The sequence below is a fragment of the Cetorhinus maximus genome, chromosome 28, assembly GCF_964194155.1.
Source record: "Cetorhinus maximus chromosome 28, sCetMax3.hap1.1, whole genome shotgun sequence".
In the NCBI taxonomy this organism is placed as follows: Eukaryota; Metazoa; Chordata; class Chondrichthyes; order Lamniformes; family Cetorhinidae; genus Cetorhinus; species Cetorhinus maximus.
In genome coordinates, this window is record NC_135906.1 from 13358695 (window position 1) to 13502873 (window position 144179).

Consider the following 144179-nt stretch of genomic DNA (forward strand, 5'->3'; position numbering starts at 1 on the left):
TAAACAGTGCAGTAGTGGTAATATCACCAGACTAGTAATCCAGGAGCCACAAGTTCAATTCCCACCACAGCAGATGTTGGAATTGAAAATCAGTTAAAAAAATCTGAAATTAAAAGCATGCCTTGGTAATAGTGACAATTGGCTGGGCCTCCATGAGGTGCTGTGGACCACAACTAGCAGCAGAATTGCATTCAACCACAATCGGTCACCTCATGGCCCAGCATATCCTTCATTACCACCAAGCCAGGGCGTTTACCCTGGTTCAATGAAGAGTGCAGGAGGGCACCAGGCATATCTAAAAATGAGGTGTGAGGCTACACAGGGTGGCTTGCGTGCCAAGCGGTGAAGGCGGCATGTGCTGGATAGAACTGAGCAATTCCACAACCAATGGATCAGATCTAAGTTCTGCCACATCCAGTCATGAATGGTGGTGGGCAATTAAACAAATAACTTGAGGAAGAGGCTCCACAAATATCCCCATCCTCAATGATGGGGGTGCCCAGCACATCAGTGCAAAAACAACAATCTTCAGCTGGAAGTGCCGAATGGATGATCCTACCTCAGCCTCCTCCTCCGGAGGCCCCTAGCATCCCAGATATCAGCCATCAGCCAATTCGATTCACTCCATATCATGAAACAGCTGAAGGCACTGGATATTGCAAAGGCTATGGACCCTGTCAACATTCCGGCAATAGTAATGAAGACCTGTGGTCCAGAACTTGCTGCACCCTTAGCCAAGCTGTCGAATACCCGGCAGTGTGGACTGTCCAGGTGTGTCCTGTCCGCAAAAAACAGGACAAATCCAACCTGCCAATTACCACCCCATCAGTCAACTCTCGACCATCAGCAAAGAGATCGAAGAGGTTGTCAACAGTGCTATCAAGTGACACTTACTCAGCAAACTCCTGCTCACTGACACTCAGTTTGGGTTCCACCGGGCTCACTCAGCTCCTAACCTCAACACAGGCTTGGTTCAAACATGGACAAAAGAGCTGAACTCAAGAGGTGAGGTGAGAGTGACTGTCCTTGACATCAAGGCAGCATTTAACCGAGTGTGACATCAGGGAGCCCTGTCAAAACTGGAGTCAATGGGAATCAGGGGAAAACTCGCCGCTATTTGGAGTCATACCTAGCACAAAGGAAGATAGTTGTGGTTGTTGGAGGTCAATCATCTCAGTCCCAGGATATTCCCGCAGGAGTTCCTCAGGGTAGTGTCCTCACCCCAACCATCTTCAGTTGCTTCATCAATGACCTTCCTTCCAATATTAGGAAATAGGGATAGTTTAAGTATGCTATTTTGGTATTTGTGGCTGTTATGAATGAGTTTTAGCTTTAGTGTTTAAGTTTGATTTGTATTTCTATATCTGTAGTTAATAAAGGTCAAACCGAGTTTTAGTTTCACTTTAAAATGTGCCTGCATTTCTAATGAGAGGTTTACGGCTGTTGCAGCTAACTTAAACAAAAAGAGTAGAAAAACTGGGCTGTTGCCTAGCAACAGGGGTCCAGAGATGCAGATACCTCCCACAGAAACACAGAAAAACTAAAGAAACAATAGTTTTGAGTTCAGTTTGAAGGCAGCTGCCCAACAGAAGCCACCTAAAAAGGACAAATAGCCAGTCCCAAGCTAAAATTGGTTGAAAGTAGCTGCCAGAGAGAGACTGGAGCAAAAGGGACAGATAGCAAGTCCCAAGCTAAAGAAAAGACCCCAAAATCCAGGGGATTGGAACAGGAGGATGTCCCAAGCAGACCTTCGATCCAAAGGAAGGACAGGAACCTGGAAAAGGTACTGTTAATGAAGTTAAGAGTGAGGGGTAGAGAGTAAGGCTCCAAGCCTCAGATTTAAAGGGACAAAAGCTGCAGAAAGCAGATTTAAAGTGAGAATAGTTTGCGAGAACAGAGGCAAGAAGGTCCAAAAAGATGGCTGAAGGTGTGTAACTCTTCGCTATGGGCATGTGAAGCAGTGGCGTACTGTTGATGGCTGAGTCAGAGAGAGAGAGTGCATGGAAGAAAGCTTGAATTCATTTGGTGACCCAGAGGAGAGGAACATCGGAAGGAGAGTTTGAAACCCTGGAGATGAACCCTTGCGGAAGGTGTCTGAGAGAAAGCGTCAGTTTGGGAGAAGGTTTCAAGATGAGGTCTTGGAGATTGGAGATTGGAAACCCTCATGTGAAAGACGGAGTTCGTGAGGCTGGTTTGTTTATGGTGTAACAAGCGACTGGGGGAAGTTGAAGAGAGATCCATAGCGTCTGCCTGGGGTGGCATCTGTCACTTGATTTCAGAGTGTGGTCTGTCTAACCACAGGTCGCCAACTGGTTTACATGGACTGTGAACATTAAAGTATAAGATAGCTTTTGTAACTTGTGTTATCCTTACAAATCTGTGTATATCTGTGAAGGTATAGTTGTGGGTGAAGGAATGTTGTAATATCGTTAATCTTTTCTTGTTTAATAAATGTTTTATTCTTGTGTTAGAAGTTCATTAGCTGACTCCTGTGACTCTGTTCAGTAGCTACTCTCCACATAACTAAACAGATCTATCAGCTGAGTTCTACACTGGGATCAGGCTTGTCCAGGGGAAACCTCAGCTAGGGGTCATAATAACAGCATAAGGTCAGAAGTGAGAATGTTTGCTGATGATTGCACGATGTTCAGTACCATTCAAGAGTCTTCAGATACTCAGAGGTCCATATGCAGCACGATCCGGAAAACATTCAAGCTTGGGCTGATAAGCGGCAATTACATTCGCACCACACAAGTGCCAAACAATCTCCAACAAGAGAGAATCCAACCATATCCTGTTGACATTCAATGGCATTACCATCGCTGAATCCCCCGTGATTAACAGCCTGGGGGGTAACCATTGATCAGAAGCTGAACTGGACCAGCCATATAAATACTGTGGCTCTAAGAACAGGCAAGATGCTGGGAATTCTGTGGAGAGGAACTCATTCCTTGACTCCCCAAAGCCTGTCCACCACCTACAAGACACAAGTCAAGAGTGTGATGGAATACTCTCCACTTGCCTGGATGAGTGCAGCTCCCACAACACTCAAGAAGCTCAACACCATCTAGGACAAAGCAGCCCACTTGATTGGCACCCTATCCACAAACATTCACTCCCTCCACCACCGACGCACAGTAGCAGCAGTGTGTACCATCTACAAGATGCACTGCAGGAATTTACCAAGGCTCCTTAGACAGCATTTTCCAAACCCACGACCACTACCATCTAGAAGGACAAGGGCACCAGACACATCGGAACACCACCACCTGAAAGATCCCCTCCAAGCCACTCCCTACCCTGACTTGGAAATATATCGCCGTTCCTTCACTGTCACTGGGTCAAAATCCTGGAACTCCCTCCCTAACAGCACTGTGGGTGTACCTACACCACATGGACTGCAGTGGTTCAAGAAGGCAGCTCACCACCACCTTCTCAAGGGCAATTAGGGATGGGCAATAAATGCTGGCACAGCCAGCGAAGCCCACATCCCATGAAAAAAAAAACCTGTGCTCACTAATCCACATTGTAAGCAACACCTGAATGTCAAAAGTCACAGCCTTGTTTTTAATTCCCTTCAGAGCCTCACCCCCACCCCTCCCTACCTCTGTAACCTCCTCCAATCCACAAGCTCTGAGACCTTAGTGTCCCTCCAATTTTAATCCCTCCACCATTGGTGGCCATGCCTTCAGCTGCCTAGGCCTGAACCTCTGGAATTCCTAATCTATAACTCTCCGCCTCTCCAATTCTCTCTTCTCATCTAAGATGCTCCTTAAAACCTACCTCTCATCAGCTTTGACCTGTTCTAAACTCTCCTCCTGTGACCCCGTGATAGACTGCCTGCTTCCTCTCCTGTGAAGTGCCTTGGGACATGTTACTATATTAGGTGCTGGCATAGTGATATTGTCACTGGACTAGAATTCCAGAGACCCAGGGTAATGCTCTGGGGACCTAGGTTCAAATCCCAGATGGTGGAATTTGAATTCAATTAATGTCTGGAATTAAAAGTCTGATGATAACCATTGTTAAAAACCCACCTGGTAATGCCCTTTAGGGAAGGAAATCTGCCATCCTTACCTGGTCTAGCAAGCCACCCAGTTGTACCAAACCGCTAGAAAGTCAATAAGGAATGAAACAAGGCAGACCGTCCAGCATCAACCTAGGCACCGAAAACGACAACGGCAAAGTCAATCCTGCAAAGCCCTCCTGACTAACATCTGGGGGCTTGTGCCAAAATTGGGAGAGCTGTCTCACAGACTAGTCAAGCAACAACCTGACATAGTCACCCTCACAAAACTATACCTTACAGATAATGTCCCAGACACCACCATCACCATCCCTGGATACGTCCTGTCCCACCGGCAGAGGTGGCAGCACAGGGGTATACAATCGGGAGGGAGTTGCTCTGGGAGTCCCCAACATCGACTCTGGATCCCATGAAGTTTCATGGCATCAGTTCAAACATGGGCAAGGAAACCTCCTGCTGACAACCATGTACCTTCAGGTGGTGAGGGAACCAACAAGAGGGAAAAATATACTTGACCTCATCCTTACCAACCTGCATTCCACAGATGCATCTACCCATGACCACCGCACAGTTCTTATAGAGACAAGCCCTAGCTTCACATTGAGGATACCCTCCATCGTGTTGTGTGGCACTACCATCGTGCTAAATGGGATAGATTTCGAACAGATCCAGCAACTCAAGACTGGGCATCCATATGGGCCATCAGCAGCAGCAGAATTGTACTCGAACACAATCAGTAACTTCATGGCCCGGCATATCCCCCACTCTACCATTACCATCAAGCCAGGGGATCGACCCTAGTTCCATGAAGATTGCAGGAGGGCATGCCAGGAGCAGCACCAGGCATACCTAAAAATGTGGTGTCAATCTGGTGAAGCTATAACACAGGGTAGCTTGTGTATCAAACAGCATAAGCAGCAAGTGATAGACAGGGCTAAGCGATTCCACAGTTCGGATCCAAGCTCTGCAGTCCTGCCACATCCAGTCATGAATGGTAGTGGACAATAAACAGCTCCATAAATAACCCCATCATCAATGAGGGGTGAGCCAACACATCAGTGCAAAAGATAAGGCTGAAGCATTTGAAGTGCTGAGTGGATGGTCCATCTTGGCCTTCTCCAGAGGTCCCCAGCATCACAGAGGCCAGTCTTCAGCCAATTTGATTCACTCCACATGATATGAAGGCACTGGATACTGCAAAGGCTATGGGCCCTGACAATATTCCGGTAATAGTACTGAAGACTTGTGCTCCAGAACTTAGCACGCGCCCCTAGCCAAGCTGTTCCAGTACAGCTACAACACTGGCATCTACCTGGCTATGTGGAAAATTGCCCAGGTATGTCCTGTACACAAAAAGCAGGACAAATCCAACCCGGCCAATTACCTCCCCATCAGTCTACTCTCCATCATCAGTAAAGTAATGGAAGGGGTCATCAACAGTGCTATCAAGCGGCACTTGCTTAGCAATAACCTGCTCATTGACACTTAGTTTGGGCTCTGCCAGGGCCACTTGGCTTCTGACCTCATTACAGCCTTGGTTCAAACATGGACAAAAGAGATGAACTCCAGAGATGAGGTGAGACCGAGTGCCCTTGACATCAAGGCAACATTTGACCAAGTGTGGTGTCAAGGAGCCCTCGCAAAACTGGAGTCAATGGGAATCAGGGGAAACTCTCCGTTGGTTGGAGTCATACTGTAAGATGCTTGTGATTGTTGGAGGTCAGTCATCTCAGTTCCAGGACATCACTACAGCTCCTCAGGGTAGTGCCCTAGGCCCAACCGTCTTCAGCTGCTTCATCAATGACCTTCCTTCCATCATAAGGTCAGAAGAGGGGATGTTCGCTGATGATTGCACAATGTTCAGCACCATTCGTGGCTCCTTGGATACTGAAGCAGTCCATGTCCAAATGCAGCAAGACCTGGACAATATCCAGGCTTGGGCTGACAAGTGGCAAGTAACATTTGCACCACACAAGTGCCAGGCAATGACCATCTCCAACAAAAGAGAATCCAACCATCGCCCCTTGACATCTGATGGCATTACCATCGCTGAATCCCCCACTATCAACATTCTGGGGGTTACCATTGACCAGAAATGGAACTGGACTAGCCATATAAATACTGTGGTTACAAGAGCAGGTCAGAAGCTAAGAATCCTGTGGCGAGTAACTCACCTTCTGACTCCCCAAAGCCCGTCCACCATCTATAATGCACAAGTCTGGAGCATGATGGAATACTCTCCACTTGCCTGGATGAGTGCAGCTCCAACAATACTTCAAGAAGCTCGACACCATCCAGGGCAAAGCAGCCCCGCTTGATTGGCACCACATCCACAAACATTCACTCCCTCCACCACAATGCACAGTGGAAGCAGTGTGTACCATCCACACAATACAGGAACTCACCTTGGGTCCTTTGACAGCACCATCCAAACCCACGACCACTACCATCTAGGAGGACAAGGACAGCAGATAGGTGGGAACATGACCGCCTGGAAGTTCCTCTCCAAACCTCTCACCATCCTGACTTGGAAATATATCACCGTTCCTTCACTGTCGCTGGGTCAAAATCCTGGAACTCCCTCCCTAGCAGCACTGTGGGTGTACCTACACCACATGGACTGCAGCGGTTCAAGAAGGCAGCTCAACACCATTTTCTCAAGGGCAGTTAGGGATGGGCAATAAATGCGAAGCCCAGAGCCCATGAATGAATGAAAAACAAATTCAAGGTGCTATAAAAATGCAAAATTTTCAGCTTCAGGGGTTGGATATTTGATGCTCAGAAGCTCAGGTTTGATTGGCCGGCTCCTTTAAGGACTTCCTGTTGAATTGGTAGTTTAGGGGTTAAACTGGGAATTGGTAGTTTAGGGGTTAAACTGGACTCTGTTTTGCATCAACTGGGGAATTGACAGACGGCTCAGCCCATGGACCACAGCGATCCTAATCAGCCTGTCTCTCAGAATGAAGAGCAGGCTTTAAGTGCTGTTTGAATACATTAAGTTTAATTGAAGCCCTAAGCCAAGGACAACATAACCTAAGAAGAGCTGAACTCCCTCTTCTTCTGAACGCTGTATCACATTTCATAGTGGATCAAAGAACATTAAAACAAAGCCAACAACTGTTCGTGTTAAAACACTCAGCTCAAGGGACAGCAACATCCTGCATTTGTATAGCACCTTTCACATTGTCAAACACCGTCATCAGTCAAAATTTCATACCGACTCACATAATGTGGTAATAGGACAAGTGACCAAAATCTTGGTCAAAGTGCAAGATTTGAAGGAGTGTCCTAAAGGAGAAGTGACAACAATTGAGACTGTACAATCATATATGGGAATTCAAGAGTGTTTTGATTAACTGGGCCCCAAGAAACCTGTCCCATTTTCTCTTAAAGTGAACTCATTTCCTCCATCTTATATCCCGCAATGTCTCTTCTGAGTTTAACTGAGATTAATTAAATATAAATGCACAGATGATTCCATGACTCAATGGGCGAAATCTTGTACATGCCCTCCGTGGTGGATTTGGTGGAGGAGGTCCTCAGCCCAACCATCTTCAGCTGCTTCATCAATGACCTTCCTTCCATCATAAGGTCAGAAGTAGGGATGTTCTCTGATGATTGCACAATGTTCAACACCATTCGCAACTCCTCAGATACTGAATCAGTCCAGGCTTGGGCTGACAAGTGGAGAGTAACGTTCATGCCACACAAGTGCCAGGCAATGATCATCTCCAACAAGAGAGAATCTAACCATCGCCCCTTGACATTCAATAGCATTACCATCACTGAATCCCCACCATCAACATCCTGGGGGTTACCATTGACCAGAAACTGAACTGGACTAGCCATATAAATACTGTGGCTACAAGAGCAGGTCAGAGGCTAGGAATCCTGCAGCGAGTAACTCACCTCCTGACTCCCAAAGCCTGTCCACCATCTACAGGACACAACTCAGGAGTGTGATACTCCCCATTTGCCTGGTTGAGTGCAGCTCCAACACTGAAGAAGCTCGACACCATCCAGGACAAAACAGCCCATTTGATTGGCACCACATCCACTACCCTAAACATTCAATCCCTCCACCACAGCACACAGTGGCAGCAGTGTGTACAATCCACATGCTGCATTACAGGAACTCACCAAGTCTCCTTAAACAGCACCTTCCAAACCCATGACCATTCCCACCTAGAAGGACAAGGGCAGCAGATAGATGGGAACACCACCACCTGCAAGTTCCCCTCCAAGCCACTCAGCATCCTAAATGTTAGGCTGTGCCTTCGCTGTCACTGCGTCAAAATCCTGGAACCCTAACAGCACTGTGGGTGTACCTACACCACATGGACTGCAGCGGCGCAAGAAGGCAGCTCACCACCACCTTCTCAAGGGGCAATTAGGGATGGGCAATAAACGTTGGACTAGCTAGTGACGCCCACATCCCACGAACAAATTTTTTTTAAAATCAAGCGGGTTTGGTGGCAGGTGGGGTGCCAACCACTTCCCTGCCTCCACCCCAACGAAAACTATATTGGAAAGGCCCCTAGACGACCTCACAACCCTACCGCTTGTTGAGGCCCTTAAGGGAGCACTTAATGCCTGCTTAAGGGCCCCATCCTACTGCCGATGTTATTAACCCAGTGGCGGGCAAGGGGGTGCCCTCCATACAGGGACCATGACAGGCAACTAGCTCTCAGGTGGGGTGCCTCATGGAAAGGCGCTCAGTGCCTGATCGAGAGGCCCGGCGTTGGATAGGTTCGTCCGCTGACCAACCACCGCTCCACTCCTCTGCCCCGCAGCCTCCACATCGTGATCCCCTTCCGTCATCACTCACCTGTGCCTGGGACCCTCCTGGACCTGAAGCCTCGGGTGGGTGCATTACCGACAGCAGCCACTGCCTCCCTGGTGGCGTTGCTGAACACAGGGAGCTGCAAGCCTCTGATTGGCTTGCAGATCTCAGCAGGCGGGACATCCATTTCCCCCCCTCTCAGCCCCAACCCCCACTCACCCACCCACCACCAGGGTCCTCAATCTGAGGGAAGGCCCACCATTCCAAGGTCCTGTCCGACTTCTCAGGCGGGCATAAAGGATCCCTTAGCACTCTTTTGAAAGATCAAGACGCTTTGGCCAAAGTCCACCAAATCTCACTAAAATAGATTATGTGGTCATCATCACTTTCTTCCTGTGTGTAAATTGTCTGCTGGGGTTTTTTTAAGATTACAACAGCGACCACTTGTACAAGTACTTGGTTATGTCGACCTCAGGATGTCTCAAAGTGCTCCACAGCGAATGAAGTCCATTTGAAATGCAAATGCCGTTGCATTGTGGGAAAGCAGCAGCCAATTAGCGCACAGCAAGCTCCCACGATTTTCCTTGGATGGCAATCACCGTGGGATTACCATTCCTCTCCTTCCCACTTGCCTTGGACTGGAGATGCGCATTTCTCAGCCAGACCTCCGACTCGGGCCTGGTGAGGAATGTGCAGCGTAGATGCTCCAAGCGGTGCAGTACAGGAGTGTCGGAGGAAGTGAAACCTCTAAATGGCTCTAGCTACCGTAGACGAGTAAGTTTAAAGCTCCCTTTGACAGGAGAGAAGGTAAGTGTGTAAGGTGAGTAGGTTGGGGCGGGAGGTGTGGGAGTTGGGTTGGTTGGCGAGGGGTCAGGTGGTTGTGATGGGTGAGGGGGCGGGCAACCAGGGGTTGTGGGACTGGGAGGGGTAGTCAGGGTGTAGGGTGGCAGTCGGGGTGTAGGGGACTTGGGTGCTCAGGGGGTGGGGAGTGGTCGGGGTGGGGGGGTGTGGGGAGTCAGGGGGTCAGGGATAGTCAGGGGCTGGGGAATTAGTTGGGGTGTGGGAGGACTCAGGTGATCAGGAGAGGGGCGGGTGGGGTAGTCGGGGGTTGGGGGTGAGGGTAGTCAGGGGATGGGGGAAATTCAGGTGGTCAGGGTTAAGGTGGGAGGTGGTTGAGGGGGGTGGTGAGAGTCTGGTCAGTGGGGCTGGTCGGTGATTTGGCTAAAGTTATCGGTGTATAAAGGTCTGGCATATATAGGGTTAAAGCGGAAGTGAGTACAGTTCCACCCACACAGTGATGCAAGAAGGCACATGACCCAGACCCAGGGGTCAGCTGAACAGAGATGAGTAAAGACCTAGACATGGAGACAGCTACTAGTTTGTACCCTTTACTGTACATGTGCAAATAGTAGTTAATAAAGACTTACAGTTAACCTACAGAAGACTGTGAAGACTTATTTAAGCTATACCATTCTGTAATCAACCCCCTCCCAACAATCGGGGATGGTGGGGGTGTGGGGGTGGGGGTTAGCCCGGGGTTTCAGTGAGGGTGGCGGAGGGGGGCTGCTGGTTAAGAGGGTGGTCACTACCACAGTTACCCGGGAGTTAGAACTCAGTAACTATTCTACTCAGACAGTCGGCACCATCTGAGCTCCTCAAACTTCAGATCAGAGTTTCAGAGGGTTCCAGTCACAGGGGAACTGCCAACGGAAGTTTGAAACTTTCCAGGCAATTCCCATGCAGTCCAGCGCATCTTTGGGGGTACCTCCGGGATAGGACCCTCCGGGGAAGGGAAGATCTGGGCCAGTGAATGGAAAGTCTGCTTCATGCTGTAGCCTGAAACTTAGCTAAAAGTACTCGTGGATTGCCTCTCCGATAACTATAACTTGTTCTCTCTCACTATAAGCGTCAAGAAAGCTCTGGTCATGAGAGAGAGGGTGACACACCTTGGCCCTCGATCACATATAGTGACGCTCCGCTGGAAATGGTGAGCACCATGAGTGCTACCTTGGGTCCACAGTGACAGACAATTTGACTCCTGATGCAGAACGCAACTTGCACATGGGGAAAGCAGCTACCACCTTTGATGACTTACGAAACGTGCATATAAAAACAACAAGTTGACCCTTAGAACCAAGATGTTGGTTTCTGTGCTCTGTGCTCTCAGCACTTGGTTGCGTGACTTTGAAACATGAATGACTTATAGTTACCAAGAAAGGAAGCTCGGCAGTGTGTGTACCATCTACAAGATGCACTGCAGCAACTCACCAAGGCCCCTTAGGCAGCACCTTCCAAACCCACGACTGCTACCATCTAGAAGGACAAGGACAGCAGATAGATGGGAACACCACCACCTGGAAGTTCCCCTCCAAGTCACACACCATCCTGACTTGAAAATATATCATCGTTCCTTCACTGTCGCTGGGTCAAAATCCTGGAACTCCCTCCCTAACAGCGCTGTGGGTGTACCTACACCACATGGGCTGCAGCGGTTCAAGAAGGCAGCTCACCCACCACCTTCTCAAGGGCAACTAGAGATGGGCAATAAATACTGGCCTAGCCAGTGACGCCCACATCCTATGAATGAATAATTTTTAAAAAGTAATTTTCAACTTCAATATCTAGGTGCACTTGCGGCATCTCACGGAAGGACAAATTCCCAAATGAGACAGTCCTCTCAAAGGCAAATCTCCCAATGAGAAGGCAGACGCATTCCCAAGGATGTCCTGTATGGGAGGTTAGCTGGATCCAAAAGGCCAATAGAGCTCTCAAATCTCCCTTTCTAGGATGCTTGCGTGCTTGACATGAAGGCCCCAAATTTTGATTTTCATACATGGGAGATACTGGCCAACGAGAGAGAAATCGTGACATTGCCCGTGGGCCAGAGTGTGCCACTATAACAATCAATGGCCACAGCAGCTTGCAAATAAGCGTCAATGCCAAAACAGCACTCCACAATGGTACCTGATAACCACTCCATAGGCAGTACTTGTAGCAGAACTGGCCTCTCAAATTGGTCCCCTCAGCTCAACCATTTGAAGGTATCCCCATGGATCTACTGCATGGCCGCCGTCTCGCGTCGATGGAAGGGTGAGCCGATGGCGAGGCTGTCGCCTGAGGGGTAAATGTTGGCCATTGGCATCAGGGCAAACCTCTTTTCCGAGAGGTTGGTTAGAATGTGGAACCTGTTACCACAAGGAGTGGGTTGAGGTCACTTGCATTTAAGGGGAAGTCAGGTGAGCACATGAGGGAGAAAGGAGGAGAAGGATATATTGAGGAGAAGAGGTGAAGAGGGATTGGAGGAGACGCATGTGGAGCGAAAACAGCAGCTGAACCTCATTGGCTAAATGGCCTCATCTGTGCTGTGAGTAGCCCCATGGGATCGCGTTCCACCTCATCTGAAAGACAGCACCTCCGACAGTGCAGCACTCCCTCAGAACTCCATTGACCTTAAAGTCTAGTTTGTGGAGCTGAAACGTTGGGAGGCAATTTGAACAGACAACCATTCTATGCAGAGGCATGAGTATTAGCAGTTGAGCCAAATAACCCAGGATACACTTTATTCCTGCTCTACGCCGTAAGTTAACATCACATCAGGGGCTTCTCTCTCTTTTACGTTCACCATATTTATAAGAATGGAACTTCACATGTGTCCCGCTGATCGGGGCTGGTGCAGAGAGGGTGACTCTCCCTTCCACAGTGACTGGAGTTCGCAAGATGATTCGAACTGATCTGCTGAAGAGGTGGGGAGAGATCTTCACACTGCCTTGTTTTTCTGCCAGAGATGGGATTGAGAAGGTATTATGTGGGGCTCAGGAGATCCACCATCTGGAGAGCAATTCCAAGGCATTGGATAATGGCCTCTGGGGTTTACACAGAGTTTCGTTATGAACTCGATATCGCCACTTGTAACTAACCCTTGGTAAATAAAAACACCGGTCTCACACATGTTTCGCTGCATACGAAGTTGCTGTGGTTTTTACAACACACTTGGGATGAAATTATGAGTGAGATTACAACTGAAACAATGAACAACTGCAAACCATCTGCACTGGTGAACTGGCGAATTACTGGGCAGCGCTCACTTACTTTTAGGATTTAGTAGACATCAAAGATTGTATATCTGCCTCCACTTCCTGTTTATTTTTATTACCCTTAATGCAGTTAATTCTCACTCTTTATCATGGGAACGACATGTAAACATTGGCCGAATGTAATGACACCCTCCCTCCACTGGAGGTGTATGCAAACGGTTCAGAATCAGTCAGGGTTCACTGCTCCTGATAATTCGCCACCTATGCCCCCTGGAAGGGGAAGAGTGGAAGTTGGGCAAGGGCAGTGTTAAGCTCCAGACTTACTCCCTGCCAACCCTCGTTCATCTATGGAAGAAAGGGGAAAAGACGGGAAGAAATGAAGAAAAAACTTGCATTTATCTGATTTTTCAATGCCAATTTGCACACAGGAAGATCCCACAAACACCAGTGTGACAGTGGACCAGGTTATCTGTTTTAGTGATGTTGGTTGAAGGATAAATATTGGTCAGGAAACTGGGGCGAACGCCCTCCCCTGCTCCCCTTTGAACTGGGGCCATGCAATCTTTCACGTCCACCCTGGCAGGGCAGGTGGGGCCTCGGTTTGACGCCTGAAGCGAAAGACAGCTCCTCCGACACTGCAGCACCGCCTCAGTGCTGCACTGGGAGTGTCAGCCGGACTTTGCACCGGGCGCAACATCAATCGGAAGTGGGTCAACCTGCCAGTTCAAGTATTTAAGCGTCAAAACGAGGGCGCGCTTTTCCAGTCCTGCCCACCGGCAGGACCTTACAGTCCCGCTGAGGTGAATGGACTTTTGGCTGTCTCGCTGCATCTGCCCGGCGGGGGCGGGGGGAGGGGTGCGAGGGGTAGTCTGCAGCAGCAGGTCAGGAAAACCCCCATCCTTAATGTCGAAAGGAAATGCAACATCTTATGGCATGGCATTAGGAGGAATATCAGTTTTACACTGGCTTCTGTTGAAGAGTAAAATCGGAGGTGTATAAACCCAACAGCGCGCCCAGTCCTGACAGTCGGAATTACCCCACATTGTGTGCGGGCATGTTCTCACGCAACGGGCTAATGCAGCATCTCAGCCCTCCAAATAGAAACTCTGTAAATTAGCGGTGGAACACAAAGATGTTTAGAAATGCAGCAAACCCCTACTGTCGCGTCCCTCGAGAACATAAACACAGTTACACATTGGAAGGTCAACAGTTACTTCCTTCAAACAATCTGGCTAATGTTTCGGTCCGCATGTTTATCAGACCCAATATATTTACGGGGCAAACGTGAAGGAGTTTTGCATCCAATCCGACAGGCTGATTGCTCCCGCGCAGAGATTGGCTGCCGCTTCTTTCCATTAATTATTCATGATTCGACCACAACCCAATTGAAAAAAAAATATACTTCAATCTCCAACTTTGTCATCAAGCGGCTTCCTGGCTTTGACGTGGTTACAATCAGAGGATGTGGGCTTTCAAGCATTCTCACTCAGCACAGCTACAGAGCATTGCACATGAATTCAGTCTGGACAATGAGCAAGATGGCACTCCCGAGGTACTTACTGGGTAAGTCCGCTGTGGTAACATTCATTTCACTGACAATAACATTTACTGTAAATCAGTGCCTCAGATGAGTACCATATCTGAGTTATACAATTTTCTGCCGAATATCTTTGAGTCCCATTTCTAACATGCTGTTATTTAGTTAAATCTTTCCTCTCTCGTATCTGTTGCTTTTTTTCCCCCCCCCCTCTCGGTGTTACATGCCAACTGTAACATCTGCAGCCTGTTTCTCATTCAGGCTAGTGGTACTCATGTTCAAAATTATGACAGGGTTTCGATAGATAAGGAGAAACAGACAGGAGGGGGGTCGGTGAACTGGGGACACACAATTGAACGTAATGGATAAAACGCCAGGTGAAGATGAGGAGACTGTTTTCAAGCAGTTGGTATGATTTGGAGAACACTCCCTGGTATGATGATGGAAGGAGATTTAACAATAACCATAACAGGTTTTAAAGGGGAATTTGATTTAACGAAAAATTCGCAGAGCTCTGTTGAAGATTAGGGGAGTGAGTCTAACTATCCAGTTCTTTCAGAGAGGCAGCATTGACCACAATGGTTAGAAAGGACTCCTTTTACACTGTAAACATCTAGGACAGGAGATTCTGCATAGCTTTCTTGTGCTCAATGTCTGAATATGTCCATCTACAGGTTGAGTGTGAGCAATGGACTGTGTTGTAATTGTGTCCAACATGGGATTTTTACTGTTAGATCAAACTAGATTTTTCTAAGTGTTCACACAATCTCCCGATGATTCAGTCATTTTTGTCACGCCTTTCAAAATGAATTAACCAAGAATTTGATTTGGGAAATGTAATTGGTCAGTGACTATTTCAGGCTTTTGACAGAATTATCAAAATAATTTGAATTAAGCAACTTTATACTAAGGGGAGCCGACTGCATACACTCTGTTCTGAGTCATGAGGATGATGAGGTGCTGATGTGATTGAGTAATCATGCTGGTGAGATTTACTCCGGGTTGTAAGTGGCTTTCTCACAGCCGTTTATTGGAATACACCTGAGGTGTTTAGCGAGGATTGGCCACTGTGGTTCTGAGGCACAAAACAAACAGGAAGACCCTGGTTTGATGCCCTAGTTGCTTGCTGAGGTTTGTGGGCACACGTGAAAGTCTCTCAGCTACATTGGCATGCGAGCGGAACTGGGTGGTTGATGTTGGCTCCATCTTGACTTGAACTAGGTAATCTGATTGGCAGCTAGGCAGTTACATTAGTACTTTATGGGGACGATGTTGTTAATAAAATGATGCAAGGGAGTTCCTAAATGAGGCAAGATAGTTCCCAAATGCACACATCAGTTGCTTTGCTAAAATACCTCAGTGTCCCTTGGTGTAAATAAAGATAACCGCTCTTAATACTTTAAGAAAGTTAGGAGCTGTAATGTAGCTATCGTGCAAATACTCTGCTGAAGTGGGACTAAACTGCTTAAAAATTCCCAAATTTAACCCCCAAACCTGTTCAGGATGAGCTGATCTCGAATGGAGTAGCAGTTATGGAAAGTTTACTGGACAGGAACTGATCCATTTGCCCTTGGTAGGGTTAATGCTCCACACAGGTTATCTTCCATCCACTTTTGTTTAGCTCTATCAACACATCCTTTTGTTACTTTCTCCCTTGTGAGGTTATCCAACTTCCCCTTGAACGCAGCTATACAATTTGCCTCAACAACTCTGCTCATATTCTTACCGTCAAGAACGGCTGAACAGGTTAGGCCTTTATTAGCGTTTAGAAGAATGAGGGGTGATCTTATTGAAAGGTACAAGATTCTGAGGGGGGCTTGACAGGGTAGATGTTGAGAAGATGTTTCCACTGGTGGGGGAATCTCAAACTAGGGGACGTAGTTACAGAATAAGGGGGCACTCATTTAAAACTGAGATGTGAAGGAATTCCTTCTCTCAGGAGGTAATGAATGTTTGGAATTCTCAACCCCAGAGTGTTGGGGAGGCTAGATCACTGAAAGTATTTAAAGAGGAGGTAGATAGATTTTTGAAATATCGGGGGAGTTGAGGGCAATGAGGAGCTGGCACGAAAGAGGAGTTGAGGCCTGGGGCAGATCAGCCATGATCTTATTGAATGGCGGGGCAGGCTTGAGGGGCCGAATGGCCTACTCCTGCTCCTATTTCTTATGTTCTTATGTTCTCACTCGCTGAACAAAGTCATTTTTCCTGAATTCCTCATTAATCCATTAATGACTATCTTATATTATCATTGCAGTTGGTGTTAGACTCCACACCAACAGCCACAACTGCCCCCCCCAACCCCACCCTGGGCTAGGAATCAGATGGAATTTCTGTTCGTTGTCCATGAATGATACAGAAAGTGGGAACCTCGTGAGGTCACATGAGGCACAACTCCATTGCCCTCCTTGTTTTTATTGATTGATGTTGTCCAGGTTTCAATTTAGGGAGGTCTTGTGGCACAGTGGGTAGTGTTGCTGCCTCCAAGCCAGAAGCTCTGGGTTCGAGCCCCACCCTTGGTACTTGATGGCCTTGGAAGGTGTGTTCATAACACGTCCAAATCGATTGATTGCCAACCTTCCAACACACACCAGTGACAGGCGGTAAGAGTGGGAGAGATTCCTGGTCGGCCCATGTGATGGAAAGAGTGTTGGAGTCTCGACCATCACTATCCATAGCTTCAGACGACAACATACATGTGGGGGAAAAAGTGCATGTTGCCACAGCGACTTGGACTCCCTGAGAGAATTGTAATGCAGGCTTCAGTTTAGCAAAGGAAGTGTCACCATAACATGAAGCAGCTGCTTTGGGAGGGGATGGGAGAGGAAAAAGAATTGTTTGAATAATTACGATCAGACAGATGGGCTGTGCTTTACCATCTCGCTTTGACGTCTACCCGTTGGTTTATGAAGACTATGCTTGACTGCGCTGCCACACATTGGCCTCAAGAGTAGGTGACAACCTCGAGATCGATGGCTTTGGTTAAACAGGGCCCAGGAATGATGTTTCACAAAATAAGGGCCTGCATTTTTAGGTTGGCGGGGGTTCAGCCCCCACCATTAAAAGAGTCATCTGTTAAATTCCGAAATCACTGGGAATGTGCTTGCTAAGTCGGAGACACCTGTTGCTAAGCAACTTGAAGAAGAATTAGGGGACTTGAGGAGTGGGCCGAGGGAGTGACAATATTAGCCAAGGTGCAAAGAATGAGCTAGAGGGAGAGGGATTGGAGGAGTGAGCTGTGGGATTGGGGGGGTTGAGCTGTGGGATTGGGGGAGTGAGCTGTGGGATTGGGGGAGTGGGATTGGGGGATTGGGGGAGTGAGCTGTGGGATTGGGGGAGTGAGCTGTGGGATTGGGGGTTGAGCTGTGGGATTGGGGGAGTGAGCTGTGGGATTGGGGGAGTGAGCTGTGGGATTGGGGGAGTGAGCTGTGGGATTAGGGGGGTGAGCTGTGGGATTGGAGGGGTGAGCTGTGGGATTGGGGGAGTGAGCTGTGGGATTGGGGGAGTGAGTTGTGGGATTGGAGGGGTGAGCTGTGAGATTGGGGGGGTGAGCTGTGGGATTAGGGGGGTGAGCTGTGGGATTGGGGGAGTGAGCTGTGGGATTGAAGGAGTGAGCTGTGGGATTGGGGGCGTGAGCTGTGGGATTGGGGGAGTGAGCTGTGGGATTGGAGGAGTGAGCTGTGGGATTGGGAGTGAGCTGTGGGATTGGGGGAGTGAGCTGTGGGATTGGGAGTGAGCTGTGGGATTTGGGGGGTGAGCTGTGGGATTGGGGGGGTGAGCTGTGGGATTGGGGGAGTGAGCTGTGGGATTGGGGGAGTGAGCTGTGGGATTGGGAGTGAGCTGTGGGATTGGGGGGGTGAGCTGTGGGATTGGGGGAGTGAGCTGTGGGATTGGGAGTGAGCTGTGGGATTGGGGGGGTGAGCTGTGGGATTGGGGGGGTGAGCTGTGGGATTGGGGGAGTGAGCTGTGGGATTGGGAGTGAGCTGTGGGATTGGGGGAGTGAGCTGTGGGATTGGGAGTGAGCTGTGGGATTGGGGGGGTGAGCTGTGGGATTGGGGGGGTGAGCTGTGGGATTGGGGGAGTGAGCTGTGGGATTGGGGGGGGGTGAGCTGTGGGATTGGGGGGGTGAGCTGTGGGATAGGGGGGGTGAGATGTGCATTAGGGATAAGTTGGATGTGGGGAATGAGCTGATAGGAGACCAGAGCAATAAGATGGTTGCAGAAATGAAGCACAGAGGGGCAAAGTGCCAGGGACAGACTTGGACAGGAAGTGCAGAGATAAAAGCCGAGTGGTTCCGAGAAAACATATTTTATATACAAGGTTGCAGGGTGGTCATATCTGTCATATAGATATATTGGCATGGTCACTATCAGACAGTGAGAGTTGGAATGGTCACTATCAGGCTGCGCAAGTGTTGAAGTGGTCACTGTCAGACTGTGTAGGTGTCAGAGTGGTCACTGTCAGACTGTGTGGGTGTCGGAGTGGTCACTGTCAGACTGTGTAGGTGTCGGAGTGGTCACTCAGACTGTGTGGGTGTCGGAGTGGTCACTGTCAGACTGTGTGGGTGTCGGAGTGGTCACTATCAGACTGTGTGTGTGTCGGAGTGGTCACTCAGACTGTGTGGGTGTCGGAGTGGTCACTGTCAGACTGTGTGGGTGTCGGAGTGGTCACTGTCAGACTGTGTGGGTGTCGGAGTGGTCACTATCAGACTGTGTGTGTGTCGGAGTGGTCACTGTCAGACTGTGTGTGTGTCGGAGTGGTCACTATCAGACTGTGAGTGTCGGAGTGGTCATTATCAGACTGTGTGTGTGTCGGAGTGGTCTCTGTCAGACTGTGTGGGTGTTGGTGTGGTCACTGTCAGACTGTGTGTGTGTCAGAGTGGTCACTATCAGACTGTGTGGGTGTCAGGGTGGTCACTATCAGACTGTGTGGGTGTCGGACTGGTCACTGTCAGACTGTGTGGGTGTCAGAGTGGTCACTATCAGACTGTGTGGGTGTTGGACTGGTCACTGTCAGACTGTGTGGGTGTCGGAGTGGTCACTGTCAGACTGTGTGGGTGTCGGAGTGGTCACTGTCAGACTGTGTGTGTGTCGGAGTGTCACTGTCAGACTGTGTGTGTGTCGGAGTGTCACTGTCAGACTGTGTGGGTGTCGGAGTGGTCACTGTCAGACTGTGTGTGTGTCGGAGTGTCACTGTCAGACTGTGTGTGTGTCGGAGTGTCACTGTCAGACTGTGTGTGTGTCGGAGTGTCACTGTCAGACTGTGTGTGTGTCGGAGTGTCACTGTCAGACTGTGTGGGTGTCGGAGTGGTCACTGTCAGACTGTGTGTGTGTCGGAGTGTCACTGTCAGCCTGTAACCCCAATTAGTTTAAGCTGAATCACATACTGTCTGCCGATGGTTTTCGAAGTGTAATACACTTTTGGATGTTTTGTGGATACATTACACTGACCAGCCATGTTGCTGCTTCCAGTAAAATTGTCTCCTCACTCTTCCCACCCATCCTGAACGATGAATAATCACCACTTAACAAAAGAGGTTTTGGGAGAGATTCTGAAGTAATGCTCCCTCGAGAGACAGAAATAATCGGCTCCATTTCGCAGCCTGAGTGTCTGGTCACTGTTCTCCCCACTGGCCACTCTTCCCTATTACTTGATGCTCCATGTGGCTGGTGTTTCTATACATCATGACTCTGTTTACAGGACTGGTATTCAGCATGTAATGTGCTCCCAAGGCTTGACGTTTTGTTTAGTCTGAGGACCTTGTTTGGAGTAAAATGTTTATTTTCTCACGCAGTCAATGAAAATTTTACCCTTCTCCTTTTAACTCCACCTCGTTACAATCATACAAAATGGCCTACATAACTGCAGTCACTGTGCGCTGTTATCTGTGACATTCCCCTCTCAGCTGCGTGAAAATTATAAAAGAACTCATTCACCATTGCTGATGGCATATCACCTGGAAGAAATTTGCTTCCCTTATGAACTTCTTGGAATGATTTTAGTGTTGCACGATGAATGTTTGCTGGAGAGTTGTGATCAGAACATAGTGAAGGATATGCTTGGATCTATTCAGACTGTCACCCTATCTATGGCAAGCCATCTCCCAGTTGTATTGAGCCTTGGTCAGGCCACATCTATGGTATGAGTGTGAAGTACTTAGGATAGAAACAGTTATCTATTCAGCCAGAGACGTATAGAATTACAAGTGCACAAGCTATTAAACATGATCTTCTCCGAGCAGACTCCCTCTGCTGGCACATGTTTGCATGGTAGCCTCAAGTGGACAAAATGCACAATGCAATTTTCACGACACTAGAGAGAGAGGGGTGCAGTGAAGATTCACCAGAATGATACCAACGTTTGGAACATGCCGACTGTATAAACTTGGTTAATATTCCCTTGAGGGTAGAAGAGTGAGGGATGATCTGGTAGTGGTGTTTAAAATGAAACTATTTCCTCTGGTGGGGAAATCAGGAATGGGGGGGGGATGTTATCTTCAAACTGGAGTTGGGCCGTTTAGGAGGCAAATCGGGAAGCACCTTTTTTCCCCCCAGAGAGGGAAGGGGATATTTGAAACTCTTACCCACAGGAAGCTGTGGATGCTGGGGTTCAGTTGGAGCTTTCAAGATGGAGATTGATAGATTTTTATTGGATAAGGGCATGTGGAGGTCTTGTGGTGCAGTGGTAGTGTCCCTGCCTCTAGGCCAAATGCTCGGGGTTCAAGTCCTGCTTCAGGGCATGATGGCCATGGAAGGTGTGTTCATAATGTGGCCAAATAGTTTGATTATCAGCCTGTAAATCCTTCCAATATCCCTGCAGGCAGTAAGAGTGAGAGAATTTCCTGGTCAGCCATACTACAGAAAGCCACTGCTGTGCTTTGCCAAGCATGATTGTGGATCAATCCAATAGGAGTACATGGTTGCCAATGCCCTCTTAGGGTGTGGTACCTGAAGAAGGAAGGGAATCAAGAGATATGGAGCAAAGCCAATTAAGTAAAGTTGAGGTGCCAATCAGCCATGGTCTAATTGAATGGTGGAGCAGGATGGAGGGATTGAATAGCCTCAACCAGATCCTCATCTTATGTCTTAAAGTTCACTTATATGTCGCTGCTAATTTCACAGAACTTCTCCTCTTTGTGAAATGAATTATTAATGTGAAAGGTTAAGAAAGCACTTGACCCTTCTCCAAAGTGAATGTAATATATCCTTTGCAATAAAACACAAGTGAAAATTAGTCTACACACACACACACGCTATTGTTATAAACACCGTAGCATTAAGAAACAGATGGTTCATTTTAATTGGAGGGAGCAATGAGCCCACACAAAATATGCCCTTTGTCAACCGTGATTCAATAGTGCTCTTGTCTCTGAGTTAGAAACTTGTGGATTCAAGGCCAACTCCAGAGACTTGACCACAGAGTGTTGGCTGACTCTCCTGGGGAAGTGCTTTACTTGCAGCATGTTCAATTCTTTGATTGAGCAGTTATGTCAAGGCCCAGCTGCCCTTTCAGGCGGATGCACAAAGAGTTTGCATTACATTTTTAAAAATTCTTACTTTGTTTTTCTTTTTGGAAGAATAGTTGAGTTTCTCTCCTGTGTCCCGGTAGATTGTGGGTGTACCTACACCACATGGACTGCAACAGTTCAAGAAGGCAGCTCATACGACCACGGCCATTCGGCCCCTCGAGCCTGCTCTGCCATTTAATAAGATCATGGCTGATCTGATAGTCACCCGAAATCTGCATCTCACCTACCCCTGATAACCTATCTCCCCCTTGCTTACCAAGAATCTATCCACCTATGCCTTAAAAATATTCAAAGACTCTGCTTCCACCACCTTTTCAGGAAGAGAGTTCCAAAGACTCATGACCCTCTGAGTGAAAAAAATTTCACCTCATCTCCTTTTTAAATGGGTGACCCCTTATTTTTAAACAGTGGCCCCTAGTGCTAGATTCTCCCACAATGGGAAACATCCTCTCCACATCCACCCTGTCAAGACCCCTCAGGATCTTATATGTTTCAATCAAATTACGTCTTACTCTTCTAAACTCCAGTAGATACTAGCCTAGCCTGTCCAAACTTTCCTCATAAGACAACCCACCCATTTCAGGTATTAGTCTGGTAAACCTTCTCTGAACTGCTTCCAATGCATTTACATCCTTCCTTAAATAAGGTGACCAATACTGTGCACAGTACTCCAGATGTAGTCTCACTAGTGCTCTGTATCACTGAAGAATAATGTCCCTGCTTTTGTATTCAACCCCCTCGCAATAAACAATAACATTCTATTAGCTTTCTTAATTACTCACTGTACCTACATATTAGCTTTTTGCGATTCATGCACTAAGACATCTAGATCCCTCTGTATCGCAGAGCTCTGCGATCTCTCACTGTTTAGTTAACATGCTCCTCTTTTATTCTTCCTGCCAATTTCATATTTTCCCACATTAAATTCCATTTGCCAGATCTTTTCCCACTCAGTTATCCTATCTACAACTGTTTGTAGCTGCTTATGTCCTCTACACAGCTTACTTTCCTACCTATCTTTGTGTCATCAGCAAATTAGGCAACCACCCCATCCATCGCTTCACCCAAGTCATTTCTATAAACTGTAAAAAATTGCGATCCCAGCACTGATCCCTGTGGCACACCACTCGTTACATCTTGCCAACCTGAAAATGACCCATTTATGCCCACTCTCTGCTTCCTGTTGGCCAGCCAATCTTCTATCCATGCCAATACATTACCCCCTATACAGTGAGCTTTTATTTTCCGTAATAACCTTTGATGTGGCACTTTATCAAATGCCTTCTGGAAATCTAAGTATAGTACATCCACCAGTTCCCTTTTATCCACAGCACGTTACTTCCTCAAAGAACTCCAATAAGTTGGTTAAACATGATTTCCCTTTCACAAAACCATTTTGATTCTGCCCGATTACCTTGAATTTATCCAAGTTATAACTTCTTTAATAATCGCTTCTAACATTTTCCCCATGTCATGACAGATGTTGAGCTAACTGGCCTGTAGTTTCCTGCTTTCTGTCTCCTTCTTTTTTTGAATAATGGAGTTACATTTGCTATCTTCAAATCTAATGGGACCTTCCCCGGATCTAGGGAGTTCCGGAAAATTAAAACCAATGCATCAACTATCTCAGTAGCCACTGCTTTTAAGATCCTAGGATGAAGTCCATCAGGATCCGGGCTCACAGCTCCAACAATTTACTCAGTGCTACTTCTCTGGGGATTGTAATTTTCCTGAGTTCCTCCCCACCTTCCATTTCCTGATTTACAGCTGCTTCTGGGATGTTACTTGTATCCTCTATAGTGAAGACCAATGCAAAATACCTGTTCAATTCATCTGCCATTCCCTTGTTTTCCATTATCAATTCTCCAGACTCACTTTCTATAGGACCAACGCTCACTTTGTTAACTCATTTCTTTGTTAAATATTTACAGACACTCTTATATCTGTTTTTACATTTCTGGCTAGCTTTCTCTTGTACTCTAATTTTTCCCTCATTAATCTTTTAGTCATCCTTTGCTGTTCCTTATATTCTGTCCAATCTGTCCAACCTATCTTTCACCACCTTCTCAAGGGTAATTAGGGATGGCAATAAAAATCAATGGCACCCACATCCCATGAATGGATACGTTTTTAAAAAAGACATTTTTATACCTCAACCAATATTGCAAACAAAGGTTACCAGGTCATGATAATGATCATGTGTGGGATCTTGCTATGCTTCAATTGTTAACTACATTACAACAGTTTTCAAAAATATTTCATTAGTTGTAAAGTGCTTTAGGGTGTCTTGAAGCTTTGAAAGGCTTTTTCTTTTATTCTCTGCTGGCAATGGGCACCGTATTGTTGGCCTTTCCACTTGCTCTTCTCACTTGTCTCTCTAGTACCCACTTCCTCTCGTGCCAGTGTTGACTAAGGCTAAGACACAGCTCCAATATGCCAAATGGGAACTCTAGATTGGGGAACAATGGCAGCTCAGATTGGGCTCCTCCCTACATATTGTCCACACACAAGTATACTTCCCAACCTGGGATAATGGATCAGGATCAAGCCAGGGATTTTATGGCCAACTTCGGATGCCAGTCTGAACATCAAATAAGAGTTGCTACTCAGGCAGGGATTTAGTCTGGGGCCTTCTGAGCTGGATGGCTCAGAACCAACTTAATGTTTTAACCATTGAGTAACCATAGAAACGTGCTGTATCCTCGCAACAATTGTTAGCACTGAATATAACGATTGTTGGCATCAAATGGACCTGCTCAAGAAAGAACTTGCATTTCTGTAGCGCCTTTCATGACCTCAGGCCATCCCAAAGAGCTTCACTGGCAATCACGTACTGTTATCTTGAAATACAATCACGAAAATGGTATTGAAATGGAAGATCAGCCATGGCCTTGTTGAATGGTGGAGCGGGCCCGAGGGGCAGAATGGCCTACTCCTGCTCTGATTTCTTATGTTATTACGTTCAATGAAATGTTCTGAAAGGTGGCTGCATCCTAATGTCCTGTCCAGACAAGCAGGCCAGCCTTGTGTAGTTCCACGTATATTGGCAGGCAAGAAGAGGCCACCTGACCTCTCAACTCCATTTTGTTTCAGAGCAGATCGCCCGTCCATTTTACTTCAAAAGTTAGGTGGCTGTGAATATACCTGTGTGGGTGTGATATAGGTCTTTTTTAGGATGTTGATTGAGGGATAAATATTGGCCAGGGCACCAGGGAGAACTCCCCTGCTCTTCTTCAAAATAATGACATGGGATGTTGTACGCCCACCTAAGTTCAACGTCTCATCTGAGTGATGGTGCCTCTGACAGTTCTGCACTCCCTCAGTACTGCACTGGAGTGTCAGCCTCGATTACGTACTGAAGTATTTAAAGTGAAGACAGAACCCAAATCCTTCAGCCTTAGAAGGGATATATTACCCATCGAGCCACAGTTGGCACCTAAAACTCTCAGCTAAACCTTAAAGGGGATGTCAGGCAAAATCTTATAACGACTGTACATACCGAAACTATTCGACCTCCTATTGCTTACACTGGGCTGACTCATGACGGTTACTAATCAATGTTTTCCTACCTGACACACTTACATTCTTTCATAATCCCTGCCTTTTGAGAATTTTCTTGCCACTCATGAATCGCTCCAGATCTACAGCCAATGACGCAAGGATTAAAATTCTTTAAAATTCAAACACAAAATAAAAGCAGAAAATGCTTGAAATGAGCTGTGTTAAGAGGGCAAGGCAGCCCCGAATTATACAACAGGAATGGATAAAGGTAACCATAAGGTTCCCAAGTAAACGGACCCGGGATACAGTGTACAGACTGTTCAGCAAACACACAGCCCCACTAAACCCCAACTCGTGACCATTTGTAAGGAACAGAGACTTCAGTCTGAACATTTCTAGCTTCTGAAGGGAAAACCTATATTGTAATAGCACCTCATCGCATCTTTACATAGCTCTAAGTGCTTCAGCCGTCAGTGAATTACATTTGTGGTGCAGTTACTGTTGTTATGGAGGTAAACAGTGATACCGAGTTTGCACACAGCAAGATCCCTCAAACATCAAGGCGGTGACTGACCAGCTAATCTATTTTATTGTTGATGATGGCTGAGGGATGAACGTTGGCCAGGACACCAGGAGAACACCGCTTCCGCAACCCCCACCCCTCCAATTCTTCTGCCAATAGAGCAAAGGGAATTATATGGCCAACCTGCAACAATGGGAGCCAGGGAGGGACATGAGCCATTCTCGGTTCCCCGGGAAACTTTGGAGAGTATGAGGAGGAAATGCAGAGCCAAGTCAAGTATATTCAGGTGAAGGAAGTCACTGAATAATGACCCGAGGAGGGAGCTCCCTTTGATAACTTTCCTAAGCCAGGGACTGAGAAAAACAGTAGGCCCCAAGCATCACACTGGCTGAGACTGGCGTCGCTGGCTAGACCAGCATTTATTGCCCATCCCTAATTTCCCTTCTTCAGAGGGCATTTAAGAGTCAACCAGTGGGTCTGGAGTCACAGAGAGACCACACCAGGTAAGCACAGCAGATTTCCTTCCCTAAAAGGGAATTGGATTTTCATAACAATCAGAAATGGCTTCACTTTCATCATCAGCCTTTGAACTCTTATTAAATTCAAATTTCACCATTTCCCATGGTGGGATTTGAACCTGGGATCTACAGAGGATTACTCTGGGTCTACTGGTCTAGTGACAGTACCACTACGCCACCTGCCTCCAGCTCAGCAAAGACTGAGGCATCAAGCCTGGAAACGTCTGATCTGGATGGATTAATGCATGTGAGATGTTGAAGGTAAGATGGCTGTACAAACTGCCTGAAACTCAGTAAGTGGGTAACCTTGAGTGATTATGTGGACCTGGTGATTTCAATGGGACCATATTTTGGGGTAAGAACTCCAGTGGGTCATTCTCCACCCTGTACCTTGACAATACATTTGTACACCATCATGCCAATAGGGTATATGATGGTCAACAGCTTTAACTATCCACATTTGTCTCTTTTTTTAAGACATCCATGTCTACAAGGTCTCATTGTTGCAGACTCTAAATTTACTCAGGCCTGCTCAACAGTTAGGAGTAAAAAGATGTAGTTTTTTAATTGTTATTCATTCTTGTATTGCGGGCATCTCTGGCTAGGCCAGCAGTTATTGCTCATCCCTAATTGCCCTTGAGAAGGTGGTGGTGAGCTGCCTTATTACTGCAGGGCCTGTAGTGTAGATATACCAAGGGTATACACTCTGTAGTGGTTTAATACAACTCCCATTTAAGATGAATTTGAGGATAACTTTTTTTTCTCTCAGAGAGTCGTTAATCTCGGGAATTCTCCACCCCAGAGAGCAGTGGAGGCTGACTCTTTGAAAGCCTTCAAGGCTGAGTAAAGGCAGATTGTTAATCTACAAGCAAGTCAAGGGTCATGGGGGGGCAGGCAGGAAAGTGGAGTTGAGGCCACAATCAGATCAGCCATGGCCTTACCGAATGGCAGAGCAGGCTCGAGGGGCTGAATGGCCTACACCTGCTCCTATTCCTTATGTTCTATAACTCAGTGGCCGGCTCCACCATTTCAGAGAGGGCAGTTAAGAGTCAACCACATTGCTGTGGGTCTGGAGTCATGTGTAGGCCAGACCTGGTAAGGACGACAGATTTCCTTCCCTAAAGGACATTAGTGAACCAAATGGTTTTTTACAACAATTTCGTGGTTTCATGGTCATTATTAATGAGCCCAGCACTTTACTCCAAATTTATTAATTAATGGAAATTAAATTTCCCACCTGGAATCGAACTCATGTGTGGAATTTAATGTCCTCCTGTGACAGGTTTGGTGAGGGGGGGGGTGGCATTTAATCAGGCAGAAGGGTGCTGGGTGGGGAGCCTGTCACCTTTCTGCCCCCACCCTGATTAAGTCCATGGTGGGAAGGCCAGTGGGTGGCCTTCCCCACCCCATTATCAACTGAGGCCCTTAAGGGGGCAATTAATGCCTGCTTAAGGACCTCCTTCTGCCACTCCTGGTATTAACCCAGCGGATATGGGGTTCACCATGTGGGGAGCAGGACAAGCAAACCCACGAGGGTCCCTTCATTCAAAGGCACTCAGCGCCTAGTCAAGGGAGCCGGCATCGGGAAGGGGAGGCCCGCTGGGAGTCACGTCACCCACCCACCCACCCTTGCTGCCAACCCACCCCTGGCCTTTCTCCCCTCCACCCTGCCCTGGGATCCAGCCACATTCCTAGGCCTCAGGTGGGGTGTCATACTGGCAGCAGCCACTGCCCCCCCGGCGGCGCTGCCGTTCAATCAGTCTGCTGGCCTCTGATTGGCCGGCAGCTCTCGGTGGGCAGGACTTCCACCCCAGGGGCCTGCGGAAAGCCCATCGCTGTCCAGTTAAGTGCCTGATGGGCACTGAATGTGACGGGCCCTCCCGATAAGGGGTGTTCCGGGGCTCTTGCTAGCTGGCAGGTAAGACGCCCGTCACCTCCATTAAATCCCGCCCCTTGTCTCCAGACCATTGGTCCCGGTCTTGGGATTACCAGTCTAGTAGAAATCCAGAGGCCCAGAGTAATGCTCTGGGGACCCGGGTTTGAATCCCACCACGGCAGATGGTAGAATTTGAGTTCAATAAAAATCTGGAATTAAGAGCCTAATGGTCACCATTGTCGACAGTTGTAAAAACCCACCTGGTTCACTAATGTCCCTTTAGGGAAGGAAATCTGCCGTCCTTTCCTGGTCTGGCCTACATGTGACTCCAGACCCACAGCAATGTGGTTGACTCTTAAATGCCCTCTGAAATGGCCTCGCAAGCCACTCAGTTCAAGGGCAGTTCGGGATGGGCAATAAATGCTGGCCTAGCCAGCGACGCCCACATCCTGTAAGCAGATTTTTAAAAGTAACAGTACCACTACTGCCCCAACCGCCTCTTATTATCATATTAAGTGTCACTTGGCTAAGTTTTTCCTTGTGTGTCAGAAGATTGTGGGTTCGAGCAGTACTCCCAGACTTGAGCACATATGAAGCTGATTTACTATGAAGGACTGTAGCCTTAGCGTAGCCTTTCCCATGTTAAACATTCTCTAATGAGGAGCCAGGGTTTGCTTTTGATCTTGTGAAATATACAAACATCACTGTTGGCCTGAGTCAGTGCGGGTTTTGGAAGTTATAGGTCCAGGCATTAGAATTCGCTCTGCAATGGTCTAAACATCTTGGTTAAGGAGAAGCTGAGTCAGAAATGCCCAAATGGGTGAGCGCACACTTTCACTGACATTTGTTTGTGGGGCTTTTTTTAAACATTTCCAGCAATTATGTAAACCTTCGGTCACCCTGTGATTTTTTTTCACCAAAATTCCAGGAAAGCTACTTAGAATTACATAGCGTTTACAGAACAGAAACAGGCCATTCAGTCCAGCTGGTGTTTATGCTCCACACAAGCCTCCTCCAACCCTACTTCATCTCACCCGAACAACATACCCTTCTACTCCTTCTTCCACCACTGGTAAATGAGTCTCGCAACTTAACCATTCTCTGGGTAAAGGAGTTTCTCGTGAATTCGTTACTGGGTTTACTATTGACTATTTTATATTTACAGCAGTAGCTTTGGTTTGCACCTCAAGTGGAAACATCCTCTCTACCCTTAACCCTCTGACAAACCAGACCAGCCTTTCACTCTGGCCTAGGCTGCAGCCCACTCACGCCCAGTGACTCATCCACGTGCTGATCCCAACTCCGCGCTAGCCTCCGGGGAGTGTACAGGACCGTTGGCTGAGCTGGTGGCTGTGGGTGTCAGACCCAGTGACAAGGCCTCTCCATCAGCGTTATGTTCTTGCTCATTCTCTTCCTCCTCTGGCTGGTGTAGCTGGGCATTTCCAGAGTGTTTTAAACCAGGAACTCAGAGGGGCAATTCAGCATGAGCGATGCGTGGGAAGTGAAAGGTTCAGGGCCGCATGATCTGCAACTTGCAGATAGCAGGGTGAGGGTGAGCTGGGAATTGAGAAGGGGCATTTGGCTGGAAAATAGTGGCCCAAGCTCGCCAGCGCCGGACTTGAGGGGTTACCCAAATGTGCGCTGCGGAATCCCTCTGGGAGGTTCCCAGGTAGGGGCTTGCGCTGCAATTGCCAGGAAGTCCACCCGTCCTCTGGACAGTCCTAGTTTCTATGTTTCCATGTTTAACAATGGTCTGTGGGCTCATGATGGAGGGTGTCGGAGGTTGGGAGGGTCGGGTGGTGGGGGGGGTGGTGGGGGGGTCCAAGGTCCTGTGGGGTTGCTGGAGGGGGTCCAATGTCGGAGGTGGAGGTCGGTCGGAGGTCTGGAGGGGGTGGGGGTCGAGGTTGGGGGTGGACGTCTGAGGTCCGGGGCAGCCATGGGGGGGCGTTGTGCTGGGAACCATCAGATAATAGGGTTTCAATCACAAACTCCAGATCGTTCCGCTGGGATTACACCAATAGTTACTCAGGAAAAGTTAGAAGCATTAAAACCTCTTTTGATTTCTCAGTAACTATTGTAAAGACCCAGGCTGACCCCATAGCCCATGGGACTCCCCAACCACACCACCCCACCCTCCCGACACCCCCCCTCCCCAACACCACAGGACTCTCCCTACATTCCCCCTGACCCCCATCCCCTCGCACTCCGACACCCCTGGACCTCCAACTCCCCACCCACCTCCTCTGGACCTTGGACTCTCCCACGGCTGCCCTGGACATTGGATGTCCACCCCCAACCCACCCCCACAGACCTCCAACCGATCTCCACCTCCAACATTGGAACCCCCCCCACCAACACCACAGGACCTTGGACCTCCCAACCTCCAACGCCCTCCATCATGAGCCCACAGACCATTGTTAAACATAGAAACATAGAAACTAGGAGCAGGAGTAGGCCATTCAGCCCTTCGAGCCTGCTCCGCTATTCATTATGATCATGGCTGATCATCCAACTCATTAACCTGCTCCCGCTTTCTCCCCATATTCTTTGATCCCTTTCACCCCAAGAGCTATATCTAACTCCTTCTTGAAAACATAGAATGTTTTGGACTTAACTATTTTCTGTGGTAGTGAATTCCACAGGCTCACCACTCTCTGGGTGAAGAAATTTCTCCTCATCTCCGTCCTAAATGATCTACCCCATATCCTCAGACTGTGACCCCTGGTTCTGGACTCCCCCACCATCAGGAACATCCTTCCTGCATCTACCCTGTCTAGTCCTGTTAGGATTTTATAGGTTTCTATAAGATACCCCCTCATTCTTCTGAACTCCAGCGAATATAATCCTAACCGACTCAATCTCTCCTCATATGTCAGCCCGCCATCCCAGGAATCAGTCTGGTAAATCTTTGCTGCACTCTCTCTATAGCAAGAACATCCTTCCTCAGATAAGGAGACCAAAACTGCACACTATATTCCAAGTGTGGTCTCACCAAGGCCCTGTATAATTGCAGCAAGACATCCCTACTCCTGAACCCGAATCCTCTCACTATGAAGGCCAACATACCATTTGCCTTCTTTACTGCCTGCTGCACCTGCATGCTTACCTTCAGCGACTGGTGTACCAGGACACCCAGGTACCGTGGCACATTCCCCTGTCTCAGTTTATAGCCATTCAGATAATAATCTGCCTTCCTGTTTGCAGAGATTTGATCTTTATGTGACACACATACTCCAACTGAATATGTATCATTCAAAACAAAAACAAAAATACCTGGAAAAACTCAGCAGGTCTGGCAGCATCTGCAGAGAGGGACACAGTTAAGGTTTCAAGACCGAATGACCCTTCAACAGAACTAAGTAAAAATAGAAGAGAGGTGAAATATAAGCTGGTTTAAGGGGGGGGTGGGAGAAGTAGAGCTGGATAGTTTCTGGGAGGGAGGAGAAGGCGTGAGGGTGTATGCGCGGGAGATGGGGCGGACACGGTTGAGGGCCCCGTCAACCACCGTGGGTGGAAAACCTCGGTTAAGGAAGAAGGAGGACATGTCAGAGGAACTGTTTTTGAAAGTGGCATCATCAGAACAGATGCGACAGAGGCGAAGGAACTGAGAGAATGGGATGGAGTCCTTACAGGAAGCGGGGTGTGAGGAGCTGTGGTTGAGGTAGCTGTGGGAGTCGGTGGGCTTGTAATGGATATTGGTGGACAGTCTATCACCAGAAATTGAGGCAGAGAGGTCAAGGAAGGGAAGGGAAGTGTCAGAGACGGACCATGTGAAAATGATGGAGGGGTGGAAATTGGAAGCAAAATTAATAAATTTTTCCAGGTCCAGACGAGAGCATGAAGCAGAACCGAAGTAATCATCGATGTACCGGAGAAAGAGTTGTGGGAGGGGGCTGGAGTAGGACTGTAACAAGGAATGTTCCACATACCCCATAAAGAGACAGGCATAGCTGGGGCCCATGCGGGTACCCATAGCCACACCTTTTATTTGGAGGAAGTGAGAGGAGTTAAATGAGAAATTGTTCAGTGTGAGAACAAGTTCAGCCAGACGGAGGAGAGTAGTGGTGGATGGGGATTGTTCAGGCCTCTGTTCGAGGAAGAAGTGAAGAGCCATCAGACCATCCTGGTGGGGGATGGAGGTGTAGAGGGATTGGACGTCCATGGTGAAGAGGAGGCGGTTGGGGCCAGGGAACTGGAAATTGTTGATATGATGTAGGGTGTCAGAGGAATCACGGATGTTGGTGGGAAGGGACTGGACAAGGAGAGAGAGAATAGAGTCAAGATAGCAAGAAATGAGTTCCGTGGGGCAGGAACAGGCTGACACGATCGGTCTGCCAGGACAGTCCTGTTTGTGGATTTTGGGTAGGAGGTAGAAGCGGGCCATCCGAGGTTGGGAGACTATCAGGTTGGAAGCTGTGGAAGGAAGATCTCCAGAGGAGATGAGATCAGTAATAATCCTGGAAACAATGGCGTGATGTTCAGTGGTGGGGTCATGGTCCAGGGGGAGGTAGGAGGAAGTGTCTGCGAGTTGACGCTCAGCCTCTGTGAGGTAGAGGTCAGTGCGCCAGACAACAACAGCACCACCCTTGTCAGCGGGTTTGATGACAATGTTGGTGTTGGACCTGAGAGAATGGAGTGCAGTAAGTTCAGAGAGAGACAGGTTAGAATGGGTGAGAGGAGCAGAGAAATTGAGACGACTGATGTCACGCTGACAGTTCTCAATGAAAAGATCAAGAGAAGGTAAGAATCCAGAGGGAGGGGTCCAGGTGGAGGGAGAATATTGGATGTGGGTAAAAGGATCCATTGAGCGGGGAGAGGACTCCTGCCCAAAGAAGTGAGCACAGAGACGAAGGCGGCAGAAGAAGAGTTCAGCATCATGCCGAGCCCGAAATTCATTGAGATGAGGGCATAAGGGTATGAAACTAAATCCTTTGCTGAGCACTGAACATTCAGCATCGGCGAGGGGAAGGTCAGGGGGTATAGTGAATATGCGGCTGGGGCTGGGATTGGAAGATGGGGTGGGGACAAAGGGACAGGCAGGGGTGGAGGGTCCTGGGTGGGTGTTGGTGTTGATGAGTTGTTGGAGCTTGCATTCCTTTGCACCTGAAATAAAGAGACAAAGTTTCTTGTTGAGGCATCGGATGAGACGAAGAATAAAATGAAACTGGGGGCACGCGCAGCTTTGAAAAAGGGTGCGGCGGTGCTGCTGGAGGGAGAGGTCGTGTGTGTTCATATGGTGGCGCATGGCACTGAGTGTGGATCTCAGAATGCGACGGGAACAGCAGTCCGAGAAACATTTTATGTCCCAGAGATACCTGTAATCCTGGGTGGGTTCGAAACATGAGGGATGGAATTTCAGTTGAAATCCACGTGGGGTAAGTCGGAGACGGAGACAGTCACTGAGAAAGGAAATATGACTGTGAAAGCGGGTTTTAATAAACACCTTGTCAAACACCAGGAGAGAAATGGAAAGCAATGAAGGTGAACAAGTCAAAAGAGAGATACGACAATCCTGACAGAGAGAAGAGCAGTACTTCTTCAAGGGAGGCATTCCTTGAAGAGAAGTGGCAGTCAATTAAACACAGAGATAAAAGCAAAAAACTGCGGATGCTGGAAATCCAAAACAAAAACAAAAATACCTGGAAAAACTCAGCAGGTCTGGCAGCATCTGCGGAGAGGAGCACAGTTAACGTTTTGAGTCCGAATGACCCTTCAACAGAACTAAGTAAAAATAGAAGAGAGGTGAAATATAAGCTGGTTTAAGGGGGGGGTGGGATAAGAAGAGCTGGATAGAGGGCCAGTGATAGGTGGAGATAACCAAAAGATGTCACAGACAAAAGGACAAAGATCATTCAAATCTTGCCATGAGTCCCAGACTGTCTGAGTCCCAGTGATATAAGTAACAGTAACAGTTAGAGAATAGAGAACAGAACAGGCCAGAAAGGAGGTAACTAAATCCAGAGAAAGACATACTCTCCAAGAAACTTGATAAAATGGATGTAGTAATTGCAGCATAAAGAAATTGCGGATTAGGGGAATTGTATAGATGAACTCTCACCAATTAAGTGTCTTGTTTTTGTGGGTAATAGAACCGGAATTCCTTGCAGACTTGTGGGGGAGAACTGTAAAATGTTTGATGTGGATCTTGGTCATGGGACATTTTTTTGTTTGTCAATAGCAATGTTGGCAACTGTGCCAGGTTGATTCTTTAGTCATAACAAGCCTTGTTTTATAAACCTGGCATCATTCTGCAAAGTTGGGGAAAACATGTGCTGCATCTAGCCACTTTAAAGTGAGACCCTTGCATTTGTATTGCGCCTTTCGCATCCTCAGGATGTCCTAAAGCACTTTACAGGTAGAACATGTCCACATGTTGCACAGCACAGTAGGAAATGCGTATCATCTACAAGATGCACTGCAGGAATTCACCAAGGCTCCATCGACAGCACCTTCCAAACCCATGACCACTATCACCTAGAAGGACAAGGGTAGCAGACACATGGGAACACCACCACCTGGAAGTTCCCCTCCAAACCACTCACCATCCTGACTTGGAAATATATCGGCCGTTCCTTCACTGTCACTGGGTCAAAATCCTGGAACTCCCTCCCTAACAGCACTGTGGGTGTACCTACATCACATGGACTGCAGCGGTTCAAGAAGGCTGCTCACCACCACCTTCTCAAGGGCAACCAGGGATGGGCAATAAATGCTGGCCCAGCCAGCATAGCCTACATCCCATGGATGAATTTGAAAACAAACTTGTGAGGAAGAGCGTAACTAGAGGCCACCATGTAAGATCGGGTCACCAAGAAATCCAGTCGGGATTTCAGAAGAACTTTCTTTACCCGGTGAGTGTTGAGAATGTGGAACTCGGTACCACAGGGGGTGGTTGAAGCGAATACAGGTACCGAGGCCATACTGGATTTCGGATCTTGCCGAATTTGGGGTCGGGCGGTTCAGGCTGTGAGCAGTTTGGGTCAAGCAGGGTCTTGTGGTGTAAAGAGTTGCAGAGAGTTGGGAAATAGCCCAGCATGCGAAGCAGCATAGCCAATAACTAGTCAGGCCCCACACCACACCAATGTAGTGCCTAGACGAATTGTCGAGGTAAACTCCTTTCTTATTTTTTCAATTAAAGTTGATGCATGGCATATTCTAAAGGTGTGTGGTTTTTGGACCGCTGGATTTGAGACACTGTACTGTAGTGTAGACGTGCAACCTGTGTTTTAAGCACATGGACTGTACAAAAGTTAAAAAACAAAGTTCCTTTATTCCACCTACACCAAAACTATGTAAACTCTCAAGGGAAAGCATAACGCCAAGAAACAACTATTCACAGAGAGTATTCACTGCTGATGCTCCAGATCTTGTCCTAGTCAGGGCCTCGGCTCCTCAGCACAACACTCACCAGGAGTGTTCAGATCTGTCCTGCTGCCCAGCTCCTGGCTGCAGCCATGTTCCCCTCTCTCTCCATGAGGCTTCTCAGACTTAGAGTGCAGTCTGACTGGGTCCCAATCCCCCCTTCCTGGCTCTTCAGCCAACCTCAGGGGCTTCAGGCTGCCCTAGGCTTCTGCCACTCACAAGTCCTGACTTTGTCCTGGCTGCTTTCTCTCTCCCCTCCATGGCCCCGGGCTCCAGCCCTCAGCTGGTCAAAGGCGCTGCATCCTGCCCATAGGAGCCGACCAGCTCCCCTGCTCGGTGCTCTCCCACACCATCACCACCTGCTGCCAGAGATGCATTAAAGGGGAGCACATAAGGGAGAAGGGAACAAGGGGCTATGATGGATTTAGATTTAGATGGGGAAAGATGGGAAGAAGTTCAAGTGGAGCATAAACGTCATGAATTGGTCGGGTCGAATGGCTTGTTTCTGTGCTGTATATTCTATGTAATGTAATCTTACGTAACAACCAATTAGACCCATTTGGAGGGTAGTGTAGGAATGTAGCAGACAACTTGAGCATAACAGGTTTCAATAAACAGCAGTGAGATATTAACCAGATAATCTGTTTCGAAATGAAATTAAAGCAGTAAAGTGCTGGAAACACACAGCAGGTCAGGCAGCATCTGTGGAGAGAGAAACAGATGTTTCGAGTCCAAAGTGACTCTTCTTCAGGAGTGTTCTGTTTTGTCAAAGATTGGCCAGGGCACCATGGAGAGCTTCGAATAGCAGCTTGGGATCATCAGTGTCAGCCTAAACCCATTTTATTCACAGCTTGTGTCCCAGTGCTGGGGATCAGCATCTTACTCTGTGGGGAAGGGAGGCTTTGCTGCAATATAATTATGCTATTCATGCAAAATACTGCCACCCATATGCTAACCCAAACAAGTTCCGTTCATCCGTCACCGCTGCGCTCAGTGTCTTTCATTTGGCTCCCATTCCAACAACATTTTCCTCCTTGTTTTCAAACCCCTTCATTGCCTCAGCCTACCCCACCACCCCCCCCTCTCTAACCTCCCCCATCCCTCTCACCCTCGGAGATCTCAGCAGTCTTCCAATCCTGGCCTCTCACATACCTCCAGTTTCCTTCACCTCAACACTGGGGGCCGTGCCTTCAGCTGCCTGGGCCCCAAGCTCTGGAATTGGCCTGTCTAAACCCCTTCTCCTTCTTTCTTTCCTCCATTTAAGATGTCCCATAAATCCTACATCTTTGCCCCAAGCTTTTGGCCACCTATCCTAATAGCAGCTTATGAGGTGTCAGGTTTCGCGCCCGTGAAACGCCTTGGGATGTTTTGCCATGTAAATGGCGGCATGCAAATCCAAGTTGTTGTTGTACATCACAGGGGATGGCCAAGCACCATTAATGCGGTCTCCTCTCTCGTCCTCTTTTTTTTTTCCTTTCCGACTTTCTCTTCTTTTCCTCTCTCCGTTTCTTCATCTTTCCTTTTCTTCGTTACCCAGGCAGTGAGGTTTATGAGGGGTCCTAGGCTGGTTGGTGCTGACAGCTGTGTCTTCCCTGCGTCTATGTAAACAGGAAGCAAGGGAGCTGGCAACATTTGAGTCAAGTTGAACCACATCCCAATTGGTGCCCTCACACAGCTTCAGAGAGACATTCCTTAAATGAACACCCCTGATTGCGCACACCACAATCATTGTGCAGCAAGCCTCACTCCTTGTGTCTGAACAACAACATGCATTGACATAGCGCCTTTAACAGAGCAGAACATGCCCACAGTGCGGCCAAAGGTACGGCCGCCAGCGGTGGACGGATGAAAACCCAGGTTGCACCATGAGCCAGGATGGGAAGAGTGTAGAGATCAGGAGGGTTGTATGGCTGGAGGGGGTTCCCAGCGAGAGAGGGAGGGGCAAGGCTGCAGAGGGGTCTTAACTCAAAGGTGAGAACTTTAAAGTGGAGGCATTGCCTCAATGCAGGAGTCAATGTAGACCAAGTCAGTGAGCCCCAGGCAGACGTGAACAGGATTTGCTGCGAGTTAGATTATAGGCAACGGAGTGGAAAAATGGGAGGCCAACCAGCAGACCATTGGATTGATTCAGGTCTGGAGGTGGCGAAGGCATGGATCAGCCATGACGAAATGTGAGGCTAACTCTCCGACGCGATGTCAGGGTCAACTTAAAGTGCTGAGCACAAGGAGCTACTCAAAGAACGGGTGTGCGGGGAAACAGGGTGAAAAATCGGACTACCTCCCCGGATTCTTGTGAAGCCTGGAGCAATGTTCAAAAAGCTTGTTTATTTTGAATGAGTGAACGAAACTTAAATGGTGCGGGCAGCTAAAAAAATGTGGTCGACAGCAGAATCCATTGCCACTACACATGGGCTCCAGAAAATTGGAGGTCGACCAATTTTGGGTTTGAATTGAGCTACTGCATTGAGCCCTGACCCAAGGACACGGCACAAACACATTGAGGGAAGCCTAAAAAGGGTTACAAAGGCATTCTCGGATACTCATCTACGAATCTCAGTCACAGGCGAGAAATCAAAAGTCAAAACTAGACCGGTTTGGCAGGAGCCAGTCTCGTTTCAGGTCAAGGTTGTTAAGAGAAACTCTTTGAATATTAAAGAATAGCCAACTCAGCACATGCAGCAGAGTACGCCCAGTCTAGATTTTACACTGCCTGTTGTAAGTCTGTCATCCTGGGCGTCCCCAGAATGGGAGAACTATCAGCCATGGCAAACGAACAACAGAGATTCGTGAGGGTGGCACCGGGAACCTGAGATTATATTCGTGAGGGAACAATTGCAGCCGGTGGCTTCCACTCATGGTCAGTCAGTGGACGGAGAGTGAGAATGGTCAGTGAGGAATAAAAGGGGAAGTGCTTTCACACGGAGGGTTATCGGAACACAACACTTTATCACCAGGGGCTACTGACAGAGAGACTAAAACCTCAGTCAAAATGAAAGTATTGAAAAGGAATGTAACCAGATACAGGACAAGGCAGGGCAAACACTGCAATTCAGATGTGACAGCCAGCAGCCTAAGCTGAACACCCTTTCCTGCTCTTGGGCCTGTCATTCCATCATTTAAATCCTCATTTTTTTTTTCATTCATTCACGGGATGTGGGCATCGCTGGCTAGGCCAGCATTGACTGCCCATCCCTAACTGCCCTTGAGGAGGTGGTGGTGAGCTGCCCTTCTTGAACAGCTGCAGTCCGTGTGGTGTAGGTACACCCACAGTGCTGTTAGGGAGGGAGTCCTGACAAGGTGGTGCTCTTGATGCCAACTATAGAGCCAGGAATAAAGAGAATAAACCTTTACAGCTGAGGGTATTATCAAGGTTTTCTTGTATCTCCCTCCTCCCTCAACTGCTTCGAGTAATGAATGGCTGAGCAAAACCAAGACTCTCTGGGTTTGAATCCCTGGTCTGTGCCAATCTTGCCCAGTCCATGGGGAGGTGGTGGCATAGTGGTATTGTCACTAGACTAGTATCCCAGAGACCCAGGGTAAAGCTCAGGGGACCCAGCTTTGAATCCTCCAAAGGCAGATGGTAGAATTTGAATTCAAGAAAAATCTGGAATTAAAAGTCTGATGATGACCACGAAACCATTTCCGATTGTTGTAAAAACCCATCTGGTTGACTGATGTCCTTTAGGGAAGGAAATCTGCCGTCCGTACCTGGTCTGGCCTGCCTGTGACTCCAGACCCACAGCGACGTGGTCGACTCTTAACTGCCCTCTGAACAAGGGCAATTAGGGATGGGCAATAAATGCTGGCCTAGCCAGTGATGCCCACATCCCATGAATGAATGAATATAAAAGAAATACCTCCGAGCCCTGGCTGCTCAAGAGGGAAATGGTCACGGTGCTGCAAATGGACAAGGAGCAAGGCCTAGAGCAGGCCTGAAGCCTGTGTTCCATGGTCCATCCCTGTGTTGAAGATGTTAGGTGTAGTTTGCCAACGCTGGGTCCCAGTGTCACTGGCATGTGATATAGGAGAGGACCTTGTCTCTCATGAACAGAATGTCGGGCTCTCCCTGGAACATTTGGCTCCAAGCATTTTGGATTTTGATGTCCCTAAGGTGGGCTGAAAATGGAGGAGACCCTTGAATGAAACCAGGATGGTAATTTGCATACTGATGTTGGTTGTGGAACATTGGGAATCCCACACATGGCACTTGGTGCATTACTGCAGGCCAGTACCGATGGGTACAGGCAGACGTCACCCGCTCCCAGCTTCAGACAGTGTTGGGTTGACCACATACAAGCAGCAGCAGCAGCCTGCGTGCTGTCACCTGAATCTGAAACTGCTTTGTGTGTCAGTGAAACTCAGAAAGCTTCTCATCTACATGAAGCCAGCTCATTTCCAACCAGGGTTCATGTTTCGAAAAGGCAGGTGGTTCCAGCACGTCATCAGCGAGCTGAGATGCAGCGGTCTATCTGAAACATTGCGGCCGCTTGCCAAGGAATTTCCCCAAAGTCTCTCGCCAAAGCTTGTAGAAGAACCAATCATCATATAGCGAGATGGCAGACACACAATACTGAGATTCTCTCTAGAAAATAGAGGTCCTGGATTAAGTGCCATGGTAACATACCAATACCTTATTCCTCAATACAAGCAGTGTGTCCCCTTCTCTCTCCCTCTAACTCACAGTGTGTGCCCATCTCTCGCATAATGGTGTACCTCTCTCTCCCCCTCTCTCACACACACACAGTGTGTACCTCTCTCTCCCTCTCTCACAGACAGCATGTCCCATTCTCTCTCTCACACACAGTGTGTTCCTCTCTCTCTCTCTCTCTCTCTCACACACAGTGTGTACCTCTTTCTCTCCCCCTCCCTCACAGACAGTATGTCCCATTCTCTCTCTCTCACACAGTGTGTACCTCTCTCTCCCCCTCTCTCTCAGACAGTATGTCCCATTCTCTCTCTCACACACAATGTGTTCCTCTCTCAGTCTCTCTCTCTCACACATACACACACACAGTGTGTACCTCTCTCTCCCTCTCTCTCACAGACAGTATGTCCCATTCTCTCTCTCACACACAGTGTGTTCCTCTCTCTCTCTAACAGTCTCTCTCTCTCACAAACACAGATAATGTGCTCCCTTTTTCTTTCACAATATGCCTTCTCTCTCTCTCTCTCTCTCTCTGTCTCTCTCACACAGTGTGACCCCCTCTCTCTTTCTTTATCTCAAAATATGCCTCCTCTCTCTCTCTCAGTGTCTCTCACACACACACACAGACAGTGTCTCTTTCTCTCTCACTCAGGATACCACCCCTCTCTTTCTCTCACAATATACCTCCTCTTTCTCTCACTGACAGTGTCTCTCTCTCACAGACTGCGTCTCTCTCACACACACACAGACAGCATCTCTCTCTCAGACACATATAGACAGTGTGCCCTCTCTCTCTCTCATTCTCTTTCTCGTTCTCCCTCTCACTCTCTCTCTCTCAGTGTCTCTCACACACAAACAGATGGTGTGCCCATCTCTCTCACAGTGAGATAGTGACTGAGATGAATATCATGGGCACCCCCCCATGCGTGCCCCCAACTAAACCATTCAAAACTGGATTACTCAGCAAAGGCACGAAGCCGCTGGTGTATAAATGTTCCAGAGCGACTTGTTTCACTTCTGCATTCGACCAGTGATTTAGTTTCAACAGTAACAAAGAGTGGTCGGCCTGTGGTTGATGGTAATTTATGTACGTTTCCTGGGCTCTGTTTGGGTTCTGATGTGACACTTCCTCCCTGGGAATCCAGGCACCCTGTTTGGTACGAGGCATTTTTGAGGAGGTTTGAAATTGCTTCTTTCAACTGTACCCAACCAGCCAGAGGCAGCGTCCTTTTAACCTAGTTTGAGGAGCTGACTGTCCTTCATCCTCTGTGATGCAGCTACGGTTGTGGTGGTTAGTGAGATACTAGCATGATGTTGGCATGTAGGAGGAGATGGTGGCATAGTGGCACTGTCACTGCACTAGTAATACAGAGGCCCTGGGGATGTGTGTTCAAATCTCACCCCTATAGCTGGTGGAATGTGTAAATCTGAAATATATAGCTCGTCTCAGTAATGGTAGCCATGACATCTATCACTGGTTGTTGTTAAAAGCCTATCTGACCTACTTTAGGGATGGAAATCTACCACCCTTACCTGGTCTGGCCTACATGTCCCACAGCAATGCAGTTTGACTCTTAACTCCCCTCCGAAATGGCCTAGCAAACCACTCAGATCAAGGGCAGTTAGGTTAGGGATGGGCAACAAATGCTGGCCTTGCCAGTGACACCCACGTCCCTTTAGAAGAATAATGTTTCAATTCGTCAACTTAATTTGAAGCTACTGCAAGCTAAGCAAGCATTCTCATCAAGTCGCAAAATCAAGTGCATCTCTCCAAGAGGTCAGCACACCATACCTATTCTCCATTATCAGCCTTACCTCAGTAAGAAGCCTCTCAGTCCAGAAGGCCCAAGTCCCATGTTCCTGAGATTTAAGCACAAAATCCACACTCACGCTGTCAGGTGCAGTACTGAGGGAGTGCGACACTGTCATCTCTCAGATGAGATGTTGGGCCAATACCCCATCTGCCCTCTCAGGTAGACCAAATGAAAGAAGAATGTGGGAGTGTTCTCATTGTAGCGAGGCCAATATTCGACCTACATCACTACAAGATGGTCATGGTTACTTGGCTGTTTGTGGGATCTTGCAGTGTCTGCACTGGCTGCCATGTTTCCTAAATTAAAACCATGACGACTACACTTCAATAAGTGCTTAATTGGCTGCAAAGGGTTTCCGCACATCCTGAGGCCTGATAGGCGCTACATAAACGCAAGTCTTTCTCGAAGCTCGATCGGGCCAATCCCGCCGTCAGGAGTGGGTCTCGCGCCTGCGATACAAGGTGCGGCCTTGACGCCTGGAATATTAACTTAGCTCCTCCCCTCGCGAGGCGACACCTGTCCTGCAGGTTTAGCTCATTGTGTCAAGCTAGAAGACTAATGTAGGGCCCGTGGCGTCACCCCGAACGAAAGCAAAACCCTGCAGACGCCGGAAGTCCGAAATAAAAGCAGAGAATGTTGGATACACTCAGCAGGTTAGGCAGCACCTGTGGAAAGAGAGGCAGAGTTATAACCTTTCAGTTTGATGAACTTTCGTGAGAACTATGTTTTTTTTTGGGGGGGGGGATAGATTTTGGGGCCCAAAACATAGGAGCGCCGGCCGGCAGTGCTGGTTTCCTGACCCAGCGCCCGCCATTTTTACCGAGGTGGGTTCCGGGCCGAGAGGGGGGCTGCCCTCTCCCGAGAGGTGGGCAGCCGGTCAAGAGACCTTGTTAACCACATTTAAAAGGAGGCCCACGGCCATTTCCCTCTCAGTTTCCAGTTTACCCAATGGGGGCGGAGACAGTTTAACTGGGCCGGAATCAGGCATCCAGCTGCAGGCCGGGATTCCGTGCTCCAGACAGGCCTAGAGGCCCCACCCCCACACCACCACCATCCCAACACCCCACCCCCACCATCCCTGCACCCCACCCCCACCACCATCCCCACCACCATCCCCACACCCCACCCCCACCATCCCTGCACCCCACCCCCACCACCATCCCCACCACCATCCCAACACCCCACCCCCACCATCCCTGCACCCCACCCCCACCACCATCCCCACACCCCACCCCCACCATCCCTGCACCCCACCCCCACCACCATCCCCACCACCATCCCAACACCCCACCCCCACCATCCCTGCACCCCACCCCCACCACCATCCCCACCACCATCCCAACACCCCACCCCCACCATCCCTGCACCCCACCCCCACCACCATCCCCACCACCATCCCAACACCCCACCCCCACCATCCCTGCACCCCACCCCCACCACCATCCCCACACCCCACCCCCACCATCCCTGCACCCCACCCCCACCACCATCCCCACCACCATCCCAACACCCCACCCCCACCATCCCTGCACCCCACCCCCACCACCATCCCCACCACCATCCCAACACCCCACCCCCACCATCCCTGCACCCCACCCCCACCACCATCCCCACACCCCACCCCCACCATCCCTGCACCCCACCCCCACCACCATCCCCACACCCCACCCCCACCATCCCCGCACCACACCCCCACCATCCCCGCACCCCACCACCATCCCCGCACCCCACCCCCACCACCATCCCCACACCCCACCCCCACCATCCCCGCACCCCACCACCACCATTCCCGCACCCACCACCACCATTCCCGCACCCCACCACCACCATCCCCGCACCCCACCACCACCATCCCCGCACCCCACCCCCACCACCATCCCCGCACCCCACCCCCACCATCCCCGCACCCCACCCCCACCATCCCTGCACCCCACCCCCACCACCATCCCCACACCCCACCCCCACCATCCCCGCACCACACCCCCACCATCCCCGCACCCCACCACCATCCCCGCACCCCACCCCCACCACCATCCCCACACCCCACCCCCACCATCCCCGCACCCCACCACCACCATTCCCGCACCCACCACCACCATTCCCGCACCCCACCACCACCATCCCCGCACCCCACCCCCACCACCATCCCCGCACCCCACCCCCACCATCCCCGCACCCCACCCCCACCACCATCCCCGCACCACACCCCCACCATCCCCGCACCCCACCCCCACCATCCCCGCACCCCACCCCCACCACCATCCCCGCACACCACCCCCACCATCCCCGCACCCCACCCCCACCACCATCCCCGCACCACACCCCCACCATCCCCGCACCCCACCACCACCATTCCCGCACCCCACCACCACCATCCCCGCACCCCACCCCCACCACCATCCCCGCACCCCACCCCCACCATCCCCGCACCCCACCCCCACCACCATCCCCGCACCCCACCACCGCCATCCCCGCACACCACCGCCACCATCCCCGCACCCCACCACCATTCCCGCACCCCACCCCCATCCCCGCACCCCACCACCACCATCCCCGCACCCCACCACCACCATCCCCGCACCCCACCACCGCCATCCCCGCACCCCACCGCCACCATCCCCGCACCCCACCACCATTCCCGCACCCCACCCCCATCCCCGCACCCCACCACCACCATCCCCGCACCCCACCACCACCATCCCCGCACTCCACCCCCACCACCATCCCCACACCCCACCCCCACCATCCCTGCACCCCAACCCCCACTACCATCCCCGCACCCCACCACCACCATCCCCGCACCCCACCCCCACCACCATCCCCGCACCCCACCCCCATCCCCGCACCCCACCACCACCATCCCCGCACCCCACCACCATCCCCGCACCCCACCACCACCATCCCCGCACCCCACCACCACCCCCGCACCCCACCCCCATCCCCGCACCCCAACACCACCATCCCCACACCCCACCACCACCATCCCCACACCCCACCACCACCATCCCCGCACCCCACCCCCACCACCATCCCCGCACCCCACCACCACCATCCCCGCACCCCACCCCCACCATTCCCGCACCCCACAACCATCCCCGCACCCCACCACCATCCCCGCACCCCACCGCCAACCCCGCATCCCACCCCCACCATCCCCGCACCCCACCACCGCCATCCCCACACCCCACCACCATCCCCGCACCCCACCACCACCATCCCCGCACCTCACCACCATCCCCGCACCCCACCACCGCCATCCCCACAACCCACCACCACTATCCCCGCACCCCACCACCACCATCCCTGCACCCCACCACCATCCCCGCACCCCACCCCCACCACCATCCCCGCACTCCACCGCTTGCCTGGGTGAGTTCTGCAGCCAATGGCCACCCTAAGGTGGGTCACCCCACCCTTTTCCCCTCCACCCATGCCCGCCCCACATAGTGACATCCCGACAGCTGTATTTACTTTTTATTTAAACTTTTTTTTTAAAAAAAAACGCCCTCTCAGTTCTCTTACCCTTTACCGCGGGGCCGCTGCTCCTCTCCAGTCCGAAGGCCTCAGACCGGCCGTCCGGCTTGGAGAGCCCGCCTGCCGCCCTCAACCAGGGCGGGGAACCTGACTCCATGCCGACTAAGGGGACCACCCCAGTCAAAGTCCCAAGGGCATGCCCCCCCACCCCCCCACCCCACACCCTCCCCAGCAACCCCCGGCCACCATCCTGGGAACCGGAAACAGTTCTGACCCCCTGTTCCCTCATCCCTGGAGGGAGGGCCTAGCTCACAAAGTGAGTGAGTGAGTGAGTGAGTGAGTGAGTGAGTGAGTGAGTGAGTGAGTGAGTGAGTGAGTGAGTGAGTGAAGTCGAGGTGATTTCATCAGAAACCACCAGTTCCACCTGTTTTCTTGGCAATACAAATTATATCAACAAAAGGTGCAACATGACTGTTTGTTCTTCTTCCTAGTGGTTTATCTCTCTTTCTCTTGCGATCAGTATGTCAAGGGTCAGACGTGCGGATACGGGTACACAAGCAACAGCAACGGAACATGTGTCGGTGAGTGTGACGTTTACTTTTAAACATTTGACTATCATACTGAAACGGTTCATCTTCAGTGCTTATCCTGCATCTCCTTACAGCTTCAGCTCTTGCCCTTTATCCTCCTTTCTAGTTTTTATTGTCTTTAACCTTTGCTTAAACATGGGCCAGGGTTTTGCCCTCTTCGGGCGGGAGTGAGGGGGATGCCAACCGCCACCCTCAATCGGGCTGCGACCACGATTTCACGCTAAGGCGGGCCTTAACGCCCTCAGCGCTGCCTATGTGGAGTGGCTGGGGGGGGCGGTGGGGGGGGAAGGAGGAGGAAGAGGGTGGGCACGGAGGTTCGTGCACGCGCACAAGCCCGAGCGGGGAAAAGCTCCCCGAGGTGCAGAGGGCTGCCTCGGGGGAGATGAAGGTGAATGGGGGGAAAAAAGGGAAAGAATTTGAAAAATTTTAAAAGCAATGCCCCCTCCTTGTGACCCTGTCCCAGGAGCAGGGGGCAGGGGGGCACGTTAGGAATTAGCTTGAAAATGTTTTTATCTTTTTTTTTTAAAATGGCGGATCGAAACCTCATCCCGCCCGTCGATGGGGTCTCCTAAAAAAAACCCAAAGGCCGCTTGGCCTTTTCGCCCGCCCCCGCCAACCGTGAGGGTTGGACAGGCAGCGAAAAATTTAGTTCGATTAGGCCTTCGAGGGCCTTAATGGGCCTGTTAATTGTTGCCGGGCGTGCTGCCAACTCCCATGCACGCCTGCCAACCTGAAATATCGGGACGCTCGCCCGATGTCATTTTACACTCGTTCGGGTCGGACACGCGCCCGCCTGACGGGTGCAATGTTCTGGCCGTCGTTCTAGGTTTCGATTTTTTTTTTAATCAGGTTATTCCAACAGGATGTGGCTTTTTATTGAAACACGATCCTGAGTAGATAAGGCCTTGCCTTAGAGGTTTGAGATTGAACCCACAGTTTTACTTCGCTTGGGTTTTCCTGAAGAGCAAGACTCACCAGACTCACCTGGTGTAACGGAGGGTGCTGAAGTGCTAATGCTGGATTGCCAGTGATTCCAGTATTCCTGTAACGGCGAGGTTAAAGGAAAGCCACAAGTCGACGGGAGGGAAAAGGAGGAAGACCGGTCATTTTTTTTTAAAAAAAAGCAAAATAAAGAAATATTGAAAAAGAAAATGGCAGCCAGAAAGTGAGCTCTGAAAGGGGAAAGAAAAATGAGGAAATTGTGGCTTTTCTTTCACCAACGAGGCGATTGTGACAAGAACCAAGATTTCTGACAAAGCTGATCAAGGAACAGTCACTTCCCTATTGGGAAGGATTCAAATAGCGACGGGGCATATGCAAACTAGAAAGCAAAGCAAAAAACAGGAAGAGAAGTTGAATTACTTCATTTAAAGGATTGTAGAGTTAAATGAGAAGTTACAGGGGAAGGCCCTGTAAATGGATTCACAGAGAGATGTGATGGTTATCTGGGGAGAGAGAGAGAGAGGAGATTAATGGCATAGGTGGGTAGAATCAGGGTTGTTACAGCACAGAAGGAGGCCATTTGGCCTGTCATGAGAGCTTCTGTTCTCCTTATGAGCAATTTACCTAGCGCCAAGACGTGGCTTGGCTGGTGGTGAGAAAGGCCCTCCCCGTCAGATCCTTCCAACACGCCAGGAGTCTCACCCCCTCCGCACGTTGCCCTCGAGGTGGCTGTGGTGGGGAAGAGACCGTTGTTCACCTCCTTGTAGATTGTGCTTTTGCAAAGAAGGTCTGGAGAGAGATGCAGTGGTTTCTGTCGAGGTTCATCCCGAGCAGTTCTGTGACACAGGACTCTGTGCTCTACGGGCTGTTCCCAGGGACACACACCGAGACAAACATTAACTGCAGCTGGAGGATCATCAACTCGGTGAAAGACGCTCTTTGGTCTGCCCGAAACTTGTTGGTCTTCCAGCGCAAAGAGTTGTCCCCGACCGAGTGTTGCAGACTGGCACATTCCAAGGTCCAGGACTACGTGCTGAGGGACGCACTAAAGCTTGGGGCAGCCGCCGCAAAGGCGCAATGGGGAAAGGTCACTGTGTAAGACCTTTCTGCTATAGTGCACCGAGGGGATGGGAATTGTATAGACCCCTCGGGCTGTACGGCTCACAATGAATGTCTGCATTGAACACTAATTGTATTATAATTGTTTTGAAGCACGTCAGAGTGCAACATGATGTATGTTGATAACTCCAATACCATTGCACTGTCTGACTGTCTGTAATGACCATATTGAAATGATTGTAATATTCATTGATTGTATTGAAGCACCTCGTGATCCATGCGTAAAAGTTGCATCTGATTGTACTTTTTGGGATGGCGATTTAGAAATGTTTTGTAATGTTCTTTCAGATATTTTATGAATAAAGAATATTTGTTTTAAAAAAAATAAAATTTACATAGTGCCACTCTCCTGCCTTCTCCCCATAACCCCGCACATTCTTCCTTTTCAGGTAACAGTCAAATTCTCTCTGTTATCTGAAGAGGGAGTATGCGCAGAGCTACGGGCTACAGTAGATGAACTTGACCTGCAAAAAATGATCTCATTCTCTCAGATGACTTTCATCCACCTGACCTCCACCTTTCCTGTGCTCAATGGCCTCTTCCTGCTCCTAACAATTCTGAGGATGGGGCGGGGTTGACCCTTAATCCCATCGATCAGGCTCGAGTTGGAATACAACATTAAAATGCCACCTGTGTATCCAGTTCCCCCCCTTTCCTGATGACATTTTCTGTCCATTGCAGATGAGGACGAGTGCCTCACTAGTCCATGTGGACCCTATTCAACCTGCCACAACAGCATTGGAGGGTTTCACTGCAGCTGCCAGCATGGTTTTGCCTCAGCTTTCAACCAACTTCTCAATGGTACAAGTGTGTCCTTTTGCCGAGGTCAGTATAATTACAAAGCTGAGATCGGATCTCGGAGACGGCCTAGGGGACAATTTGCTATGTTATGGGAAAAAGCCAAATCGATAAACTTACTCAGGCAGTGAGGAGATATTACAACCTAGGAGAAACCCTGAACCGAACTGGACTCGAGTATTGCTGAAAAAAGACACATGTTGAAGCTTTTCACCTTGCACTCATCAGGACACTCCACAAGAATACCAGAGTTCACTTGCCAACCAATCAGCACTCTCTTCACATACAGTATAAATTGTTGTTTTCCCCTTGTATTGGTATTCTTGTGAAGTGTCCTGATAAGTGCAAGACGCAAAGCTTTGACATGTCACTTATTTCAGCAATACTCAAGTTCTGTCACCCCAAATGAATATTTGAACTGGACTTCCTGTGAGAGACTTGTATCAGGAACTACTGGGAATTGTAACCATTGTAAGTTGCATGTTGGTTGACCTACAGACAGTACAGGGATCAAGACTTTCAGGAGCAGGACTAGATTTTATGGTTTAGGTTTTGCTTTAGATATTGCCTCAGCTACAGCTACGTTAGTTAACATTGTGAACGGCTCTGATAGAGAAAATAAGGAGAATCTACTTCCACTGACAGGTTGGCCCGTAACCAGGGCACACAGATTAAAGGGCATTGGCAAAAGAACCAGAGACAAGATGAGGAGAAACTTATGTTACGCAGCAAGTTGCTACGATCTGGAATACACTGCCTGAAAGTTGTGGTGGATGCAGCTTCCAAAGAGCCTTTGATTTCACCCCAGCCATTGCCAGGATCGATGTTCAATAGTTTTGAGCACAGACGTGTAATCCTATATTCCACAGTAATCAAATCAGGTGCGGAAATGAATGCTATTCATGTGGTATTTCAGAAATCCCATAATGACAGTATGACCTGGGATTTCATAAAATACATTTACACTAAGTGAAGAAAGTAATTTCTAAATGCAGACTGAACTTCATATTACAGTATAATGTGACATTAGGTTTAATGACCACCATCCTCACCTGTCTACCTTTCGAGGTGCTAAATATTGTACAGTCAGAATGTTCGGTTCAGGCTAACATAACCAGTTGGATTTAACTGCAATGCAATTATACAGAAGCAACCTCTGAAGATTACGCAGTGGTGTGAAATGTTTAATTTCCAATTCTAATCATCATTTGGCTTCCCTATCAGAGTTTCTTATTTGCCCAGCACAACCTAGGTTGAGATTATTTAGTCATTTCATGAAGGACATGTAGCAAACAGAAGCAACTGTCACTAGTGCCGACCAGATTTGAACATAGTTCCCGTCTGAAAGGCTAGCAAAGAACCCACTGCACCACCAGTTATCCCAAGCTCATCATTCTTATTTTGCAGATACGAACGAGTGTGACTCTGGTCCATGTGGGCCCACTGCATTCTGTCACAACACTGAAGGGAGTTTTTACTGTACTTGCGCTAAAGGATTTTACCCAGATTCCGGAAATTATAAATTCGCTGGTGAAGCTGAGTCCCACTGTAGAGGTGAATACAATTAGAGACTTGACATTGTTCTGAAGTAATATTTATGTTTTCATTGCTCACTTCTTTCTTGAAGTCTGCTCCCACAATATGCTACAGTTTTTCCTTTATCATCATCATCCCACCCCTCAACAGACGCATCTTCTCAATGAGACTCAATATTTGCTCTGTTCACCCATCTCAGTTCATCGCCTGTAGCTTAATAATGACTCCTTCCTTCAATCCTGACCATTTATCATTATCCACCCCTTCCCTTTGAGTACTGTTCTTCCCCATCGAAGCTGACTAGTCAATCTATCCTTAACGTCTACCCTGAAACCCTTCTTTTGTCTCCAACTATTGACTCAGTTCCAATCCCACCTCCACTTCAATGAATCTCTCGGTGGAATGAGTCACTTCAGTGCTCACCTCTCCCACCACTCCCCATTCAAATCCATTCAATCTGGCTCCTGTCCCAATTCTAGCACGGTGACTGCCACGGGTCAAAGTTATGTACCAACCACATTTGGTGGGACTGTTTACAGTCCGTCAGCCTTCCTTGTCTTCCTCAGTCCGTCTGAGATTTTTGGAACAGCCAACTACGCTCTCCTGAGTGATTGCTTCGACCCCATATAGTCCACCTCCTTGTTACTAGCGTCACTTTGCTCCTTTCTCAAGGGAGGCAGTGCCTCTCCTGCTAGGATCTCTCCTCCAGTGCTCAATGGTCACCACCAAAGCTTTCATCCTTCGATCCCTCATAATTCTCATCCACACACTGGCCACCCAGCCAAATGGTCTGTAATCATGGGTTAAACTTCACTATGCTTGCTGTTTATATCCAGTTTTACCTGTCCATCAACACTCACGGTTGCAAAACCTCTGTTGTGCCCTTTGTTTAATTGTCAAACATCATTGCTGCTCTGCATCAGCAAGACCAAAGGCATTAGAGTAAATTAGTGACATTGTATGACAGTGTTTTATGGGTGATAGTGAATCAGATGTCCATCTTACATCTCTTCCAATTCACACTTCTATTGACTGCGATGGAATTATAAATCAGGAGAGATGTAAAACTGGTTGCCAATGCACGATTATCCATTTTACACCATTGTATCAAGACAGGGTCTTTCCCATTGTGTTTGCCTCATGCCAAATTTATGGCACCTTAGGCTATGATCCCATTCCTTTCCTACTTAAGCTCAAGCTGAATATATACAACCTAAGTGTACCTCAGGGGTAACATATTACTAGGAGATTGGCTGGCTGGCAGAAAACAGAGAGTATGCATAAATGGGTCTTTTTCTGATCAGCAGGATGTGACGAGTGGAGTCCTGCAGGGGTCCTCAACTTTTTACTATTTATATCAATGACTTAGATGAGGGGAGCAAAGGCATGGTAGCTAAATATCTAGATGACACAAAGATAGGTAGGAAAGTATGTTGTGAAGAGGACATAAGGAGGTTGCAGATACATATAGATAGGTTGAGTGAGTGGGCAAAATCTGACAGATGGAGTATAATGTGGAAAAATGTGAAGTCGTTCACTCTGGCAGGAAGGGTAAAAAGGGAGAGAATTAATTAGGCAGAAAATGGCCTCAGAATTCCTAGGTGCAGAGGGATCTCGGTGTTCTAGTGCATGTTTTTTTTATTCATTCATGAGATGTGGGTTTCGCTGGCTGGGCCAGCATTTATTGCCCATCTCTAATTGCCCTTGAGAAGGTGGTGGTGAGCTGCCTTCTTGAACCACGCCAGCCCATGTGGTGTAGGTACACCCACAGTGCTGTTAGGAAAGGAGTTCCAGGTTTTTGACCCAGCGACAGTGAAGGAATGGCGATATATTTCCAAGTCAGTATGGTGAGTGACTCGGAGGGGGATTTCCAGGTGGTGGTGTTCCCATCTATCTGCTGCCTTTGTCCTTCTAGATGGTAATGGCCATGGTTTGGATGGTGCTGTCGATGGAGCGTTGGTGAATCCCTGCAGTTCATCATGTAGATGATACACACTGCTGCTACTGTGCATCAGTGGTGGGGAGAGTGAATGTTGTGGATGTGGTGCCAATCAAGTGGGCTGCTTTGTCCTGGGTAGTGTCAAGCTTCTTTAGTGTTGTGGGAGCTGCACTCATCCAGGCAAGTGGGGAGTATTCCATCACACTCCTGACTTGTGCCATTGTAGATGGTGGACAGGCTTTGGGGGGGTCAGGAGGTGAGTTACTCATCACACAATTCCTAGTCTCTGACCTGCTCTTGTAACCACAGTATTTATATGGCTAGCCCAGTTCAGTTCCTGGTCAATGATAACCCCAGGATATTGATAGTGGGGGATTAAGTGATGGTAATGCCATTAACCATCAAGGGGCGATAGTTGGATTCCCTCTTGTTGGAGATGGTCATTGCCTGACACTTGTCTGGTGCGAATGTTACTTGCCACTTGCCAGCCCAAGTCTGGATATTGTCCAGGTCTTGCTGAATTTGGACATGGATTCCTTCAGTATCTGAGGAGTTGTGAATGGTGCTGAACATTGTGCAATCATCAGCGAACATCCCCACTTTTGACCTCATGATGGAAGGAAGGTCATTGATGAAGCAGCTGAAGATGGTTGGGCCGAGGACACTACCCTGAGGAACTCCTGTGGTGATGTCCTGGAACTGAGGTGACTGACCTCCAACAACCACAACCATCTTCCTTTGTGCTAGGTATGACTCCAACCAGTGGAGAGTTTTCCCCCTGATTCCCATTGACTCCAGTTTTGCCAGGGCTCCTTGATGCCACACTCTGTCAAATGCTGCCTTGATGTCAGGGGCAGTCACTCTCACCTCTCCTCGGGAGTTTAATTTTTTTGTCTATATTTGAAGCAAGGCTGTAATGAGGTCAGGAGCTGAGTGGCCCTTGTGGAACCCAAACTGGGCATCAGTGACCATGTTATTGCTTAGCACGTGCCGCTTGATAGCACTGTTGATGACCCCTTCCATTACTTTACTGATGATGGAGAGTAGACTGAAGGGGAGGTAATTGGCCGGGTTGGATTTGTCTTGCTTTTTGTGTACAGGACATACCTAGACAATTTTCCACATAGCCAGGTAGATGCCAGTGTTGTAGCTGTACTGGAACAGCTTGGCTAGGGGCACGGCAAGTTCTGGAGCACAAGTCTTCAGTACTATTGCCGGAATATTGTCAGGGCCCATAGCCTTTGCAGTATCCAGTGCCTTCAGCAGTTTCTTGGTATCATGCGGAGTGAATTGAATTGGCTGAAGACTGGCATCAGTGATGCTGGGGACCTCCGGAGGAGGCCGAGATGGATCATCCACTCAGCGCTTCTAGCTGAAGATTGTAGCAAAGAAGATTGTAGCCTTATGTTTTGCACTGATGTGCTGGGCTCCTCCATCATTGAAGATGGGGATATTTGTGAAGCCTCCTCCTCCAGTGAGTTAGCTAATTGTCCCCCACCATTCATGACTGGATGTGGCAGGACTGCTGAGCTTAGATCTGATCTGTTGGTTGTGGGATCGCTTAGCTCTGTCTATTGCTTACTGCTTATGCTGTTTGGCATGCATGTAGCCCTGTGTTACAGCTTCACCAAGTAGACATCTCATTTTTAGGTGGGCCTGGTGCTGCTCCTGGCATGCCCTCCTGCACTCTTCATTGAACCAGGGTTGATCCCCTGGCTTGATGGCAATGGTAGAGTGGGGGATATGCTGGGCCATGAGGTTAAAGGTTGTGGTCATGTACAAATCTGCTGCTGCTGATGGCCCACAGCGCCTCATGGATGCCCAGTTTTGAGTTGCTAGATCTGTTCAAAATCTATCCCATTTCGCATGGTGGTAGTGCCATATAACACGATGGAGGGTATCCTCAATGTGAAGGCGGGACTTTGTCTCAACGACTGCGTGGAGGTCACTCCTACCGATACTGTCATGGACAGATGCATCTGTGACAGGCAGGTTGGTGAGGATGAGGTCAAGTATGTTTTTCCCCTCGTGTTGGTTCCCTCACCACCTGCCGCAGACCCAGTCTAGCCGCTAAGTCCTTTAGGACTCAGCCAGCTCAGTCAGTAGTGGTGCTACCGAGCCACTCTTTTTGACACTGAAGTCTCCCACCCAGAGTACATTCTGCACCCTTGCCACCCTCAGTGCTTCCTTCAAGTGATATACAACATGGAGGAGCACTGAATCATCAGCTGAGAGAGGGCAGTATGTGGTAGACAGCAGGAAATTTCCTTGCCTGTGTTTGGGCAGATGCCGTGAGACTTCATGGAGTCCCGAGTCAAAGTTGAGGACTCCCAGGGCAACTCCCTCCTGAATTTGCAGGGTCGACAGGGCTGCGATTGCCATTGTCTTTTCCGGTGCCTAGGTCGATGCCGGGTGGTCCATCCGGTTTCATTCCATTTTGTGACTTTGTAGCGGTTTATTCCAACTGAGTGGCTTGCTAGGCCATCTAAAAGTCAACCACATTGCTGTGGGTCTGGAGTCCTAGGCCAGGCCTGGTAAGGATTGCGTTAATCGACAACGGTTTCATGGTCATTGTCAAACTTTTGATTCCAGGCTTTTATTGAATTCAAATTCCACCATTTGCCGTGGTGGGATTCAAACCCCAGGTATTGCCCTGGGTCTCTGGATTACTCGTCTGGCAACAACACCAATACACCATCACCTTCCCTGAGTCACAAGAAGTTAGTATGCAGGTACAGCAAGTAACTAAGAAGGCTAATGGGATGCTATCCTTTATTACAAGAGGGATTGAAGGATGTTATGCTTCAGTTACACAGGGCATTGGTGAGACCGCACCTCGAATACTGCGTGTGGTTTTGGTCTCCTTATTTAAGGAAGGATGTAAACGTGTTCAAGGTGGTTCAGAGAAGGTTTACTAGATTGATACCTGGAATGAGTGGGTTGTCTTATGAGGAAAGGTTGGACAGACTGGGCGTGTTTCCATTGGAGTTTAGAAAAGTGAGGGTGACAAGTATACAAGATCCTGAACGGTATTGACAAGGTGGACATGGAAAGGATGTTTCCTCGTGTGGGTGAGTCCAGGACTGTTTTAAAATTAGGGGTCGCCCTTTTAGGACAGAGATGAGGAGAATTTTTTTCTCACAGAGGGTTGTGCAACTTTGGAAGTCTCTGCCTCAGAGGCAGGGTCATTGGATATTTTAAAGGCAGAGGGAGATAGATTCTTGTTGGCAAGGTAATCAAAGGTTATCGGGGGTCGATGGGAATGTGGAATTCGAAACACAAACAAATCAGCCATGATCTCATTAAATGGCAGAGCAAGCTCCTATTTTGCATGTTCATATGTTCGTCCTGCCTACTTGAGTCTCAACCATGCTTCAAATCCCCATCAGGTTTTTACCCAGTTCATCTACATCCACCTGTGAAAACTCCCTCAACTTGGTATTTCCCCAGCTCCAAAGGCCTCGATCATATCTCTGCCATCTTTTCAAAATTTCTCCTCATTGGTCAACCAAATCCCACCATATACAAACTGCACCTACACCGCTCACCGCAACTGCTCTCAACTGCTCCTAGTGTTCTCAATCTTTGAGAGCAGCTCCTATTCCTCAGGTTATTAATTTCAGAATCCCCATCTGCACCTACACATAACTCCCTGTATCTCTGCTCTGCTATCTCTTGTCTACTAGATGTTCCCATCTCCCTCCAGCTTCACCTTCAATGTAAGAGTCTTGGTCCATGTTGCCCCACACTCTGGAACAGAGTTCTGAACCTTGCTATATCTTTCTAAAGATTCCGACTCCTTCTTCGCCACTCTTAAAGTTGGAATGTCACACTGTCAGAGTGTCACATTCAGGCTAACGCGGCAAGTTAAATTTATTTACAAGGCAATCAATCAGGAGCAGTCTATAAAGTTTAGTGATGTGAGGTTTTCAATTTCAAACCCTAACCATCTGTTGCCTTTACTGTGTGAATTTGCCATTCGAGGGGTCACTTTGGTGAGACAATTGTCTGTGGGTCATTGCCCCTCAGGGTCGAAGTTATGTTGATTCCAACTCAGTCCATGGAAGGCCTTTATTTCTATCAAGAAAAGGCAATTGTTCCTCCATGAGTATGCACTAGACTTGATCTATGGCCCCAAGGGTATGGGGCAGGTGTCTGGCACATTGAACCACCACTTATTCCCTGTTTTTGTTACTCTTGTATTTCAGATGAGGACGAGTGCCTTACTAATTCATGTGGGCCCAATGGCCAATGTCACAACACCGAAGGGAGTTATTCCTGTACTTGTGAAATAGGATTTTCCTCAGATTCCAGAGATCATGAGTTAACTGGTCAAGCCAAACCCTACTGTTGGGGTGAGCAAAATGACAGACTTGGCCTTGGTCTGAAGCAATACTGTTTTCTCTTCAATGCTCCCTCTCTGCTTTAGTGCTTGTCCCACAATATTCTACAATTTCTCCATTATCATCAGCTCAGCCCTCAACAGATGCAACTTATCATTGAGACTCACATTTCAATCATCTCAGTTCATCTCCCGTAATTCAATTGCTGCTCTCTGGACTAGTGTTTGCCAATATTCTTACTCAGTCCCTCTCCCCATGCACTGTTCATCCCCAACAAGGTTGCTAAAATCAATTAAAAGCCTACCATTAAACCCTTCTTTTGTCTCCAACTATTGGTCCATCTTCAATTGCACCTTCTCTAAGAGTTCTTTATTCTTTCATTTGGTTATCACTGGCAAGGCTGGCAGTTGTTGCCCATCCCCCTTTGCTCTTGAACTGAGTGGCTTGCCAGGCCATTTTAGAGTCAGCCACATTGTTGTGGGTCTGGAGTCACATGGAGACCAAACTAGGTAAGGGCGGCAAATTTCCTTCCCTAAAGGCCATGGAAGGTTTTTACAACAATTGATGGTGATTTATGATCGCCAACACTGAGACTAGCTTTCAATTGGAATGAGCAATGCCTGAGCATTAATCTGGGCCTCTGTATTACTGGCCCAGTGACATTACCACCTTGCCACTATGTCCCCAAAGTCTGAAATTAATCACTGTCACCCAACTCACTTCTCCCACCACTCCCTATTCAAATCCATTCAATGTTTATGGTCCTAAATCTAAACAAAGGAATCTACAACCGTATGAGGCATGAGTTGGCTAAGATAGATTGGGGAACTTCATTGTAAGGCATGATGGTGGATAGGCAATGATTGATATTTAAGGAGCCAATATATGCATTGCAACAGTTGTACATTCCTTTCTAGAGCAAAAACACAACAGGATGAGTGGCCCACCATGGCTAACAAAATAAATTAAGGATAGTACTAGATCCAAAGAGGAATGAAAAGGTAGCAAGCCTAAGGATTGGGAGCAGTTTAAAATTCAGCAAAGGAGGACCAAGAGATTGATTAAGAGGGGAAAAATTAATTATGAGAACAAACTTGCATGGAACATAAAAACAGACTGTAAAACTTTTATAAGAATGTAAAAAGAAAAAGATTAGTGAAGACAAATGTAAGTCCCTTACAGTCTGAAACTGTAGAATTTATAATAGAGAACAAGGAAATGTCAGAGCAATTAAACAACTACTTTAGTTCTGTTTTCAAGGAGGAAGACACAAATAACTTCCCAGAAATATTAGGGAACCAAAGGTCTAGAGAGAAGGAGGAATTGAAGGAAATTAGAATTACTAAAAAGATGTGCTGGAGAAATTAATGAGACTGAAAGCCAATAAATCCCCAGGTAATCTACATCCTGATAATTTACATCCCAGTGTACTAAAGGAGGTGGCCATGAAAATAGTGGAATGCGTTGGTTGTCATCTTCCAAAATTCTGGAACGGTACCAGCAGATTGGAGGGCGGCAAATGTAACCCCACTATTTCAGAAAGGAGGGAGGGAGAAAATAGGGAATAACAGGCTGGTTAGCCTAACAACAGTCTTCGGGAAAATGCTAGAGTCTATTATAAAGGATGTGATAACAGGACACTTAGAAAATTCCCATCCGCATCTGCACGTATCTCTCTAACACTTCATTCCATTCTATCATAATGGCTTTCACCAGCCGCATGTCTCTGCTCTTCCATCTTTAGTCTACTATGTATTCCTACCTCCTTCCAGCCCCACTGCCAATGAAGGAGCCTTGCCCCCGCTCTAAAACACTATCCCTAAACCTTGCTACATCTGGCCCCACATTCAGAAAGCCTTTTCGAACAATGCCCTCCACCTCCCCTATCTTAAAGGTGCAAAATATTACATTTTGAGAATGCGACATTCAGGCTAAAATGACAAGTTAAACTTATTTACGAAGTAATTAATCAGATGCAACATCTAAAGGTAAGAGGTATGTCGTTTTTAATTTAAGTTTTTCAGTGAAAGTTTGCTACTTAAGGGTCAGCTTTGTGCGGATTTGTTTGTGGGTGTTTTCCCATTAGGATATAAGTTAAGGCAACTCAAACCTCATTTCACGGAAGAAATGTATTTACACCGCACAGGTAATTGTTTATAAGTGAGGGTTGGATTTGAACCCAGGTCCAAATTATGCGGCTAGCGTTGGACACAATGCACCATCGTGCTTATCACTTTTCTTATATTGCAGATGTTGACGAGTGTCTCTCAGACCCATGTGGAGCCAATGCATACTGTCGTAACAGCAATGGGAGCTTTTCCTGTACTTGTGTTAAAGGCTTTTACTCAGATTCCGGAGATCATTCTTTTGCTGGTCACCGCGTGTCATACTGTAAAGGTAAATGCAATTACAAACTGGGCATTGGTCTTAAGCAATATTGATGTCTGCAGCGCGTTCTTCATTGTCGATTTTCAGCTTTAGCACTAGTCGCAATATGTAACATTTTCTCCTTGATCAACACTCCAGCCTTCAACAGTGCATCTTCTCAATGAGACTCGCTTGCTCCCTTCACCCGTCTCCTGTAGTCCAACTGCTGCTCCTTGCTTTAATACTCACCAATCTCATTACCCACTCCCTCTCCTCAAGCACTGTTCCTCCCCATTGAATCCACTATAATTAACCTTCCCTTTAAAATCCTACACAGCCTTCTGTTGTCTCAAGCTATTGGCTCACATCCCTTGCCTCACCTTCCCTAAAAGTCTGGAATGAATCATTCTCTCCCAACTCAGTGCCCAGCACTGCCCATTTTGAGTTTGCCCAATCGGGCATCTGTTTCACTCCCAGCAATGTGACTGTCTTGGTCAAAGTTACCAACCGCATTCTGTGTGGCCGTTTGCAGTCCGTTATCCTTCCTCATCCTCCTCAATCTGTCTGTGGTTTGTGACATTAAGGCGGGATTTTCCGCTCCCGCCCGCTGCCGGGATCTTCCGGTCCTGCCGCAGGTCAATGGTCTTCCGGCTGGGGCACCACCTCACCCGCGGAGGGCCCCACCCACGACCGATCCAGAAAGTCCCGGCCATAGTCAACGGCACTATTCTGATCAATTACTTCTACTCAACGGACTGCGTCCTTGGCACCATCCTTACGTTCTTCCATTTCTACCTATGCCATGGGAAACGGCCCATCTCCAGCAAGGGTTTCATCTCCTGCGCACACATGGACACCAAGCTCTCATCCTTGGCTCCCTTCTATCTTTCATCTACATGTCTGCCCCATGTAGGTCTGGGATAGACTTACTACTAAAGTAGATAGTATCCATTTTATCTGCCCTTGATTGTACAACGACTGTTAATTGTCAAACGTTATTGCTGCTCAGTGTCAGCCAAACCAAAGGCATTGAGGTGGATCTCGATTTTGTGTGATTGTGTAATATGGATCAATACACACAGCCTCACATTCTGGCTGCTTGACTGCCAGCCTAGAGCACTCCATTCATACCTCTTTTCCAACTTCTCCAAATCTCTCCTGGTGCATCTCCCTGGTTCCACCATACACATACTTCACCCAATCCCCATGTTACACATCATCCTTCTCATTTGCCGCCTTTGTCCTCGATGGCCTGAACCAGCTCCTGTCCCTCAACATATCAGTCTCAAAATCATCATCCTCATCCACGCAAATCACCTGACGGCTTCATCCCTTCTTCTCTGTCTGGAACTCTGATCAGCCCCACCTTCTTCCACCCTTAGCCTGCCACTACGTCCCCATCCCCACTGTCAATGAGCGAGTCTTCACCTATCTTGCCTCACACTCTGGAACACTGCCCCTAAACTGTTTCACCTTGCTACATTTGTACCCACATTCAAGAGTTCTCCCCAGTGTCAATGTTTATCCCTCAGTGAACTCCAAAAGGCAGGTCGCCTGGCCTTTATCACATCGCTGGCTGTGGGAGCTTGTTGTGCACAAGTCGGCTGCCTCTTTTCCCACATTACAACAGTGACTACACTTCAAAAGTCCTTTGTTGGCCATAAAGCACTTCTTAGGCTGTGAAAGACACCCTACAAATCTAAGTCTTTCTTTCATTTATGCCTGGTGTCCACTGGAGTCACACAGTGTAGAACACCATACTCTTAACCAGGCAACGGTTACAGGCATCATATCACTCAATGAAAAAAAAAACAAGTCTTTGAAAATTAAGATTATTCAATGTTTCTATATATTTTCTTACAGATTATAATGAGTGTGAGACGACTTCAACAATATGTGGAAGTGATGCAACCTGTCACAACACTGAGGGGAGTTACTACTGTAAATGCCACAAAGGATTTGCCCGATCATCTGGGGAAACCAATTTTACTGGTTACAGCAAGGGATGTAAAGGTAAAAGCATCATGTAGGTTCTTTCTTGGGCCCAAATCTTTGGGGGCAAAACAATGTGACCAGGAGATTCTGTGACAGTATTTTTTAATGAGTTATTCAACAAGGGAAAGCGTTATTTAGCCTAGAATGAATTAGCGACCGTGACTTCACATGAATGAGTCACTTCTAAATATTTGACTGTTCAAAACAGCTTCAGTGTTGCTTTCTGTTATGTGGTGTCATGCCATCTCTGTCTAATTTCACTGTGCCCAGATCTAATCTTGAGGAACATTTGCAAGCAGATATTTCTCTTAAATCTCACCATTTGAGAATTTTCTTCCCCAGCAATTGTCCTCCTCCATCCTCGTCATTATTCTTATCCTTAACGTGCAGGGGCTTTCTCCGAGGGCAATGGGTAAGGGCAGGTAGAAAGGAAACAAGGAAAAAAATACTTGCATTTATAAAATTTCCCTAACAATCCCAAAGCATTTGACATTGAAGGGTAGTCACTGCAGGTTGGGGGCAGTGACATACCGGTTAAATTGCTGGGTTAGTACTCTAGCGGTCTGGACTAATGATCTAGAGATGAGTTTAAATTGCACCACGGCAACTGGGAAATTTAAATATAATTTTAATAAATAAAAAGTTGGTATTGTGGCCATGGATCTGCAAGATTATCATAATAAACCCATCTGGTTCACAAATGTCCTTCAGGGGAGAAACTGTTAGTGTTCCGGCTTATCTGCAATTCTAAAACACAGCAGTATTGTGGCATAGTGGTAATGCACTGGATTAGTAATCCTGAAACCCAGGATTGTGCTCTGGGGGCATGGGTTCAAATCCCACCATAGTAGCTGGTGGAATTTAAATTTAATTAACAAACCTGGAATTGAAAGCAAGTCTCAGTAATGGTGACCATGAAAGTATCATCGATTGTTGTAAAAACCCACCTGGTTCACTAACGCTTAGGGAAGGAAATCTGCCACCCTCACCCGGTCTGGCCTACATGTGACCCCAGACCCACAGAAATGTGGTTGACTCTTAACTGTCCTCTCAAATGGTCTAGCAAGCCACACTTGTGGGGGAAATTAGGGATGGGAAATAAATGCTGACATTGCCAGTGACATCCTCATCCCATGAAAGAATAGTAAGGGGTAAAAAAGGCCTAGCAAGCCACTAGTTTAACAACAATAAACGAAAGCTTTGTCATCCCCTGTGAATGAATGTTTAAAATGGATTGAGAGGTAAATACAAGTCAGGACAAGAGTGAGAACACCCCCTGCTCATCTTTATAATCAGGTGCTTTACATCCACCCACGGGCCTCAGTTTAATGACACGTGAAAATGGTGGGACCTTTGATATTGTGCAGGTCAGAGGCTGGGAATCCTGCAGCGAGTAACTCACCTCCTGACTCCCCAAAGCCTGTCCACCATCTACAAGGCACAAGTCAAGAGTGTGATGGAATACTCCCCACTTACCTGGATGAGTGCAGCTCCAACAACACTCAAGAAGCTTGACACCTTCCAGGACAAAGCAGCCCGCTTGATTGGCATCCCATCCACCACCTTCAACATTCACTTCCTCCATCATCGATGCACAGTGTGTACCATCTACAAGATGCACTGCAGCAACTTAGAATCACAGAAAGCACAGAAAGAGGTCTCTTGGCCCATTGTGTCTGCACCGGAATAAAAGGCTCCTTCGACAGCACCTTCCAGATTGGCGATCTCTACCAGCTGGAATGATAAGAGCAGTAGACACGTGGGAGCATCTGTGTTCCCCTCCAAGCCACATACCATCCTGACTTGGAATTATATTGCTGTTCTTTCACTGTCGCTGGGTCAAAATCCTGAAACTCCCTCCCGAATGGCACTGTGGGTGTACCAACACCACATGGACTGGAGCAGGTCAAGAAGGCAGCTCACCACCACCTTCTCGAGGGCAACTAGGGATGGACAATAAATGCTGGCCCAGCCACACACCCTGTGAAAGAATTATAAAAAACTCCTTCAGTACTGCACTGTAAGTGTCAGCCTAGATATTGAGCTCAAATCTTTTGAACAGAACATGAACCTGCAGTGTAATGGTTTAATAAAATAAATATGCTGATGAGTGGTGTAGATTATGAGCTGTCAGTGACATCACTAGTCATGTGCTAGAGTCCCAAGAGAGAGGATGGACCACTCGGTACTCAGGTTTTAGACTAGGTATGTGTCTCCTATCATATATAGTGTTAACAAACTAGTTTAAATAGTCATTTGGTAGTGCAGAACTTGAGTATTGCTGAGAAAAGAGACATTTTTTGTCAAAGCTTTTCATCTTGCACTCATCGGGACAATTTGCAAGAAAATACCAGTGTCAGGGGAAACAACATATTTATACTGTATGAGAAGAAAATGCTGATTGGTTGGCATGTGGACTCTGATTGGTAGAGGCATTGCCATGGAGAATGCACCAGCTGATGGTGATTGACAGTTAACTGCCAAGCGTTGTTTGACATTTAAACCAGGCAGCTTAACTCTGAGCGGTCAAGACATTGCCCTGAGGAGTGAACCGGCGAAAGGCTGTCACTTATTTTGTTTAGCTGAAACAGGCCCAATGTGTGTTCGTGTTCTTTCTGTCTGCAAAGAACCGGGCCCCGTGTGTTAATATATGTACCAGTACACGCAGATGCACCCCAACTGACAATCTTAAATTGGTTGTCAGCATAATTGTTAGCACACTGAGGGTTATTTAGCAATTGCAGAATCCTATCTAATGCTGGACACTGCGTTTTGAGTTTTGCAAGCACGGGCTGGTTGGGTACAGTCCGTACCTTGCCCGTTGCAATCAGTGGAAGGAACATGCCAGCCAGGATTTTACTGCTCCTCCCACCTGGCAGGATATTACAGTCTCGCCGGACTGAATGGAGATTTAAATGGCTCGCTGCATCAGCTGGGGGGAGATACGCCGAGGTGGGGCCATAAAATCCTGGCTGCTGTTTGATACGATCTGCCAGTCTCTTCTCACACTGTATAAACATGTTGTTTCCCCTGAGATTGGTATTTTCTTGCGCATTGTCCCGATGATGAGTGATCTTCGACCAAAAATGTCCTTTTGTCAGCAAAACTATTTAAAGCATGTAGCAGACTAAGACGACAGTCTAGCTAGACAGGTCACCCAAAGGAGGAGCCAGCAACCGTGCTAAGAGTACAGAAAGCGGAACCCAGAACTTTCTGATTCAGGGGCGAGATTGCTACCCATTGAGCCATAGCTGACGCATATGTGGTAAAATAATCACACCACAAACACCCATTAACACGCTAAGTTCTTAAAGTTATTTGCAAAATGCTCGCAGCTGCAAATCAAAGATGCTCAAGTAGCAGGTTATCAACTACAGATCTCCTTTAAATAACTCCTATTTGAAAAGACTGGCTGACCTAACAGAAGAGTATATCAACGTCAAAAATTGACTAATTTTTCCCTCAAGGAGAAAGAAGTGTATTGAATGAGCGCTTTTCACACCTTTAGGACATCCCAGAGTGTTTTACAGCTCATGATAATAACTTTGGCAGTGTCGTCACTGTTGTATTGTAGGAAACACAAATTTGCACATAGCAAGATTCCACAAACAGCATTGAACTAATGACCAGAGAGCTTGTTTTTTTAAGTGATGTTGCTCGCAGGAAAAATATTGAGGGCAGGAGGAAGAGAGAGGAGATGGGGAGGAGAGAGAGGAGATGGGGGGGAGAGAGAGGAATAGGGGAGGAAGAGTCAAAAGGGTCAAAAGCCTGGAACTCCCTCCCTAACAGCACTGTGGGTCTACCTACACCACAGGGACTGCAGCGGTTCAAGAAGACAGCTCACTGCCACCTTCTCAAGGGTAACGAGGGATGGGCAATAAATGCTGGCCCAGCCAGCGACCCCCACATCCCGTGAATGAATTTTTAAAAAAACACTGGAGAGAAACTCCTCTGCTCTTCTTTGAAATAGGGGTCAGGATTTTCTGGCCCCCGTTGACTTTCGGCAGGGCCAGACGATCCCTGAGACTGGCGGGGCCGGAAGATTCCTCCCAGGATCTTTATTGTCTACCCTGAGGCCTCAGTTTAACAGCGGTCCCAAAAGGTGGCACCTCTACAAAGAGTCCCCCTGCAAAGGAGTATCACAGTGTCACATGTCAGCCTTGGCTTTGTGGTCATGTTTTTGGAGCGGGATTGTGTTATCTTGTGTTAATGAATTCTTGGCCTGGTTGTGATGGGGATTTTTTTTCCCCCCTCGTGTCCCAGAACCGACCAGGAAATAGAAAGAGGCAAAATTCAGGCTGAACTGAATCCTAACTCGATTTATCCCAAGACTTAATGCCCTGACTGGGGCTCATTGCCAGGGGTCCCTCATGTTTATTGGACCGTTTCGACAAGATTCTTCGGCGCTGTACAGGATGCCTGCTCGGAAGGCTGGTGGCTGCAGTGGGATTACCAACCTGGAGATCACCACCCACAGCTCCGGGCCACAACACTCATGTATAAGGGCATGTTGCCATGGCAACTCGGACTCCCTGAGTGAACCATAACACCCCACAGCCACGGTGGTCGGTACAACTTTAGTAACTCCGAATGTGCACATGATAGAAGTAAATGGCATGTGAAAGCATAATTCATTAAGTTTTAAGAAAACGCTGTTTGAATTTCTAAGCTTGAACATGACTGCCATCTTTTGTGTTACATTGTTCAATCTGATTTTCCAATAGTTCATCTCCTACTGTCTTCATTTTCATCAGTGTTACCATTCGAAATAAAATTTTAAAAGCTGAACACTATATTACCATTATAAAAAAAAATTTATGATTTATACTTTTGCGTTCCGTTTACAGTTTGCTTCTATCTTGTGCACACCCAAAGTTCAAAGTTCCCGAAGGACTTTATCCACCACTCTGTATATAGTACTGTGCGCACATACACACAGGAGCGATGGGAGTCAGTTACTCGCAGCATACGGTGTGATAATATCCACTCCTCTGTTACAGACGTGGACGAATGCCTTCAGAACCGGTGTGGCTCCAATGCAACCTGTAGCAACACAGTCGGGAGTTATACCTGCACCTGTAACCCCGGCTTTATATCATCATCTGGGGGCACCAGACTGAATCACAGTGATATATGCGTCGGTAAGAGTTTTACATTTTATTCTGCCAATTTCCAATTGTCTGTTCTCTCTCCTGCAGCTGCAAGGCTGATGCACCAGTGCAGTACTGCACTGTCCAGGGTGTCATCAAGTGGATCAGATACAAAACCAAGGCATTATTTTGAGTAAAAACAAAAATACCTGGAAAAACTCAGCAGGTCTGGCAGCATCTGCGGAGAGGGATACAGTTGACGTTTCAAGTCCGTACGACCCTTCATCAGAACTAAAAAATATAGATATGAGATAAAATATAAGCTGGTAGAGGGGGTGGATGGGACAGGTAGAGCTCGATAGAGGACCAGTGATAGGTGGAGGCCAAGAAGATACAGCCAAAGATGTCATAGACAAAAGGACAAAGGGGTGTTGACGGTGGTGATATTATCTAAACGATGTGCTCATGGGGACATTAAGGGTAGAAAGCAGGACAAGCTAGTGGCAGATGGCCCTAGTGGGGGTGGGGTGGGGAGAAGGGATCGAAATGGGCTAAAAGGTGGAAGTGAAACAATAGATCGAAATAAATATAAAAATAGGTGGGAAAAGAAAAATATATTTGTAAAAAAATCTCTCGCTGTGTCCTAGCCAACATTTATCCCTCCGCCAACAACACCTAAAAGCAGACTCTCTGCTCATGACCACTGCTGTGAGCAGTTTGGCTGCACTGCACTTTAAAAGCACTGTAATGGCTGTAAAATGCTTTGGGATCTCCATGGGTTCTGAAAGATGTTGAACAAACGCAAACCTTTCTTCATTTCGAGAGAGATTGAGTGAGACATTAACGGAGTATAACCTTCATTAAACAAATCACATCATGCACTCATTCTACTTTAGAACAAGTTCGTGAGAGACCTAATTTGTAGAAATTACGATAGGCTTTGCCCAGAGAATAACAGCAACGTTTTTCTTTATCCTTTCAGGGGGATGTGGGCATCACTGGCAAGGCCAGCGTTTGTTACCCACCCCTAATTGCCCTTGAACTGAGTGGCTTGCTAGACCATTTCAGGGGGCAGTTAAGAGTCAGCTGCATTACTGTGGGTCTGGAGGCACGTGTAGGCCAGAACGGGTAAGGAGGGCAGATTTCCTTCCCTAAAGGGGCATTAGTGAACCAGATGGGTTTTTACAACAATCGATGATAAGTTAGTGGGCCAGTATTTTGCAGTCCCGCCCATGGTGGGAATCATCGCTCCCGGGATGGAAAATTTGACTTTGGAAAGGAAAATCCCAGCCCTGGATGCCCATTACTGAGATGAACATAATTTTGGAGATTTATTAAATTCAAATTCCACCAGCTGCCATGGTGGGATTTGAGCCTATTTGAGGCCACAGCATTAGCCTGGGCCTACTGGGTTATACATCCAGTGACACTACCACTCGGCCACCATTTCCAGCAGCTCTTTAGATCAAGCCCACGTCCCATCACTTTCAGGTTTGCCTGCCAGATTAGGCTGAATTGATCATCGGGGGCAGACTCTGTCCAATAGACCGTTAAAATTGCTTTCCCACCCTGCGTAGGTCACAGGACCCCCAATGTGCATGAATTCCTGAGGTTCTCACCCGACTTAGGCAGATGCCAAGGCTGCCTAACTGAAGGTCCTGGGAAATACGACGACAGAGCAGAAACAGGTTGCTAAGTCAATGGAGTGTACAACAACAGCTTACATTCATATAGCACTTCCAATGTCATGAACCATCCCAAGGCACTTCACAGACGTGTTATAAAACAAAATATTATAAAATTTGACACCCAGCCACATAAGGAGATGTTATTTCAGATGACCAAAAGCTCGATCAAAGCGGGCAGGTATTAAGGAGTGTCTTAAGCGAGGAAAGCGAAATATTGAGTCAGAAGGATGTAGGGAGGGAATTTCAGAGCTTAGGGCCTAGCCAGCTGAAGGGGCATTCACCGATGGTGAAGCAATTAAAGTCGGGAATACCCAAGAGACCAGAATGAGAGGACCGCAGATATCACGGTGGGTTGTAGGGTCGGAGAAGACTACAGAGATCAACTTGCATTAATATAGCACCTTTAAGGTAGTAAAATGGCCCAAAGTACAGTGGATGAACTTTGACACCGAGCTACATAAGGAGATATGAGGACAGGTGGCCAAAAGCTTGGTCAAAGAGGTCAGTCTTATGGGTCTTTTCTGTGATGCATTTTTCCAACCTCTTGACCAAAGTTCATTTCTAGGGGATCAATTTAGCACATATTCATGGATCCATGATCTTGTTATGGAATTATAGGTTGCTTTATTGATGTCTTTGGATATGAGAAACTACTGTAGACAAATGATAAAATTCTGCCGTGCTTCACTTTTCTGTACTTCTCCCTAGAATTTGACTGTCCTTCTGATGATTTCACCAACTGCTCACCCATAACCTTGGAGGCAGAGTCAATGCAGGTAGGCTGTCTCCCATTTCCTTTCACTTTGACATTACTTATTTTTACTTCATTCTGGAGATGTGGGCCTCACTGGCAAGGCCGCTGTTGTGTATTCGCCACTTTCTTGCATATTTTTTATATTTGATTTGCCTCAGAGCAATGTAGAGATATCTTCAGTTGTTACGTGTACAACAGGTTTATTTACAAGAGTTTCTAAATACCTCTGCAATCACAAAATGTCCACACTCATGGTTAATCCAGCTCTGAGTTCTACTAGATTCTGTGGTATCTGTTTCCTTTGCTCTGACTCCACATGCAGACTTAACCAATCAAACACAGTGAGCATAGATCAGTTTACCAGGCTGTCATTATCAAACACAGATCAATTGAACAATTGAACACCACAACCACCATTTAGAGTCCATCACAAGTTGCCGTTGAGAAGATGGCGGTGGGTCTTCTTCTTGACCACTGTGGTCCATGAAGGTGAGGGTGCTTCACAGTCATGTCAGGGAGGGGTATCCAGGATTTTGATTCAGTGACGATGATGGAACGGGGACATATGTCTGAGTGAGAATCATGTGTTTGTGTGGGAATGCGTGTGTGGGTCAGTGTGTGGTTTGGAGGGGAACTTGGAGGTAACAGTGTTCACATATGTCTGCTGCCCTTGGACTTCCTGGGTGGGAAGAACCTGACTTTCTTGATAGTTCTCAAAGCCAATCACTAATAAATGAGAGCTACAGTTGCTATCTGATGCATGGCACTTGTGTCCATTGCAGAACTAATAATAAGGCAGCTTGGCCCTCTCTATGGCTTAGTGCATGAATGCATGACTGGGAATAATTAATATAATTTAAAGCTTTTCTTTCATAAGAGGCCCTATCTACTTCCTCAGATGGACACAAAACCTCGCCATGGTACTATTGTAAAGAAGAGTAATGTTCTCCCCTGTGTCCTGCCCAATATTTATCCCTCAACCAACATCACTAAAACAGATTAGCTGGTCATTATCGCTTTGCTGTTTGTGGGAGCTTGCTGCGGGCAAATTGGTAGTCACGTGTCCTAGGCTACAATGGCCCAAAAGAATTTCATCAGCGGTAAAGCACTTTGAAATGCCCTGAGGATGTGAAAGGTGCTATATAATTGCAACACTTTCCTTTCTTTGATGTGGAAAAATACAGTTTGAAGCCTCAGCTTGTGCTGAGTTTGTTAATGTCAGTCAGAGTGTCCTCAAAGGTTCAGCATCAGCTCTAAACTGAAGAGTAGATAAAGAGGATTCCTACCTGTATGTTATAACCCATGATGGAACCATCACCAGTGCAAAATTTGAGTGAAGACCAAATTGGATTTGGAGGTTTTATCTCCTGATCCTCTTCATTCTTCGGCCTCTAAAAACAATAACTTATGGGGTTGACTGATTGAAAAGAATTAAAATTCTTCAGTCCACCTCGGACAAGGTACTTGTATAAATAACTACCAAGACTCATGGATAGCTGGACATTGACTCTACCCTATTCTTATCTGAATGTTGGTTAAAAATGGACACAGGTACCAACCTGGATTGAAATACTTGAGATAAACCAACCGCTGATCGAGATGATCGAGAGAGGACATTACCAGATCACAAGCTGCTCAATGAAGGAACTTGTTGAAATGAAAAAAGAACGTCTTGCACTGTTCACACCCTCAGGACATCCCTAAGAGCTTTACAGCCAATTAATCACTTTCTTTAATAAACTCAACCAATTTGTGTACAACAAACTTGCAATGTCATCATGATCATTGGTTTGTTGAGGAACAAACATTGTCCAGGACACTGGGGAGAACTCCCATGTTCTTCTTTGAAATAATGCCATGGGATTTCTCACGTGAGAGAGCAAATGGGGCCTTGATTTGACTTCTCATCTGAAAGACAACACCTCTGACAGTGCAGCAGTCCCTCAGTACTGTATTGGAACATAGATTTTGTGCTCAAGTCTCTGGAGCAAGACTTGAACCCACAAACACCTGACTCAGTTGAGAGGGCTACCCTTTGAGCAATGACTGACACAAGGAGCTCACTGAGAACATTGTTTAGACCCTTAGAGAAGATATTTGGCTTGGGTCTATGGACTCCTCCATTGATATCAGTTGAGAAGGGAGATTGAGGGTTAGAGTTGTTAAAAACATTACCTAGTTCGATGCCTCAGTGGCTGTGAGGGAGAGGAACCTGAAGCAACCAATCCCATGCTCCTAGTGAGTATAGGTTGGGACAGGACTACAACACTGTAGCTGTATTATCCAATCTTAGCTCTCTATGTCTAGTTCACCTCTGCGAGTGTTGGTTAAGTGAATTGACCCTTTAGTTCCCCTTAAAACAGGAGATCAAAAGATGTTTTGATGAGGATGTCCCTCTTGATAAAATAATCACCCATCCATCATCACCTTAGCCATTCACTCCTTCCACCACCGACGCACAGTGTGCACCATCCACAAGACGCACAGCGGCAACTCCTTCAACAGCGACCAATCCCGCAGCCTCTACTATCTAGGAGGACAAGAGCAGCAGACACATGGGAACACCACCACCTACAAGTTCCCCTCCAATTCACACACCTGGAACGATATCACCTTTCCTTCATTATCACTGGTCAAATCCTGGAACCCACGACCTAGCAGCACTTTCACCAGGTGGGCCGCAGCTGCTGAGGAAGGCGGCCCACCACCGACTTCTCCAGGGAGACCAGGGATGGACATTAAATGCTGGCCTTGCTAGTGATTCCCACATCCCATGAATTCAGAAATAATAAAAGGAAAAACATAGACTCTGGATTGAGCAGAGTTTTTTTTTAATTCATTCATGGGATATGGGCATCGCTGGCTAGGCCAGCATTTATTGCCCCTCCCTAATTGCCCTTGTTCAGAGGGCACTTAAGAGTCAACCGCATGGCCTGGAGTCACATGTAGGCCAAACCAGGTAAGGACAACACCTTTCCTCCCTGAAAGGACATTAGTAAACAAGATGGGTTTTTATGACCAATCATCAAGAGGCAGCCAATGGAGGAGCGATTAAAATTGGCAAACAAATTAGAGACTTGTTCTCAGAGGGTTTTGGGGCTGGAAAAGATCACAGAGGTGGGGGAGGGGTGAGACTTTGGACAGATTTGCAAACAAGTTTCATGGTCATCAGACTTTTAATTCCAGATTTTTTTTTATTGTTAAATTCAAATTTCACAATCTGTCACCATGGGATTCAAACCTAGAGCATTACCCTGGGTCACTAGAATACTAGCCCAGTGACAATACCACGAAGCCACTAGCTCTCCCTAACCTTGTATAACCTTGATTTGCATTACACTAATAAATAACATTACCTTCTCAGCTTGTCGGAAGGAGCCACTTGTTGTCCTTTGCAGTACCAGGTGAGGTACAAATGCCAAATGTCATTTGGAAAAAAAAAGTCATATTCTAATCTTCGAACTGAAATAGATAACGCTAAAAAGGACAGGTGGGAAATAAACCTCAAAACAATGTCACTTAATGTGGCTCGTGGGCGGAACTTGATTTTAACGTTGGAACAAAGTGAAGGCAGACGGTGTCACGGAAGAAATGAGCATTACCCGCATTTGAAGATTTAATGTGGGCTTCTAATGCAGCCCAATTCTCACCCATTGAGAAACGTAATGCTGTGCTTCTGATGTAAGTGTTATAAAAGAAGGTTAGCAAGTGCTTCTGCTTAAACAGAAAAGAGACCTCAATAATTATCACCAGATGGAGGGATTTTTAATTCATTTGGTATCTGAGGAACCGGTCACGAGAGCGAGTTTCAGTTATACCTTTTATCTTTTAATTGCTCCCGATTAAAATGTCCAGATATTTCAAGGAAGCACGTTTTGAATAAGAACTTGCTTTTATATCCTATTAAAATTTCCCAAGGTGCTTTGCAGGAGCGTTATCAAGCAAAGTTTGACACAGAGCCACACAAGGGGGCTTTAGACAGGAAGTGAAATGGGTTTTAAGGAGCATCTTCACGGAGGAGAGAGAGAGAGAGAGAGGTTTATGAAGGGAATTGCAAAGCTTAGGGCCCAGGCAGCCAATGGAGGAGTGATTACAATTGGGAAACACAGGGGAAAAGAATTAGAGACTTGTTCTCAGAGGGTTTTAGGGCTGGAGAAGTTTACAGAGTTAGGGAGAGGTGAGACCTTGGACAGATTTGCGATCAAGGATGAGAATTTCAAAACCGAGACTTTGCTAGACTGGGAACGATCAGTAAGCACAGGGCTGATGGGTGATCAGCACTTTCATTTAAAATAATTATTTCACAAGATATGGGCTTCAATGGCTAGGCCAGCATTTTCATTGCCCGTCCCTCACTGCGTTTGAGATTGGGATTGTAGATTAGGATCCGGGAAGCAGAGTTTTAGGTGAGCTCAAGTTAGAAGAATTCTGCAGCTGCAAGGGCCTGAGCTGTCCAATCCTTAATGCCGCTGACACAAATTCATTTGTATAGCTGCGATGTATGAGTGGAACACATTTTGTTTCTTTACTAGCAGACGACCTGTGGCATTGCTCACGGCGACTCAGAGGAGATGGTGTTTGCAAACAACAGGGCATTGTCATGTGAGAGCATGGTGGGACAGTTTGACAAGACGGAAGTGTGACAATTGAAGGAAGTGCAAGCTCCACACAAGATTTTTACTGTATTCTTGGCCAGCTTGTTCTCAAAGTCCAACTGGTGCACTAATGTCCTTCAGCAAACGGGATCCTGCCATGCCTACCTGGTTTGGTCTACTTGTGACTCCAGTCCAATACTAAATGACTGTCTCAGGGGACTGGGCAAGGAATGTTGTTTTGCCAGTGCCACCCACACCTCAAGGGTAAATTTAAAAAAAATCTCTAGGAGCATTGCACTTGTGCATTGGAAGATTATAATGACAGTGTTGTCAACAGAGTTTGACTGAGAAGGTGGGAAAGGGAAGTGGATTTAATATTTATATGAAATGTGCATTCTACGCAAGGTTTTTTTCATATTAGAGACTGATTTGCTGCCTGTTATACACAGACTCAAAACTATCCATTTAGTAATTCATTTGTCCCAGAACCAAAAAAATATAATCACAAATTTCTTTCCATAACCTTCACGCAAGAATGTGCACTCTTTCTTTTCCGCAGGGTTGCCAACTCTCCAGGATTTGTCTGGAGACTCTAGGAATTGAAGATCAATCTCCAGCACTCTACTGTGTGCAACACTGGAGAAAACTCATCGGGACATTAAAAAAGATTGTCTTTTTTCTGTCATTTTCTTTACCAAGTATAAAAATATTAAAAGTGGGCAAAAAAAGGCTGTTTGGCTGACAGTCAAGCATCATCCAATTGGGCAATAAGACTTTTTGCTTTCCAATTGGTCTAGGAAGACATAAGGATGGATGTGTTGGCCACAAATGACTGGAGTGCGGGGGCAAGTCATTTGCTGAAATCTCCAGGAATAACATCTAATCACAATTGGCAACCCTACTGCCTACTCCATACAGATTGTAATCCCCAACACCCTACGTGTGGTATCATCGAACATCCAGTAACTCAATAATATGTCTTCAGGCTAAGAGTTGGGATGGTGCCTAGTGCATGGCAATAATATTCTTCCTGAGAATTACACATAACAGTCATGGCTTGTGCACATGTACCCATGTGCCATGGAAATGCTGCCCTTGTATCTTCTAATGTACTAAAGTATATGGATTTGACTCTCTGTCTCTCTCTCTTTCTCTCTTTCCAGGAGACCAATTCAACTCCTGAGCCAGTACATGAGGTTGACACTCCATACTGCTCGGTCATCGGCTTCTTCCGGGATCACAATGTGTGTGAGAAGTTACACAGTGAAGAGGATTTTGACTCTGAGCAGTATCTGATGGTAAGCAGCATGAAGGGGAGATTGGACTCACTTGGAACGTTATTTAGAAATGGTTCCTATGCTTGCCTCAAACACAGAACTCTGATTTGAGACCTCGGTTGCAATTCATTTCTTTTTACCAATTGCCCTTTTCACCCCCAAGCTAAGATGGGTCAGAATAACCATTGGCTATTATTCAGTATTTACAGCACAGATACAGGTCACTCAGCCCAACTGGTCCATGTCTGTCTATATATTCTACATAAGCCTCCTCCCAACCCTCTTCACCTAACCCCATCAACATAACCTGCTTCTCCTTTTTCCTCCTCATGTCCTTATTTAGCTCCCCCTTAAATGCATCTAAGCTATCTGACTCAACTACTCCGGGTAGTAGCAAGTTCCACACTTTACCCACTCTCCTGGTGAAGATGTTTCTCCTGAATCCCCACTTGGATTTATTAGTGACTACCTTACATTCATGGCCTCTGGTTCTGGTTCCACCCACAAGTGGAAACGTCTACACAATTAAACACTTTTCATTAGCTCCCCAGTCCCTCCCTTGATCAACCCATTTTCTCCCCATGTATTAGCTCAGGGAGTGACTAGCTCAGGCTATGCAACCATCTCTATGGCTTTCTATCTCATCTCAATCCTAAATTTCCACTCACCAGATGTGCAGGAGCCAACGGACCACAATCACGGATCTTGGCTCCTGTCCCTTCCCTTTTGCAAGGCACAGACTCTCAGTGTAGCTTTACGTACTATTTCAGAGGTTGAAGGGGCTCTGAGGGTCAGTAATACATCAGATAGTGCATCTACCCACTGGTCAATGAGGGGTCGGGATGCGGAGGGAGGTGATTGTTACAGCACCCAATTTAATGTACAGGCTTGAAGCATTTTCAGGTATGACACAAGCTTGGGTTTTGGGCCTATTTTCCAAAGAATGCTAGATAGAAAGAATTTGCATTTCTATCATCTTTCATGACCCCAAGACATCCCAAAGTATGTTGAACCAACAAAAGACTTATGAAGTGCCTGCACTGCTGTAATGCAACAGACAGAAGCACACAGCAAGATCCCATAAGCAGAGATGAGATAATGATCAGTGATGATCTGATCATTGGTTATGGGATAAATATTGGCCAGGACACAGGTAGGGACGGAGGATGTGGTGGGATGCAGGGAGGGTAGATCTTCTCTATTCTGCTTCAAAAGAGTGCCGTGGGGTCTTTTATGCCCACTTGAGAGAGAGGAAAATGGCACCTCTGACATTGCGACGCTCACTCAGTAATGCACTGGGTCAAAATCCTGGAACTCCCGACCTAATGGCACCTCCACCCATATAGACTACCGTGGTTCAAGAAGATGGCTCACCACCACCTTCTCAAGGGCAACAAATGCCTGCATTTTCGGCGATTCCCACAGGCCAGGAACAAATAGAAAAATTGCCAGTCTAGATTTTGTGCTCAGGTGAAACTTGGACCCACAAGCTTTGACTCAGGCCAAGCGTGCCACCACAAAACCAAGGCTTGCATCTATTTTATTTGCATAAGATTTGCAGCTATAACATGAGTGGGTCTTGGGTATGTTGCCAAATTTAGATTTGCGCTTCATAAAGCATAACCAGCGCAACACCAATTATCTGGTAAGCCGTCGGCTATCTACAAGGTATCATTGGTAATGTGGAGCTCAAGAAAGTTGTTGCTCATTGTGAGACTTATGCGTAACTCAAAATGTGAAGAGTTAGGTGTCGACTGAGTGTTGAGGCATCTCTCGGCGACAGCTGCAAATAAAACCAAAAACTTGAGTATTTTCTGAAGAGATTTGGGTGTCCGAGTACATCGATCAGTTAGTAGAAAGCAATCAAAAACATTGAATTTTGGCCTTTAGCTCAAGACGACTGGAATACCAAAGGCAGGAAATTAGGAAGTTATGCTTCAGCTGCATAAATACCTTGGTCAGGAGTAATGCTTTCCGCTTCAGATACCACACTTCATGCAGAATGCACTGGTCTCACTGTGAGTGCAGATGAAGATTTACCAGAATCAGTACCTGGGTTTAGAGGGTTAAATTATGAGGCCAAGATGCTTAAACTTGGCTTGTATTCACTTGAAGATGTACGGCTGAGAGTTTTTGTTTTATTCATTCATGGGATGTGAATGTGGCTGGCTAGGCCAGCATTTATTCCCCATCCCTTATTGCCCTTAAAGATGCTGGTGAGCTGCCCTCTTGAACTGCTGCAGTCCATGTGCTGTAGGTACACCCACAGTGCTGTTAGGAAGGGAGTTCCAGGGTTTTGACCCAGCGACAATGAAGGAACGGCGATATATTTCCAAGTCAGGATGGTGTGTGACTTGGATGGCAGCTTGCAAGTGGTGGTGCTCCCATGCGTCTGTTGCCCTTGTCCTTCCAGGTGGTAGAGGTTTCGGGTTTGGAAGGTGCTGTCGAAAGAGCCTTGGTGATTTCCTGCAGTGCATCTTGTAGATGGTACACATCTCCCAATGTGCGTCGGTGGTGGAGGGGATGAACGTTGAAGGTGGTAGATGTGGTGCCAATCGAGACCACTGCTTTGTCCTGGATAGTGTCGAGCTTCTTGAGTGTTTTTGCTGAGTGACTTGATTGAGGTGTTTAACACATTAAAAAGGGTAGAAATGAAGAAACTATTTCCCCTGGCAAGGACTCAGGACCGAGAGGACAAAATCTTTAAATTACAGCTAGGCCATTCAGGGAGGAATCAGGAACCCCTGTTTTATACTAAAGGTTATGGAAATCTGAAACTGCCTTGACCAACATGCTGGGAGACATCTGGAACTTTCAAGATAGTGATTAATCGGTGTTGGTTAGGTTAGTGTGTCGAGAGATGTGGAGCAAAGTTGGGAAAATGGAATTGAGGTGCAGGTCAGGTGTCATCTATTTAAATTGAGGGGTTGAATGTCCTCCTCCTGATCCTAATGTTCCCAACAATCAGAAACTGCAACTCATCACTGCCCAAAACTCAATCCATTCAACTTGTTCTTTTCTTTATTCTTTCACAGGATGTGGGCATCGCTGGCAAGGCCAGTATTTATTGCCCATCCCTAATTGCCCTTGAGAAGGGGACACCTTCTTAAACATGGATCAGCAATCCATGTGGTAAATTGTGTATCATCTACAAGATGCACTGCAGCAACTCACCAAGGCTCCTTCGACAGCACCTTCCAAACCCACGACCTCTACCATCTAGAAGAACGAGGGCAGCAATTGCGTGGGCACACCACCACCTGGAAGTTCCCCTCCAAGTCACACACCATCCTGACTTGGGAAATATATCGCCATTCCTTCACTGTCGCTGGGTCAAAATCCTCCCTCCCTAACAGCACTGTGGGTGTACCTACACCACATGGACTGCAGCGGTTCAAGAAGGCAGCTTACCACCACCTTATCAAGGGCAACTAGGAATGGGCAATAAATGCTGGCCCAGCCAACGAAGCCCACATCCCGTGAAAGAATAAAAAATATTACAGTTGCTATACAGGTGTTTCTCTAGCCTGCGACTCACCTGTCCACTGTATTACTTGCCATTTTTAATGAGCCGGACATTGTCTAGACCTAATTTTGTCCCTCTTTAAATATACACTTGTACTTCTGCATACATATTCATTTAAATTTGGAGTGGGAATGCCGGACCCTAGTTAACGGCCCTTAAGAAAATAGGTTGTAGCCGCACTGATGGGACCGCTTGAATCCCGCAGAGCCTCACGTCGTTAACCAACGAGCTTCTGAGAAACCATTCCCTGATGGAAAATTTGGGAGCGCAGGATCGGCAGAGAGCGCTGGAAGTGTCCCTGCAGTCCATGGAGAAGTCAGTGATGGCTGTGACGTATACGCTTAGTGGCCAGGAGAAGAAGAACATGTCCTTTGGCAACATAGGTAAGGTGCCACGGAAACGGGGCAGGTCCAGCTCCGCCATCTTACCTTGAGGGGTCAAAGGGGTTAAAGGGCGCTCTGTGATTTGAACGGGGAAACCGAGCTGAGGCCCATTATGCAGAAACGAAGGCAAAAAAAAAAAAAGTGCTGGAAATGCTCAGCAGGCCAGGCAGTGTCTGCGGAGAGAAACAGAGTTACTGTCTCAGGTTGCAATGACCGTTCATCAGAAGTGGATTCAGAGCTCTCAAACAGTATTCTGTTTTCCCAACAAGAGACAAAGAGGGGGGATTTTTATGTGAGGCTCATTAAAAAATAGTCATTAGGCGGTGCGCAACATGAGTATTATAAGCCTAAAAATTGGAAGGCTTGAAAGAAGCTAGCAACCAACATGACCGCCAAACCCCTCAAAGCGCTTGACAGCCAATGACGTACTTTTTGAAGTGTAGTCACTGTTGTGATGAAGGAAGTGCGGCAGCCAATTTGCACACAGCAAGCTCCCAGAAACAGCAATTTGATAGAAACCAGATTGTCTGTTTTAGTGATGTTGATATGGAGAGTTAAATACTGTCCAGGACAGCAAAGGGAACTCACTAGCTCTTCTTTGAAATAGGCCATGGAATGAATCTTTTACGATTGCTTTGGAGAGCAGCGGGGCCTCAGTTTAACATCTTATCCGAAAAGGGGGTGGGTGTCAACTCAAAATTTCACAACCTGAGATTGGACAGATTTTTGTTAGGCAAGTGTATTAAGGGTAACAGATCCATGGCGGGTCCAATGGAGTTGAAATATGGATCGGCCGTGAGCTGATCGAATGACAGGACAGGTTCGAGGGGCTGAAGGGCCTCCCCGTTCCAATTTGCTTAAGAGTCAACCCATGTGGGATGGAGAAAATCGGTCAAACGTTCCCAGTCATACAAGGAAGAGTCTTTTATTCAGGGAGTGCTCCAAGCTGTGTCTGATACACATATAGAGAGTTAACTTCCAGATTTATTATTAATTAATTGAATTTCAGCTACAACAGCCACTCAGTAATTTGGCCATTCGATCATTTATCTCTTCAATTGACATAATATTTTCGATAACAGTGGATTAAAACCAAAATCTACCCCCAAAAAAATGCCTCCTTGCTTTCACAACCCTGTCTGGCAGGCCTGCTCCTGTCTGCCCCGTGTCCAAACCTTCCCCAAACTGTCCCGGTAAATCTCCACGTGCGACTGGCCGGTATTACTGCCTTCCCGGGAATTGAACTGGGTCGTTTTAAAGTTCATAACTCCACTATTCATTGCTACGCTGTCACTAAAATTTATCCCACTTTTTGCTGAGGGTTGCGAACCCTCCAGGATTGGACAGGAGTCTCCAGGAAGTGAAGAGGGGTCTCCCGGACACTGCTGTGTACAATCCTGAAGAAAAGAAGTCATAGGGACGTTGAAAAAGTTTGTGTGTTTTTTTTTTTGTTATTTCCTTTGAAAATGGATGTTTGGCTGACAGTCAAGCATCATCCAATCGGCTAGCGAGTCTTTTTGCTTTCCAACTGGCGTAGGAAGGCAATGCATCACAAGGATGGATGTGTTGGCCGACCAATGGCTGGAGAGTAGGGGCAAACCATGTGGTGGAACCTCCAGGAATACATTGAATCATGATTGGCAACCCTACTTTGTCTTTGTTTTTCTAGAAGTTCAAATGGAGGTGCTGCGAGGTCACAACATTTCAGACATGGAAACAACATCCCTGTCAGCGAAGGGGAACCAGATGGACATTCACTGGCGGGCGGTCACTGACGAAGAAGATTCCGGTAACCCTCGTTTTATCATCTCAAATATTTGCAACTATGGCTGTGCCAGGGGGTATTTATATTTTTTATCCTAACTCACTCATGGGGGAAATTGGCAGGATTTTCCCACCTCACCCACCCTCTAATATTGGGTGAAATGTAAAACCCACTCAATCCCCAGCCTGGAGAGATTAAGATTCACCCCCTGAAGTCCAAGTGGGGTTTGTAACTGCAGTAATGTCACAACACTTAGATTGTGAGCAAGGTGCTGGTTTACTTTATTCATAGGATGTGGGCATCATTAGCCCATTCCTAATTGCCCTTGTTCATGTCAGAGTCACATGTAAACCAGACCGGGGGCCTGGATATTGGTAAACCAGATGGGCTTTTATGACAATGATTTCACGGTCATACATCAGACTTTAGTACCAGGTTTTAATTTATATTTCACCATCTACTGTAGGGGGATTTGAACCCGGTCCCCACAGCATTAACCACAGTCTCTAGACTGTTAGTCTAGTGACAGTGCCACTATGCCACAAACTCCCCAACTCTAGCTGTCTCGACCTGAGTGGCTTACTAGGCTATTTCAGAGGTAGGTTAAGAGTCAACCACATCGCTGTGGGTCTGGGATCACATGTAGGCCAGACCAGGTAAGGATGGCAGATTTCCTTCCCTAAGGGGCATTAGTGAACCAGGTGGGTTTTTATGACAATCGATGTTTCATGGCTACCATTACTGAGACTAGCTTTATATTCCAGATTTATTATTAACTAATTGAATTTCAGTCACAGCAGCCACTCAGTAATTTGGCCATTCAATTATTTATCTCTTTAATTGACATAATATTTTCATTAACAATGGATTAAAACCAAAATCTACCCCCAAAAAAATGCCTCCTTTCCTTCACAACCCTGTCTGGCAGGCCTGCTCCTGTCTGCCCTGTGTCCAAACCTTCCCCAAACTGTCCCGGTAAATCTCCACGTGTGACTGGCCGGTATTAGCGCCATCCCGGGAATTGAACTGGTCGTTTTAAAGTTCACATTTGATTCGCTGGTTGATTTTAAGCAAAAGGAGCGACATTGTGGAGCTTACCTGCAAAATGTGTTGCTTCCGTGGTTAACGGTGAGGAGATTTATTTCGTCAGTTAATTGTGACATTGAGCCACATGGGCCAAATATGATCGACCGTACACACACAAGAAGGTCCCTCTGTCAAGAATTGTGGTGAATGACGAAGTAGTCGGTGTTTAGTGATGTTGGTTTAGGGAGTAATAGCGACCAGGATACTGGGGAGAGCTTCCTTGTTCTTCTTTGACATGGAATCTTTTACATAGAAAGAGAGGAAAACTTCCATTTAATGCTTTACAGCCGGCAGGTTACTTCTGTTGTAAGGTAAGGAATACAGCGGCCTATTTGCGGGCAGCCCGCTTAAAGACCTCATTGCACCATTGCTGGTGTTAACCCAGCGATGGGCAGGGGCCTGGTCATCTGAGGAACGTGACAAGCAAACCCTAGGGGTTCCCCGTTCAGCGGCACTCAGTGCCTGTTTGGAGGGGGCCCCGCGTCAGGAAGGGAGAGGCCCGCTGAGGAGCACCCGCATTGCTTTGGCCGCTGACCCTCTCTCCCCTCCCTCACAACCCCCACCACGTCATCTGTGGCCTGGGATCCAGTGACAGTCCTCAGCCTCAAGTGGGTGTAAATGGGCAGCAGTCACCCCCACCGCCTCCCACAATGGCGCTGCTGTTCAATACAGCTTATGGCCTCTGATTGTTTGGCAGCTCTTGGCGGACTTCCCCCCCCACCTGGTGTCAATGGCCCCAGGGGAAGCTCCAGTGCTGGCCTACCTCGTGGCTAAGTGTCACATGATGTGGTACGTCTTACCCTGTGGTAGGTACAGGCAATATGAGGCTCTAGTCAGCTCTGCAGACAGCAGCTGAGGACCCCGTCACCTCCATAAGACTCCAGACAACACCTCTGACAATGTAGCACTCCCTCAGTACTGCACCTCAGTGCCTAGATCAAGCCCCACAATTAGGTTTCTTCCCATTACCTCTAACTTAGAGGTGGGAATGTTCAGCCACATGGACCCAACAGACCAAAAACAATTTTGCTCTTTGTCCGACTCTACATGTCCACAGTAGTACCGCCCACAATCTATGCCAGCGAGACACCGAAAAGACCAGAGAAGGTGTCAGGCAGGTTGGATGTCTTTCACCGGGGCTGACTACGTTGGATCCTGGGTATCACCAGGAGAGATGGCATCACCAACAAAGAAGTGCTACAGAGGACTGGCCAATGCGCCAGCAGGCCAACCTGACGGAGAGACGACTGAGGCTGGAAGGACACGTGTTTTGTCTCCTGGGCGTATGCCCCACCAGAGTGTCAGTAGAATGGGCACCACCAGATGAAGAAGACGGGGCTGGTCAAAGAGGACTCGGCAAAGTACATTTAAGGCGGATCTCCCAGAGCTGGATACCACCTGGGCTGGAGCAAAAGAGATTGCGATAGACCGGGGCTGATGGCAGAGTCTTGCTGCCCATTGCCGCAGGCAGACAGGAGGAACTAAGTCTAAGTCTAAGCTAGTCTTACCATGTGCGTACCCCAAACCATTTATACGGACCTATGCCTTGACTAGGCCCGAATCATTAACAGGCCGCAGGGCTGGGAGGGAGCAGTTGCTATAGAAACTGTGCAGCCGGGGTAGAATGTTGACCGTTCACTTTACGCTGGCAGGTCTGGCTGGCGTGGCACTGATCGCCTTCTCTCAGATGGACACCGCGCTTAATGGCTCCTTGGACCACGAAGAGGAGAACATGCGGCTGAACTCTCACGTGCTGACCGTCGCCTCGACCCGTAAAAACAGGCAGGCCCTCATCGAACCCGTCAATATCACCTTCCGAAACGAAAAGGTCAGTGAGGTGTTGGCATTGAGATACAGCATGTCTATAGACAGAGGCCATTTGGCCCAAATCGTCCGCCTGGGCATTTATACTCCACATGAGCCTCCTTCCTTCTATCAGCAGATTCTTCTATTTGTTCCCCCCACCCCCTCCCTCATGTGCTTATACAGCTTCCACTTTACCATTTGTCTCAATTATACCTTGTGGCAGCAAATTCCATTCTCAGGTTAAAGATACTTCTCCTGAATTCCCTATTGGATTCACTAGTAACTAATTATTTTTATGGCCGCGAGATTTGGTCTTCCTTGAGAGCGGCAAGACTTTCTCCATAGGTTAACACAGCGAGAGACTCGGCGAGCTTGGATGACTCATGTGTGGTTCAGAATGACGCCACCAATGGGGGTTCACTCCTGCCCTCCACAAAACAGACCTCCCTTTCCTGTTCTTTCCCACTCCCGCTTCCTTTCCCTAACCTCTGTGCCTACTTAAAACCTGTTCCGTCTCATCTTCTTCCTGTTATGCCAGAAGGTCATAGAAACCAGAACCGGAACTAATCACAAAAACAGAAAATGCTGGAAAAAACTCAGCAGGCCTCTCAGCATCTGTGGAGAGAAAGACAGAGTTAATGCTTCGAGTCCGTACTGAGTTTTTCCAGCATTTTCTGTTCTTTGTTTCAGATCTCCAGCAGCTGCGGTATTTTGCTTTTAACCAGAACTAATCACCCCTTTTCTCCAGCACAAAGAGAAACTCAACACATTACATGTACGGAGAGGTCCATGTCCCTATTCAAAATGGGGTACACACTCTCTCTCCGCTTAAATACACCCCACTACCCAAGCATGTGCTGGGGATTCACCCCCTAATCCCACACAAGAGCACTGGTTCTGCCTGCTTCGCCAGGACCAGCTCACCCGAACAATCGGAAAAGGTTGCTGTGTTGTAACCATTGCAAGATGGAGTAGAGACATGCTGCTGGTGCTAAGGCAGTGCGCCTCCTTATGTAGGCGACTGAGCACTGAATTAGTCTGCTGAGTAAAATCTAAAAAGTGATGTTGACTTATTGTTCCCTTGATCTAGGAGAAGAAACCTCGAGTCCAAGTGGTCTGCATCGCCTTAAACCGCACGGGAGTTGGAAGCCATTGGTCCCGGCAGGGCTGCACTGTGGTAAAGTCTAACATGACACACACCACTTGCAAGTGCTCGCACCTAACCAGCTTCGCAGTGCTAATGGCATTGTATGAAACCCAGGTATAGTACACAGCAGAACATAAATGCTCTTTCACCCACTAAAGGCTGCACATTGCCAAGGTTTCTGATACAATCTGTTATTTTACTAATAAATTGCCAATAGCATTGATCATAGTCTGCAAATAAGCATAAGTTCTGACGTATAGATACACAAGATGATGATAGAATTTGCAGATACTGCATGTGCCACCTTCTGGCCAGAACGTGTAACTACATTGTTACAGGCTACCGTTTACATACAAGATGTCCATTCTCAATGTTTACATTGGTGCTTTCAATGGCAAATGTTGGCAGGAAGGCATAACCACAAATCAGGAGAGCAGAAAGTTAAACAGGAAGTATGCACAGGTTTGTTAATAATGAAGTAAATGTTTAAGAAGTTGGAGAATGGTGTCAATATTGGTATCACTGATACAGGCGAGGCAGTATTTCCTCTTTTCAATGTTCTGCCATCGTTTGTTGAAGCTGCTGACTCTTCCACCTGTTTTTTTTTTAGGTATCAGCCACCCTACAGCGTGTTTCCCAAGCGACCAATCTTTATGCATGGTGTTAGACTGTGTCAGCATGCTTCACTCTCTCTCTCAGTTCCCCCTGTGATTGCCCACCACTCCATCCCTTCCCAAGTTTCTTCTTGGCCATCCATTTCTATGGGACTGTTTCCAGTTTGTTACACTAATAAACACCATCCCCTCAAAGATCTCCCTTTCTCTGCCCATGTGGCCACTTTTGGTCACTTTTACCGCAGGGCTTATCCTGCTTTCAAAAGCCTTTGAACCGCTCTCTGCTCTGGTGTCTTTGGCAGGAGCTCCTAACTTCTTTCTTGGTTTTCCATGGTTTCTTCTCTACCCTTTGATCTGTAAGGTAATTCAAGGGGCATGAGTAGATAATTGATAAGTAAGTTGTTGACAGGCTATCCAACAATGAGGGTCATCACAATTGAGCCCAAGTATGTCCTTACCCAACAGTAACATTGAACAGCAGTGATGATTGGGTAATGGGAAAGAGTGGAGACCGTGTTTGATCCCCACTTCTTAACTGGGTCACTGAGGTCCATTGTAGCCTCTCAACCACCTCCCGACTGAAATGAACCAGCTTAGCATAGATCAGAATGATCCCAGGATCTTTTTGTCAGCAGACTCTGTACCCAGCATCTACTCACTGAGTTCAGAGTATCTTATACCCCAGTGAAGATTCACAACCAGAGGTGAAAATGCTAGTCCTGAAATCCCTCCATTTCAGAACGGACCGGGAAACATCCCGTGTGGGTCAGACTGGCAAAACGATGGATTACAAGACATAAAACAAGGTGGACAAAACGGAAGTGATCAGCAAATTGAAGGCATTGAAGCTCTATATAGAAACATTCCATATCTAACCGTTGGTTACAGTGGTCTTTCTCCTCCTTCTCCTGCAGGATCCCTGGCATCTGTTGAACCTCAGCCTCATTTCGTACATTGGAATAGGCATCTCACTCGGGTGCCTCTTCATTTCATTTGTCACGTTCTTGATGTGTCGGGGAATTAGAAGCACCCGGACCACCATCCACACCCACCTGTGCTTGTGTCTGTTCTTAGCAGAGCTCTTGTTCCTCGTTGGCATTTCCCAAACCAGTAACAAGGTAAGCCATTGCTCAGTATCAATGTCTTGTCTGAGTTGTAATATCTCTGAACATCAGATCACCAACAGAGTATCTAACCCAGGCACCAAATACTATCATTCGTCATTGTCCACATTGAGTTCATGGAGGAAGACACAGTGCAGTGGAATTTCTGCTTTGGCGGCCGTCAGTGATGCAAATTTCATTCAAAATTGCGATAGTTTTCCAAATAGAATTATTTGTTGAGTTCTTGCTCAAACTCATTTGAATGCCAGTCGAACATGAAATTTTCCAAAAGGGTAGATAAGGGAGAGCCTATGGATGCTCCTTATATAGACTTGCAGAAGGCATTTGATAAGGTGCCACTTAAGAGACTGTTAACAAAAATGAAAGGAAATTAAATCGGAGGCAACCCATTGAGATGGGTGAGAAATTGGTTGTGGCAGGAGACAGAGAGTAGGGATAATGGATATGTATTCAAAGGGGCAGGGTGTGGCTGATGGGGCACAATGTTCCTTTGCCGCACAGGCAAGGAGCTGATTCAGGTTTTGGTGAAATGAAGCCCATCTCCGCCCCACACCATCTCCCCCCCGAGGTGGGAAAAGAGTTGGGTCACAACCCCGCACACACATACTGTGATGTCGGGGCCCCATTATAAAGGTCGAGGGGAAACTTGAATTGAACGCCCCATGATGTTTTAGTCACAACAGGCAGGATTTGAAAGCCTGTGGAAACCATGCCAGATGAGTCACTTTTTAAATCTTGCGGGAAGGCTGCTGAGCGGTCAAGAACATTCTGACAGGTAAATTTGAAAAGTATTTACCACTTCAGATGTGATTATTAGACTCTGTCTGATAAGTTAGACATCTTTTTAATGCAATGGGCTCTGCACTGCAAAGGTAAATTGTCCACTACATTGACCAGCATTGTATAAGTGTTGAGATGCATTAGAGGAATTTTAAAATTGCAGAAGGTCCTCTAATGCATTCAAAACTTTTGAAAATCATGCTAGGAAACCCTGCTGTCATGATCTGAACAGTGATTTGAAAGTCCAGACTGCAGAATGTTAGAAAAAAAAAACAAGCCATCTATTCCTAGACTCCTTTGAGTGACAGGCCATTTGCTGTAGCTTGGGGAAAAAAACCCAGCCATCTGTTCCTCCAATTTCAAAGAAGTCCTTGTATTGAGGTCTAAACGTTTGACACATATGGGGCCATTATGAATGCTTGGCTGAGTTTCAAAAACTATTAATGGTCTGAGTACAGCATGGGGTTGTTTATACAGTTGTCCAGGAGACTGGAACTTTGTTTTATTGACAGTTTCACAAGATTATAATTGGATCATCTGTCTTTGATGTGGTTTTTGAGTGGGTGCTTATTTTTTTTTAACAACCTCGTGATCACTTAAGAAGATTGAACTAAAGTGTCTTTTCACTGAAGCAAGAATGTCTGTGTGTTTGATTAACAGTTTTAGGATTTTGTAAGAGGTTCAATTTTTTAAAGTCCATTTCGAAAGCTTTCCATTGCTATTACTTGGCTCATGATGTCCGTACCTAGTAGATACTGGGTGAGTGACTATGGAGGATACATAGGTGCATAGAGGGGACATGAGGGGTATGGGGGCATCGAGGGGGAAAGGGGGTATATGGCAATGGATGGGGAATGGGGGTATTTGGGGGCATGGAGGGGGCATGTAGGTGAGGGTGTTGATGGGACTAAGAGGCCTAACTACCAGGTAGAGGACTGAGCCGATGACCCAGAGAGCCACAGCCGGCTTTCCAACCAGCCCCCTAGGCATTTGCCCACCTCTGTCGCTGCCTCGGGCCTGCCCTAGTGAGATGGCAAACCTGATTATTGCCAGCCCACGTCCAGTAGGGATGAAAATTCTGTGGGAGTGGGAGGAGGTGAGGTGCTTGGGATCGCGAATTTGAGAAGCAGCCTCACTCACGTTTCCCAAAGCATAGGGACGATCCAGCCCATAGTTCCTGTGCTGGGGCTTGAGATTTTCCTGTACTTTTAAATAGCTCCGAAGCAGAAATAGAGAGACGCGTGTCTGAATTAGGTGGCACAGTAAATAGTTTAGATGAGAGAAGGAGATGGCAAAAGGACATTGGTAGATTAAGTGATTTGGCAAAACTGTGGCAGATAGAGTTCAACGTGGCAGAGCATGAGGTCATCCAATTTGGACTTTAAAAAGATCTAAGTATTTCCTAAAGGGCAATTAAGAAAGCATGGATCAGCAGAGAGAATTGGGGGCCCAAGATACAGATCAGCAAGAACCTAATTGAATAGTGCAACAGAATTAAGGGGCTGAATGATCTCCTGTGATATGAATAACATAGGAGGGATGATGAAGCACCATGCTAATGGAATCTTCTGAGATTGGGGCTGAGTTCCGCATTGTAGCCAATCTAACCCAAACCCACTGCTGATGTGCGAATGGGTGACTCCATCCCACCTCACTGGAAGGCTTCCTCCTCTGTTGGTGAGGACACTCGCAGAACGCTCAATACTCATGGCATTGTTCTCTCTCAGGTTGTCTGTGCAATCATCGCTGGGTTCCTGCACTACTTCTTCCTGACTGTGTTTGCCTGGATGTGCCTGGAGGGGATCCAGCTCTACCTCATGGTGGTGAAAGTTTTCAATGCAGGCTGCCTTGGAAAGCGACACATGCTCCCATTTGGCTACGGGCTTCCTCTCCTGATTGTGGGGATCTCGGCCGCTGTGGATAGAGAGGGCTACGGAACAACGAAACAGTACGTACCACAGTCCCGGCTTTCCAATAGATCCTTCAGAAACAAGGGTTAAGCAAAAGTTGACACAATGCTTGTCCCATTTGTGATTAATGCATTGGTTGGAGATCTCATCACTTCCTTTCCGAATTTTCCCTCTTTCCTTTCCTAGACCACAATAACAGTACAAACTTCACCAGTGCAGATTCTAGAATTAGACAGCATTAAAAACTGCTTGATAAAGTCCATATTAACTGTTGAAGAACAGGGAAACCACACAGTTATTTTTGTCGCAATAATTCCCAAAACCCAGGGGAATGGGGGGGGGGGTGTGATTGCAAAGAGCCCTCCCAATCTTCCTTCAGCATTCCCTCCTACCATCTCTCCACTAAAATCCTGGAACAGCCTCTGATTTCCCCAACTCTTTATACCTGGTGTCACATCTTGGCCCTGATCGGATCCCGAAAGATGCACTGATGGACTCATTGGAAGGCCCTAACGCAAAGGTTCTGCGGGAACTGCCCAGGAAGTTTCAACTTCCGGTGGGCAATCCCCCTGCGTCTGGAACCTTCCGAAACTCCGAGTTAGAGTCAGACACTCCGGATGGTTCTGACTCACTTGGAAGAATAGATGTACAGGAAAAGTTAGGAAGGTTAAAACCACTTCTAACTCCTGGATGACTATACCACTGATCACCCCCTCCCCTCCACTGGACCCCCCAAATATCCCACCCCCAAGTACCCGACCACACTCCGAACCTCTGACTACCTGCCCCACCCTACTCCCTGAGCACCCCCCTTGACCACCAGACTGCCCCCTGACCACTCCCCAATCACCCATCTATTCCCCTGAGCCCCAGACTACCCCCGCCACCCTAGGCCGCTCCCCAGCCCCTGCCAACCCCGACTACCCTCCCGACACCGCCACGACCCCCTCCACTTGCCATCCTACCCGCTCACCCACTTAGATTACACGGTTACTGTCTCTCCGTACCTCATCAAAGTGTTTTCTTGGACGCTTAGGCTTACCGGAATATGGCAGCTCGTGCTGTAAAATGGGGAGAGTGGCTTGGCCTTCCCTGACACTCCCACATCACAAAGGAAGTACTCCTGGAGCAGGCACGCTCCACATTTCTCAGGCGGTCCGGTTCTGAAGTCCGGGCGAGAAACGTGGAGCTCCACTGAGAAGTAGGTAAATAGGAGCAATCCACAATTGGCACTCCTCAGAAGGTTCAGCCCCTGGGGTCTATGTGGAGGAGCGGGGAAGCAGAGGGGAGAAACAGTGCAGAAGGGATGAGCAGCACAGATGTCAAAGCTGCATCAGCAAAGAGTCAAACATTGGACCTTAGCTTCATTGGACCCGCACTTTGACATTCAGCCAGATTTAATTGAAGCTACCGACACTTGTCTTTATCATTCGAGGCATAGATTACAAAAGTAGGGAGGTCATGTTGGAGTTGTATAGAACCTTGGTGAGGCCACAGCTGGAGTACTGTGTGCAGTTCTGGTCGCCACATTATAGGAAAGATGTGATTGCACTGGAGGGGGTGCAGAGGAGATTCACCAGGATGTTGCCTGGGATGAAACGTTTAAGTTATGAAGAGAGGTTGGATAGACTTGGGTTGTTTTCGTTGGAGCAGAGAAGACTGAGGGGCGACCTAATCGAGGTGTACAAGATTATGAGGGGCATGGATAGGGTGGATAGGGAGCAGCTGTTCCCCTTAGTTGAAGGGTCAGTCACAAGGGGACATAAGTTCAAGGTGAGGGGCAGGAGGTTTAGGGGGGATATGAGGAAAAACCTTTTTACCCAGAGGGTGGTGATGGTCTGGAATGCACTGCCTGGGAGGGTGGTGGAGGCGGGTTGCCTCACATCCTTTAAAAAGTACCTGGATGAGCACTTGGCACATCATAACATTCAAGGCTATGGGCCAAGTGCTGGTAAATGGGATTAGGTAGGTAGGTCAGGTGTTTCTCACGTGTCGGTGCAGACTCGATGGGCCGAAGGGCCTCTTCTGCCCTGTGAGATTCTGTGATTCTGTGACACCAGGGGCAGCTCACGGGCGGACTGGCGCCCGACACGATCGGACGTAACAGAGCGCGAGAAGACGTCAGGCGAGCCTCTCGATGTAATCCCGCACGCGCGCAGTCTTCAGGTGGGCAGGCATGCGTGGCAGTCAGAGACGTGCCCGCCATCAATTAAGAGGCCACTTAAGGCCATTAAAAACCCAGTCGAAGCCGATTTTACGTTGTCCGTGCGATTTCGCGTTCATCACATACCAGGCCGGCAGCCTACAGTTGGCAAAACCTCATCCAAGGCATTAGAGAAGTTGTTTCAACTTGTGGTCGGTGGGCTGGGGGAGGGGTCGTTGCCTATATGGCAGCAACAAATGCACTTCTAAGTAACCCAACGGAGGCATAAACCCTGTGGAACATCCTGACAACACGATAAAGCACTAAAGAAACGCTAGTTCTTCTTTAGCTAAATTATTAGGCTCCCAAATTCCTGCTGTAATCTTTTTTGGAATCCCTCTCTTTTTGTGTCCTTCAAAAATTTTAGAAAGCTTCATAAAAGTAACAGAGCAGGAAGGTCTGTTCCACTGAAGTGTATTTATATGTCTTGGCAGCTTAATCAAACATCCTTGTTACTGATAAGAATCAGTCTCTGCTTCTTAACCACAATGAAAAGTACTCTAGCGTATTGTCCAACCCTCTCTTCCTGCCCTACTGTTCAACTCTTTCAGTAGACAAATTGGGTTTATTTTTAATTTGTTATAAGGGCAATGATTTTAATAGCAAAATCATTGCCCATCGCTATTTACCCTATAAATCCAATTGGGAATCCCAAAGAAACTCCCTTACCCAGGGAATAGTGAGAATGTGCAAGTCGCTACCACAGGGAATGGTTGAGGTGAATAGCACAGATGCATTTAAGAGGAAGCTGAATAAACACGTGAGGGAGATAGGACCAGAGGAATATGCTGAGAGGGTTAGGAGGAAGCAGGTATGGAGAACAAATACAAGCATCGACCTTGAGGGCCAAATGGCCTGTTCCTGTGCTGCACACTCTACATAAGGTGATAGTGGGTAACCATAAGGAGCGGAGATTCCAAGTTTGGTTCTTTAACTCACTGCTCCCACTGTTTTAGGCAGATATTTGGCCGTGTTTCTTTATTAAAATGATCCAAAACTGAAGAATCCCCTTTGTTCTCTCCACCTGTAGCCCTGTTTTATTTTCTTCAATCTTTATTGTTGTTCATAGTGAGAATCGGGAAAATTGTTGACGTTTCGAGTCCTCATGACCCTTCAACAGAACTAAGTAAAAATAGGGATTTTTACTTAGTTCTGTTGAAGGGTCACGAGGACTCGAAACGTCAACTGTACTCCTCTCCGCCGATGCTGCCAGACCTGCTGAGTTTTTCCAGGTATTTCTGTTTCTGTTTTTGTTTTGGATTTCCAGCATCCGCAGTTCTTTGCTTTTATCTCAGGAAAATGGTGTTGTCTTGCAAACTATTATCACCCAGATGAACAACTTTCTAAAACTATGCGAGGCTTCAGTCACTCACCTCCCTCTGACAACCCTTCCTTCCACCCACAGTCCAGGAACCTCCCAACCCCATGACATCCATCACCCAGAGGGACAAGGGCACCAAGTGCATGGGAACTTTATTGCCTCTTAAGTTTCCCCCCCACCACCCACAAGTCACACACCATCCCGACTTGGAAACATGTCCCTTGTCGCTGGGACGAAATCCTGGACTTGGCTCCATGACACCATTGCGGGAGTGCCTTCACTGCATAGACTGCAGCGGTTCAAGGAAGCAGCCCACCACCACTTTCTCAAGGGTAACTCAGGATGGGTGATAGGTGCTGGCTTTGCCAACAATGTCAATATCCCAGAATTTTAAAACAAAAAGTCAAAACTAGAACTGTTCTGTTTGCAAAGGCAGTAAACAGCACACTTGTGCCACACATTTTATTATTTATCTTTCATTTTGTTTGAGTTACTGGCAGATGGCTGTCAATGCGTTAGATAAGCCAACTGCACTGCCCAGCAAAGTCTTAGAACCTAAGGAACAGGAACATCAGGTCATACAGCCCCTTGGGCCTGCTCCACAAGTCAATAAGATCATTTTTTAAATTTATTCATTCGCAGGATGTGGGCTTCGCTGGCTAGGCCAGCATTTATTGCCCATCCTTAATTGTCCTTGAGAAGGTGGTGGTGAGCTGCCTTCTCGAACCGCTGCAGTCCATGTGGTGTAGGTACACCCACAGTGCTGTTAGGGAGGGAGTTCCAGGATTTTGACCCAGAGACAGATGAAGGAATGGGGATATAGTTCCAAGTCAGGATGGTGAGTGGCTTGGAGGGGGAACTTCCAGGTGGTGGTGTTCCCATGCGTCTGCTGTCCTCACCCCTCTTGGTGGTAGAGGTCACAGGTTTTGAAGGTGCTGGCAGAGGAGACTTGCTGAGTTGCTGCAGTGCATCTTGTATATGGTGCACACTGCTGCCACTGTGCCAGTGGTGGAGGGGGTGAATGCTGAAGGTGGTGGATGGGGTGTCAGTCAAGTGGGCTACTTTGTCCTGGATGCTATCAAGCTTCTTGAGTGTTGTGGGAGCTGCACTCATCCAAGCAAGTGGAGAGTATTCCATCACACTCCTGACTTGTGCCTTGTAGATGGTGGACAGGCTTTGGGGAGTCAGGAGGTGAGTTCCTCGCCACAGAATTTCTAGTCTCTGAGAGTATTTATATGGCTAGCCCAGTTCAGTTTCTGGTCAATGGTAACCCCCCCAGGATGTTGATAGTGGGTGATTCAGTGATGGTAATGCTATTGAATGTCAAGGGGCAATGGTTAGATTCTTTCTTGTTGGAGATGGTCATTGCTTAGCACTTGTGTGGTGCTGAAGTTCCACATCAACTCCACTCTTGTGCCCTGCCATATTCCTTAGCATCGAGAAATCTGTCAAATTTCAGTCTGTTTCTCTATTTATAATCCTGTTAACAGTCGATTTCCTTCCACTTGCAGTTGCTGGCTGTCGCTGAAAAATAATTTCCTGTGGAGCTTCCTGGGGCCAGTGTGTGTGATCATAACGGTGAGAATCACACAGAAAAAATCCACGCAAAGCACATTTATTGTGAAGGGGGCTGGTCCCCCCGGTGTAAAGTGCAGAAAAGAGCTGAAGCTGTGAACCACACAGGTTAAGAAATGAGGGACGTTAGATATTCTCAGATGGAATACTTTCAACTAATGGGTAACAGAGCTTGGGATACATGAGCAGGGAAAGACACTGAAGGGGACATTCTGCAGCAAAAAGGGATTATAGGATAAGTAGGACGATGGGCAAGATTCATCTCTGAAAAAAGATATACACTTGTCAGCGCTCTGAGCCCTTCCTGTTCTGAACAATGTTTATATTGATCGTACGCTCATACCAAGGATGGAACACAACCAGCGTGTCTTTCTGTTTAACTCAGTTGACGTTCTTGTCAATTTTGAGAATATTGGCACTGGAAACGGAAACATTGCCTCATTTTTTGGTTTCTCATCCCAAAGACGACTATTCCAGGTCGGATGTCTGGAGAGTGCAATAAAGCGCTCTCTCTCTCTCTCTCTCTCTCTCTATAATGTCCCACCGGTTTACTGAAGAGAGGTTGTGAAAAAAGCGTAGAGAGATTATTTTCATTGCACGTAATTCAAAGACATGAAGCTATGACCCCCAAGATAAGCTGGATCTCAAAAATGAGATAGTAGAAACTTTCTTTTACAAAGTGTTATTAGGGTTTGAGATGCTTTGCCACAACTGATCCTTGATGTTAAACCCACTGATGGCGGTGGTGTAAATAGGAACATAGGAAATAGGAACAGGAGTAGGCCATTCAGCCCCTCAAGCCTGCTCCACCATTCAACTAGATCATTGCTGATCTTCTACCTCAATGCCATTTTCCTGCACTATCTCCTTGATATCTTTAACATCTAGAAATCTATCAATCTCTGTCTTGAACATATTCAATGACTAAGCCTCCACAGCCTTCTGAGGTAGAGAATTCCAAAGCTTCACCACCCTCTGAGTGAAGAAGTTCCTCCTTATCTCAGTCCTAAATGACCTGCCCCTTATTCTGAAACTATGCACCCTGGTTCTTGACCCTTTCTCAGCCAGGGGAACCATCCTTTCTGCATCTAACCTGCCAAGTCCTAATTTCGTATCTTTCAATGAGATCACCTCTCATTCTTCTAAACTCTGGAGAATACAGGCCCAGTCTCCTCAATCTCTCCTCAAGACAATCCCGCCATCCCAGGCATTGGTCCGGTGAACCTTTGTTGCACTCCCTCTATGGCAAGTACATCCTTCCTTAGGTAAGGAGACCAAAACTGCACACAATACGCCTTGGTCTCGCCAACGGTGTGCTAGAGTTCACTCAGGAAGTCCAACTTGCTGTGGCAGCCTGCACTATGCATGCATGTTGTGGTCTGTAGCCATGGATAGTGATGGTAGAGGCTCCAATTTTCTTTCCATCACATGGCCGACCAGGAATCTCTCCCGCTCTTACTACCTGCCATTGGCGTGTGTTGGAAGGATTTACAGGTTGATACTCCACCTGCTTGGTTAAACCAATCATCCAAAATGGTACAGAATAACTTCTTGAAGTAAAATGATATCAAGGGATTTGAGGAGGAAGTAAGAAATTGGGGTAATGTAAGATTAGGGTCTAAATTCAATGTGAGAAAGGGAGGCTAAAATGTCCATGTTCTTAAATCAACTCCTCCCAAAGTCCCTATCCAATTTAGAAACATAGGACTTAGGAGCAGGAGTAGGCCATTCAGCCCTTCGAGCCTGCTCCGCAATTCAATAAGATCATGGCTGATCTGGCTGTGGTTTCAACTCCACTTTCCTGTCTGCCCGTTCCCCACCACCCCCCTCCCCCACCCCCGATAACCCTTGACTCACTCGTCTATCAAAGGTCTGTCTAACTTAGCCTTGAATAAATTCAATGACCCAGCCTCCACTGCTCCCTGGGGAAGAGAATTCCACAAACGAACAAGAGAAATAAGTTCTCCTCATCTCCATTTTAAGAGGGAGACCGCATTCTTAAAATGAGCCCCCTGGTCCTAGCCTCTAATCTGTCCTATCATGGACTCCAGTCTGGCAATGTAATGCCCAGACAAGATGTCAATCGATCTCCCATAGACCAGCAATACATCCTTCCACCCTTGCATCTCCACTTCACCCCTGACCTGCTGCCCTCTACACGGAACAATCGTTTTTTCCCTCTATTCTGGACCACCCCACTTCAGGAGCGAAGTTAGGAAAGACTTCTACACACAAAGGTTGGTGGACATTGAGAGCCCTCCTTCACAAATGGCAGTTGAGGCTGGGTCAACTACTGTTCATTTTAAATCTGAGATTAATAGATTTCTGTGAGCCAATGGTCTCAGGGGATATGGGGCAAAGGCAGGCGTGTGGGGCAAAATTTAATGGCCTCGTCCCTGGCACGTTTGACAGCAGGGAGGGTGAAGGAAGGGGACCCTGCCATTCTCCCGCCTCCATCCCGATTAAGTCTGTGGCAGGGAGGCTATTGGAAGAATTTCCTGCCCCCGCCCCTAATTAATGCCCACTTAAGGGCCTCTTCCCAGCCCCACTGGTATTAACCCAGCTGCAGGCGAGGTGCTTACCAGACGGAGAGCCCAACTAGCAAACCCTGGCGTGTTTGAGTTCAGGTTTCTGGGGCTGTGGGTGTCCTTCATTCAAAGGCACAGCGCCTGATCAAGGGACCCAGCACTGGGAGGTGAGGAGGGCACATCCCCTGCCTCTTGATGCTGAGCCCCCTAACACCACCCCACCCCCACTTCCACACAACCCCTCCCACCGTCGCTCATCTGTGTACCAGGGTCCATCCATGATCCTAGACCTGGGGTGGGTGTCACACCAACAGCAGCCTCCCCACTGGCACTGCCATTCAACAGCGTTACATACAGAATTCAAATGTGCACCCATGAAAATTGTGGAGGCAGCCTCAAATGCATGCTGCCTTTAGATCTCCGTATACAAAAAGAACGTAACATGCTTGAGACAGGCCCCAAACTCAGACAATGCATGAGAGCACCCAAAATGGAGATCACAGTGTAAAAATCAACTGAGGTCGCAGATCTTGTGCTGCATCTGATCCAGGAAGAGTGGAATGGGATAACACAGAGGAACCTTAGCTCAGTATCTGGCCTGGGAGAACTCACCGAGATAGGTTAGAGGGGACTTTGCCCTAGAGTGTCCAGTTGGCTCTGTAATAAAAACAGAAAATGCCGGGAAAAAACTCAGCAGGCCTGACAGCATCAGTGAAAAGAGAAACAAAGTTGACGTTTCGAGTCCATGTGACTCTTCTTCAGAGACTCTTCTCCAGTTGGCTGTGTATCTGGTCTGGGAGCACCCACGTATACATTCATTTTAGACCAAGTTCCTTTGTTGTACCACAAACCCTCTAAGTCTGAGGCATTCCTTGGCTATACTGTAACTGAACATTCCCTCTCTTTTCAGGTCAATTTGGTTTTTTATAGCATCACGTTGATCAAGTTGGCGAAGAAGATGTCCTCTATTAAGAAGGATGAACCTAAACTGAAGATGATCAGGTATGCGTGGTGCCAGGATATCTGGCTGTAGGGAGAGCACTGTCTTATTCAAACCACTTTGTCCGGCTAGACCAAGGAGATTTGACTCTGTTTCCTGTGTCCCACTTGCAGGACATTCACAGTTACGGCAATCGCACAGCTCTTTCTCCTGGGCTGTACGTGGATATTTGGAATTTTCCATTTTCAAGAGGAAACCATCGCCATGGCTTATATATTCACCATCATTAACAGCCTTCAAGGGGCGTTCATCTTCATTCTTCACTGTCTCTTAAATAAACAGGTAGGAGACAGACATGTTCAGGTAGCAGCTCATGCTCAATACCCCAGGCAGTGTAAGGTCTGGTGCCTTATTCTGACCCGGATAGAATCAATCACCGGATCAAGGATGAAGCAATTACTTTCTATTGTGTTTATCAACGTTCCTGTAACAGGTATTGCATAATATAAACCATGTCTGTCTCTGTAACACTCTCTGATATACCCCACACCCCACTGTAACACTCCCTGATATACCCCACACCCCACTGTAACCCTCTCTGACACACCCCACACCCCTCACTGTAACACTCCCTGATATACCCCACACCCCACTGTAACCCTCTCTGACACACCCCACACCCCTCACTGTAACACTCCCTGATATACCCCACACCCCACTGTAACCCTCTCTGACACACCCCACACCACTCACTGTAACACTCCCTGATATACCCCACACCCCTCACTGTAACACTCCCTGATATACCCCACACCCAACTGTAACACTCTCTGACACACCCCACACCCCTCACTGTAACCCCCTCTGACACACCCCACACCCCTCACTGTAACACTCCCTGATATACCCCACACCCCACTGTAACACTCTCTGACACACCCCACACCCCTCACTGTAACACTCCCTGATATACCCCACACCCCTCACTGTAACACTCCCTGATATACCCCACACCCAACTGTAACACTCCCTGATATACCCCACACCCCACTGTAATACTCCCTGATATACCCCACACCCCTCACTGTAACACTCTCTGATATACCCCACACCCCTCACTGTAACCCCCTCTGACACACCCCACACCCCTCACTGTAACACTCCCTGATATACCCCACACCCCACTGTAACACTCCCTGATATACCCCACACCCAACTGTAACACTCTCTGATATACCCACACCCCACTGTAATACTCCCTGATATACCCCACACCCCACTGTAATACTCCCTGATATACCCCACACCCCACTGTAATACTCCCTGATATACCCCACACCCCACTGTAATACTCCCTGATATACCCCACACCCCACTGTAATACTCCCTGATATACCCCACACCCCTCACTGTAATACTCTCTGATATACCCTACACCCCTCACTGTAACACTCTCTGATATACCCCACACCCCTCACTGTAACACTCTCTGATATACCCCACACCCCACACTGTAACACTCTCTGATATACCCCACACCCCTCACTGTAACACTCTCTGATATACCCCACACCCCTCACTGTAACACTCTCTGATATGCCCCACATCCCTCACTGTAACACTCTCTGATATACCCCACACCCCTCACTGTAACACTCTCTGATATATCCCACAGCCCTCACTGTAAACACTCTATGATATACCCCACACCCCTCACTGTAACACTCTCTGATATACCCCACACCCCACACTGTAACACTCTCTGATATACCCCACACCCCTCACTGTAACACTCTCTGATATACCCCACACCCCTCACTGTAACACTCTCTGATATGCCCCACATCCCTCACTGTAACACTCTCTGATATACCCCACACCCCTCACTGTAACACTCTCTGATATATCCCACAGCCCTCACTGTAAACACTCTATGATATAACCCACACCCCTCACTGTAACACTCTCTGATATACCCCACACCCCTCACTGTAACCCCCTCTGACACACCCCACACCCCTCACTGTAACACTCCCTGATATACCCCACACCCCACTGTAACACTCTCTGACACACCCCACACCCCTCACTGTAACACTCCCTGATATACCCCACACCCCTCACTGTAACACTCCCTGATATACCCCACACCCAACTGTAACACTCCCTGATATACCCCACACCCCACTGTAATACTCCCTGATATACCCCACACCCCTCACTGTAACACTCTCTGATATACCCCACACCCCTCACTGTAACCCCCTCTGACACACCCCACACCCCTCACTGTAACACTCCCTGATATACCCCACACCCCACTGTAACACTCCCTGATATACCCCACACGCAACTGTAACACTCTCTGATATACCCCACACCCCACACTGTAACACTCTCTGATATACCCCACACCCCTCACTGTAACACTCTCTGATATACCCCACACCCCTCACTGTAACACTCTCTGATATGCCCCACATCCCTCACTGTAACACTCTCTGATATACCCCACACCCCTCACTGTAACACTCTCTGATATATCCCACAGCCCTCACTGTAAACACTCTATGATATACCCCACACCCCTCACTGTAACACTCTCTGATATACCCCACACCCCACACTGTAACACTCTCTGATATACCCCACACCCCTCACTGTAACACTCTCTGATATACCCCACACCCCTCACTGTAACACTCTCTGATATACCCCACATCCCTCACTGTAACACTCCCTGATATACCCCACACCCCTCATTGTAACACTCTCTGATATACCCCACACCCCTCACTGTAACACTCTCTGATATACCCCACACCCCTCACTGTAACACTCCCTGATATACCCCACACCCCTCACTGTAACACTCTCTGATATACCCCACACTCCTCACTGTAACACTCTCTGATATACCCCACACCCCTCACTGTAACACTCTCTGATATACCCCACACCCCTCACTGTAACACTCTCTGATATACCCCACACCCCTCACTGTAACACTCTCTGATATAACCCACACCCCTCACTGTAACACTCCCTGATATACCCCACACCCCTACTGTAACACTCTCTGATATACCCCACACCTCTCACTGTAACACTCTCTGATATACCCCACACTCCTCACTGTAACACTCTCTGATAAACCCCACACCGCTCACTGTAACCCTCACTGATATTCCCCACACCCCCCATATTCTATCATTCTGGCCTAGATTTTCATCTAAGGGGTGGAGAGCATGAGTTGTGAGATTTCCCGACATTGTGATGCAGCCTCCTGCCTGTGGCTGCCCACGTTATTTCCATTATGCGATGTTGGAACTGGCCTGAGTTGGACCATCAGCTTCTGAAGCAGGCCCATGGTTGAAACTGAGCCAGGCAGGTTCCCCGGGACATCTCTGCAACGTGACTAAGCTTCTCGCCATCTTACCCTTCAGCAGTCATTGACTTTCCCAATGCCCATTTTTGTGGCCTCGCCTCATCAGTTCTTCACAATGTACCCAGTCAACTCTGTTAACATTTTCTAGCCCACACCCTTACCCACACTGTCCCATCATTCCGTCAGCTCTTCTCCTCTGGGTCCCCACACTCCCTCCATCCCTCCAACACTTAGCCTTCCCTCAATCCCTCCATTCCTCAACCCCTCAGCTTCTCCTCACCCCTCACTCCGTCCACTCCACTAACACCCGCCTTCTCCTCATTCCCTCCATCCCTGCGACCCTGGGCTTCCCTTCGCTCCCTGCCCTCCCCCAGACCAGGCCTCTCCTTGCCTCTGCCTCCTCTACTTCATCACTGGTAGTTTCTTGTTCAACCATAACACCGGTGCCTTTGAAACCCCCTCTCCAGGATTCTCTGTTTCCCCACCTCCCTGTTTTAAAAACGCAGTCCGAGTAACCTTTATTTGTAAATCTGAAACCGAAACGCATCCAAAACCCATACGTTTTTGAACCTCCGTGACCTTTTGCACAGGAAGTCAAGTTGCTTATCTACACGGTTTACCTGACAATTTCTGTGGCAAACGTGCGGAGGAGAGACTTATTACAGGCACCCCGTATTTATTACTCACTGACCACATCTCACTCTTCCAGCCATTTGATTTACCTTTTGCTAGATCTGGCCGAGGCCTAGGCGACTGTAACGTAAGTTTACATGCGCTGTATCAAAAACCGAAATTACCTGAGATCCAAAACGCGATCAGCCTCGAGGGTTTCAGATAAAGGACACTCGACCTGTGCTCACAATCCTCCCCTTTGGCCACTCCTTGTGTTTCCTGCCTTGGCCTATTCTATCCCCTTTCCTTTTCTCAACACCCAGCACCCACTGTACCTCATCAAACGACACAGAGTTTACAGTACAGAAACTGGCCGGTCACACTGTTCTCTGCCAGTGTTTACACCCCACCACCCCCCTCACAAACCTCCTCGCCACTCATTTCATTTGTTTTTTCCATTGATTTAAGATAATTGGCAAAAAAAAAGAAAGAAAAATCCAGAGATGGAGAGTGAGGGGAATTTTATTTAATGCAGTGAGTTGTGATCTGGAATGCACTGCCTAACAGGGTGGGGTGGAAGCAAATTCAACAGCAACTTTCAGAAGAGAATGTACAGTCAAATCTTTATTACCCGGCATGTTCCGGGAATGGGTGGTGCCGGCTAATCGAAAATGCTGGTTAACGGAGAGTTCTATTTACCGATGGAATATAGCACAATATTTGTAGCGTTAACTAATATGCATGTACTCAGGAAGTAAAGAGCCATATTCTTTTTACTCCTAACCTTCAACAGTGCACTAAAACGTAAATTAAAGTATTAAATAATACTGTATAGTGTCCGGATAATTGCTTCGCTTCCGGTTGGGAAAGTGGCAATTTGCCTTAGGGGAACGTCATAAGTTCCGGCTGGGAGAGAATCGCGGTTTGTAAGGGTGCTGGATAACACACAGTTTACTGTACTGGATAAAGAAAATCTTGCAGAGCTACGGGGAAAGAACAGGGGGTTGTGGTACTAATTGGATAACGCTTTCGAGGAGCTGCTATGCGGGTTGAACATGCCATGTGATCCTATTGTGCTGTGATCTCACCATGTCAACATATCCTGTATTTTTTTCTCTCCTTTGTGTGTGTGTCTCTTGATTCAGATACCTGCCCACGAGGTCTGATCCTCTAGAACTTTGCATACGAGTGTCACCAGTCTGATCATTAATTTGGCCATTTTCTTTTCAAAGGTGAGGGAAGAATATTGGAAACAGATCTCACGCATCTGCTGCTTAAAGCCCATTCTATACTCAGAGTTCATCCAGACTTCCACTGTGCCAATGATGAATTTGCAATCAAGGAATGCCTCAACTCACCAGGTTTGCTTCTCCATTTTAATCTCTCTACACGGTGCTCCCTCGCTCTGAGTGGAGGGGTGACCTGCTGTTAAGCCCAGGGAAACATCTGGAAATGATTGGGAGTATTCTGGATTCCTTAATCGCCTGCTGTCCCTTATCATTCCACAGTGTTAGCCTTGGTTCCCTTAGCTCAGAGCCAAAAAAGTTGAGGGTTCAAGTCTCACTCTGGAATTTGATCATCCAATCCACTGTAGTGAGGGAGTGCTGCACTGTCAAAGGGGTTCTTGTATCGAGGCGATTCAATGGCACCATTTTGGAGGACAGGGAGTTCTCTCCTTTGTCTCCTGGCCAATATTTGTCCTTCACCTGATATCACAAAAGAAAGGATGATCGGAATGCTGTTTGCGGGAGCTTGCTGTGCACAGATTGGCTACCACATTACAACAGTGGCCACACTGTAAAAGTACGCCATTGGCTGCACAGCACTTTGGGATGTCCTGTGGTGGCGAAAGGCGCTATATAAATGCAAATTCCTTTCCTCAATTAAAGGAAAATTGGTCATTGTTGCACAGACAAGCTTGGTTGCCTGTCAGTCAATGTGGACCCTTCCATGACACCATAGCCGAAGCTCCTTAACACACAATCAGAGAATGGTTACAGCACAGAAGGAAGCCATTCGGCCCATCATGTTTGTGCTGGCTGTCTGCAAGAGCAACTCAGCCAGTCCCAACCCCCTGCCCTTTCCCCAGTAGCTCAGCAAATTTTCTCTCTTCAAAAAGTTATCCTTTTGGAAAGCCACAATCGAATCTGCCTCCACCACACACTTAAGCAGTGCATTCCAGATCCTGACCGCATGCTGCATTGAAAAAAGGCTTTTCCTCGCATCGCCTTTGGTTCTTTAGCCGATCACCTTACATTGATGTCCTCTAGTTCTCGACCCTTCTGCCAATGGGATCAGTTTCTCTCTATCTGTCCAGACTCCTCATGATGTTGACCACCATCAATCCTCCTCTCAGCATTCTCTTCTCTAAGGAGAACAAATTTGCCAATACATCCTGGCAACTGCCCCACACTGGGGAGCACCAGCTTAGCGCTGGGTAAGGAATCCTGCAAGGAGCCCATCCAGTCTCAGCTTTCAGTAATCCAATGTTGAAGGTAGGGTTTTAAAATGAGGAGTCAATAAATAACCCCCATAAGCATAATATACCCCAATTTGAGCTAGTACATTTTCAGTGTGTTAGTGACATCTACTGGCCGAACAACAGTCTTGTTTGAAGTTCACTTGGACTGCGTTGCTTCATCTCTCCCTCTGGTGACCAATCATCCATCAATAATTGGGTGGGTAACATTTTTGTATCCGTTCATGGGATGTGGGCATCGCTGGCTAGGCCAGCGCTTATTGCCCATCCCTAACTGCCCTTGTTCAGAGGGCATTTGAGGCAACAAGGCTGAAGCGACGTCTATGTAAAGGCTAACTTCATGGATGCAACTCCTGCTGTGGAGACACACTTGCTGGGAGAGCACAGTTGGGAATTGTGGTATTCCAGTGCACAGCTCAGCTATCCGACGGGCATGGTGCTCATTGGATTGGAACCAGAATCTGCAAAGTAACCGCGTAACATATTGAACAAACCAGGAAGCAACCCTGAAGCTCAGCAGCGAGTGAAATTATTACTGGTGCTAAAATAGAACCCTCAGCAGTGCTCCATTGGAGTGTCAGCATAGATTTACACCTTTTTTTTAAAACCTCCGTGAGGAAATGAACTCACAATCTTCCGACTGAAAGGCAAGAGTTCAACCCCGTGAGTCACAGTTGATGCACCACCACACAGTGCCTGTGTGCAGTGGCTGTGGCTTTTGAAAGAAACCAAGACCGTGTTTTAGAGCGAGAAGCTAAGACTGCGTTGACTAATCGACCTCTATCTTTGTCGGTTGTTTCAGGGCAGACCCAGCAGCCTTCACAGCACACCATGAACAACTTCGGACGGAACTTGAAGAATAAAGCCGACATGCACTTTTACCAGGAGGATTGTGCTGGGAGGGACATCCCTTTGTGAATCTCTCAATGAACGTTGTTGCTATTGATGGGCTAGGAGGCCGTTATGGATCCTTCTCATCGGTCAGATTGGGCCCGTACAATGGGTCAACGAATTTCTGAACCGACAGGAGGAATACCACGTGGAAGATGCACAAGTGGAATGGGGACGGACTTGGGCTCAAAGAAGGATAAGAAGACACATGTTTGACCTGCATGTTCTGCACCAGACACCGTCCACCCAAGTGGAAGGGACCATCCTAATGAAACCAATCTCGGGGGTTTCTCTTTCTGTTGCTCTTATGTGTTTGAAGTATTTTATGTCGTACAGTAAATAGTTTATCATGAGTCAGTGTGACTTCTTGTTAAAGAACATTGTGCCGTGTTTTTCAAAGTATCTGGTCTGATTCTGGAAGGACGCTCAATCCTATGCATTGGGTTCTATGCTGTTGTGTTTTTTATTGTTATTATTCTGACATTTTATTTTCTGCCAGCACTTCTCTCAGCTTTGTATCAAAACGTGGAGCAACACAAAGGGGGCCAAGACCTGGTGTCATCATAATGAGTCATCATCTATCTGGCAATGATGGTGTAGTAGCAATGTCACTGGACTGGTAATCCAAATGCTATGGGTAAGAAGGTTCAAATCCCATCACAGTAGCTGGTGGAGTTTAAAGTTTAAATCAATCTGGAATATAAAGCTAGTCTTTTTTTTTAAAAAAACCCCATCTGGTTCACTAATTCCCAATCAAGAAGGAAATCTGCCACCCTTACCTGGTCTGGCCTCTATGTGCCTCCAGACCCACAGTAATGTGGTTGCCATCTTAAAGAGTAATTAGGGATGGGCAACAAATGCTGGCCATCGATGCCCACATCCCATGAAAGGCTTTTTAAAAATGCTGATAACCCTATAGTATGTAAAGGGTAGGCAGGGAAATCTGCTCCTGACCTGCCAACAGTGACTCCTGCTGGAGCTGGTTCAGGGTCGGTTCAGTTGATGCCCCTCAGCATTCTAGGTGGCTCCCATTAATTCAGTGATGCTCTAAGTCAGGGACAATCGGAAGCTATAAATTCATTCTCTGGAAATCCCATGAATGAGAGACAGGGGGAACTCTAGGACAATCCAAAAGCAGCATCAATAAAACAGTTTACAGATTATGAAGTATGACAAGAAGATTGTCAACAAACTGCTTGAAAGTTAATATAAATAAAATGGATTAATTTTATCCTTTGTGGAGTATTGTTTTTTTTTAATTCATTCATGGGATGTGGGTGTCGCTGGCAAGACCATCGCCCAATCACCCTTGAGAAGGTGGTGGTGAGCTGCCTTCTTGAGCCGCTACAATCCATGTGGTGTAGGTACACCCACAGGGCTGTTAGGGAGGGAGTTCCAGAATTGTGAATCAGCGACAGTGAAGCAATATAAATCAGTAACGTGGCTGACAATTATAATTTGGTGAACGTAGGTATTTACCATACAGCTAGTTACTAAACCATTCACATCAAAAGGCCCTAGGTCCAAATTCTGGCCTGTTAACTTATCATAGCCAGGGTTGCAATGCTGCACTGCAATTGTCCTGCAATGGAAAGTGTCCCCTGAATCACAGAATCACACAATGCAGAAGAGGCCCTTCGGCCCATCGAGTCTGCACCGACACGTGAGAAACACCTGACCTACCTACCTAATCCCATTTACCACCACTTGGCCCATAGCCTTGAATGTTATGACGTGCCAAGTGCTCATCCTGGTACTTTTTAAAGGATGTGAGGCAACCCGCCTCCACCACCCTCCCAGGCAGCGCATTCCAGACCGTCACCACCCTCTGGGTAAAAAAGCTTTTCCTCACATCCCCCCTAAACATCCTGCCCCTCACCTTGAACTTATGCCCCCTTGTGACTGACCCTTCAACTAAGGAGAACAGCTGCTCCCTATCCACCCTGTCCATGCCCCTCATAATCTTGTACACCTCGGTCAGGTCACCCCTCAGTCTCCTCTGCTCCAACAAAAACAACCCAAGTCTATCTAACCTCTCTTCATAACTTAAATGTTTCGTCCCAGGCAACATCCTGGTGAACCTCCTCTGCACCCCCTCCCTGTCCAGACTTCAGCTAAGGACAAGTTCAGGCTGTTTTGTGAGTTGTGCCACGGTTGAATAGCCCAGAGCGCTCATTGTCCTGGTTTGCTGGTGGTTCCATTTCTTGACAAGATGCTGGACCCTCTTCCATCATCTATGCCGATGCCTTCAGAGGTGGTGGAGGCAAAACTTCAGTTTTAGAAACAGGTCACTTATAGGCATAATAATTTCAATAGTTTATAATGTGACCTTCAGCACACAAAGTGCAACAGCTCAAGAAGGTGGACTCACCTTTCTCGAGGAGAAATCGGGATGGGCAATAGGTACTGGCCTTCCTAGTGACACACGCATGCCATGAATGAATAACTACTCTTTAAAAAACATTATCTACTTCACTGTGTCCGGTTAAGAGAGAAGGTGAGGATTTGCATGTATTTAGAGCCTTATCCCATTCTTAAAATGTCCCAATGTGCTTGACAACCAATAAATTTAAATTGTAGTACTTGTAATGTTTGTGCATTTTATATATTTGATTTTTCTCAGAACAATGCAGAGATGGCATTAGTTTCTAAGGCCAGAGTTTTCCAGCACCACCCCCTCCACCGCCCCCCCCACCCCAACAGTGGGTTCCTCTGTGGTAGTGCCAGCAAACCACTGAAATCTCCATTCACATCAGGGGGACCAGAAGATACTGCCGGTGTGAGGGGCTGGAAAATTCCGGCCTAAGTGTGCAGGAACCTTATTTACAAAGTTTCGTACAATGTCTCAAAATGTCTTCTAGCCCAACTCCTAGATGCTTCTGCGTCTGTTCACTTATCTCAGAGTCCGCACCCAGGCTTAACCGATCAAGCACAGTGAGCATAGATCAGTTGCCAGATACACATAATCGAGCGCAGAAGAATTGAACCATTGAGCACTGCAGAAACGAACATCATTGCTACGCAGTGTTTTTTTTTAATCCTCAAGATTGCAAACTCATGAATTGGTCTCCGAATATCTGGGTCTTGTTTATAAGCTATTGTCCCCAGTTCAATGATCAGGAATGGCATGTTCCCTTTATGCTTTCACATTGATTGCATTTCTAAAGTACAGAAATGCAAAGACCACAAGGATTGCTCTGTATGTTGGCTCCATTCCCCCCGGAGGAGTTTAGAGATTATGGCTGAGGAAGCCTTCTCACTTGAGGAGTTGAAGCACAAATTATGCTCTGGGAGCTGAGGTGAAGGGTCATGCAGGACACTGAAAATGAAGAGTGGAGACAAGGCAGTTAAGAATATTGTGATTGTATGACCCCAATCCTGTAAAAGCCAGCAGGTTATAAGAACATAAGAAAGAGGAGCAGGTGTAGGCCATACAGCTCCTTCAGCCTGCTCCACAATTCGATAAGATCATGGGTGATCTGACTGTGGCCTCGACTCCACATTCCTGCCTGTTTCCCATTACTCTTGACTCCTCTATTGATCAAAAATCTGTCTATCTCAGCCTTGAATATATTCAATGACCCAGACTCTACAGCTCTCTGAGATAGAGAATTCCGAAGATTCATGACCCTCTGAGAGAAGGAATTCCTCTGCATCTCCATCTTAAATGGGATATGTGTGTGTAGTGTGAATGTGTGTGTGTGTGTGGTATGTACGAGTGAACGTGTGTGTGTGGTGTGTAGGTGTGTGTGTCTGTGGTGTGAATGTGTGCGTGTGTATGTTGTGCATGTGTGGTGTGTGCATGTGTGTGGTGTGTACGTGTGAATGTGTATACATGTGTGTGTGGTCTGTGTGTGTCTGTAATGTGTGCGGTGTGTGTGTGTCTGTAGTGTGTGTATGGTGTGTGTATGGTGTGTGTGGTGTGAGAGTGTGTGTGTATGTACGCGCACATCTATCTATGTATATAAATAAATATATATAGAAGGATAGAATGACTGACAAGAGTGCAGCAATAGTTTTCAGATGATAGGTATGCTGAATTGGAATCAGAATGGAGTGAATATTAACTTTAATACAATGAACACACAATGAGGAGAAACTGTGTGTTGGGTGGGTATCTGTGAAAATAAAGATATTGCCCACATAGGGAGCTGATTGGGCAAACAAGCAGAGGTTGGAACTTGCTGTGTTGGAAATGATCTCATCTTCTTTAGCTTTTCCTGATCGGTTTCGAGATAACGATGTTTTGTGGCTTCCTGTGGAGATAGTTATCCAAGAATAGAAAACGCTGGGAAGAAAAGCGAATGGGTGACTCAGTGTAGGAGGCCGGACTGGTATCTGGTCAGCTCCACATTTCGTACATAAAGTCTTTAGTAGTAATTGTCCAGTCTTGAAGGTTTCTTTTCATTGTAGAAACTGAGTTTAGGCAGAGAATCATCTGGACACCTCATTCACTGGACCCCGGGATCCCATTGGAAGCAATAATATACTATAGATTCCCAGGAGCAGCTTGATGCAGTTACATTGAATTTACATACAATAAGCAGCCAGGCAGCGATTGACAAGGGTCTTCAGGACTGCTGCGAGAGCTGGGAAAAGTGCTCATCCTCTTCCTGTCTCCACATTCAGATATTTCTTTAGTAAACTTGCCTTTATGCCAGCTAACTGGTAACTGAATCATCCAATTTCCAGGGCAGTGTAATTTGGAATCTTCAAATAAGCACAGAAACCCTAATCCGAACCACCAATCCTAAACCTCACCATAACCCCTAACCCTAAATGCTAAACCTAAAGCCCAACCCTAACCCCAAATTGCAGCCTCTAAACCTTAACCCTACTTCCTAACCCGTAACCCTAAACATAATCATAACCCCTAGCCCCTAACACTAACCCTAACCCCAACCAATGAACCCTAACCCTAACCCCTAACCCTAAACATAATCATAACCTCTAATCCTTAACACGAACCCTAACCCCAACCAATAAACCCTAACCCTAACCCCAAACCCTAAACATAATCATAACCCCTAACCCTAACCCTAAACCGCAACCAATGAACCCCAACCCTAAACCCTAACCCTAAACATAATCATAACCTCGAATCCTTAACACTAACCCTAACCCCAACCAAGAAACCCTAACCCTAACCCCAAACCGCAACCAATGAACCCCAACCCTAACCCCAAGCCCTAAACATAATCATAACCCCTAACCCTTAAAACTAACCCTAATCCCAACCAATAAACCCTAACCCTAACCCCAAACCCTAAACATAACAATAACCCCTAACCCCTATCGCTAACCCTAAACCCCAATGAAAAACCCTAACCCCTAGCCCCTAACCCTAAACATAATCATAGCCTCTAACCCTAACCTCAACTCTAACAGTCCCAGCAGCACCAAAACTCAGTCGTGGGACTGCTGGTGCTGCAGGCAACACCTCAGGAGTAAAAGCAATGGGACCTGGACTCAGGTAAGCCCCAGGCCTTTAAGGCAGTCAGGGACTGGGGAGTCTAGGGAAAGGGACGAGGGGAATGGGGAGGCAGGTTTTGGAGGCAAGGTGGGGAGGCACAAAGGCGGGGTGTCCCCAATGCACACAGGGCACCCCCACCCCCAACCCTTTCCCTCCCACATTTTCAAGAGAGTTATTTTTAAAAATTGGCCACCTCACCAGCCCGCCCATGCCAGCCAATGTTATGGTGTGTGCAGCATACTATTCAAATCAAGCTCAATTGTCCGATAATTATCTTTCTAAAACTGGTGGGGGGGCTGCCAATTTTGGTGCCTGCCCACCTACCATATCCTGGGGACCGGGTTACGGTAGTCGAGAGGTGAGTGGGCTAGCCAGTCATCATCATTTACATCCTCCTCCACTAATAACATGGCTGATGGAGGGAAGGTGGGGAAGTGGCATAAAATCCAGCCAAGAAGTTGAAAAAAACAAATCACCACAGGCACAAAAACTCGATCTGCTGATTTTCAGTCTGAGATATGATGAGATTCCACGGTTTCAGCTAAGCCACAGGGTTAATCAGGGCACTTTAAGAGTACACAGAGGTCAATCGTCGCACTGGTAACAATGAGCAATGCAACGTACCTCCAAACACTTCAATTATACAGACAACCATCAGCAACTACACTCAGCAATATTAGCAATATAGCTGCTGGCATAGTGGCACTGTCACTGGACCAGAGACCCAGGGTAATTCCCTGGGACCTGGGTTTGAATACCATCATTGGCAGATGGTGGAATTTGAGTTCAAAAAAAAAAACCTGGATAACCATGAAACCGTTGTTGATTGTCTGTAAAAATCCATCTGGTTCACTAATTTAGGGTAGGGAATCTGCCATCCTTACCTGGTCTGGGCCTACATGTGACTCCAGACCCATGGCAATGTGGTTGACTCTTAAATGTTCTCTGAACAAATGCAATAAGGGATGGGCAATAAATGCTGGTCTAGCCAGTAATGCCCATGAACGAATAAAAAAAACGTAAGGGAATACCTGAATACAAGTGTTAGATACAAGAATACCTTGCATTTAGATAGCACCTTTAATTTTGTAAATCTGTACTTAATTGAAGCATTATCAAACAATACTTGATATGAGGACAGGTGACCAAAAGCTTGGTTAAAGACTTGAGGGTTTTGAGGGACATCTTAAAGAATGAGAGAAAGGGAGAGAGAGGCAGAGGTGTTCAAGGAGGGTATTCCAGAGTTTATAGCCCTGGCAGCTGAAGGCACGGCTGTCAGGGGTAGAGAGAAGAATGGTCAATGGGCCCAAAATGGCGGGAGTGCATTGAGCTAACTGATCGCAAGGCTGGAGAAAGTTACAAAGTCAGGGAGGGTTGAGACCGTGGAGGACTCTGATTGCAAGGACGAGGATTTTCAAACCTAGAAGGTGGGGGACAAGGAGCCCAGCACAGAGGCGATTAGTTAGCATGACTTGGTCTGAGTTAGAACAGAGTTTTGGAAGCCATGTTTACAGAGGGTGAATGTTGGCTGGCCGGCCAGGAGAGCATTGGAACAGTTGAGTCTAATGGTGGAAACTGAGCGTATGAATGTCAGCCGTGGGATTTCCTGTCAAGACTCATTCTGCCTGTTCTGATGAGGTTGCAATCCGTTAAACCAAGGCTGCTGAATGCAAGACTAGAGTTATTGCTTCCCACTGATCTCAACCACAGTCTGATCTCCCTCCCCGCCCGCCTCACCCACTCTGCGAATGGCCCTGAGTGTGGGAGACATCAGACAACCCAGGTGCAGCTTCCCCTCCGCTTGCCCTTCCCAACCTGCTCACCACATGAACAGGTGGCTGCTCAACTCTCAACTGCTGTCCTGGGGAATAACTGAGCGACAGACACTGCTCTGCTGAAGACTTCTTCCAGCACAGCGCTAGCGAAAGAAAGGCCAGAGAGAGAAAGTTAAGGTGGGGTTTAATGCCCTCTCCCGTGGTGAGTTTGGTGGGGGGTGGCAGCCATTTCATCAGGGCAGGAGGATGGTGGATGGGCACCCCCACCCCCCCTCCACCCCGATTAAGTCCACGCAGGAAGGCCAGTAGACGGCCTTATGCCCTGCCACCAACTGAGAGCCTTAAATGGCCCACTTAAGGGCCTCATCCCGGTGCCACTGGTATTAAGCCAGCAGTGGGTGGTGGAGGGGAGGGGAGGGGGCGTGGTAGGGGGGAGGTGGTTGGGGCCTGTCGTGTGGGGAGCCCGGCAAGCAAACTTGTGCAATGTTTCCTGTTGGCTTCCATGGGGGCTCCATCGTTTAAAGGCTGTCTGCAGTTTCATTGTTACCCCGGACAGTTGCTCGAGACCGGTATAAACAGAGACACAATGGGATACATAACATATTGATTAATCATTAAGTTTAGGCACTTTCTCCATATAGTGCATTGAGAATTGTTGTGCCACCTATCACTGCTGGGACAATTCTTTCCTCATGCACATTAAAAGGATGCCACAGCCCAGCTGTGGTGATATGAACAGCACCATCATTGGTCCTGGCCACTGCCCAGCTGTGATGATATGAACAGCGTCATCATTGGTCCTGGCCACTGCCCAGCTGTGATGATATGAACAGTACCATCATTGGTCCTGGCCACTGCCCAGCTGTGATGATATGAACAGCGTCATCATTGGTCCTGGCCACTGCCCAGCTGTGATGATATGAACAGCGTCATCATTGGTCCTGGCCGCTGCCCAGCTGTGGTGATATGAGCAGCGCCATCATTGGTCCTGGCCGCTGCCCAGCTGTGGTGATATGAGCAGCACCATTTTTGGTCCTGGCCGCTGCACACTCCATCGCTCTCACTGGCTTAACGGAGTAAAACAGTCAAACTGTGCATGCCCGGCATTGGCAGCAAACGCCACCTAATGCAAATTCCCCGCATGTCAAGATCGTGACTTCAGGCCACGTATTAAGACTTTGGGTGCGCAATGCAGGCTGACAATCCCTCTCAGTAATGAGAGAACATTGCCCTGTCAGAGTCGGATGTGATGCTAAACCAAGGCCATCTGACCTATTAGGTGGCCGTAGGAGTTTCCTGGCCGTTTTTTTTGAAGACAAGCATGAAGATTTGGCATCCCGATCAACGTTTATCCCCCACCTTACACCGATTAACTGAACGAATGTTAAGAATGTTATGTGTAGCTTGTTGTCATGTTCAACTATCAACTACACATTTTGTGAATCGGGAAGAGTTCAGATTTACACTTAATCGCACCTTACATGACCTCTGAAGGTCACAAAGTGCTTTACAGCCAATGAAGATCAGCCACTGGTATAACACAATCTGTACAAAGGGACCACAGGTTAAAACGAGTTCACTGGCTGTAAAATATGTTGGGCCACCTTCGAGCCACCATAGGCGCTCTTAAAATTCAGGTATTTTTCCTTTCCTCTGGTAGACAACAGGGGATTGAGTTCAACAAGTTCGGTTGGCAATCTCTGACCCTCCCCCGCAACCCCCATTTTGTCTCCTTCGCCTCATCGTTTTTGCTTTTGGATCTCATATGTCCATGATTCTGCCATTCACACCTCCACGGGGCATATCTTTTGTTCCTCTACGTGTCCCATTACCCCTCCCTTTTGGCTCTGCCCCACCAACTCTTTTGGTCATTTAATGTCTCCCGTCTTTTGCTCCTCAACAAACCTTTTGTTTTTTTTTTCCCTCTGACCCTCCTCCGTGTTTCACCTCCATAAAAGTCATTACATTTCGAACGTTTCCCAGCTCTGACGAAAGGTCACAACCTGAAACGCTAACTCTGTTTCTCGCGCCACAGGCTTTGAGCATCCGCTTTGATCTTAATGCCCTGGGGGCGCGGGTTCAAATCTCACCACATCAGCTGGTGGAATTTCAATCCAATTAATGAAAATCTGGAGCTGAAAGTTTGAAATTGTCAATTGTCGTAAAAACCCATCTGGTTTGTTAATGCCCTTTTAGGGAAGGAAATCTGCCGTCCTTACCTGGCCTGGCCTACATGTGACTCCGACCCCACAGCGATGTGGTTGACTCTTAGCTGCCCTCTGAAATGGCCTCGCAAGCCCACTCACTTCAAGGGCAATTAGGGATGGGCAGCAAATGCTGGTCTTGCCAGCGACGCCCACATCCCGTGAAAGAATAAATAGAAAACGTATTCCACTGCAAGTGACCAGTGCCGCTCTTCTGATACCAACACTACAGAATGAGTGGTGACTTGGCAGTGCCTTTCAAAGGAAAGAGGGGGAGGTGACAGAGTAAAAAGACTGACGAGACATATAGAAGATGGGCTATATCCCTGGAAAAAACAGAAAATGCTGCAAAAACTCAGCAGGTCTGGCAGCATCTGTGGAGAGAGAAACAGAGTTAACGTTTCGAGTCTGTTTGACTCTTCTTCTGAAGAGTCAAACATTAACTCGATTTCTCTCTCCACAGATGCTGCTGAGTTTTTCAAACTGTTTTTATCTCGAGAACATTAGCCCAGGCATGTGGGTTATTAGTCCAGTGACATTACCACTACTCCACCATCTCCCTTGAAAATTCTACCAATAACATTATTAAAGTTCCTGTTAAATTGTCCACCCTAAACGTAAACGTGTACAATCGAAATTTACTACATCTTCCCACTCAATGTACTTATTCCTGCTCTTTAACATGTGGTGATCAAAGTATTGATCATTGTTCCTGGTGTCCAAGAACATTTATTGAACTGCTCATATAGCCATGAGTTTCTTTGTTAGATACCTTTGACTGGCATCATGGTTACGGAATTGAGCTGGTGGTCCAGTAGTCCAGTGACCTGGAGTAACAATCTAGAGGCATGAGTTTATAAATCCCACCAGGGCGTTTAAGAATTTGAATCTGATCTCACTGATATCAGTAAAGGTGACCACAAAGCGGTCGGATTTTTGTTAAAACCTGACCGGTTTGCTAATCTCCTGCCATCTCCTCTGTATGTAGCTCCTTAATGTGGCTAACATTTAACTGCCCTCTAAAATAAGCCACTGTATGAAACCGCTACAAAAAGGCAGAAGTTCAAGAAGGCTAATATTCACCTCTTCAAGGACAACTAGCGATGAGCAATAAATAGCGGTATTGCCAGTGACACTCACATCCTGTGAATGAATGAAAATACAGACAGACTGAGACAATGGGGAGGGAGGTTGGAGAGACACCATAGTGAAGAGAGAGTGAGCGAGTGTATGAAGAACAGAGAGAAACAGTGGAGAAGAAACAGACAATGTGAAACATGGCTCATAGTAAACTAAGTCTCAGATTTTGTAATGCTCATAGCTCCTAAAGGAGTACGTGTTCCACCAACGATTGGGCCAAGTTGCTTGGTTCAAACTTTAAACTGGACAATGGGGAAGTTAGTAATATTCTCACTATTGATCTGGAATAAAGTCCAGGGACAGGGTAGACAGTAAGGGATGGATTGAAATTCCCCGATTTCGTGTTTGGGTTATTGGAGGGAAGCAGAACCTCAGATCTGTTGTAGGATGTTGCTCATGCTGAAGAATGCTTGGCATTGCCACTTGTAAACTAATGGAAATTGTCACTTGTCCTATATTGACAGCTTTCACCCATAGTAAGATACAACACTCTCTCACACACAGACATGTACACACACCCTCTCACTGCCTCTCACCTTCCCACACACGTTGCTCACTGTCCATTTACCCAGATTTCTCTCCACTCTCCAGTCATGGCTTTTTCTCCCCTGTTCTCTTTCCCTCTCCTCTCTTTCTCTCTCCCTCACTTTTCTGTGCTACCTGCTGTCTTTTCAACCTCCTCCCCCATTGTCTCTCGCCACGTTCCGATCTCTCTCAATGATCCACGGTTTTACTTTATCTCTTTCCTCTATATTTCAATGTCGTTATATTATTTGTCCTCCACCCCTTTACTCACGCTGCACTCTCTCTCTACTCTCTGCTGTCCTTTATTATCTTTCTGCAATCCTCCCACACCATTCCCAGTCTCCATTCTCCTGCCTCTACTCTCTGTTGTCTATCCACTGGTCCCTCTTCAATCCCTAGTCTTTCTCTTTTAACATTCTCTCTCCCTCTCTCTTTATTTTCTACTCTCTGCCACCCTTTCGCACTTTTGTCTCCGGTGTCGCTCGCCATTTGATTCCTTTTTGTGTCTTCACTCATTCCTGCCACTGTCTCAGGATGACTCAAGTTCCCCAGAACTGTTCTATCGCAGGGTCTAATGGACAGACCATTTCTCTGCTAAAGGTTACCTGGCTTTATTTATGATTGCGAGACCTCAGAAGCAGAATCTTGCCTCAGCTTAAAGCCACTAGGAAACCACAGGGTGCTGTTTCGAAGGGAAAAAAGCGTCTCTGAGAGATCCACGAGAACATCCAGAAAACCCACAATTGACGTCATTGCCACAGAAGCCTTTGACAGTAAATGAAATCTTAGTTGATAGAAAACAAAAACAGAAACAGAAATACCTGGAAAAACTCAGCTGGTCTGGCAGCATCGGCGGAGAAGAGCACCATTGGCGTTTCGAGTCCTCATGACCCTTCAACAGAACTAAGTAAAAATAGGAAAGGGGTGAAATATAAGCTGGTTTAAAGGGGAGAGGGGGATTTGTTGGGACAAGCAGCCAGTGATAGGAGGAGATAACCAAAAGCTGTCACAGACAAAAGAATAAAGAGGTGTTAAAGGTGGTGATATTATCTAAAGGAATGTGCTAATTAAGAGTATAAGACAGGACAGATAAGGTACAGATAGCTCTAGTGGGGGTGGGGGAATACTAAAAGGTAGAAATAAACAATTGGTGATGCCACCACCAAACACATCTTCCCTTCACCCACCCTGGCGGCATTCCGTAGGGATCGTTCCCTCCGTGACACCCTGGTCCACTCCTCCATCAGCCCCTACTCCTCCTCCCATGGCACCTTCCCATGCAAACGCAAAATATGCAACACCTGCCCCTTCACTTCCTCTCTCCTCACCGTCCAAGGGCCCAAACACTCCTTTCAAGTGAGGCTGCATTTCACTTGCATTTCCCCCAACTTAGTCTACTGCATTCGTTGCTCCCAATGCAGTTTCCTCTACATTGGAGAGACCAAACGCTGACTGGGTGACCGCTTTGCAGAACACCTTCGGTCTGTCCACAAGCATTACCCAGACTTCCCTGTCGCTTGCCATTTCAACACTCCACCCTGCTCTCTTGCCCACATGTCTGTCCTTGGCCTGCTGCAATGTTCCAGTGAAGCTCAACGCAAACTGGAGGAACAGCACCTCATCTTCCGACTAGGCACTTTACAGCCTTCCGGACTGAATATTGAGCTCAACAATTTTAGATCTTGAACTCTCTCCTCCATCCCCAGCTCCTTTCCGTTTCTTCCCCCTCCCTTTTGTTTTTTCCAATAATTTATATAGATTTTTTCTTTTCCCACCTATTTCCACTAATTTTAAATGTATTTCCGCCATTGTTTATCTCTACCTTTTAGTATTCCCCCACCCCCTCTAGAGCTATCTGTACCTTATCTGTCCTGTCTTATACTCTTAATTAGCACATTCCTTTAGATAATATCACCACCTTTAACACCTCTTTGTTCTTTTGTCTGTGACAGCTTTTTGTTATCTCCTCCTATCACTGGCTGCTTGTCCCAACAAACCCCCCCCTTAAACCAGCTTATATTTCACCCTCTCCTAATTTTACTTGGTTCTGTTGAAGGGTCACGAGGACTCGAAACGTCAACTGTGCTCTTCTCCGCCGATGCTGCCAGACCTGCTGAGTTTTTCCAGGTATTTCTGTTTCTGTTTTTGTTTTGGATTTCCAGCATCCGCAGTTTTTTGTTTTTATCTTAGTTGATAGAGTTCAGTCAATTATTCAGCTATTGACAAGTGGGCAATGCATGCGAACATACCTATAAATCTTGGATTCTAATGAAAAGAGAGACAAGTTGTCAAAGTTTTTCATCTTGCACTTTTCAGGACAAATGCAAGAACGCCAAATTTCCAACAACCACAATAGTTTATGCGACAGAAGAAAAGGGTGCTGATTGGTTGGCAAGTCGATTGGCCTTCACGTTGCCATAGAGAAAGCAACTGGGAACTATAGGCTCCCCAGGCTCCCGGGTAATTCAAAAAAAGGTGCAAGGCTAGAACATGTTCCTTTGTTTGCAGACAATGGGTCCCTCTGTAAGTTAATGCAAGTTGCTTCTAGCAAATGTAATGAACGGCTGCGTTTGTTGCCAACGCCATGCATGTGCAGTTAAATGCTGATGGCAGCCCAGGTTAATGGCCGCCATCTTTATAGGGGGCAATGTGCAGCAAGGCACATGTGTGGCTGCCATCTTTATAGGGGGCAATGTGCAGCAGGGCACATGTGCAGTGGCCATCTTTATAGGGGGCAATGTGCAGCAGGGCACATGTGCGGCTGCCATCTTTATAGGGGGCAATGTGCAGCAGGGCACATGTGCGGCTGCCATCTTTATAGGGGGCAATGTGCAGCAGGGCACATGTGCAGTCACCACTGGCAACAGGAAGAGACAATGTTCTATTCTGGACTGGCAGTGGTGGCTTCTGGAAACTCCTTTTACAGGGAATTAGAAGGGAATGATTTGCAGATGGGAAACTAAGATCGTTTCCGTGAGGGATATTTTACTGCAGTCATGATGGTTAGTGTTTCCAAACTCTTTCTCGCTATCCCTGTAATGTAAGTGGATTGTAGGTTGCTGTGATTGTTTGACTACATTGCCTCATCTAACACTCGCAGCGACCTACCATCCGCTTACGTTACTGGGATAGTGAGCTTAGCAACACTGACCAACACATGTCCAATAAAATATCCCCACAAGGAAAGGATTTTAATTTCCCGTCTGCAAATCCTTCCCCTCTGCACTCTGAGTTCCAGGCTGCAGGCTACAGCAGTGACGCCATTGGATTGCTGCGTATACGTGGACCAGTGCGCATGCGAGGATGAGTATTGGCGGCCATCTTGCATGGCCATGTTGCATTGGCAGGAAACACAGTCTAAATAAGCCAAGTTATGGCCTTGGCTGATTATGTTAAATTGGTGTCAGTGTAACTGTCAGCGTACTTAGGATTCAAAAATCTTGGATTGCTCACAGGTTCAATGGATGTGAGGAAAGCAAGAAAGACTTCTACTGATATTCCACCTTTCACAACCTCAGGGCATCTTAAAGCATTTTGCAGGCAATTAAGCACTTTTAGAGGTGTAGTCAATGTTGTTGTGTAGGAACCAAGGCTGCCAATTTGCACACAGCAAGCTCCCACAAACAAAACGACCAGACAATCTGCTTTATTGATTCAAAAAAATACCAGAAAACATGGCAGAGCACTCAGCAGGTCTGGTAGCATCTGCGGAGAAAGGAACAGAGTTAACGTTTCAGGTCTGTGACCTTTCATCAGAACGGAGGGGAATTAGAAAATGCAACAGGTTTTGGGCCACTGAAAGGTGGGGGAGGGTGGGAAGAAGAACAAAAGGGAAGTTTTGCGATAATGTGGAGGGCAGGAGAGGTTAAACGACAATAGGTTTCATGCAAAGGTGAAACTGAGTAGCAACTGGAGAAGTACAGGACCAGAGGGTGGGTCTGGATGAGGTGTGTATGGAAGGAAAGCAGCTGTCTGAATGTAAATTAAGGGGATTAAGAAAGAAACTCTCCATAGATGTGCCAGTCCTGAGGTGTTGTACCACACTTTCTGTTTTTATTTCAGATTTCCAGCATCCGCAGTATTTTGCTTTTGTATCTGTTTCAGTGATGTCAGTCGCAGGATAAATCAGCAGTGCTATCAAGCAGCACTTGCTTAGCAGTGACCTGCTCACTGACGCCCAGTTTGGGTCCCACCAGTGCCACTCAGCTCCTGACCTCATTACAACCCTGGTTCAAACATGGACAAAAGAGCTGAACTCCAGAGGCAAGGCGAGAGTGAGTGCCCTTGACATCAAGGCTGCATTTGACCGAGTGTGGCATCAAGGAGCCTGAGCAAAACTGGAGTCAATGGGAGTCAGGGGGAAAACTCTCCGCTGGTTGGAGTCATACCTAGCACAAAGGAAGATGGTTGTGGTTGCTGGAGGTCAATCACCTTAGCTCCAGGACATCACTGCAGGAGTTCCTCAGAACAGTGTCCTAGGCCCAACCATCTTCAGCTGCTTCATCAATGACCTTCCTTCCATCACAAGGTCAGAAGTGGGGATGTTCACTGATGATCTGCACAATGTTCAGCACCATTCGTGACTCCTCAGATACTGAAGCAGTCTATGTCCAAATGCAGAAAGACCTGGACAATATCCAGGTTTGGGCTAACAAGTGGCAAGTAATATTTGCACCACACAAGTGCCAGGCAATGACCATCTCCAACAAGAGAGAATCTAACCATCACCCCTTGACATTCAATGGCATTACCATCACTGGTACCATTACCCCTACTATCAACATCCAGAAACTGAACTGGACTAGCCATATAGATACTGTGCAACAAGACATCAGAGGCTAGGAATCCTGTGGCGAATAACTCACGTCTTGACTCCCCAAAGCCTGTCCACTACTATCTACAGGGCACAAGTCAGGAGTGTGATGGAATACTCCCCACTTTCCTAGATGAGTGCAGCTCCAACAACACTCAAGAAGCTCGACACCATCCAGGACAAACCAACCCACTTGATTGGCACCACATCCACAAACACTCACTTCCTCCACCACCAACACACAGTGGCCGCAGTGTGTACCATCTTTAAGGTGCACTGCAGGAACCCACCACTGCTCCTTCGACAGTGCCGCCCAAACCCACGACCACTGCCATCTGGAAGGACAAGGTCAGCAGACACATGGGAACACCATCACTTGGAAGCTTCCCTCCAAACCACTCACCATCCTGACTTGGAAATATGTCGCCGTTCCTTCACTGTCGCTGGGTCAAAATCGTGGAACTCCCTCCCTAACAGCACTGTGGGTGTACCTACACCACATGGACTGCAGTGGTTCAAGAAGGCAGCTCACCACTATCTTCTCAAGGGCAATTAGGAATGAGCAATAAATGTTGGCCCAGCCAGTGATATCCACATTCTATAAATCAATACAAAAATTATTGGCCAAGACACCAAGGAGAACTTCTCTGCTCTTCGTCAAGATGGAACCCTTGGGGTCTTTTGCATTCACCTGGGAGGGCAGACAGGGTATCGGTTTAACATCACATCCGAAAGACAGTACCTCCAACAATGCAGCACTCCACAGTGCTGTGCTGGGACGGGCTATATTATGTGCACAAGTCTCTGGGGTGGGATTAGACGAACAACTGTCTGTGTGAAAGTTGCTGGCATCTTTCCTACACTATAACAGTGACAAAAAATCCAAAGTCCTCCATTGGCCGTACAGTGTTTTGGGATGTCCTGAGGCTGTGCAAGGCGCTATAGAAATGCAAGCTTTCCTGTCTTGTTATCGAGTGTCTACTATGGTGTGAAGGGACTGCTTTGAAGTACCTGCACTTGTAACGTTAACGGGTCTGCGCTCCCCCTCAAATACTCCTTGATCTGCTGACCTTTTGCAGCTATTTTCTATTTTTGTCTTCACAGCCTGAGGCTTAAGCTGAAACTTTTTTTTTCCAATCCTGTCCCTTTAACGTCCAAGAAAGAAAATAGAGAAAAAGGAAAAAATGTACATTTGTGTAGCACCTTTCACAACCATCGGACGTCTCAAAGTGTCTTACAGTCTATTTGAAGCACGGGCTCCATTGTCATGTAGGAAACGAGAACACAATTTTGACCAAGTCAACCTCATACACACGGCGGTGTAACAATGACTAAGCAATCTGTTTTTGTGATGTTGATTTAGGGATAAACATTGACCAGGGCACCAGAGATAATTCCTTGAAATAGCACCACGGGATCTCCCACGTCCACCCGAACAGCCAGGCGGGGCCTCGATTTAACATCTTGCCATCTCACCTGGCAGACAGCACCTCCAAGAGTGCTGCCCTCCTTCAGTACTGCACTGGAGTGTCAGCCCAGTTTTCTTTTTTGCTGAAGCCCTTGAAGTGGGAATTAAACCCAGAGCCTTGCGACAGAATCTAATTGCTGCAGTTAACCGAATTAGTGACCAAGGAGCATTTTTAATATTGTTTTTTCTTCATTCTTTCACAGGATGTGGGTGTCGCTGGCAAGGCCAGTATTCGTTGCCCATCCCTAATTGCCCTTGAACTGAGTGGGCTTGCTAGGCCATTTCAGAGGGGCAGTTAAGAGTCAACCACATGGCTGTGGGTCTGGAGTCACATGTAGGCCAGACTGGGTATGGATGGCAAATTTCCTTCCCTAAAGGGCAGAAGTGATGGGTTTTCACAATAATTGATGATAGCTTCATGGTCACCATTACTAAGACTAGCTTTTTTAATTCCCGATTTTATGAACTGAATCTAAATTCCACCAGCTGCCGTTTGAACCCATGTGCCCAGAGCATTACTCTGGGCCTCGGGATTACCAGTTCGGTGACATTACCACTGTGCACCATCTCCCCTTAATATCGACTTTACTCATGGGAAATCGCTGAGATCCTTCAATCGAGGGAAGGGACCAGATTATTCATGTTGAAGGAAGCCCGCCTGGCCAGAAATTATTTTCTATTTTAATATCCTGTCCTGTTTGTAGATACTGCTGCCGGGAGGTCTGTTGTCATGGTCACCATGACTAACTATGGGGCCTATGGCGTATGAGGGTCTAGACTCTTCACACGTGACTGACCACTCACCTTCCTAAGGGTCATACACAGTGCCCCGGATGTGTCACACACCTTGCTGGCCTCTGCCTGCTGAGCCATTGTCCTACTAAACATCCCATTCGTGCCGTTCCCAGCCTTCGAGCACCTTGATGTCCCCACACCCTGTCTCCACATCCTAATAGCCACAGCTGATGGCCCCCTCACTTAGTTTTGCGTGACTTCCGATTCTAGATCCCAGAGTATAGCCGCTGGTGTGCACAGCCAGATGCTTGGCATCCAGAATGGAAGTTGGCGAGCTTTGGGGCATCGGTTTTACCTGACCTACACCCCTCTTGACGTGGGTGTGTGGCTTGGCAGGAGACCAAGGGTATGCGCCCTCTCAAACATCTCCCATATCCCCCAAGTATACCTATTTCAATATGCTGCTTCCTAATTGGTGAATTCCCTTTCTGCTCATCTGTTTTTTTTAAATGATACTTGAGGCAATTGAATCAAAGTAAGACACTTTCAAGAGTAACAGATCAACTGGAGGCAAAATATAAATGTATATAAATATATATTCTCCCTTATTATTGAGCGCTCCAAACTACATTGGATTAAATTTCAGCCCCACACTTACTTCATTTTTTTTTTTACACAGTATTTGGGTTCATTTTTACCCCAACAGGAGCAGGTTTTCTATTCACAAAGATGAAGCCCTGTCATTGAAGATAACGCCTGAAGATTTCTTCTGAAGACCAATGAGGGATGGCCAGTGACATGCACGTCACATGGAAGAATAAAAAAGTTCCAAGATTGAAAAAAAAAACCAGTTCGGACCAGTACTCTTATTTCCCAGTTTTTACTGGTGTTCCATTTTAAGGTATACAAGACCAGTTCGGATCAGGATTCTTATTTCCCAGTTTTTGCTGTTTTTTTTCCTTCTGGGTTATCCATGTTATCTTGTTGAGCAGCCAATTAGCCCACACTCTGCCCCCCCATTCCCCACAGTTAGCGGCTAAGAAGATGCTAGATGCAATGCCAAAGACAGAAGACTAGCCAGAATTAATTTTGCGAAGATGGAGACGTGTTCATGACCAGAAAACTCAAACTTGCAGCAAAGAAATAACCTCATGAGATGCTACATTCTGTCTACTTTCCTGTGTGCCTCAGGGACCTGAACAAGAAGTAAAGATCTGTGGAAGAAAATAGAAGCCTCTGAAACGTGAACGCTAAGCCACATGCTAAAAATGCCAATGAAGAGGTGCTTGAAGTTACAAGGGCAAAAAGAAATCTCAAAAGTGACATCCAGAAAAGAAAATATCAGTATTTCAGCCATTTGATCAGAGCTGAAAAGCTACAGAGATCTCTTCTGGAGGGCAAAGTGGAGGGCAGCAGAAGGAGGTGTTGACTTAGGTGTAGTTGGATGATGGATGTCACAGAGCTGTTGGGAATGAGCTACAGTGGATGTGTGAGGATGGCGCGAGACTGACGAGCGTGACATCCCAGGACAGCATGATCTCCTAGGAGCAGCTACAAGCAACGGAAGCAGCTGCTCAGCTGTAATGATTCATATTCCCCCCTAGGTGGCTACCTTCCCCCTACTCAAGCTTTTGATAAACGGAGTTCAGTCAAGGATGAGAGAGATGGTCAATGAGGCCAACTGGGCCTCATCCATCTGATACTTTAACCATTGTCTTACAGCACCCAGCCGCATTGTGCCAGTCCCCAAGCATTCATAACACTTTGGATGAAGTATACCATCCTGTAATCTGTTTTAAGTTTAATTTTAAGTGGTGTACATTTACGTCCATTTGACTTTCCTGCCCTGTGAGTGTTTTCTCAAACCAGCCAGGAATGGGCACTGAGGGCAACATTGCCAGTGTCACCCGCATCCCAAGAACAAAGAAAGCTGCACTGAAGAAAAGGAAAGGCAGAGAGTTCAGCGTTAGTTGTAATGAATGAGTCAAGATGACAAGGTCGAGGTCTTGTGAAGTCTGAAGGAAGTTTGAGCGAGTGGGCGGGGATATCTGTGGAGTCATATAGGGTTGGGTATCCTTCCCATTATCATGAATGAGATCAGTTAAACCAGCAGAGATTGAGGATTGTGCATAGGAATTTCCAAATCTATAGAGAAATCTTTAAGTCTGCACAGCACAAAGCCTTCCCAGTAATGCCGCACATTCCATATGATTTTTATCTTGAAGCTGGTTGCCTGGTCGGAATGTCTAAACACTTTGATCCTCACCTATAGGTCTCTCCCTCCATCTTGCCTCAATCACTTTACAAACTCTTCCAGCTTTATAATCCCTCTTTCCAATGTCAGCTTTGGCGCAGCAGTGGCAATCTTGTCCGAGTTAGGAGTTTGTTCGGTCAAGGTGTTTGGCTTCCCACTTTTCCTACTAATTAATAAGTCCAAGAACCTAGATTCATGAAGAAATACAAGACCCATGCCAATAAAGGAGAAGGCAGGGATTATACAGTAAGCACTTAATTAAAGCGCATCCATTTACTCACATTTAGTCAGCCACTCGATGGAACATTAGTCACCCTGGGCTGGATTTCCCTTGTGTACATCAGTACCCGACTGTCAGGCTCAGATGGGGGTCAGATGCCCACACCATGTGGGGGACAGTCACTCCCCCTGTGATTATCACTGATTTGGTCTATTCATCGCCATAGGGCTGGCTCATCATCCAATTAAGGGCCAGTAGGAGACCCTCCAGCCTGGAAACATCAGGAGCTGGTCCCACAAGGAGAGGTGCCTTCTCTCCAACCTCTATCATTTTAAAATTAAGAAAACAGGGACCCTGCAGCGCAGCCATCATTGAGGAAGGTGAGCCGCTGGAAGGCTGCACTGCCCCACACAGGCTCCGGAGATCCGGAAAATCCCGATCGGCCTCTGACATAGCTAACACCCACTTCCAGCCTATCTGAATTAGTTTGTGGGTGGGTAGCCCTGCCGCCCTCTCAACCCTCCTCCCAGAAAAATGGCCCAGGGGCGGGATGGATCCGGGGAACAAAATTCCGGATTGCCCCCCACCTCCATGGCTACTCCCTAAAAATTCAGTCCTCTATACTTCACCCTCCATTGTTTTTAAGTTCAATTTGACACCAGTCCACAAGCATATATCAACTTTTACAGCCCTTCCATAAGGCCAGTGCTTTGATTCCAGGGTATGATGCAACTGGTCCACCATTCACCCTTTTTCCAATAATAACAAACTTAGGGCTGATCCAGCTGTGAGCCGAATCGAGAAGCACTTTTCCAAATGGGATGGTAATTTGGAACTCTCCCTCTCCCAAAAAAAAAAGCAGGGAATGTTGGGTAGAGCTGATTGAAGCTTTCAAGGCTGAAGGTTGGTAGGCTTCTGTTCGATAAGTGCATGAAGAGATGTAACAAAGAAATCATTTCATTGTTTTAGTGCCTTTCACAACTTAAGGAAGTCGCTGAACCGTTCAGTCAATGAAGCATTTTGTTAAAGTGTGGTCACGCTATAATGCAGGAAACACAGCTACCAGTTTTCAAACAGCAAGGTGATAATGAGTAGACGTTTTTTTGTGAGGTTGCTTGAGGGATGGATGTTTGACTGGGGCACCAGGGAGAACTTCCCCTGCTCCTTTTTGAAATTGTGCAATGGCATCTTTTACACCCACCGGAGAGAAATAGACAGTGGGGCCTAGGTTTAACATCTCATCAGATAGTACAGCACTCCCTCAGTACCGCTGGGAGTGTTAGCCTGGATTTTTGCACTCAGGTCTTGGAGGGGAACTTGAACACACAATCTTCTGAATCAGAAGCACGAGTGCTACCCATTCCTGCCGCAGCTGATACTTATGGAGCTAAGATGGAGTTGATGTCCGGGTTGACCCTGATCTAACTGAGTGGCAGAGCAGGCCCGAGGGGATGAATGGCCTCCTCGTGTTCCTATTCTCCATCTGAAAAGTGGTAGAAACTAGTTTTGCCTGGCTCTGTAGTACAGGCAATAGACCACTTCCCTCATCTCTTCAGGAATTTCTCCGCTAGCACCTTTTTAAGTGTTATGTTCCTTCTGTCATGCTCAGCAAACACGGTTGCACACCTATCTACTGGTGGGTGAGTTGGTAAACAATATACTGCAGACGCAGAGACCAATATAAGATGAAGCACATGTTGTTTATTTACACAAGTAACAGAACACTAACACAATGTGTGCTTCTAAACCACTGATTAACATTGTAGCCTGTGCTGCACAGCCATTGGGTAATACAGTCATGTGGTCAGTCTGCTCACGTTCTCTTAAAGGTGTATTGCACCTCAGATTACCACAGTAAGGCTGCAGTTGGAATCTGTGATGTAGAGTTGCCAACCCTTCAGGATTGGCCTGGAGATCGCTTCTCGGCCTTTTGGCTAAGATCAAGTGTTGCAGGGGCGACACCATGGTCCTGCCAAGGCAAGGTCGGGATGGAAGGGCGATAACCAATCGCAATCCAAATCCATACCGTGGGTTACCTATCACCGTCCGAGTCACGGTGAACCACAGCAAAGGAGGATCACCTATGGACCGGGGCTTCTTCACCAGGAGGATCCTGTTGAAGGCGTGCGGCTTCGAAGCTACGGAGATCTTCACCCTGCATGACTCCCGCAAAGGCGGTTATTTTGACGTGACGTTCAAGCGGGTGGCAGACTGCGTCCGGCTCCTGAGGGTGTTCGAGGAGAAGAGAGACCTGCCGGAGATGAAGATCCTGACGGCGGAGCCGCACTTTTCTCTGCCGTTGCAACGGGAACGTGAGGTGATGGTGCATGTGTACAACCCCTTCGTCCCTGTCGCCGACGTGGTCACCTTCCTCACCAGGTACTTCGATAAGGTGGGGAGCGGCACCGAGATTCGAGACGACTTGGGGATCTGGACAGGCAAACGCCTGTTTAAGGTCACGCTAAAGACCGATGGTAAGGGAGCCATTTTCCACCCTCCCTCCAGTTTCGCTATCGGGGGAAACCGGGGCTACCTGGTCTACGCTGGGCAACCCAAGCATTGTCGCTCATGCGGCAAGGCTGGTCATGTGGCGGCCAACTGCAGCGCCTCCCTCTGCAAGATCTGCAAACAGGAAGGGCACCAGACAAAAGACTGCAAACAGGCCAAGTGCTGCAACCTGTGTGGCGAGGCAAGTCACCTCTACAGGACCTGCCCCAAACGCTGCCGTACTTACGCACAGGCAGCCAAAGCCGACCAGGGGGAAGCAGAAGAAATGTTTCGTGTCACTCCAAACACCAAGGCCCCCAGGGAGCTCAACGGGACAAAGGAGGACACAGAGAGAGACAAGGTGGAGAAAGAGATTGAGGCAACAGAGAGCCAATCAACAGCACTACCCCCTGAACCTCCCAGTCCTCAGGACAGCGAATCAATGGAGGAGGAGGCAGCAGTGGAAAAGCAGCAGGGGGAGTGGCGGACGGTGAAGAACAAGAAAAGTAAGAGGGAGCGAAGAAGAAGCAAAGGCGTTTCCCAGAGAAGCGGCAAGAGGCGTCTCCCATCCGACACGGATGACAAGGGCAGCAGCTCTTCGGATGATGAAGTGCCAGAGCGGCACCGACAGAAGAGGCGGCAAAGCTCCAGGGCGTTGGAGGACGAGACACCCGAGCTCCAGAAAATTGGAGACAACAAGGAGACCAGCGCACCCCAACTTTGCCTGCAACCTGAGGAGGCCAATGCACCACAGCCCCTGGAATCTGGGAGCAGTGAGGCAATCATCGCACCCCAGCTCCAGGAAGCCAGGAACAGCAACACCCCAGAGGGGGTGAGTTTTGGAGAAGCTTCTCCAGCAAAGGTCATCTCAAAACCCGCTCTCTACGCGAACCCCCAGATGCCACTGGAGCAGAACACGGCCAAGGAGATCTACCTCAGCCCATCCAAAGTGAAGGAATTTGAGCTCACTACGGGTATGAAGGAGCAGACTAAAGGTCTGGGACTCTCAGAGACAGTGGGTTTGGTAGGAGAATAAATGCTTTAAAATGGGTTTAAAGATTGTATCCATAAATGTGCGTAGCATTAAATCTACTACGCGATGTGTCGCGACCTTGGACTACCTAGCCAAGGTCAAAGCTGACCTGTTGTTTCTGCAGGAGTGTGCGATACCGCACCTCAGCTCCTACAGGCAATGGTCACGATGGTGGTCCCACGGGCCATCGATCTGGTCGGGCGGAAACGACTCTCGTTCCTCCGGCCTGGGTATTCTGCTGCGGGGAGGCAACTTCACCGTCTCCGAGGTCAAGGAGGTGGTGGGCGGGCGACTCCTCGTAGCAGACGTAATGTACAAGAACGCTCCACTCCGGTTAATTAACGTGTATGGCCCGGCACAAGGGGCTGAGCGGCTGGAGGTTTTTCAGCAGCTCCCACTGCTGCTGGCGACCTCCAGGCCGGTCATTCTGGGTGGGGACTTCAACTGCATCATCGATGCGGCTGGACGATCCGGCAGGGCCGGAAGCAGATTGGACGCTTCGTCCAGATCCCTGATGGAAACAGTTAAGGATGCCAAGCTGCACGACGTCTTCAGCAACCCTGCAGACGGAGCGCAGCGTAGATACACCTGGTCGCGGCCAGACGGGTCCATTCGTTCCAGGATAGACTTCCTGTTTGTGTCCCGTGCATTCACAGTCAGATCCACCGAGGTCAAGCCGGTGTTCTTCTCTGACCACTGCCTCCTACTGGCGGACTGCCACTTGGAGAAGGACCTGAGGGTGGGCAGGGGGGCATGGAAGCTAAATGTGCAACTGCTGACCCCAGAGAACATTGAGGAGCTCAAGAGGGATTACAAAGGTTGGAGAACCGTGAAACCCCTCTTTGAGTCCCTGACACACTGGTGGGAAGCGATCAAGGGAAGCATCAAGAGGTTTTTCATCCGCAAAGGCACCCAGAAAGCTAGAAAGGAACAGAGGGAAATGTCCCGACTCCAGAAAAAGATGCAGAATCTGCTCCGGCTGCAGTCGATGGGGGTCGATGTCAAGGAGGAGCTCCAAGAGGTGAAGGGCCAGCAAGCCTCGCACTTTGCCTCGGAGGCCTCCAAGATCATCTTCCGTTCCAGGGTCCGCTCCGTGGAGCAGGATGAGACGTGCTCACGTTTCTTCTTCCAAAAGGTACACAGAGAGCGCTCTGTGATCAGCAGCCTGAAGGAAGAAGACGGCTCAGTAAAGTCATCACGGTCCGACATTCTGAGGATCAGCAAATCCTTTTATGCCGGATTGTATGACGTGAAGCCCACGGACAGCACGGCCTCCCAGTCCTTCCTGTCCTCTATCACGGAGGTCTTAGACCACAGTACGCGGGAGAGCCTAGACAAACCGCTAACTCCTGATGAACTGACTAAGGCCCTTGAGTCCTTCGAGAAGAGTAAAACCCCCGGAAGCGACGGCTTGCCGGCGGAGTTGTATTCGGCTCTGTGGGACTTGATCGGCCCAGACCTGCTAGGAGTGTACGAGAGTATGCTCCTGGCCGGTAGTATGTCAGAATCCATGAGGAAAGGCATCATCACCCTCATCTACAAGCACAAGGGGGAAAGGGAGGAAATTAGAAATTGGCGACCCATTTCACTGTTGAATATGGACTATAAGATTCTGTCCAAGGTCATCGCCAATCGGGTCAAATCCGCTCTGGAATTGGTGATTCACCCTGACCAGACCTGCTCTGTGCCAGGCAGGAAGATCTCTGACAGCCTGGCGCTGCTCAGGGATACGATTGCCTATGTACAGGACAGGGGTGTGGATACCTGCCTCATCAGCTTGGATCAGGAGAAGGCCTTTGACAGAATATCGCACACCTACATGGGGGATGTGCTCTCCAAAATGGGGTTTGGGGAGGGAATTCGAAATTGGATCCAACTGCTCTACACTAACATCAGTAGCGCAGTCTCAATCAATGGGTGGGAAACAGATAGCTTTCCGATTAAATCTGGAGTCAGGCAGGGCTGTCCTCTCTCGCCTGTCCTTTTCGTGTGCTGCATAGAACCCTTTGCCGAGTCCATCAGGAAGGATCCGGGCATAAGAGGAGTGACGATCCCAGGCAGTGGAGGCACTCAGGTAAAAGCCTCCCTGTACATGGACGACGTCGCCGTCTTCTGCTCGGATCTGCTGTCGGTGCGCAGACTGATGCACATCTGCGACCAGTTCGAACTGGCCTCGGGAGCCAAGGTAAATCGTGGGAAGAGCGAGGCCATGTTCTTTGGGAACTGGGCTGACCGATCCTTTGTCCCCTTCACTGTCAGGGCTGACGGCCTGAAGGTGCTGGGGATATGGTTCGGAGGGACCGGGGCATGCGTTAGAAACTGGAAGGAGCGAGTGGCTATGGTGAAAAGGAAACTGGGCATGTGGGAGCGACGCTCCCTCTCCATTGCGGGTAAGAACCTGGTCATCAGGTGTGAGGTACTCTCGCTGTTGCTGTACGTGGCGCAGGTCTGGCCCATTCCAGACTCCTGCGCGATGGCGATCACTCGAGCCATCTTCCGCTTTATCTGGAGGTCGAAAATGAATCGTGTCCGCAGGGACGCGATGTACAAGCCTCTAGATAAAGGGGGAAAAAACGTGCCCAACATCGCCCTCATACTGATGGCCACCTTTGTGTGTGGCTGCATCAAGCGGTGCGTAGACCCTCAGTACGCAAACACCAAGTGTCACTACGTGCTGAGGTTCTACCTGTCCCCGGTGTTGCGAAGGATGGGTCTGGCCACGCTGCCGCGGAACGCCCCAAGTAGTTGGACCGTGCCGTACCACCTGTCCCTCGTGGAAAAATTTATGCAGAAAAACACCTTTGACCACAAGTCCATCAGGCAGTGGTCAGCACGTAACGTCCTAGAGGCCCTGAGGGAAAAGGAGAGGGTGGACCCTGTGGGATGGTTCCCCGAGCAGACTGTCAAAGTCATTTGGCAGAATGCCTCATCGCCAGAACTTTCCAACAAGCACCAAGACGTAGCTTGGCTGGTGGTGAGAAAGGCCCTCCCCGTCAGATCCTTCCTACACGCCAGGAGGCTCACCCCCTCTGCACGTTGCCCTCGAGGTGGCTGTGGTGGGGAAGAGACCGTTGTTCACCTCCTTGTGGATTGTGCCTTTGCAAAGAAAGTCTGGAGAGAGATGCAGTGGTTGCTGTCGAGGTTCATCCCGAGCAGTTCTGTGACACAGGACTCTGTGCTCTACGGGCTGTTCCCAGGGACACACACCGAGACAAACATCGACTGCAGCTGGAGGATCATCAACTCGGTGAAAGACGCGCTTTGGTCTGCCCGAAACTTGTTGGTCTTCCAGCACAAAGAGTTGTCCCCGACCGATTGTTGCGGACTGGCACAATCCAAAGTCCAGGACTACGTGCTGAGGGACGCACTAAAGCTTGGGGCAGCTGCCGCAAAGGCGCAATGGGGAAGGGTCGCTGTCTAAGACCTTTCTACCACAGCGCACCGAGAGACTGGGAACTGTTTAGAGCCCCTCGGGCTGTACAGATCAAAATGAAAGGCTGTAAATGATTGTAATATTGTTTGTACTGATGCACCTGGTGATACATCTTGTAAAAGTGTAACCTGGATTGTACCCTTGTAATGTTGTTTTTGAAATGGTTTGGAATGTGATTGAAGATATTTTATGAATAAAGTATATTTTTACAAAAAAAAAGTCTCCAGGAATTGAAGATCAATCTCCAGGACACTGCCGTGTGCAACCCCTGGAGACAAAATCACTGGGACATTCGTCATTTTCTTTGAACGTTTCTCTTTCCCTGATATAAAAATATTGAAACCGGGGAAACAAGGCTGTTTGGCTGACAGTCAGGCATCATCCAATTGGGTAATGCTTTCCTGTTGGCGTAGGGAGGCAGTGGGTCACAAGGATGGGTGTGTTGGCTGACGAATAGCTGTGGTATGGGAGGGGTGGGGGGTGGGGGGTGCAAGTCATGTGATGATAGCTCCAGGAACACATTTCATCACAGGTGGCAACACTACTGTGATGACAAGGAACATTTCAATTGCCCGATTTGAATCCCTTCACTGTCAAAGCTTTAGCTAAAGCATTCTACTTATCCATAGTAGGTTTCCTTTTGTAAGTTCTTATAATATTATATTATATGCAGCCAACACCATGCATGCACAGTTGTAGTGTTTCACTCTATGTTGTCAATGCGAGCGTCGGAGTTCCTAACTTTACTGATTGTCCTATGGTCGCGGGTTTGGCCAGGCCAGAATCAGTACTGTACTGGATGTGAACGGCAATGAATGGGGAGGGATATGTGAATAACCCCGCCTATGTCCAGGGCAGCATCTTTCAGTGATTAGTTCCCAGTCGCTGCTTCTCCAAGGGTCCCATTGTTAACAAACTGTGCAATGTCATTGGCTCACTGTGGTTAAATAAATCAACATTTATTTGATTTGTTTGGCTGACAGTCAGGCATCATCCAATTGGGTAATTCTTTCCTGTTGGCATAGGAAGGCAGTGGGTCACAAGGATGGGTGTGTTGGCTGACAAATAGCTGTGGTATGGGAGGGTAGATGGTGGTGTAGTGGTTACATTACTGGATTAGTAATCCCAAGGCCCAGGTTAAATGTCCAGGTGCACGGGTTCAAATCCCACCATGGTAGTTGGTGTAATTTAAGTTCAATTAATAAAGTCTGGAATTATAAAGCTAGTCTCAGTTATAGTGACCAAGAAAATATTATTGATTGTTGTTTAAAAACCCATCTGGTTCACTAATGTCCTTTGGAGAAAAAAATCTGCCATCCTCACCTGGTCTGGCCTACATATGACTCCAGACCCACAGCAATGTGGTTGACTCTTAACCGCCCTCTAAAATGGCTGCTCAAAGCAAGGGCAATTAGGGATGGGCAACAAATGCTGACCTTACCAGTGATGCATACATCCCATGAAAGAATAACGAGATCTTAAAGGGTCTTAAGCATTGCGTCTTTGCAGCGGGTGAGATCGGTATTACAAAGGGTAGGAATGGGAATGGAACCGGTGGGGGAGAGGGGAGGCTTCCTAAACATCTGGTGTAGGTAACAAAGTTGTCCACAACTCTGCTTGGCTTACACACATCACCCTGCCCCCTCAAACTGACATACGACCCAACTATTGGTGGACATCTGTCGTGTCCAGATGCCCAGCCACTATTGGCTCTCAGGTTAGGTTGTCCTCTGACGGGATTTTGCTGGCACTGTGTCTCCTGCAAATGAACATCATTGGTTTTCTGCGCATGTGTAGATGAGTATGGGCAGCCATCCTGCATTGGCCGGAGACACTGATACAGTGATACTAACTTTGATACTTTAGAAAGGTGCGTAGCAACTGAAGTCCACTCGAGTCAAGACTTCTCACTTCTGCTTCGATGTATTCCTGCTTCACGAGTGATCTGCAACTCCTACGAGGTAGAAATTACTATTAGTGATAACAATAGGCAAATGTTAAATGGGTTTACCACATAGGTTAAATGGTTTAGAGTCTCAGTCAAAACAATGGAAAGAGAAATATCACAGAAACGTGATTTGCCTTTGCCACTACAGTCTCCACCTCATAACACATCTGTGTTTAACAGAATCGGTGGTTTATATTGGTCAGAAGGCAATGGCCATTATCCATTTATGGTTAACATCAATTTCAAAGGTGTGTCTTAAACACTGCATTAATGTTATGCCAAACATTGTGCTTGTTCGGTAGTTCACACTTTGTTAACATGCGCTGAATGCAAGAGCAAAAATAAATGAGTAAATGTTACAAACACAAGATACCGCGGATGCTGAAAACCTGAAATAAAAACAGAAGATGCAGGGAATACTCAGCAGGTTGGGCAGAGTCTATGGGATGATCAGAGTAAACATTTCAAGCCAGTGGCCTATTGAGAAAGTTAGAGCTGCGACAGTGTAGAGAGGCAGTGGGATGGAGAATTGAAGGTAATCGAACATTCACAAGATGTTATTTTACTCACTCTCCTCTGCACCAGGGAGGCGGATGCTGATTGGGTCATTGGGTTTAGGCAAATACAGAGATGGGGGAAGGGCAGGCGAAGAAGAAAGTAGAAGGTCGATGATAGGGTGGAAGGCCGGAGAGATTAAAGGACAAAGGGGGCGGTGGTGCAAGGCAAGAGGAGAGGGTAATGGGATGAGTACAGAGACGAAGGATGGGCCTAGAGGAGGTGGAAAAGAGAACATCACAATCATTAACGGCGACTGCTATCCAAGAAACTAGAACAGGGACTACACTCTCAAATCGTCAAACTCAATGTTCAGCCCCCTGGAAAGTTGCAAAGTGCTTAATCAAAATATGAAGTGCTGTTCTTCGAAATTAGGTTGAGCTTCTTTGGGGCCGTGGTGTAGCGAGGCAGTGGGATAGAGAATTGTAATGATAGGGGACCAGAAACTCGGGAGCACACTGGCAGATTCAATGTAGCTGTTCCTCGAAGTGGTTACCCAATCAGCACCCAGCTCCCCAGCGTAGAGGAGAGTAAGTAAATGACACCTCATGAACTTCTCTGCTTCAAACCATCTCATCGCTGCAAAGTGATGGATGTTACAGTTTGTACTAAGTACAATATTCTCACTGATGTTAGACTGATACAAAATACTTGATGAGTCTGCAGGGGCATATGAGACAGAAGCTTTATCGGAACACATCTTACTGCTCTGGCTTAGATCTTCCATGAGACTGTACAAGAGGCCAAATCCTGTGATGTTGCATCACTTCCTGTGAATAATGTACACAGTATATGATTAGCATATTAAACAATTTGAATTAACCTATTAACAAGTCAATATCCAAAGTAACACACTACATACACTAGGCACCATTTGCGTGTTAAATAAAGCTAGTTGCAATCTAGCATTTTGATGCTATGTGTTAATGTAAAGTAATAGCTTTACCCTGGCCATTGCATGTAGACAGCAAATGTGTTGTTTACACCAAGGAGCCCATTATAACCAGCGGCAACTGAATCGCCAAAGCGACCTTTATGGTTCTGTGATGACTGTCACTTTAAGACCAGTTCAACTGAGTAGGAGTCACGTAATTTGTTCAACCAATGCCTGGCTAGGGTGGGGGGAGTAAATTCGAGGGAGGGTTTCCCTAGGGAAAACTGGCTGTATGAGGGGGTGGCTAGATGCAAGCAGCCAGGGAAGCTCTAGTGTGAATAAAGTTTGTTTTGTGTGACTAAGAAGCCTCTCAGAGTGTGTTTCTACAGGTCCTGAAGTTGTGACAAGCCTGCCACTTAGACAGGGTTAACAGCTCCCAGTAACATTTATCAGGCCCTAATGGTTCCCCACTAATGTGACACCCATGAAGGAAAAAGTACAGAAGACAGGTGAAACGAGATGAACCCTCCCACAGAGCCGGACAGGTTTCTGCATCGTGTGTGGACCGCGAAGGGATTGTTATCTCGAAAGGCCGGCTGATCTGGAGGCTTTGCGTAGCAGTACCCACCATCTGCGGCCTGGCTGCCGCCGGTCTGTGGTCCCCTCTCCCACCAAACGCTCCCCGCCAGCCACCACCCCAGCAACAAAACTTCGGGGGATAGGCGCAGGAGCTTAGGTTTCACATGTTTCTGAAATGTAATGCTATCCAATATGTCGGATGAAAATACACACACACACACACAGACACAATGAGAGGAAGTTGTGATGCGAAGTCTATGTTTAGATGGGTTAAAAGCAGACTGTGGTGAGTGTATAAAACCACACCGTGCGGCTCTCTCACAATCTTGTCTCATTTCCTTCTCAATGGGCTTCTAGGAAACGTGTGTTAACACTTTCATCACTGGTTCTCCCGGGAAGGCAGTCAACACGTTTCAGGTCCATTCACACAGCACCTCCAAACAAAACACTTCCACTTTCACACCGATGACGAACTTGTAGCGTGACTCAAGACTGAGCAACATTCGGGGCAGCAGGAGGTCACAAACCCTGAGTCAACATCACCATTCAGTCGGACCATGGCTGATCTGCATCTCAATTCCAATTATAGTCAGCGCTTGCTCTTCCTCCCTTAACGAACAAAAATCTGCTGATCTCCGCTCTCGAAGTTGTCCAAATATTTCAGAGCCTTTAGCGGGGGCAGAACTCCAGATTTCCACCACCCTTTGTACGGGAACATGTTCCCTGATCTCACTCCCGAATGGCCGAGATCTAATGTCGCAATTCCGTCCCTTAGGCCATGATGCATTCGCTAACATATTGAATCCTTTTAACATTGGAAACACCTTGAATCTGGTCACCTCAATCTCCTGAACTGATGGAAATACAACCCGAGTTTATGCCGTACCTGGCCTCTTAATTCAACTCTCTAAGTTAACGTGAATTGAACCGGGAGAGGTGGAGTGAGGTTCCAGGATGTCTCGATCCAGAGTGGCTTAGGCCCTGACTGGATTTTGTTGGCACTCCTTCCCGATGGCCATTTTCCCAGGCTCTGCTCCTTCCTCGCGTGGTCTCTCACTAAATGGAAGTTTCCATTCCCAGAATTCTGTCCCACAGGAGGAGCTCGTCCTGACTTAAACTCCTAATCCCGTCCCAACAGGCCCCATGCTCTGTATCCTCTTTTGAGTACCCGTGAAATAATTAGACCATTAAACAAATTGATAGCCCTTTAAAGGGGCAATCTGACAAAAGCCAAAACTTCAAAGAAAACTTACATAATTAAATGAAAATGTTGGTTTGGGGGCTGACAAAGCAGTCCAGGCCCCTCGGTGCCTACAGGTCGAGGAAGGCCTCAAGTGTACCAGCGTGCTCCCTCTCCAAGGACACCCAGGCACGGACGTAGCCGTGGGTAGGGCCTGAGGGCACAGCCTCAGAGTAAAGGGAAGACCTTTTAGAACAGAGATGAGGAGAAACTTCTTTAGCCAGAGAGTGGTGAATCTATGGAATTCATTGCCACAGAAGGCTGTGGAGGCCAGGTCATTGAGTGTATTGAAGACCGAGATAGATAGGTTCTTGATTGGTAAGGGGATCAAAGGTTACAGGGAGAAGGCGGGAGAATGGGGTTGAGAAACTTATCAGCCGTGATTGAATGGTGGAGCAGACTCGATGGGCCGAATGGCCTAATTTCTGCTCCTATGTCTTATGGTCTTATGGATAAAGGGCAGACAGTTGGGCTGGACGACTGTCTCAATCAGCGGCTGCCTTGGGCCTGGCTGGATCCAGGAGCGGGCAGACGAGGAAGTCCTCCTGCCTGCCTGCTCCCCACCTCCCCACTCCCTCTGCAATGGGTGGCCAAAGATCGGGAGCGTGGGGCTGAAGTGCAGCCAAACCTTCAGGAGCAGCCCCTCCAAAAGTCTAAAAATAGGCTGCAACCTCATGCACGCAACACAGTCCCCTCAAGGCCACAGAAAGCCAGGCCCTGTATAAAGCCTTAATAAATTACCCATTACAATTAGCGTCAGTCTGAAGCAAACCTGACACCACACTTGCAGTTTTTTAAAAAATCTATTCCTTCATGGGATGTGGGTGTTGCAGTGACCCACCATTGTTGCCCATCCCTAATTGCCCTCGGACTGAGTGGCTTGCTAGGCCATTTCAAAGGGCAGTTAAGAGTCAACCACATCACTATGGGTCTGGTGTCACATGTAGGTCAGACCAGCAGATTTCCTTTGCTAAAGGGCATAATCAATGACAGTTTCAAGTTACCATCACTGAGACTAGCTTCATAATTCCAGATTTATTAATTGAATTTAAATTCCACCAGCTACCATGAAGGATTGAACCTGTGCCCTCAGAGAATGAGGCTAGGCCTCTGGATTACTGGTCTAGTGACATTACCACGACACCACCACCTCCCACAATAAAAAGGCACATTTAGTTCCTGTGGGAATGAGAGCTTGCCACTCTTCCCCGCCAACCCTCGCGTCTGACATGTGATTGGGACCAATTTGATAGCTGCTCCAAAGAGCTGGTACAGGCACGATGGGCCGAATGGCCTCTTTCTGTGCTCCATGGCTCAGTGGGACGTGTGGCTTTTCTATTCCTGTCATCCGTGAAGGTGCGTTTGCTATTTTAGTTTGCTATCAAGGCTTATTGTGTGAAGATTGGAGCCGTGGATGGGGAGACCCAGTTTCCTCTCGTCAAGTCACATGCAGGAGAAGTGAGCTCATATTAAATCAATGTTCACGTTAATGAACAGCTCGGGTCCCCCAACACGGCAACCCTGTGGCACTGGAGGCTAAGTTATACCGAATATGAATGTTTGATTATAGCTGGTCTGAGTTCTGTTACATGGAGAGTCCTTTCCCAAACTAAACTGGGAATAGGGGGAGGCCATGGCAGAGTGGCACTGTCACTGGACGAGCATTCCAGAGACTCACAAGGGCAATTAGGGATGGGCAACAAATGCTGGCCTAGTCGGCGAAGCCCACATGCCGTGGATGAACCACGAAAATAAAATTCCATGGCTTAGAAGTTAGAGGATGCGCATTTCCGGTGCGGAGAGATGTGAGGGAGGGGTGACAAACAGCAAGTACCCTGCACACCAGAATGGTAACGTACAAGGGTATTGGGCCTCCGACCTCATTGCCACTGGAGCCTGTATATCATGTTCTGCTGTTCTCTGCTCTGTTATTCAGGTCTGTGCTGTACACACCTCCCCCCGTGTACACCAAGTGATCCACCCACGGCACACCGCTGCTGTCAAGGGTGGCGATTTGTTTTTTCATTTGAAGTCATGGGGCAGAATATTGCTCTCAGCGTGCGGTGGTGGGGGGAGGGCAGACCCGACATGCCGACGAGTAAAATGGCAGCTTCTGCCCTCCCGCCATAGGAAAAATTCTCCCTACGGAGTCATAATGGCGCAGGAGAAAGCCATTCACCCCATGGAGTCTCCCTGCAGAGAAATCTTTCTCGTAGACATCCACGGCACCTCGCCACCCCACCGGCCCCCTCCCCCACCCATAACCATTCACCCCACCCCCCACCCCACCTCACAGTAATTCTGATGTTGTCCATTTTGTTAAGGCTCCAAACTTCTGAAAGGTGTCACGGGAACTCTCCAGCGAAACACCTGCCAGAGGAAATTGAGACAGCAGCTGTAAGCGTGACTGATACTACACTCATAATGAGGAAACAGAAATGGTAAAATCCCCAGCCTCACCCCCCCCACTCCCCCCGATTTACTGGCAAGTTTCCACAATCCCAGGGAAACCTATGTGGTGACAACTATATACAAATCATTTGAAAAACCCCCTCATGATGAGATATCTTCAGCTCTCTGCCCGAAAGCAGGCCCGGCCCACAGCGGTTAGGGTGAGGAGGCCCATCCCAAAGCCACCCCAACCTGATCCACACTTGTCGTCCAGCCAACCAGCCCCAGGAGGGGTCCAGGCTGCTGTGGTGGCCTGCACACTGTAGCCCAGAGCTCTGGATAGTGATGGAAGAGGCTTCAATGCTCTTTCCATCACAATGGCTGGCCAGGAATCTCTCCCGTGCTTACTGCCTGCCATTGGCGTGCGCTGGAAGGATTTACAGATTGACACTCAACCTCTTTGGCAGAATTATGAACATACCTTCACTGGTCATGAACTCCTGGAGCGGGTCTTGAAACCAGAGCCTCGGCCTCAGAAGCAGCGCCACCACCCACTGCACCACAAGACCTCCCACCATCATAGTATGCTAATGATTAACCTGCTCACTGGAGGTGGATCAATCGCACACGGCTAAACATGCCTCCATGAAACCTGGACACTTCGGAAGCTGGTTGCAGTCAAATTTGGTTGCAGTGGAGGCAGGCTGCAGTGGAGGCAGGCTGCAGTGGAGGCAGGCTGCAGTGGAGGCAGGCTGCAGTGGAGGCAGGCTGCAGTGGAGGTAGGCTGCAGTGGAGGCTGGTTGCAGTGGAGGCAGGCTGCAGTGGAGGCTGGTTGCAGTGGAGGCAGGCTGCAGTGGAGGCAGGCTGCAGTGGAGGTAGGCTGCAGTGGAGGCTGGTTGCAGTGGAGGTAGGCTGCAGTGGAGGCAGGCTGCAGTGGAGGCTGGTTGCAGTGGAGGCTGGTTGCAGTGGAGGCAGGCTGCAGTGGAGGCTGGTTGCAGTGGAGGTAGGCTGCAGGGGAGGCTGGGTGCAGGGGAGGCTGGGTGCAGGGGAGGCTGGGTGCAGGGGAGGCTGGGTGCAGGGGAGGCTGGTTGCAGTGGAGGTAGGCTGCAGGGGAGGCTGGGTGCAGGGGAGGGTGGGTGCAGGGGAGGCTGGGTGCAGGGGAGGCTGACTGCAGGGGAGGCTGGGTGCAGGGGAGGCTGACTGCAGGGGAGACTGGGTGCAGGGGAGGCTGGGTGCAGGGGAGGCTGGGTGCAGGGGAGGGTGGGTGCAGGGGAGGGTGGGTGCAGGGGAGGCTGGGTGCAGGGGAGGCTGACTGCAGGGGAGACTGGGTGCAGGGGAGGCTGGGTGCAAGGGAGGCTGACTGCAGGGGAGGCTGGGTGCAGGGGAGACTGGGTGCAGGGGAGGCTGGGTGCAGGGGAGACTGGGTGCAGGGGAGGCTGGGTGCAGGGGAGACTGGGTGCAGGGGAGGCTGGGTGCAGGGGAGACTGGGTGCAGGGGAGGCTGGGTGCAGGGGAGGCTGGGTGCAGGGGAGGCTGGGTGCAGGGGAGGCTGGGTGCAGGGGAGACTGGGTGCAGGGGAGGCTGGGTGCAGGGGAGACTGGGTGCAGGGGAGGCTGGGTGCAGAGGAGGCTGGGTGCAGGGGAGGCTGACTGCAGGGGAGGGTGGGTGCAGGGGAGGCTGGGTGCAGAGCCAAGTTTGACATTTTTAGAACTGTTACTTCCTACTCACCGCCAAATTCACCCATTGTCGTGGGTTAAAATTTCCCATAGCGAGTCAGAATCCTTTCCTTAAGGTTTGAGACAACGACGCTAGGGATCTGTTAACTCTTAAAGTTAACTTCGCCCACTAACAAGAATAGTAAGCTGTGCATTTCAGACTAAAGCGGGGGACTCTCTCTGGTGTCTTTGTCAATATTTACCCCTCAACTACCATCACTGAAACAGAAGATCTGGCCATTATCACATTGCTGATTTTGGGAGCTTTCTGTGTGCAAATTGACTGCCACATTTCCCATATTATAGCAGTGACTGCAATTGAGAAAATTCCTCACTGGGTGTAAAGTGCTTTGGAACATCCTGAGGTCTTGAAAGGTGCTATGAAAATGCAAGTTCCGCCTTCCAGGACTGGTGGGCACCACGGGCGCATTGTTGATCCCCACAACAACATCTTAATTCCAAGTTTGTAAGTTTCCTTTGCGATTTTGCGAGTCGCAGTGTCGCTTTAAGGGGCTACCCCCTCTGATTTGTCAATTTGTTAATTTGACCTTTTTGTTAATTGGATCTTTTGTTTTGCTTATATAAAAAAAAAGAGTAGAAAATTGCAAGTCCTTGGCTTTGTTATTTTCTTCGTAATGAGAAGAGTGATCAGGGAATGGGTACAGCACAGGGCAGGAGGCAATTCGGCCCATTGTGTCCATGCTAGCTCTCTGAAGAACAATTCAGTTAGTCCCACTCCGCTGTCTTCCCCAGAGCGCTCCAAGTTTTTTCTCTCTTCAGGTGTTTATCCAACTCCCTTTGGAAAGGCATGATCGAACCTGCCTCCACCACCTTCTCAGCCAGTACATTCCGGATCCTAAGCGTAAAAAGGAGTTTCCTCATGCCGCCATCTGGTTCCTTTGCCAATCGCCTTAAATCGGTGCCCATTGGTTCTCAATCTTTCCCCCCATAAAAACATTAAGAGTGAATTTCACTGTAAATTTTATTCTATTCGTGTTTGTTTTTTTAAGAAGTGTTTGTTATCATCACTCTAGAAAGCTTGTCGGTCTAACCTCTGGAAATTCGGAGAATCGTACATGAGGCCGCTTCTGCTTGAGGTGGCCTCCGGGGATACCCAAGACCCAACATTGGTGAAGACTTTCGGCAGGGGCAACAACAGGGTGTCTGGTCGCGGTAAAACCGGAGGCCAAGGGCGCGCCAAGGCCAAGACTCGCTCCTCCAGAGCCGGTCTCCAGTTCCCCGTTGGCCGTATCCAACGGCTGCTGCGCAAGGGTCACTATGCCGAGCTTGTAGGGGCCAGAGCCCCTGTCTACTTGGCCGCCGTCCCCCGAGTACCTGACGGCCGAGATCCTCGAGCTGGCCGGGCAACGCAGGCCCGGGACAACGAGACGACCCGCATCATCCCCCCCCCCCCCCCGCCGCCCTCAGCTCGCCATCCGCAACGACGAGGAGCTCAACAAGCTGCTGGGAGGGGGGTCACCATAGCCCAGGGTGGGGTCCTGCCCGACATCCAGGCCGTGCTGCTGCCCAAGAAAACCGGCCACCCCGGCAAGGTTTACGCCGGAAGGGGCGAGATTGGAAAAAGTTCCAGGGATACCCAGTCAACCCAATATGGCGTCAATGTACTTCCAGGGTCGTTCAGGCCCAGGGCATATCGCTGCAAAACTGGTACTTATGCCCCCATTTTGCACCCGAAAATGGGTCGAATTTCTGCCTCCATTATTTCTCCCTGGGTTTGAACTATTGGACTAAAGCTGCTGCCCCTAAGCTGCAGTTGATCCACTTCGCTGGTGATTAAATATTCCCCTCGTTGACTTGTTTTTCAAAGAGAACTGAAGGGCAGCCACATGGGTGGGTTTCTAAAGAGTCAATGCACAAGGCAGTCATTGCCAGTGAGAACAAACATCGGTCAAGGCAGTCTTTTAAAGAAATAGCGGGACGTGTGAAGCTGTGGAGGATGCAGAGCTGTGAGGAGAGGGCAGGGGTTATGTGATGACTTTTGGATGGTTATGGTAAAGGTGTCAGATATAAGTCAGTGGGTAGCATTCTCACCTCAGAGTCAGAAAGTCATGGGGTCAAGCCCCACTGTGGACCTTACACAAAAACTATCGGTTGACGCTCCTATTTGGGGAGTGCTGTATTATCCTGGTATGATGCTACACTTGGCCTTCCCTCTCAGGTGGACGTAAAGGCCCTCTCATCTTGACCTTGGAAGGTGAGCAGCAGACCTCTCCCTGGAACCCTGGCTAAATATTTATTCCTCAAACAGCGTTCACAAAAACCGATGATCTAAATGTTATCACGTTGTGGGGCGTGGGAGATCGCCGGACAAAAATTGACTGCCGCATTTTTCGTTGCACCGTGACGACAGCGACCACAATCCAAAAGTGTTCCATTGGCTGTGACGTGGTTTTGGAGATCGCAGACGTGCAGAGGCGTTCTTTCAAAGGGCTGACACAAACGCAATGGGCTGAATGGCCTGTGCAGTAAAATTCAGTCCAGGTTCTGTCGAGGATTATGTTACGCCGACTGTGCAACCTGCCTAAAATGTCTTGAGGATTCTGTCATTCTTCATATGTGGAGGAGCA

General features: G+C 47.8%; 1 protein-coding gene across 1 annotated transcript; it reads left to right on the top strand.

Moving 5' to 3' along the window:
• The first annotated feature begins 14284 nt into the window (after positions 1-14284).
• On the top strand, positions 14285-107279 carry LOC144668810 (adhesion G protein-coupled receptor E3-like). Its single transcript, XM_078531184.1, has 19 exons — positions 14285-14407; positions 46111-46200; positions 48952-49095; positions 59137-59283; positions 61117-61266; positions 66249-66389; positions 68735-68802; positions 74539-74673; positions 78384-78561; positions 80231-80350; positions 83065-83240; positions 84309-84479; positions 85894-86097; positions 88611-88831; positions 93829-93895; positions 97331-97422; positions 97534-97702; positions 102593-102721; positions 104642-107279. Exons 1-19 carry the CDS (start codon positions 14356-14358, stop codon positions 104672-104674), a joined length of 2487 nt encoding a protein of 828 aa, XP_078387310.1. The 5' UTR covers positions 14285-14355; the 3' UTR covers positions 104675-107279.
• The last annotated feature ends 36900 nt before the right edge of the window (positions 107280-144179 follow it).

Coding starts and splice junctions, on each gene's coding strand:
- LOC144668810 (XM_078531184.1), top strand. CDS start 14,356: ATGAATTCAGTCTGGACAATGAGCAAGATGGCACTCCCGAGGTACTTA. Junction 86,098..88,610: donor TTTCCCAAACCAGTAACAAG/GTAAGCCATTGC, acceptor GTTCTCTCTCAG/GTTGTCTGTGCAATCATCGC. Junction 97,423..97,533: donor CCTAAACTGAAGATGATCAG/GTATGCGTGGTG, acceptor TCCCACTTGCAG/GACATTCACAGTTACGGCAA.